The following is a 144,179-nucleotide window of genomic DNA, read 5'->3' on the forward strand; positions in this document are numbered from 1 at the left end:
GTTTTCCAACTGGACCATTAACTCTCCAGGTCCCATTCTGCACTACACATCCACAGGATGTGGTGTTGTTGCTCCTTAGGGAATGCCATCAGCACTCATGAACTTCACTCACTCTCTCTGTGGAGGAAACACTTTCTTACTTGTTTTTTAAGCTGTGGAGAGAAGCAGTCTTTTTAGCCTCCGGGTATTTACAGGGGATAACAGCAGCTTGATTACTGAAATATATGAACTGGGACCTTCTCAGGGACAAAAACAATCCCACAGATTGATGGAGACTGGTGCAGTCCTGGTCTGTTCAGCCCTTTTGCACTCTTTGCTGGCCAACACTTCTGCAAGTCTCGTGCCTGCCCACGACACAGGCACGAGAAGAGACAAACCATAAGGCCGGTGCTGTCGCAAAGCACACGAGTCTTGAACGTAACTGCCTGGTGCAGCACGAAAAGTCAGAGGCATTGTTTTTCTCCCACCTTATCCACTCTCTCTTTCATTAATCACCTCTTAAAGGAATTCTCCCTGCAGCCAGGATGAAGTAAACATTGCAGAGTAGCAGCTCTGCAATCCTTCCCCAGCCAATTACAATTAGAGCAGGTGATACCCAGAGCAATTAGGCAGAAATTTTCCATTGAATGTAAAAGCACTGCTTTTTAGTTAACATTTAATTAGCCAGTTTGAATTTATGTATATGATGGCAAAAGCGGTTCCTCAAACCTTCTGGTGTAAGGGTTGTCCACAGAGAGGACATAAAACATCTCAGAGTTGGAGGGAAATTCAAGGGAGGAAAAAAATTTAAAAAGCAGGAAAAACAAAATTCAGATTTCTTTCAATGAAAACTGAATGCAGCATGTTTGAAAGTGCACTTTTTCCCTATACATCCAGCAGCGAAGTTCACCTCCATCTTTCCCCTCAAAAGGCTTGGCATAGCAGACTCTTCCCAATAGTGAGTTGCCAGCATAGGCAGTGAATGAGGTCTGCCTCTCCTCCAGACCGTTGTGGCTTTTCACATTTTGCTCTGCTTCTCACATCTGGCAGTGCTGGCAGGCCCCTGGCTATTCTCAGCCCTACCAACAACAGTAGCTATGGACAGAAATTAATTTGGGTGCTGGGCTGGATGGTGTTGGACACACTGAGGATGCCCACAGTCACTGCATGCCCTCCCTAGGGAAGCTGCTCCATTGTCACCATTCATTCCTACTGCACAGGCAGCCACAGGCAGCTTGGAGAGCAAATGTAGAACAAAAGGCAAAAATAGATGTGGGATGAAGCAGCACTGGGCCACAGCAATGGCACCACTGGATTACTTACACCAACTTATGTCTAGCTTTGCCTTTGCCAATCCCAATTCAAATCCAATGACTCAGTGTGAAGTTTAATACTGACTGAAAAGGTACAAGGGGTCAAACACACTGAGACTGGGTTGTATGAGGTAGGGAAATGAAGGATTATATGCCTCAAGTAAATTACTGAGGGTCTTAAAAGGGGGACAGGGCAGAGAAAGATACTGAGAAATTAAGGAATAATAAAACATTGATTCCTTTTAAGGGACACAATCAGAAGCACCTGAAAGTGCCAGCATCCAATCTAAAAAATAGCCATTCCTCTTTTCAGTGGAGTAGATTTGGTAGGCCCTGTTCCTAGAGTTGCTTGCAGGGAGTACTGCATTTGTTCCACCAGCTCCTTTCCTTCCACATCACAGCAGCATTTTTGCAATTCTTTAACTGAGCACTAAAAGTAGAACATGACCCTTTGGTGATGAGCACGAGGATAGGGAAGAAGCACTGATCTGCACAAGTTAGCTGTAAAGCCAGCATTAGAGTTCTCAGGGAATAGGATTGCCTTTAATCAGCTGACTCATTGGAGAACCTCTTATTAGTCTATTACTTGCAGATAATCTGGATTCTGATGTACCAAAAGGAATGTGTGTTCTATATCTGTGCACGGCAGAGCTCCATTGACTATAACCAGTGTCCAAAGGTATTTCCCCATTAATGCATTAAGCCAGCACAGTGGAAGACTCAGCAGAAAATGAGAAATGAGAAGCCAGGGGAAGCAATGCAGCTCAGTTCATAATAAAATAAAAGTTACTTTTTAGTCTAGTTAACTGAAAAGAAATTAAAACAACTGTCAGCTTTGAGGGGACAAAAAAAGAACAATGATAAAGAGTAAATGCAAAACTGGATTATTTCAGTAAGAGTTACTTAGCAAAAGGACTGCCTATTTCCCACTCTTGCACTCAATGACATTAATGAATTCTGCCAATAATTGTCCAGGGAATGGGATTAAGTCATATATGACATAAATAAATGTGCTTTTCAATGCAAATTTTAAAAAATCTTAATATACTAATAATAGTAGGATGTGAGCTAGCCATAAGTGTTCTTCAAATACTGAGCTAAAAAAACCTTTAGATGAATGGCACCAGCACAGAAGATTTTTTATGTAGCTGGGATCCTGGTAGTATGCCACAGTCCTCAGTGCAATCAGGTTCAGGAGCTACTGTGTCCTTTGCAGCTACAGGATTCACAGAATTTTATACCTTGCTTTATACCACTAAGTGAAGATAATAATTTAACAATAGGCAACTGTTGCTTCAGCAAACCATAGGTTAGAATCTTCAGCAGAACAATGATCTTATTCTAATCTTCACACCTGCTGAAGGGAGATCCAGAAAAAGGTCTTCTGCTCCAAATGCAATTTCTTCTTCACTGTACTTTCCAAGACTCTTACAGTGAGTGCAGCCAACAATAATTATCAATACTCAGGCATACTCACACAGAAATACAAAGGAAGCCCTGCCAATAGAAGCAAATCTACTTTAAAAATATTCCACGTGGTCACCAGATCTTGACTTTCAGGTCCTGATTGCATTTATCTACACAACAAACCAGGCTGGGATTGCAAAACAGCACCACTGAGCTCTCTGACTCACCTTGGCTTGCAAAACACCTTCTGTTTTCCATAATCAAAAAATGTTTTGGACTCATTGTCTGAGTGGAGGAGTCCCACTTCTGGGTCAAGGCTGGCATGGACAGGGTGGAGGGGCCCTGGGAGGGTGGGCAGGGCTGTGGGTGTCTTCAGGACCCCAACCCCCACTTGGTGCACTCCTTGAGGAAAGGTGGTGGCACGTGGTTGAGGCAGAGCTGAGCTTGCTTCAGCAAACTGAGTTTGGTTCCGTCCAGGTCACACCAGGTCTTTTACTCCCATTTGCATCAGGAGAAAAGTGTCATGCTAAAACACACGTCACACAAAACACACGGCAGTGGCTAAACCAGCTCTTCCTCCAAAACACTGGGTCAGAGCTGGGGTGTGGGGTCTGGGTGTCATTTCCTTCCCCAGCTCTCTTTATTGTGCAGTCAACCAGCAGTAACAAAACCACAGCTAAATATGGTCTTCTTGGAGGGAGCTCTGATCTCTCTCCGTTTACAGAATCGTCCACCCAGTGTCCCTGGTTCAGCGTTCGGCTGCCTGCTTGCCACACTAGCACCTAGTAAAGTGATGCTTCATGTGATTGCTCAGTGATTCACTGACTTGTTTGGATTTTCTGGCTCCTGGGCTCATGTTTATCAGCAAAACACACACTCTCCAGTGTCAGGCTTTAAGCGGATTGGAGCCATACAAAATGCCTTTGAGCAAGATGCTCTACACAGTCAGGCATAAAGAATGTCTACTTAATTGAACAACAGCATCTCTTTTATTTACATGGCTTTACCCTTGTGTCATCCATCATGTACTTTCCACTTTCCAAAATGTAAAATGTGATAATGAACATATAACTGAAGATTTGTTGTTTATTTTCTTCTTGAAGATCTAATTCTTCACCTCTGTTGTGTTCTTCACCTCATGTACTGTGTTCATGGCAGGTCAACTGATCACTGTTGGCCCCTGCAGATAGGATTAATTTCACCTCATTTAAACTGCTTGCCTTGTTTCCAGAGCAAAGAAGACAGGGTTAACCAAGTAGCTCCAGGGTGATTCATCTAACACAGGTTGCATGAATCATGGAGATGCCTCTCTCCCCACTGACAACAGGGAGTTGGGGAAATGAGTCTCTCTGCACTAATGCTGATTTTATACTGCACTGTCTGAAAGCTGTGCTGGCAGTCAAGTGAAATGAAGAAATCCCTAATGGCCTAAAGGCTAATTTTGATGATGATTTTTACCGATGTTCCTTTCTGGTGGGCAATAAGTAAGACAAGGTTTAAGATTTAATCATTGCACAAGAATAGAACTTTCCTCCTCTCATACAGAAGGTGCATAAATACACAAAGCAACTTGGCTATAACACAGGAGAAGCCCGTACATGTGCCATGTTCACCATGGATGGCAACAGGGGTCTTTTCCCACTAGCTGCTGAGACACTTCTGGGGAGGAATTATTTCTGCTGCCATCCCCAGTGACCAAGTACCAGCTGCTGTTTCTTCACAGCCTCTCATATGGCAACATGGCTTGTGGAGTTTTCTGCCCTGCTTCCAGCCAGTGCCTGCTGTCAGTGCATCACTACAGACACGTCCTGCTCCATCCAGCAGGCCTCCTGAAAAAGGATCACAGCCACCGTGTTTTTCAGGGAACATACTCAGTAAAACAGCAGCAGTTACAATGCTGTCAGCTGCAATCTTATGCTGTGAAGCCAGTTCCTTGGCAATGAAGGTTCTTGGATTCTGTAGGAGCCAGAAAAGGGAGGCACAGCTGCAGCAGGATTTTCTTGAGCCCTCTAGCTAGGACACACACAAGCACATGTGTATGATGATGATGCTCAAGCATGTAGAGTGACCTCCTACAACAACTGCTAATTTGTCTTTTGCTTTCTCTCTATTGTTTTAATCAAATATATTAATTTTGAAAGCAGGCAGTAAACAGAGGAGCTGGGCATAGAGGAGAAGCCAACATTAATAACTCTAATCAACCATCTTGATGACTAGCAGAACTTCCAATTATTTCACTGCATTGTGCTCCAGTGCAAATCAAGTTTCTGCAAAATGTGCCTCTCTGTGATAACGTGTGGGACAACTCCATCCTTCTCAGCAGTGGACTCTGCAAGGTCTCAGTCATGTTTTCCTTCCTTCACAGCAATTAACACATCTTTTAATACTTTCTGAGCCTTTTCTACACTAACATTTCCTATGAATAAGGGAGGACTTTTTCTCATCATCTCACCGAGGCTGCTATGGATTAAAAGGTGTGACTAGAAAAGAAAATGTATGACTTTTGTGTCAAGCCCATTTCTCAGGTAAGCTGCTTTGAACTGGGTCCTTGACATGCATTGTTCCCATGAAGTACAAAATTTGGAAACTGGTAGGAAAAAGTTTTGATTTTTTGAGGCTGTTGAGCCCTGTTTTTCACAAATCCTCTGTGTTACTGGAAGTTTAATCAAAGGTCAGGCTGGCAGTTTGAGAAGCTAAAAGCAAAATAGCTACTTCAAAGTCACAAGCTCAAGGAATGTATTTCTAGCATGACTTGTAAACTGGATCTGATTGTTGATGCTCTACAAATCTCTGTTCTATGAGCTCCCATTTGGAGCAGAGCAGGCAGGGCAGCTGCACAGCCCCACTGTCCCTCCCACAACACTGTGCCCTCTCTGCAGCCCTGCTCTGACAGATTTTAAACAATTCTGTCATGCTGTCAAGAAAGCCGCACAAACATGAACTGAGATGATAAAACATATCAGAGTGAACAAAGGGAGAAGCATGGGGGAACAATACAGACACGTCCCTTTGCAAAAGGCAGAGAAAATATTTTGATCTCCTAGTTACGAGCCCACTCCTGGTTGACTTCTGACCCAAGACTCTGCTGCTAACAATTACATCACTACTGCTGGCCAGTATAACTCTGCCTCCAGTAGCTCTTTGCCTCGTTAGCAGGGTATGCAGAAGAGCAACTTCATCTCAGTGAGTCAGTGGAGGGAAATGGGCTCCTTCAGCAAGGAGAGGAGAGCAGCTAAGGCAGGATTTGGCACTGCATTGCCTCCCATGCTCTCCCTCACTCACAGCTTAAGGAAAAGATGAAGCTGAAATGAGAAGCACCCTTAGGGTACAAAATATTCTTTAATTAGACAATCATATAGAAAAACTCTGAAAAACCTGAACATCTTCAAATATCTGCTCCTATGAAATACCTCTTTCTTCTCTCACACTGGTATACATCAGAAGCTACCCTTAAATTTAGTCAGAGTCAAGCATAACTGAGATTTAAAAACATGTCCAAATTATAGAAAGGCAAAGCAGCAGTAAAAGTCCACATGTTCCAGGGCATGAAGTTTCTCTGCCCCATATGCTTGCACATTTCTGGTTCAATAATACTGCACAGCACCTATGCTGGATGCTCACACTTCTCACAGAGAACAGAACATTTCTACTGCCTTCACTACCCTGGATTGTCTGCTGACTTTGCCTGCCTCATTGGAGGCCTTCAACATCACCACGGATTATTTTCTGAATACGTTGCATGTAGCTTGTTAACTTTTATCCTGGGGTGGGTTTATGATGCTGAATTGTATCCCCATTCATCTGTTTAGCCCAGAAATAAATTCTGCACCTTTAAAACTAGACCTGAGAGCAAAGGGGGGGGAGAAGGAAAAGCAGTGGAATTTTTTTCACAGCTGTATTCAAAACACAGAGATAAGCAGTGCTCTCGGAGTTCTCCGCTCTGCAAACAGATGGGGAGTTTTCCCTTGCTTGTTCCCTTGCTTCCCACCTTGTTTTTGGAGGTTCTTGTCTCATTAGCTGAGGCCAGAAGGTTTTTTTGGAACTGTTCAGCCATTGTTTAGTCCAGGAACACCAGGACTGTCTTCCAGGGGCCCCCCAAGCTGTGGAGATGGAGAGGACACACCCACAGACACACCCACGGATGCACCCACAGACACACCCAGGGACACACCCATGGACACACCCACATAATACCCATGGACACACCCACAGACACACCCACGGACACACCCACGGACACACCCATGGACACACCCACAGACACACCCACAGACACACCCACGGACACTCCCACGGACACACCCACGGACACATCCACTGACACACCCACGGACACACCCATGAACACACTCATGGGCACACCCACCAAAAGGACTCTGACCTGCAGAAGGACTCTCTCTGAATTTGCCATCTCTTCAGAATAATGAAGTGTTCCATTGTTTAATATTATTAATTTTCTCGTGCTTGTGAATACTTTGCTTATTAAAGAAACTGGTTTTTCCACTTTTCTCAAAGGAGGTTTATCTCCCGAACAGGTGGGGCGGAAGAGCTGCTTCAATTTGCTTTTTAGAGGGACCTCTTCAGAGGTTTCCTCCCAAATTTGCCCTAAACCTCGACACTTGTTAACCCTCTATCTGAATAAAAAAAGAAAAACAGATGACAGAAAGAGGTCAAGAGACAGAGTGTCAGAAACACATGTCCTTCTCATAGAATAGACTTATTGAGACCATGTAGGTTCAAGAAGAGTTGAATTTGCAGATAGTATATCATTTGCAGAGTGTCATTCACACTTTTTACATTACCAGAATCCCAGGAAAGTGCTCTCTTTGGAGGCTCTTAGACTCCCAGTGCCTCAGTCTCTTATTGCTCCAGTCATGTGACTATACTAAAGAACGAAGCCTTCTGAGCCCAAAGGAACAAGGAAACACTTAAGTGCTGCACCACTTCAGCTTTCCAAAGTGTTCCTCAGCCATCACTAACAGAACAGTCCTTTTTCACCTAGCACACAGGCAGGGGAGGTAGATCTCCAGCTTCATGATAAACCACAAGTTTCCCCTTGGGTGCCCTTGCACTGGCTGACTCCAAAACCCTTACAGATCCACCTGAAGGGATCATCAGCTGCTCTGCCCACATCAGGGGCTCAGGAGCAAATGTACAAAGTCATGTATGGGCTTGTTCAAATTCAACAGAAAAGGGAACCTGCACATTCAACCAACTTGAGGCTTAAAGTCTCAAGTGAAACTGGGATAAAGTGGGGATAAGGATGTGGAGATGAGGACAGCCTTCATCAACAGCATTTTATCATTGATGAGAGCTGAGAGAAGATGAGGTTACTTCTCCCTCACTCAGGATGCAGTCAAGTTTTGGAGGTATCAAATGCATAGTGGAACTTTCTGTGAAGGACATGCCTGGCTTGCAGGCCACTAGTTTTTGGAATTTTTTTTCCCTTGTCTGAAGAACACTGGAAAACATTTTGCTCAGAGAGGACAAAAGTTTCTGAATTTTAGAAAAGTGCAATAAAAAGTCATGGAAGTGAAAGGTCAGATAGTCAACAGACAACATGTGAGAAGTGAGCTATTTAATGGGTTCTCCGTATTTTGAATGCACTCAGCAACACTCTGCTGTTGGCTTTACCACTCTAATTTCACCTCCAGACCATACCACTGTTTTCTCAGTGGCAGCTGCATGTATCATTGGTCCCTGCTGAAGATGCCTCTGCACTTTCACCAGTTCAGCACCCAATGCTAAGGGAGCTGCCTTATCCTGGTCCTGGCTTGGTCTAGAAGTAATGGAAGTAGCAATCATAAAATTTAAAAAAAAATTAAATCCAGTGACAGTGACAGTCATAGTCATGCATGAAGACTGACAGCCACACCAGCTCTGTGCATTTTGTAGCAATGCAGAAGACAGAATAAACCCAACCTCAGACACAAGAAAGTAGGATATAGTGCCTTGCAGAGTCAAATGCAATTCACTGTCTCTAAAATGAATTACTAATTATATTAGAGCTATACAAATCACCTGGTAGTGACCTTTTTATTTATTTAAAGTCTGCGTCACTACTTTAGTTATTGTCTTTCCATGATGCACTTGTGGAGTGTATACTTTCCTGCAAATGGAGCAGCAAGTTTCCAAAACCCACCTGTTTAAATACACCAACTCTCCTCTATGCATTTGAGGGAAAAGTGATTTATCAAACACCAGCATACATGGAGAAATTCCTGAGCAGGTTGAACAGACCCTCCTGCTTGCTGTCACCTCGCCAGCTGCAGTGGAGGGAAGGAGCTGCCAAATTCAAAGCTTCATGAAAACACTCACAGCTGCCACAGGAGCTGTGTCCTGTAGGGCTCAGGCAAGCCAGGTATTTCAGCTGCCACCCCAGCCAGGGAACATGCAGGAGGTCACAGCTGAGCCAGGCCAGCCCAGAAAATTTGGGGGTCATCATCACATTGTTACATATTCAAGCCAATGTGGCCGTAAGTGACAGCAAACATAAAAAAGCTCAGTATAAGCTTTTATTTAATGCAGAAGCCTAAAACATCTTAAGGATATAAATAACTACTGCTAATACTTGGTGTTACCCAACAGCTGAACTAGGTTATACTAATTTTTGGGTTTGATTGGGGATAGCCCAATATATAAATAGATTGTTGTTATGTTTAGCTGGGAACAAGGATTAGAGGCCGGCTTAGTACAGAAGTAGATCCTGATTTCCTCTTAGGAAATAGAAAGAGATTAACTTGACAATAACAGCAGAGCTCCCACACAGTGACGAACCAGAGCGTCGTGGATTTCCCTGCACAGGGATGTTTTCCAGTGACAGTGGTCTGACATCTGTGCTGTTTGTGTCATTTCCTGTGCTTAAAAAGGGCATCCCTTAAATACTACGAGACAGGTAAATGCTCCAAGGGAATAATGCTGAAGATTAATTACTGCTGACACTGAGTGCATCTGCCAGGTATTAGAAGGCACCTGCTGCACTCCTTGTGCTGCCTCTCACTAGCAAGGCACTCCCTTCGGAGCAGCAGCACTCGGTGTTCAGTGGTTGCACTCTGCAGTTTTATTCAGACATCTGGAGCAGATCTCTGTATCTTAGGTCTTTGGCTTTAAATCAGTAAAATGACACAGGCCTAACACAGTGCTTGTGAGGACCAGTGGAAAAAGCACTTAAATTATTTAAAGAAATCATAACTGATGTGGAAAATATTGTTTAAATAATAATTTGCTCCTAACTGTTTCAAAGAGGACTTCTGAAATAGTTACAAAGCTGAAGACTGAAACAATTGGAAACAACATCATTATTGGTTGTCATACACAGTCAGAGACCAAGGTGCATTGTGCCAAGCACTATACAAACATATATCAAAAACATAACCATTGTCCCAGGCAACTGTCAACCTTATTATTAAACTAGAGGCAGGGGAAACAGAAGGAAACAAAGAGAGAGCACTGGTCAACAGGAAAGGCAATGGCCAGAGCAAATCAACATCACAACAGGCATCAAATATGTGCAGAAAAGTCAATTACTTTTATGCAAACTAAGAGAGAATGAAATAGCTCCGTGATCTTGTAGGGATCTTTTAGGCACAAAGGACAGCAGACAAAAAGATATGGAAGAATGAAAACTGTAGATAAAGTCTCCTTCATTGCTACAGATAACAGATTTTTTGGTGGGGGAGCAGAGTTGAGTACATTTCCTAGCAGAATTCTAAATAGCTTTGGGGGTTTTAGGACACCTTTACACTACCTATAGAATTTATCATCCAGTTTCAGGCCATGTTTATAATAACACAGCATTTGGCCTCAGACAGTCTGTTTGTCTGAGTCATGCTTGGATTTCTCAGAAAACACAGAAAAGAACACCTTGCCACTATTTAGATTTTGTCCCTTTTTTTCATTTAAAAGAAATGTTTAGAACACCTTAATCTAAATTTCCAGAACTTAATAATTTATTAATACAATTGTACTTTAATACTTTCTTTAATTCCTTTCTTAAATCTTGTACCACAGAAAAAGGAGTGTCAAAAGTTCCTTACCAAGCCTATTGAGCTATTCACAAAAACCTGTGCCTGGAAACATAAAATCTTTTCTATTAAATGACCAAAGACTTTCCTATGTAAGAGCACAATGAAACATAAAAACAACCACAATGGAAAAAATGGAATAGATTTACAGTTTTAAAATAGCATGCATGATACAAAAGTTCATGGATCTATTTAAATTTCAACAAAAACGTTGGGTTTTTTTTTTTCATTACTGGAGAATGCATTCATTGTGGGTTTTAAGTGCCTCAATTTAGAAGTTGAAGGCAATTTTTATTAATAGCACATGTAATCCCAATACAAGAGATTCCTGTGGCAGAGTCATTGGCTCCTTAAAACAGACATCCTTGGCATCAGTAGAAAAAAAGGGCTGGAAAGAGCTGCTTGGCAAGGGGGGATCTCCATGGCAGTGGGGTCCCTGCTGTCAGTGCCACCTCCCTGCTCTCCCACAGGCAGCATGGGCTGGAAACTTCCTGAGGGCAAGGCATGGATGTGCATCCCCTCCCATCTGGAAGGAGATTCCACACTGAGATACTCAGAGATACTCCTGGGTCTAAAACACCTGGGGCATGCGGACCTCAGGATGCTGTGCTCCTCAGTAGGACAGACTGAGCCATCTGGAGGCACAGAGAGCACAACACTCCGTGGAATGTGAGAAAGGAAAGGCCTCCTTGTTGGCTATCACTGGCTGTAGCTGACAGCTTTAATCTCTTTTGAACAAACCCTGTTTATTCTAAGAACTCTGACACACAGCACATGCTGGCAGATAGGACTGACACCATCACTGCAGTCCCTCTGGTTACTGCGCATGAATTCAATTTGTGTCAGCCTTTTCATGGAAATAGTTCTTGTGAGCCAAGCAAGAAGAGAAAATATACTCTTCCCACCTTCTTGGGAAGGCAAATAGCCACGAGGACCTTCTGTCCAGTAGAGCTTGATATTATGGTAAAGGTGTAACCAAAAGAGATGTCCCACAATCCACCTTATCAGAAGCCCTGGGAGATGTTTCCTGAATTTACAGATCCCCAGACTCCCACTCTCAGAGAAAGCTACCTTCCACTTCTTGGCCACCAAAACAGGAAACCAGCTCAGGAACTGCAGTGGGCAGCTGAGGATAGTCACACTCCCAAAGCAGCTCACAGCTTCAAAAAAAAAAACACCAGGATTTTATTAGGGAGCCCTGAGGGGAAAAGGTAGCTATTGGTCCATGAGGCATCAGAAAACTCTTGTTTAAAATCTTTAGATGGCACAGAAGTATGAAAATAGCAAATGGAAGGTTTACAGAAGAGCATCATGCAGTTACAGAGCAGGGTGAAAGAGAGCCCAGAGCTGCAATGACACATCTGTCCCTCTGACTGTCCTGTGAAGGAATTTAAAGAATGCCAAAAATTGGCCTGATACTATACTAAACAGTTATTTTTCTTCTGGTTATAACTTGATGCTAGAGTCATTTCTGGCCCTAAGAGATGAATTCCAAGCTGTCCTGAAGGTAAAAGGGCAAGAGTTGTCATTACCTGTGGGCTCTCTAAAATGAGCTACATAAAGACTAAGACTAACAGATGATAAATTCCAGCTGCTGATGCTCCCAGTACACAGAACAGAGTTGTCATGAGCTACAGCAGCTCTCAGGAGAGGGGAGAGAGATGCCAGGATTGCAGAACCCCTTCACATCAATAATTTTATATAAAGTTTCCAGTGGAAACATTTTGGCACATCTACCTTTGGAAATGTCCATAAAAACCTTGCATGAAATATGTTTATACTTTTCAAACTTTCCTTTCTTTGTATATTCTCCTAATATCTTGATAATTGCCAGTGACCTAACTCCAAGGCCATTCCAGTGTTCCATAAACTCCAAGCAGTGGGAGTGAGGAAGGTTTTCTGTTGCTGTTATCACAAAGAGAATTCAAGGTAATTGCAACTCCCTGGTAGGGATCTGAATTAATGTGGAATTCTTATACTGATGCTCACTTCCCAGGCATCCTCTGCTCCTTAGCAGCACAGATACCTGCTCTGGTCATGGCATTTATTGGCTTATATATTGGTTCTTGCTTCTGAAAAGCCAGTTCTTATAACGTGCTTTGGAGGACCTGAAGGCACAGGATGCCCTTGTGACAGAGGGGGCTTGGGGAGAAGTCACCCTGCAGCCGGGTCTGCAGCAGTGTGACAGAGACTGGAAAGCAGTGACAGCATAGGCAGCCCCAGGGGCTTGCTTGGCAAACCAGAGATGGCAGAAGAAAAAAAGCAAACAGTTTTGGAAAAGGTGGAAAAGGCACCTGCTCCAAATTAACCATTGCTGGGCATGGAATAGTATGGAGGGCAGTCCCTCCTCACCCAGTGCAAGAACTGGGCAGGCTCAGGGAGGGCCCTGCAGCCAGAGCACACAGCAGGGATCTTTTACACATGCCAAAAGCTCAATACATGCCAGATAAGACCTGCAAGTAGAATAAAAGATCCATAGTGTCATGAGCATGACACTATACTAAATGTATGCATCATTCTCCAAAGCCTTTCCAAAAATGACAAATGATCTCAATGCAGATGTTTCTCTATGTATTATTCCCTTTTCATATGTCTACTTTTCCTCTTACAGGCATTTTCAGTCGCTTAGGTAAATGATTAAGTAGATTGCAGAACTGTCAAAGGCCCAGGCAGTTGTCATGATAATAGAGATTACAGATATTACATATTCTTTCATCACACAGATAGTCCTCATGGACCTCGCTGGCGAGATGAGTGTAACAAGAATTACTGCACAATAAAACTAACTGTAAAAGAAGAAAAAATGGAGGATGACAGAAGGTCAGAATAAATTTTGTGGAATATCAATAAAACGTCAAAACAGAAACACTTTTCTGTGTTTGTCTTTTTATCGACAAACATTTTACAGGCAGTGAAATATTGCATCCCCTGGCTGCTTCTGAACCAGTGCTTGAGCACATGGACTTTGCATGAATTTACACGTGTGGCAGTGAATGTGTAAAATGAGATTTACACACAGAGCTATACTACTGTACGTAGTTTTTTTCGGGTTTTGGGGGTTTTTTTTGGAAGGCATCTTTTTTCCATAGTGCTAAAAGATGAGCAGAAAAATCTGTTGGCCTTATAAAACAAAACATGTAAGCGAGCTCAAAGATCTAAAAGCTGCAACTGTGGGCCAGAGGCTGGAACATATGCAAAAAATATTTGTGTATTCATGTAGACACAGTCAAGTTTTCCAAAGTTAGAAGTTTCCATTCTAACTTTTCCTATGTCAGAAAATAAAGAATTTCAACCAATTATATAGGCATTTAAATAGCTGTGCACTTCATAGCTTTCCATCTTCTGCGGTCTTGCTTTATTTCATGTGTGCCATTTACCACCTCCTGTTGCCAATGGTTTGGAACCCAGTTCTAGGAGCTTTCTAGTAGTTGACTGCTGCAGCAGGCAGCAAGTAACAATGTTGGCTGTAACAGCACGTACGCTCTAGTCATGATTCATTATTTTTGGTTCCTAAGAGTATACATGATCCTAATCAAATTCATCTGTAAGTGAGTCAAGTGTACTTGATTAATGCTAACGAGGAAAATCTGAGGGCAGATAGGCATGTAATTTCTGCTTCATTTAAAAACATATTGGAAACTGAAAACCTATATTGGTGCAAAGCCTATTTCTAAAACATTAACTATATTTTGTCTTTCTGCATCTGTTGGCTGTAAGAACTGACAGGCTAGGAGCACAGTGTTTCTCCATTGCTGCTGCAATGTGATTTTTCTTGTGGAGATGTATGTGTGCCTAGTTTTGCAGCCACATTACAGTTTGTCCCTGAGGCCATGAAATATTTATAGAGATCCTTCCATGCATTTGGATTGCAGCAAGCAGAACAGTCCCACCTTCTGAAAAATTAAATTTAGACATTATGTCCCCACAGATTTCAGTATCAGGAACCTAAATAACTTGCAGAATTGGGGCTACCATCACTCACTGAAGAGGTACAAAGCAAAAAACAGTTTGCCACCTTCTGCATTGAAAGCCACCATTACCAGTGGCTAATAGACCTCAGCAGCAGCACTGAGCAGACTTCCACAAGCCCCAGCTTTGCCGTGACCCTGGCAGGCCAGCTGATGTCTGTTAACACAGATGGGCGTACAGAAACAAGCCCAGTAGGTGCAGGTAACCACAGATGTGAAGCAGAAGCTTGTACAGTAACAACTCTCTTATGCAAACCTTTGCTAGAAGCCACAGTGCCCAGGGAGAGGTGCCAGCTCCAGTGGGGAAATGTGTTACTCTGGCATCAGCATAACTTTTTTTTTCCTGGAAGTGCACACGTGACTCCACAGCCTAATTTACCGTAGCTCCAGTGTCTGCTCTGCAGGTCTGTGACTTGTCTCGAGGTATTCCAGTAACTATCGGTTATAAATAGCAGGAAGTGTCGCGGCAGGCTGAGAAGCAGCTGATCATGGAGCAACACTGCTACTCCAGTGCTGAGAGCAGTGAGAGCAGCAGCTGGGACATGATCCTGCAGTGCTTGGGCTCAAACCCCTTGAGGGAGCAAAACAAAACCTGCTCGGCCTTCCCCCTCTCAGCTTTAGGCACTGAGGCTGTTGGGGAAGCACGAAGCATGCAGGAAGGGAGGTTACGAGGGTCACATCCAACACTGTAACCTGTACGTGACTGTGAGTGCAGAAAAGGCAATGACTGTCCATCCCCATGTCTAGCAATTGTGCAAGGGAGAAAAATGTGTGCGTGAGTTCTTAAAGCAGTACAAGTGGGATTTTGGGTGACTAACACTAGCAAAACAAGCTACCAAACCACACCAGAATGACAGTACACCCGAGGGGTTGTAGGCATACAGGATTTTGCCTTAACAACGTTCTCAGGTGTCTAACATTCTGCACTATGTGTGCCCTCAGGTGCCGCTGCTATGGCCAAGATTATCATAACTCTCCTGCTGAGAACCACAGACTGGTCACTGTCTTGACAGCCTGATCCCTTAGGGACTTCTAGCACACTTCTAAAATACTCAGCAATATCTATTTAGCAAAAAAAAAAAAAAAAAAAAAAAAAAAAATCCCGCCCCAAACAGTAGTCATTTCTGTCCTGAAATGAATTCCAACAGGGTTTTCATGGCAGTCTCGTGGACACTGCACTCATGCAGGAAAGGAAAAGCAGTATATATTCCTCTCTTTCCCTGGAAGGGACTCAGAGCCGTGTACACACTGGGCTGCTGCACTGCACCGCCAAGGAAATGACACAGGCCCCAAAGAGGAAGCTCGTGTCCTCCCTTCCAAACCAAATCTTTTGACCATTACACTACATTCCTGCTTTTATCTATCAGATTGTTTCCATGAAGATTATCAGCCCGGTGCATGAGTTTTGGCATACAGCTGCTCTCAGTCACCTGCAATTCTTCTATGAACCAAGCGATCAGGCATACTCCTGAGGAGAGGAAGCTGCAGAGCTGAATACCTTCAGAATATGGAGCTCCCCTATGGAAGAATGGTGAAAGGAGCTGACTATTAACCAAAAGGTTGCCCTACCTTCCATGCAAGTCCCTCTTTTCATGGCTGAGAGAGAAATAAAGATATCAGAAAAGGGCGCACACAGGCATTAGATGGGATCTTGTGAATTGTTCTATTAAGGCTAGGCCTCTGTTCTTCCCCTGCAGTGCAGCAGAAAAGTTCACTTCATGTTCATTTTTGGATCCAGCCTCCTCCCTCTCTGACACCCCAACAAGTGCTGGACTTGCTGCTGTGATTGCACTGACTTAGCTCTTCAGTCACCAGACAATACTGGTGGGGGACTCTGAACCCCAGTCTCACACAGCACTTACCAGGCATCAGTTCTGAGAAGCATTAGGGAATTAGAGCACTCATCCCTGGTTAGGGGCATACTGAATACAGGACCCTTGAGGCCAGTTGTCTTGAAGTTCCTCATGCAGGGTCACCTGCAAAGGGCTTTTGGAATCTGAAAAAATCTGTTCCTGCCTTCCTTTTGCACTTTTCTCAAAGAGTCGAGCAAACACCTGGCTTCATCTCAGAGAAAACTAAATATTTTTGTTTGGCTAGTACCTTCCAGGGAATGGATGCTTGGAGACAACTAGCAGCTTGTCCAATGAATTTAGTGTCTTAAAATCATTTAAAAGCTGCGTGGATTCAGTCCTCTGTGTGCATGTGATCAAGACTGTCTTGTATCTACTTCAGTTTGGAGCTTTGGGCACTCATCGCTGTCCAGTTGAAGAGATTGCTCCAAGCTCCGTTACGTTTTATCACTCTCTTCATGGATTTTCTGTTTTGTCTGCTGATTTACTGTTATCCCAGCTCCTTCCCATCTGTTGCCTTAAACCATATGGGTGGAACTACATCAGAAAGTGACCATCTGGGCAGCTCAGCCGGCTACAGTAAAGGAGATGCAACATGAGGTAGCATCCCCTGCTCTTGCAAGGGACAAGCCAAATCTCTTATTTGTGCACTAAGAAAGTTTGGGATGTTGCTTCAAAACTGGACCAAAAATCTATGAGCTAAATATCAGCTTTTTTAACCCATTTAGTGCAACAGGAAAGTCTTTTGGTTTGGCAGTCTCAGCTGTTTCAGTGCTGCTGCTGCCCGTAACAGTGTGGACAGAGGAGCAGCCTAGAGCAGACAGAGCCTCTTGTGGGCCTCACAGTTCAGCTTTTTCCCTGTGCAGTATTTTACAATGACTAACTTTTGCCACAACTGCCTTAATGTGTGTTTCTATATGCAAATCTGTCAGCCTGACAAGAGTCCATCACAGCCTTAGGCTTTGAAAACATCTCTTCTGTATCAGCAATGATGGCAAACAGAAGGCACAACCATGCTGATTAATTAATCCCCACACAGCACCTCCTAGCAACCCAAGGCTGTTATGCTAACACTTCTAGCCAGAGCTTGTAAGTGTATAACTTAACCACATGGGAATGCACTATCTCACTCTCATGAGCTCAGAGGGCTTTAAAGGAAACCTTACCTACCTCAACACTTTCTCTGAGATGCCATCAGTGTCTGGGCACACAGCATGACCAACAGACAGTCACAGCAGGCAGGAAGAGGAGGTCTGATACTAACACATGTAGTTAATTATCAACTCTTCCATTCTCCTAAAAGGCTGATGAAACCCCACACTCAGGCTTTAGTTCTGTGTGTGCTACAGCAAATGACAAGGAATTCCAGAGATGATTGGCCTTTTTGGAAGGCACCTAAACCACTGAACTTGTGTCAGTGAGTTTGTATGGTGTTAAGTGCTGATAAACAACTGGTAAAATGCTTGTCCAGGATGCAGGGGATTCACAGCTTCCATGGATTTTTGTCACTCTGACATACACTATCTGTTGAGAGTAGTCCTCAAGCTCTATATTCCAACGCCACTGGAGCTTCCACCACTGAATCTTCTCAGATGCACTGGTAAGGGTAATGTCACATCCCACCACTTCCTGCAATATTACATTACATCCCTCTGCCTGAGTTGGCATCGACAGGTTTTTAAGGTGTTACTTCAGAATGTCTGTAACCTTGTGCTTTTAAAATATAACTTTTACTAGAAAATACTAGTTAAGCAAAGTTAGCAGAGAGAGGCATCTCAGCCATCCTGAAGTCTGAGGAGAAAAGTATCTGTCTCCAGCCTTTACTCTTGAGACAAACCAGGAGACTCTGCCACCAATGCTGTTGATTCACCTCCAGTAACTGCTTTACGTTGGCGTGCACATCCACCTGCAATGCTGCCCCAGTGCGGGGGGTCAGTTTACATCTTCTCTGCTGAAATTAATCAACATGAGGACCAGAAATTGAAATAGTAATTAGTTAAACTTCAATATGTTACATTACCAGAAAGCCCAATGAATGTTTATAACCAATGGATCTGCAGGAAATAAGAATATACACAGAGAATATTCAAGATTAAGGCTCCTGCCTGGCATCACATACTGGAGCATGAAATTGCATCTGGTAGACTGGGACAACTTTAACAGCTGCAGATTAATTCTGTGAGCCCAGAGTGCAAAAAAGGATGTATCAGGAGTCCTCACCCATGAAACCACTGGTTATAAATTGATGTTCCTGTTTTAACACTTGCAAATAATTTTTGAATTCTAGAAATCTGTTTTTTTAAGTTTTCCATTTAAACATAATAAAATGCATTTTATTGTCACTGAACTCTTCTCTGGTAATGAGAGGCTTGTCAAAGTGATCTGGGAAGTGCTGGCACTCCTCTCTCCAGGCTGCACTGCACTTAGGAGATCAGCATGGTTGCTCATCAGATTTGTCTTCTCTGAGCAGCGCATCACGTCAGTAGCTGTAATATCATCTTCTCTGCAGTCTCCTCTCTCACCAAATGTGTGTCTCCAGCACCACAATTATGTGTCACCCCTCCTAAAAAAGCCAGAGAGGCCCTTTATTGAGGATAGCCATCCAAAAGACTGAGGAAAGTTGTTCTTTCCCAAGTCCAACCACTCACAGCAGCATTAGGTGGAAAAACTCGAGGTGGGAGTGGGAAGATACTGGGGTGGGTTTTCACAGTGGGGTGTCAGAAAGCAGCAGCCACTGCACCTGGGCTGGGGTTGCACCAGCAGCATCCCCACACTGCCACAGCCACAGGTGCACGGGGACATCCTCAGGAGCTGGGCTGGGGGACAAGGGACTGCTGCCCTTTCTCCAAGGCAGTGCAAGATCAGAGCTCCTTATCAGCACTACTCACCAGCACGACTGTTGCTCATTGCAAATCACATTCTGAATTCCTTCCATCAGACTCCCTAAGGACAAAGGTCCATATATTTCCTGGACTGACAAATCATGTGGGAAGCTGGAGGAGGGGGGAGAAATTACTCTGAATATTGTCTGCCTGAAAGGAAGCCATTACCCTTCCTACCCTGCCTTACTGTGCCATGCCCAGGGCTGGCCTGGGTCTCCATACCTGACCTGGTGCAGCTCCTTGCTGGCCATGGCCACAAGCAGGAGGGGTGTTCCCACAGCCAGAGAGGGAACTGGGGAGTGTCAGAGGAGCTCAGCACTGAGAGTGCATAATTTCCAGTCTAAGAGGAACACTTTCTCACTGAAACTTCTCATCCTCCTTCCCAGCTCCTGATTTTTTCTTCCTGACCTATTTCCTTGTAAGAAAGGGCAAAGAGAGAAAGGGTTCCTATTGCAGATATTCTGCAGGGCTCAGCAGAAGCCTGTAGTGGGTCCAGACACAGCTCCTGCCTCTCTGCAGCACAAGCACCCCCAGCCACACCAAAACAGGACCTGCTGTTGACAGCTGCTGGTAGCAGCCAGGGGCTGGACATTGGGTAATTAATTTTTAACTTTTCATTAAACTAGTCTGTACATCAGCCCCATTGGCAGAGACTGTCTAAAAGCTGTACTCATTCAGAACAAGCTCTCATCAGTCCCAGCTCCAGGCAGCTCAGCAGGTTCTCAGGGCAAAGCAGAGCAGCACACAGCTTTGGCTAATAATGAACAACTTCTGCAAGGGATTTCTGGTCAGCAGAAGTTATCTGCCCAGCATACTGCCAAATGAAAAGGAAACAGCACCCACTTTGATGGGCAGTTATCAGTGAGGCAAGAGAATGTTTCCCCACATTTTACCAGACTTTTCCCCGTGACCTTTCTCAGGTGGTACTTCCTCAGTTCATACAAGTGCACTTCGGATGTCATCACATTGGAATCAACCCAGTCAGTTTAGGTCTGGAGCTGTAGATGTGTCTTAGTGGAACGTGTACTGACCACATGGTGAGCACCTGGAAGTGGAATTAAGTGGTCATATCTAAAGAGACTAAACAAGCAAGACAGTAGTTTCAGATACCTTCCACAGCAGATCAGCCACCTGCACCTTGAATTCTGTTCTATTTGCAGGTGAGCACTCCTAAGGTGCAGTAGCTCACAGGTAACAGGAAAAAACAGCTGGAGAATGCCAGGCTTGCTTGAACTGACTCTGGGCACACTCATGATTCAGCAAAAGAACAAAAGGCCAAACTTGAAGTGTTGATCCTCTTCAGCTCAGTTCTTACCCAAGGATTTCAGGAGAAGCGTGGCCTGAAAGAAATTTTGTGTGTGGTCTCAAGATTTTATTGCCTAGCTATAATGCAGTAAGAATTAATTATGTCCCAGGGGACTCTGACCCTCCCAAATGAAACTCCAAGATCCTGGATCCTGATAGAATGATGCAAAGTGGCCAAATTTGGTAATGGATAGAGTTGGGACCTTCCATGGTCTTAACCACCACTGAGAGAAAGTTTGAAGGTTATAATTTCATGATGGAATAACTTCTTCAAACTATTATGAGACATTGTCATTTATAGAAGTGCGCAGGCTTTAATCACTCACAAGATCCTACTGACTTCTGCTGGCCCTGGAAATGAAAGAAACAGAGCAGTTCTATGCAGTCATTTCTACTTTTTCTTCCTGGCTTGTAACCAAACCTTGGAGAGGGATGCCAGCATCAGCCAGATGTGCAGAGGCACAGATGCTCTGAAACTCAGTATTATGGCATCAAGCTTTTCAGTGCTCTCCCCCTGTTCAGAAACCACAGCCCAGGCCAAGTGCACAGGCACACTCTGCAATGCCTGGGGAGAGCTGAGTACCTCACCTGGGGTCCACAAATGCCTACAGCATAACGAGAAAGGAAAGACACAAGGACATTTTAATCATGGTGCCAAGTCTTTGACAACTAAACAGCAACCTGAGATTATCCTCAGGGAATTTATTGGTTGGGGTATGTGTTTAGTGCGTTCAGATGTCTCACAGCTGAGCCTGCAGCTGCAAAGTGATTTCAGGACAGAGCATTTCAGTGCCTACAGCAGGACTAGGGCAGGACTTAGGCACCCAAATTCCTTTGCTCCTGTAACCCACAGTGTCTTCACTTGTTTCCTGGAGCTGTCAGCTGGCCCCGGTCAGGTGTCGGCTGCAGCTTTGATTTACAGACTGATCACTCCCATGAGTTACCAGCCTGCATGGCCTGGAGGTACGATCCCATCACAACTCAGGAGAGAGCCGGTCACCAGACCCAGATACCGCTGATTTCAATGCAGAAACAGAGAGAACGTGCTTTATTGCTGCCCGGAAGGAGCGATCAGATCCACACAAGGTCACCTTCCCGGTAGCTCCCGATGCACGAGCGATCCTCGTCCCCCTGGCGAGTCCCCGGGCCGGTGTCTGCTCCGCTCCCGGGAGCGCCGGACCGCGAGCGGCTGCTGCCACCCTCAGGTCACCCTCTGCGGAAACCTCGCTTTCTGCCTCTGCGGAAGGCTCTCTACAAAGGAAGGAAAGGGAAAGCGAGCACAGCCGAGCTGCTGCTGGCAAAGGACTCACACCTTACTGGCACGCTGGCATTGCTTCCTGCGGGTGTGCCAACAGGTTTCATCATGTGCCAACGTGTTCCGTGCCAGAGCAGCGGCAGGGACATCTCTGACATAAAAGGGCAGAGCAGGAGGACCAACAGTCATAGAACCATGGAATAATGGAATTGTTTAGGTTGGAAAAACCTCCAAGATCATAAATTCCAACAATTAATCTGGCATTGCCAAGCACAGCAATAATCATGTCTCCAAGTGCCACTCCATCCCTTTCCCAGGCAGACTGTTCCAGTGCTTGAGTATCCTCACAACTGAGTTTCGGGTCCAGGAATGGGGCTGCAGTGCAGACCTGCATGCAGGGAGCAGCACACAGTCCCTCTCTGCTGCATGATGCCTCAGCTCTTCCAAAACCAGCCCAGCACTCCTGGGCAACCAGACAGGCAACTGCATCCAGCCTGCAGGAACACAGAGCTCAAAACAAGCTGTGCCTGCCCCAGGAGCGTGATATCTGCAAGGGCTGGAGCTACAGAGGGAAACTGGAAACCAGAGCTGAAGAAGGAGGTCCCAAGTCACCTTAATTCCCCATTAGCAATGCCCCAGATAAATCCCCAGCTGAAATTAGACACTCACATCCTTACACTTCTCTTCGCAGCTAGAACCGCTGCTGTGGCCAAAGCTGGACAAAAGCACAGCATCAAGCAATCCTAATTGCTTTTTAACAAGTCTTTTGCTTGCATTTGTGTCACCAGGCACCACCTACATCAGCTTGTACCAGCTGAGGGGCATAGGCCTTGACAAAGGTGAGATGAGAGAGCAACAGGGGAGAGAACTTCCAGTGCTGTGAGGCAGGGTATCACTCCAAAGGCAAGCAACGTGCCTTCTCTCTTCCAGAGCTGCTGCACTGCAGGAGGAGGGTTGAGCTTGGTGGAGAGAACTTGGCTTATGGCAGTCCTTTGCAAGCCAGGACTTTTATTGCTTAGGCAGTTAAACAAAAAACACCTTGAAGCCAAATCTTTGCTCCTATTGCTCTCCTGCTATACTTGTGGTCTTTTCAGCACTGTGATACCTCTGCAGTTCTCCCAGAAAGAGGAAAAGAAATTGTCTGAGGATAACTTTTACAGGCACATCTCAGTGCAGAACTAAATAAGCCATGTCCTGGGGGAAATTTCATGTCCTCTTGACAATGTATGCTCAAGGTGATTGCTGGTGAGTAATATTTTTCTTGGAAGCTTCTTTCCAGAAGTTGCTTGCATGCCAAAGTAGGGGGAAAGCAGAAATTATTTTCCAAACAAATTTTGTTCACAGGAGTGTCAAGTTCAGCAATATTTTCACCTTCATCATATTCTTCCCTTCTAGTACACTGTCTGTTGGTTTTTGAGACCATCAAGGTAATTTCTGGGTTGTGTTTAGCTTTCAAATCAAAGGTGAGATTTTTTTTGCAACACTTCAGCAGTTTATTCAACAGCTTCTCAGACCATTAAACCTTGCAACATCTTTGGGAGGAGATACACAGATTACTATTGCTTTTGAGTTAAGCTTTTCTTTATTGTACAACTATGCAAAACAACATAATTTGTCAATGGCTAGACAAAGAGTAGAGTCATTGCTAAAAGCATCTTGATGAAAGCTGGTGCTACAGTTTCAAGTGGCTTTCGGGTTCAGGCAATCTTCCACTGTTCGTCTGCATGCCGCAGGCTCCTTGGTTAACTCTGGCTTCTGGAAGCTGCCAACACACACTTTGTAAAAGACCTCACAACTCTTTTCACCCTGTTGATTTCATCCTGGTCATATCCTCCACAAAGCAGGATTTCTGAACTCTTTCATCATATCAGGTCTTAAAACCTCACTGCTCCTGAGCAGATTCTTTTGTTCTACATCTATCATGGGTTTTAGACCCCAAGGAACCCTTGACAATAGTTGGTGACCATTAGTCAGTCACATGCCTTACAGATCTGTACTTTCTCCATATTCCTAATACAGGCCAGGAGATCACTTACATTGGGAGGAGCCTTAGGACGTCCTCTAGTTTAACCTTCTACTGAGAAAAGCACCAACTTCAATGTTAGATCAGGTTACTTGGGATTTTGTTTCAGTTTGGTTTCAAAAATTGCTAAGCATAGAGCTTCCACAGACTTCTGGGAGGCCTCTTGCAATGTTAATCTCTTTTGCTGTGTGGGGTGGTTGTTGTGGTTGTTGTTGTTGTTATTATTATTTCCAGGCAGATTTCAGATTTTCTCATTCTACAGTCAATAACTGTCTCCCCTTACCCTTTTGTTGTGCACCTCTGATAAGAGTCCAGATCCCCCTTCTCTCTAAACCTAAGGTTGGATTACTGATTTCTCCCGTAGACAGACAAGTGTTGCACAGAATTTGACTAATTGGTCTTCACATCACTGCTATCTGATCAAGAGTTCCTAACTGCACTTATGAGGTGGAGCATAGATACTAGAGACAGCAATTGAAAGTCACAGAATCACAGAATAAACTGAGTTGGAAGTGAACATCAAGATCAGCGAGTCCAACTCCCGGCCCTGCGCTGGACCATCCCCAAGAGTCACACCTTGTGCCTGAGAGTGTTTTCACTTTTTGAACACTTTATGAACTCTGACAGGTTTGGTGCTGTGACCACTTCCCTGGGGAGCCTGTTCCAGTGCCCAAGCACACTTTGGGTAAAGAACCTCTTCCTGACACCCAACTAAACCTCCCCTGAACAACTTCAGGTCATTCTCTTAGGTCCTGTTACTGGTCACCAGAGAAAAGAGATCAGTATCTGCCCCTCCTCTTCCTCTCTTGAGGCAGTTGCAGACTGCAGTGAGGTCTCCCCTCAATCTCCTCTTCTCCAGGCTGAACAGACCAAGTGACCTCAGCTGCTCCTCATACAGCTTCCCCTCAAGGCCCTTCATCATCTTTGTAGCCCTCCTTTGGATGCTCTCCAATAATATATTGTTGTGACCAAGATATTGGCTAATTTGGAATGACTGCTATGAAATGATACCAGATTTCTGTATATGTAGAAAATGCCAATTCACATCAGCTATAACACAATTTATTCCCAGGTTGCTGTCCATCCTCTTAGCTGGATGAAGCAAAGAAATAGAATCTGTGTTCACACAAGACTTCACTGTGATGCATATGTACAAGGTCATTAAATGTCCACAAGGCAACACTAATCCTGAATGTCCACAGCTTGCAAAACAGTATCTGTGTCTTTTAAGAGGTCATGATGCAATGAAGACTGCAAACTTTTTCATCTGGATTATACTTTCAAATTTCCAGTGATTCACAAATCAATAGAAAGAAGAAGTCAACTCTAGAAGCTTACAGACATGAGCTGAGAGGAAATACTTGCTTGCCAGTGACTCCACGGGTGTATCGGGTTTGAGTAGGAAGATTCTGGCAGCAGGGGGCTCCAGGTGTGGATTCTGTGAGGAGCTGCTTAAAGCTTCCTCCACGTCTGATAGAGCCAGTGCCAGCCAGCTCCAAGACAGCCACAGCGGGCCAAGGCTGAGTCAATCAGGAATGGTGGTGACACCTCGGGGATAACATGTTTAAGGCGGGGGCAGAAAGGAAGGGTCTGGAAATGTGGAACAGCAGCTGGAGGAGAGGGATGAGAAAATGTGAGAGAAACACTGGCAGAGGGAATGAGAAGGTGCTCCAGGTGCTGAAGCTGAGGCTCCCCTGGAACCCATGGTGCAGAGCATGGGGGTCCAGAGTGGAGCAGAGATCCACCTGCAGCCTGTGGAGCACCCCACCAGAGCAGGTGGGTAGCTGAAGGAGACTGTGGCAGCATGGAAAGCTCACACTGGAGCAGGTCCCTGGCAGGACCTGTGGCCCCACGGTGAGAGCAGCCCATGAGGAGCAGGTTTGCTGGCAGGACTTGTGGCCCTGCAGGGGAGCAACACTGGCGCAGCCTGTTCCTGAAGGACTGTACCCCAGGGGAGTGACCCTCTCTGCAGCCTATGGGAAGGACTCACATTGGAGTCTGTGGAGGACTGCCTCCCATGGGACAGACCCCGTGCTGAAAAAGGAGTAGAGTGTGAGCAGTTCTGTCTCTGAAGAGGAAGGAGAGGCATAGACAACCTGTGATAAACTGACTGCAACCCCATTCCCTGTCCCCCTGCACTGCTGGGAGGAAGGAGGGAGAGAAAACTGGGCGTGAAGTTGAGCCCAGAAAAGTGAAGTTGAGGGCGTGGGAAGTTATTTTAAGATTTATTTCTCATTATCCTACTTAGAATTTGATTTGCAATAAGTTAAATTTATTTCCCCAAGTCAAGTCTGTTTTGCCCATGATGGCAATCAGCGAGTGATTTCTCCCTGTCCTCATCTCAACCTGTGAGCCTTTTGACATATTTTCACACCCCTGTACAGCCAAGGAGGAGAGTGATAGAGCAGCTTTGGTGGGCACCTGGTCTCCAACCAAGGTTAACCAACCACAATGAGCATTTACTGAAAGCAGAATGTGAGACCGGGAATCAAGGGGTCCATTACAGGACCTGGAGGAAAGCACTCTCAGTCCTTTCACCAAACTCAATCCCTCTTTCTGTTTAGTAGTGGTATCTGGTTCCAATCTTGATTTATTTTTTTTACCTTTTGTCCCCACACATCCTGCTCAGTCAGCAGGTCACCATTTAAGCCTTTGTTTGCCCAGTTTTCATCCTCTCTCCCATCATCTCCTTGATTTCCTAAGTCCCTATCACTTCCTTTTCTCTCTCCATGACAACCCTGATCTCTCCAGTTTCCTTATCCCAAACCACCTTGGCTGTAGTTTTACTGCAGAGAGTGACATTGTTCTTTTTTCCTCCTGGAGGTGGATGGGATGGCTGATTTAGGACATGGATGAGACAGCTCCTTGCTGTCAACTGTGGCACCGTGGCCTGCCCAGCAGAGAGCAACTGGAATCAAGAACTGCAGAAAGAATCTCTTGAAACAACTCTGGACAGACCACATTTAGTCACTCTGTGGGATGTAGGCCATTCAGGACCTGATCAATGGTCAAAGCTCTGAGGGAATGCAGCTTGCTCAACTGATAACACTTTGCAGCTCTGAGTCTCATAAAAGCCTAGTGTAGAAGAAATCAGGGGACATTTTAGCTGCTCAAAAGAAAGAATATTCCTACTGCCTGTTTTTTTGCAAATATTTATAAACTGGTGCAGAAACTAAGGGGAACAGTGAAAAACATGTTAGTGCAGAAGCCATGTCTTTTCCTCCTATTTTTTTCCCACCTCTATTTTAAGTCCTTATCCAAAATATGAAGGCAAGAAGGCATTTCAGCAGAAGGGTTTCCAGTTCTGGAATAAGGACAAAACAAAGTGTTTTCTCCTACCCTGTCTTAGGCAGATCAGATATTTTTGCTGAAGGTTTTGATGTGACACAAACATAAATCAGCCTGGCAGCAAAAAACTGATGGGGGAAAAAAGAGGAAAAGTTTCATTGTAGCAAAGGAAAGCGGAAAGTGGTGTATAGCAGGAAGTGCTGGACAGCTTTAGCATTAGGAAGTACTGTTAACCCCTTCTACATTTGAAGTACATACACCAAATGTGATATTACCATGAATAACATACATAGGTTCATCTACTTAACTCATTGCTTTGGGAATTGAATTGAGATCTTGGCTCTGCAAAGTTTTGGCTAAGCCTTGATTCCTGCACAGAACTCTGACTCAATGAGGCTGTGGAGACCTGTCTGCCCAAACCACCTACAGGATGAAAACCCCATCAAAGGCAACATGTTCCAGGTGGAAGGAGGAAATTTCAGACTGAACTTCTATTGTTGAGCAAATCTATCCCTCAAAAGGAACCTTGAAAAGTCAAGGGTCAAGAGGGAACTCACTATTACATGTCATAACTCACACTCTAGGAAACTAAAACCTGGGCCAAGGTAGGGATATGTGAACAGAGGGAAAAGATCTATGACTAACTGACAGAAAACACCCAAAAGCTAGCTCACAGGGGCCCAGGCTTTTGTCACAGTGACTGACATTTTGCCTACTTGGAAGGAAATTAATTAGAGGAGAATGAAGAGCATATGTTGTCAAGTGGGTGTAAATCAAACTAAGCAAACAAAGGAGTACAGGGAGAACTCAGGCTGACATCAAGCCTGAGAGAGAAGAAAAGGCTGGAAGCAGCAACAGCCACAGAGATGGGCATATTTCCTCCAAATCTGTTTATATTTCCACATGTTGATGAAAAGCCAGGAGAAAGGTAGTAGCAACCAGCGTACCCAAGAAGGGAAATTTCTAGCACAATACTCACAAGCTGGTTGCAGTGTTCAGGATTACTGACCTGGTCCTGACTGGTGCTGCTTGTGCAAACACGTAGCACCTCGTAGGAGTGGAACACTGCATCACACATTCTAAGTCCTGTGAGTACCTGTGCCTACAAAAGCAGTCTTGCTTTTGTACCAAGGAAAAGCACACAAGGCCGTGTTAAAAACTGTTCTGAATTCAGCTTATAATTCAGTTACTCCAGAAAGCCCAAAGTGGTTTTTCTCATTGTTCTTTATAGCCTTCCCAGATCTTCTGGCCACAAACACATAATTTATTTAAGCCACACATAAACAACCGTGATTTACGTCAGCTTTTCATTCAATGGAAAGCACATGAAAGAACTTTCCTTCTGTGTGTTACTTGCCTGCAAGGGCTGGAACGCATCTTTCCAAATTCCTGGTGGTAAACCCAAGCAGTTGTCAAAGCTTGTTCCATATTTGGCATTTTAAGAACTTCCCATGAGTTTTTCCATTACAGAATCATTCAGTCACCATTTGGCACCTCTCTGTACCAGATGACAAGTGAAATAACTTTATGACCTCCTTAACTGGACTTGCTGTCAGCCTCTTGTCAGAGTGCAAGACATATCTATGGCAGTTGCCATACAAACTTGTATGACACTGAAGTGAATGGAGTTATAATTCAGCTTGTTATTCTTTAAGAGAATAATGATTAAGGGTCACCATCTCAGTGACAAGGAAATGCGTGCCAAGATGGTTAAAAGCTGAATCAACAAAAACAGTCACATGAAACCCATTTTAAAAAACTTTGCTGCAGTATACAGAAATAAATAAAACACCACTCCTTCTGCTTTTTAAAATCAGGGTTGGTCTCAGGCAGGAACACGCAGTACACTTGTCTCTCTGGCAGCATGCCCTGTACCAGAAGTAATTGAAATTCTCCAAAATCCCCTCCTCCCATCTAAGACCTGGCAAGGAACAAACACAGTATCGATTGCTGTATCTGAGGGCTGGCTGACAGGCCTCCCTGCCCAGTGTGATTCAGAGTCCTGCAGCAGCTATTCTAAGATTAGTAGTCCATTCCCTAAAGAGTGTGTCTTCCTGATGTCTCTTCTGACAGGGTAAGCACTCCTCACTGGGCCACTGGTGAAAACCAGCTCAAATCAGTGTTATTCCAGGGAGTGCCCTAAAACAGCCTCAGCTCAGACGGAGCACACTCTGACCTGATAACCCTCAACATCTCACACCTATAAAGGCACTGGGATGTGTAGCTGGCACTGCACTCACCACCTGCTGCCCCAGGCATGCCTCTATACTGGTCCCATAGCACTAATAAATGTCAAATATTGACAATCTATGCTCAGCTGTTGTTGAAAGAATATGCTGCTTGCCACTTACACCTGTAGTATCTGCTGCTCTTCGTGCTGCAATGAAGAGGCAATTTGAGACCTGTTGTTAGGCAGATTTGCCTTGCTCCTTGGCATCTGTCCATAAGAACTACCATTAGGTGGCTTAATGCTTGCCTCCTTCAGAAACTGGAAAAGGCAACCAAGTACATTAATTAACACCTGGTATTTCAAGCATTGTACTAGAAAACAGCCATTGCTTCAACATCCCTTGCCTCCCCCTTTCTGCAGAGGAAATCTTTGATCTAAGACACTGATTTCTGAGACCATGCAACATAAATTACATAGGGTTCTAGAGCTGGCAGCACTGGCAAGGAAACCAGAAGCTGCACTTGAGACCATCTGCTAGACCAAGTATCAGATCCATCTGATATTTGTCTTTCAGCACACCAGCCACCTTCCCCATTCTCTAGGGTTTCAGACTTGTTAAGAGAAGGGACAGTGTGGCACAGCTGGAGACTTGAAATCCCCAACATACCTCATCAGTCAACAGCTAGATTAGGGTAAATGCACCACAGGGACTATTCCTAGGAGGCATTTCTCTCCTAAGGGTGAAGGAATTCACATGTCCACTTGCTGCAGTCTGTATAGGAATGCTGATTATTATACTATGATAAAACATGAGCAGAATGGGCTGGTCTCACTATGAAGGTTGTTGCAGACTACTGTGAGAGATTCACAGATGGCACAGTAAATTAGAGTCTGTGTTCATGCTTCCTATATTTTCTCCAATGTATTCTTTCAGTGTGAAACATAATTTTTCAGGATAAATAAAATTTCTGAATCAGATTTTCAGTCTGCATCACGTGTAATGCCATGTGCAACCTGTTACTTGGATAGTATTGTCTTACCCACACAACCAAGAAGCACATGCACACTTCCATCATGCCCTGAAGTCGTGGCAGGTGAACAGAGAGACACACTTGGCTGGCAGGGTGGATGCAGGAGGAGCTGTTCCCTTGCAGCTGCCAATGCCAGAGATCTGGGGCAGCTTGGATAGCTGGGCACAGACAGGGAATCGTACTGAAGTGTGACTGCCACTGAGAGTGTTTGTATGGGCTGCTTTGGCCTTCTTGACTTTGAAGCAGCATTACCTATTGTGACAGCATCTGCAGAGAAGGTCAGCATGTGCTCCTACAGGCAAGGACAGGAGAGAACTTACAGAGATTCATGGGCAGCACAGATTTAAGTATCACCAGACTCAGATAATTATTAATTACAATACCCATCATTATACAGAGTGCCTAGAATCTTCACCTTGAGATGCAGAGCTGCAAACCTTGTCCTTGCTAAGTGAAATAAGCTGTGTGAACTTTGTCTGACAGCAAGTGGGCACCACAGCAGCTGGATAAGCGTGGCCACCACACCACCACTCACAGGGTGAGGAATGAGCTCTTTAGCAGCCAGCCTAAAATGTTAAAGATTTAAACTCTACCTATTAGCATAATTCTAATTATTACCAAGAACACAACATGCATGCCAAAAAGAAGTTCAGAATTTATTACTTTCTCAGTCATTGTCTCACTTTGGTCTTCAATACTTCCTGGTGTCATCCCATATTAGAGTCACAGGAAACTCAAAAAACCCTCTGAAATAAATATGGATGGCAAATAGAGGTCAGTGCACATGGCTTTCAAGTTCCAGGACTGCATCAAAATGCAAGGAGAATGTCTGATGATGGGTTAGGATGGGCTGTGAATTCAATGCCAGTCTAGGGAAAGAGGCAGTACTAACAGTAACACAGGGAATAATTTTAAATGCTTCTGAAATGTGGCTGGGCAATTAGGCTCTGTTGCCACATATACCAAATACCATCATGTGACACAATGCAGAATTATGACAGTGGAGCCCACTTCTCGCTCAAAGTCTTTCAAATTCTGTAAGTTTGTGGTATTTCTGAAAATTATCCATTCTTCTGCTCTTGTGGGCATTTCAAAGTACTTCACTTAAAAACTACAAACTGATTTTGAATGTTTTGTCTTCAAAGAAGGGTAATACAGTCATTAAAAAATATACCATAAAAATGTTCAGTACTTCAGTCTGGCAAAACACATCCTTAAAATGAGTTAACAAAATGAAGATAATCCTGTATGATGTATGTCTGAGAAATAGTTTATTTTCCCAAGTAAAAGCAATAGGAGAATTTGAGAATATTTTTGACACAGCATCAAGCTGTGCCCTCTGAATTTTGGACATTAGTGACTATTGTCCTGAATTTCATGAAATTGAAAATTCAACAGAAAAAAAATCTACCTTGTTATAAAGCTGCATTTATACAGATATATAACATTGTTATAACAAAATCCAATCAGAGTCTTGTTATATACATGTATATAGCATTGCCTAATTTATAAAATTTGGCTGAAGAGTTGCCAGCTTTACAGGCAATAAATTATTATGATCAAATGAAAACTATAAACCGAAGTAGACTTACAGTAGTAATGTGCTTAAAAAAATATGTGCATATTAATTATGATAGCAAAGGAACAGAATACTGGAAAGCAAAGTTTGTTTTAAAAATATGTATTATAATTACAGCAGGTATTATTAACTTCGTAATAACTGTAACCTTGTATAAACACCAGGAATTGCATTTACCCAAAAACCTCACAAGAAACAGACTGGGCAAAAAGAGCAATAGGTAACTGCACATCAGTGGTTTACAAGGCCTATGACAAGGAGGATGCAGAAAAAGACACTCAAGATTTATCAGGTGGGGAAGTAGGATTGGTTACATTCTGGAAAATGAAAGAAACATTCTCTTTTATCCTTTCAAGGAAAGGATCGGCAAGAGTCTGATGTTGCCCAGAGAAATGCTTCCATTGCATCAGCTGTGACATGGAAAGTGGCTTCTTTGAATGAGGCTTCCCATGGTTTTGTTCAAGCTGGCAGCTTCTAGATAGGGGAGGCTTTTCTGAGGAAGTATCTGAAAAAAATGATGCAGTAAACTAATCAGAGAAAACTAAGAAAAGTTCAGTCTGAATCAATAAGACAGCTGGTGATAACAAGCTGTTTTTTAGAAAATAGAACAGCACATATAATCGCTGAAAAAAATGATGCAGTAAACTAATCAGAGAAAACTAAGAAAAGTTCAGTCTGAATCAGTAAGACAGCTGGTGCTAACAAACAAGAGAAAATAGAACAGCACATATAATCATTCTGTACCAACAAAATCCAAACATATATCCACAGTAAGAGAGGGAAGGCTGCTTCTTGCTCAGTGACTGAGGTTATCAAAATTACCACATGCTAGCATAAAGACAAATCCTTTTACACATGGATGGGAAAGGAAATATCTTATTTGCCAACTTCCTTTCCTCTGTCTTCCTAATTCTGTGACATTTGGCCTGCTCTCATTCTTTGAGTAAATCTGAATCTAGATGTATGTTGCAGCAAAATTCACGCTAGCTTCAATTTCTTCCCAGAGGAATCACTCCAGCCAGCTAAGAATAATTTGAGTAGCTGTTTCATTGACTCAGCACACTACATCTGTACAGTCTGTACATCCAGATTATGCCAAGTTGTTCAATATATACAATACTGTATATCACAGTAAGGGAAAGACTATTCCTGTGAGATTAATTCACTTTTAAGAGAGGATCCTAAAGCCCCAAATAGCATCAGGTCACTGCAGTGCACATCACACATTGGTGGCTTTATGATTCACCTGATGCATGGGATAAATGAAGAAATAATTTTGTATGGAAAAAAATTGCATCAGTACTGTTACTGGTTTAAAACTTGCCATCAAATATTTTCACAGCAGTATTATGTGCTCGTTAGGAAAGACCAGTGACATGAGCAGCATGACTCAGACTATTCTTGGTATTTTTAAGTCTCTGAGAGCCCATAAAGACTCATAAACACAAAACTTTCCTTTTGACTGACATATGATGTTTGAAGCAGATTCAAAATATATTTTTTTACTGGCCAGAAGAAAATTTAGAATAGATGCATTTACAGATCCTGCCTTCCTGACTCCTAAAATACACTATGTTCAGGTAAAACAACAAGCTTATAGCTTTGTAGCTGAAGTGAAGGGCAGCAGAATAGCAAGCAACCCATCTGCATGATCCATGCACTGGAAATATCCTCCTCTCAAGACCCCTGTAGTTTTCTAAAGATCACCCTAGTGTGCATGGACCACAGGAGATGATGGTTGTGAGACCTGTATTATATTGTTTGGCTCCTCTTTAGTTTATCTTTTGAATCATACTTGCTAGAAATGGAGGAGACGATTCATTGGAAGTTGTTGGCTTTTCTGTACAGCAGAATCTATTCCCAGTAACCTGGAATCTGGTTCCTTGAGGCAATAATTTGACAGTCTTCTGTTCTTAGGAAAGGCAAGAGACCAGCTACTGGGGTAGCATTCTGGGGTGATCAAACTGAAGCCCATGACTCAGAACAATTTGACTAGGGAGACAATGAGCCAGCTTGTCCTCTGCTCTTTAGGAAGTCAAACCTTCCCCTCACTCTATCATTACCACGATTTAAGGCTAATAATGGCCTTCAGGCTTTTCCATGATTTACTGCCAAAAGGTTTTGCTCACTGGGAACGGGAACTACCCTTGAAAAAGTCACAGAACCCAAGTCGCCAATGTGGTGATTGAATTGATGAAAGCAAAGTATGTTCAAAGCATAAAATAAGAATTCAAGATGTTAAGACAATTGCAAGCTGCTACATCCAATTGCAAGCACCAGTGTTCATCACAGCAGCAACACAAAATTTCTCTGGATTTCTGCAATCCAGGAGCCACACATGCCTCACTGTATACCACGAAAATGTGGCCAACATTTAACTCAGAAGGTGCCTTTCCCAGACAGATCCTGTAATAGTACCTAAATGGAGTATGGTAAATTTAGAAAATCACTTATGAAGAAACAGAAGGTCTAATTTTTTCAATCATTAAAGAAAGATACAAAGATGATTTAATCAGCATATGGAGCAAAAATAAAGGAGAAAATAAAATTCTTATGGCTACAGAAGCCCTGTGGTATCAGTAGCCAAGTCCTCCTCATTTTGGGTAGAATGAGATGAGATAGAAGTACAAGTCTAACTGATTACCTGGAAACATGTAAATCATCAAGCAAAAAAGTATTGGGTTTGCACGACTTCTTTTCTTGCCCCTGTCTATTGAGAACACACACTCTTGTACCCATTTTCTGAGCTCTTTTTATTGAGGTTTCTGTGTGCATTTAGAAGACATCAGGACTGGTACCACACTATCACTCCTGTAAATAGTGTACATGGATATTTCATGCCCCAGAAGAGAAACATACCAAAGCAATAGACATTCTTTCCTTTAAGAAACTAGATGAACTACAAAAACTAAAATGGATAAGATGCAAGCATAACTTATGATCATTTATTTTTTTTAATCCTGTTTCCAACTTAAACCTATATACCTGTACACAGCAAGGTGTGAAAACAACTTTGATATGCCAAAACAGGAGACAGGTCCCTACAGAAAGGATAGATGTGATGTTTGCTACTTGCATGATAAATGAACTGGTTGTTACTGCAAGGAATTAATCTTCTTCTCCTTTCATGAAGGACTCCTATGGATTCGATAAATCAGCCAGTGTGTGGAAGATTCCATAATGAACCTCATTATTTCAATCCTCTTTTACTGAGAATCAAAGTTTTCTCCAGAGACAGACTATATATAAAGAATGGGTTCCACAGCAGTGGCCAGAGATAATGAAAAACAAACTCACTTTGATGGTCAACCTTTCCCATGCAGTCGCACTCAAGCAAGTCATGAGTAACACAGCTGGAATCTTCATGTAGAGTAAAGAGATTTTTAAGCTCCTCAACAGAAAAATGTGTGTGCTCAGATGTCTTGGAAAGGTCTACAACTGCCCCAGAAAGGTCTTGTTTGCTGATCTGTCTTTGATAAATCTTTTCTTCTATTGAACCTGTATTGAAAAGAAAAACAGATAAATTGGGATAATTTTTGACCAGTATTTACAAAGAAGTCAAATCCATTTCTTGATAACAATATACATAGGAAATGCTAAATCACTATTTTCAGCTTTTTAAGAGAAAACAAAGGCAAGTTGTTACTGCAAGGAATTAATCTTCTTCTCCTTTCATGAAGGACTCCTATGGATTCGATAAATCAGCCAGTGTGTGGAAGATTCCATAATGAACCTCATTATTTCAATCCTCTTTTACTGAGAATCAAAGTTTTCTCCAGAGACAGACTATATATAAAGAATGGGTTCCACAGCAGTGGCCAGAGATAATGAAAAACAAACTCACTTTGATGGTCAACCTTTCCCATGCAGTCGCACTCAAGCAAGTCATGAGTAACACAGCTGGAATCTTCATGTAGAGTAAAGAGATTTTTAAGCTCCTCAACAGAAAAATGTGTGTGCTCAGATGTCTTGGAAAGGTCTACAACTGCCCCAGAAAGGTCTTGTTTGCTGATCTGTCTTTGATAAATCTTTTCTTCTATTGAACCTGTATTGAAAAGAAAAACAGATAAATTGGGATAATTTTTGACCAGTATTTACAAAGAAGTCAAATCCATTTCTTCATAACAATATACATAGGAAATGCTAAATCACTTTTTTCAGCTTTTTAAGAGAAAACAAAGCAAAGGCAAATGAATCAGTGTGATGTCTCCATCTCAACTGAACTCAGAACAAATATATATTTTTAAAGAACAAATAATATATATATTTAAAGAACAAATTATTTCCAAAACCATTCCCTCTCTTTCTTTTATGGACAAAATGTCAACATCTGTCTCACTCTGGGTAAGTTGAGCACCATCTCTGACCTGTGGTTAGCAGCCTGTAGATATGGACAGCATGTTTCTGACCATCTCTCCACACTCTAGCCATTGCCTGAGGAAAGCAAGAAGATGAAGAGCATGAACAGCCTGCTATACAAGGATACTTCACTAGAGCTTGTAGCCTTCACTGACCAATTACCAGTTCTGCCCACTTGTTCAAAGAGATGTTGTCTGGATAATGCATTCCCCAATGACCCTCTGTGATTGTTTCTATAAGTTTTCTGGTATTAATTGTAAACAGTTTTGAAAATATAATTTACTTTCTGCCATTTATGCTTCACTTCCTTTCTGTACACTTAAGTAGGAAAGTAGGTGTTTCAATTATTTCCTGAAAGAAATCCCCTCTTCATATTTGTTTTCCAAGCATTAACAACTATTTAATATTTCAGGAATACTGATCATTCTTCCCTATCTCCAAAATTGGTTTTTTTTTTTTTTCCACAATACATTTTTAAAAGTGACTTTTACATTTCTATTGAAATTCTAAAAATGATTATTTGCACCTCCTTTATTTCTTAAACAAACAAAATGTAAAACTGAGTACTGCTGTAAGATCTTTTTTTTTGAAAATGAATGGGTTACACCTACATCCTCAGTACAAACACACACAACAGGTTTGCAGTCTCTGGCAACCTCTACCAATTTTGTCTGATTTACCAGACTTTTTCAAGCAACAAGACAAGTGACCACATGAGGGTACTAATTCACCCTGGGAAGATGAGCAAGGGCTTATTTCAGGTATTAAGGACACAGCATTACTCTACAATAAAAAGTTTCTTACTGACTTCATAAAAAGATTTTTTTAATTGTTATTTTTAAGGACTATTTTAACTGAAGACTCTTAAGCCAACTAAATAATCCCTTGAGGCCAAGAGTGCCTTTACAAGAATAGCACAGCACTGGCTTTCTTTTCTTTCTTTTGGCATCACTGCCATGTGATTTTCTCATTCTTGCAATTCTGATCAGAGTCTCTCCCTTTTTCTCAGGGATTGCAAATCAACAGCAACGTTTGCTATGCAATCTAATCCCATTTTACTTTTCTTTTTAGAAACACAGCAACTCTCCAGATAAAAAGACATCAAGAGACAAAGAAGATACATGACTCACTCCTCCAAAGAAACTAGAATTTATTCTTTTTATTTTTTACTGCAAGAGGGCTTCTGCTGATCCCAATATATATAATATGACAGAGAAATATTTCTTCTTTTCTTCTCAGGAAGAGTTTTCCCTCATTGTTGTACTTGTCCAGACAAAATGTGATAATTGGTAGCAGTAAGACATGTAAAGTCAGGCAATTCAAAATCAGTCAAGAATTCATTTGATGCCCATCCCAACCCACATGTACAGAGTTGCTACCAGACCTGAATATCTGTAGCTGGATTCCAGTCAATATCATACAGGATCAAATGAGATGCTCCAACCAGGTTCAGTCCCACTCCACCAGCCTTTGAACTCAGCAAAAAGATGAAAGCTGGGCTGAATTTGCTATTGAAAGTATCCACAATATGTTGTCTCTGTGAGACAGGAGTATGGCCATCAAGTCTAGTATAGGAGTATCCATAATGTTTGCATATGTCTTGTAATATATTTAATGTCTGAGTGTAATTGGATACCAACACGACTCTGTCAAACAGCAAAACAAAGTCATCAACCTAGACCTTGGTAAAATTAGAGTCCAATAACAAATCACTGAACACATCTAAGAACATAAAATTAAGGTGAAAAATTACACATCAACTCAGGGGTACTTTTACTTTCTACAATATAAAGCATTTCCAATTAATTAGAAGCACATACCAGATCTGGATGCTTTATACTTACTGTCAAGCATTCAAATGTTAAATAATTAATGTCTCCTTTTGCAACAGAATTTGGCATAATGCAGACAGCAGGCATTCAGAACCAATCACAAAGATAGATTTTTTTTTTTAAATATGTTTATACAAAATAACTGTTGTTAAGACAGCATTTGCAGAGGATGTTGTAGGAGCTAATAAATAATATACATATAAAACTCTACTTACTGAAAAAGCTGCTATGAATTTCTACAGAGAACCTCAGAAAATTCTAACAAAAAATCATAATGAAAGTCAAGTAGGACAGCAGAAATACTTTCCAACATTTTATGGCTGAAAAGAACAGGGCTGAAGACTAGTGAAAGATAGACACTGAGTTCTTTTAGAAAGCAAAATCAGTCTGATCCTTTACAGTAATGGTCCAAGCTATGTTGGTCTATTTTCTTTGAAATTTTGTCTGATTAGGTTTCAAAGGTTTGAAAATATAGCATTCCTATCCTCCCAAATATTGAGGATGATTCTACTAAGTAGACAAATATCTTTTAAATTTAAGCCATAAGTGAAAGAACAGGGCATTTTCTGCCAGATCGCATTTGGAAGTCTTTAGTAATCTAAACTAAATGCAATATATTTGATTTTTTTTAAAGTAATGATACATTTCATTATTTTTTAAAAATAATTTTGATTAAAAACAAGTTCTGAAGAACGAGACAAATAATTTCAGCAGAGAATGAAAATATTAACATTTTAGAAGTGTTTTAGAATATTTTTATTATTACACTTTACAGTTGAACTACCATGACCTGTTTGTAAAGACTTTGCAAGATTTATTTTTTTGTCAATCAATATAACATTCACAGCTTTGTCTGCACTCAAAAATAGAATATGAACTTCAGATTATGACTGGAAATGAGTCTATTTGCAATTGTATATTGCAAAAACTATTCAGTACCAACGAAAGCAGAGAAACCAAAGAAAAAGAAACATGAGCTGCACTGAATTAATGCAACAAAACTTAAAGGCATAAAGTAATGCCTCAACTCAGCAGCCCCTAAAGTACTGCTACAGAGAGATGCACATTTTACTGACACTCCTGGTTTCACTGACCTACACAAACTAAGGTCAGTGCCTTTAGATATTCAGCTGTTGCTGGTTTCAATGGATGCTAAGTATATAAACTCCAGCAACAGGCTCAACTTTCTGATTTGTGAAAAGAAAGTATCTTCATATGCCATTACATCAGTATCAAGATATCTGCTGTCACTTCCCACTACTGAATTACAGTGTGGCCTATTCAAACATCACTTGAAATAAAAGTTAAAAACTTTTGGAACAGTTGGGCTTTAAGGCATTAGTCCATAAAAAATTATCCTGGGACACCAGGTCATGTGAGATTCCCACAAATCAGCAATTGCACAGAAATTAATCATGTGCATCTTATCACCCCGTGACAACCAGAAGTTTTCCTGCAAGTCATGGCATTTACCACAGGGGAAATAAGTGGTTGCTGGGCAAGTTCATCTGTTGAGAATGGTTGCCCTGAACTTCAAAAAGGCAGCAAGCAGCAAGCAGTTAAGCATGATTAAAGAGGAAATAACTTATAATGTAGTAATGAAAATATTTCAGTGCAATTTCATAGATTAATACATCTCATGAAGATATAAAGAACTGGAAAGCCTCTGCAAGTACAGGGTGCAGCACAAAGTTTGCTACAGCCTATCTTACTTGCTTTACAGTGTAAAAAATACAAGTATCATTACCTGGAAAAAATATGAAGAGCAACTTTAAAAATTATGTCAGCTGCAAATTCTAATTTCACAATTTAACAAGAAAGCCAAGGCTACAATGTTTAAATTAATTTGGCACCCCTGCAAACAGCTGCAATACCTTTATTTTGAATGTTATACTCCCATGCATTTGAAAAGAAAATCAATATCTAGAAGGTCACTCCCATTACCTCCCTTCTACCTTTCTTTCACACTTGCCTTTCAGAAGAGTTGAGCTCATGGATTGCTGCCAACAACTTCACCAGCACCTGCAATTTTCCTGAATCAGTTTCACAGAAAGTGTCTGAAGTATAATCTTGTGGGAAGACATCTATTACACCTTCATAGAGGCTGGACTCATCATATTCCTCAGACATAGGATCACAGCTTTTTTCCTGTTGAAAATAAAAGGATTAAAATTCCATATCCTCTCTAACATATATTTTTTAAGATTGCTATCTTTTTATCACAAAGACAAAAGGAGGCATAAAAAGGTGCCACAAAGCAATGTAGTATGTGAGCATGAGCATGACAGACTCCTAACACAGGATTGAAAGCAAAGTTTTAAAATACTTAGAGTGTTTAGTTTACATTCTCTAATCTAAGACATTGTTTGCAGCTAAGTAGAAAGTTGAAATACTTAAAACTGAAAAATGTGTACAACTTCTCCACTTAACCACACAAATGTATTTCCACAGTAAAAATATGTCTTAAATTTGGGAGTGAGGAGCAAATTAATACATTTGTTTGAGTTTTCTAAATCCCATAATATCTTATTATGAAACTTCCCAATCATTCACTCTGTTTATGAAAATACTGTCATTAAGATTCAGTTATACTACAAGAAATGAAGAAAAGCTGGTAAGCAAAACCAATAAAATAGAAGAAATAAATGTAATATTTTGCTGTACTTAGAAAACCAGTGTTTCACAGGGAGGAAAAGGCCAAACCACTCAAATGCCAAAACCACAATGGCAAGAAATGATTTGCACATACAGTCCTCTCCATCCCTGTATTTAATAAAGGCTTGTGTTTTTGCATATGGAAGGTTTCTAATGCTTATACTATAGATAATGTAAAGACAATGAACTTTACGTGGCAGCATTGAAAGCTACAGGGATACTGCACTGTGATATTCCACCAAAGTCATAAAGCATATCTTTTAAGAAAGATTTATATTTCCACCCCCCTTACTTGGACTTCAGCTAGTGTTAGAAGATAGAAGTTACTATTACCAAGTTACTATTACCAAGTTCCAAGTTATCATACTATTTGCCTATAGGAATAAGAACATTTCTTTATGTACAATCCCAGGAGAAGTAGTGATGGAGACATCTAGTACCAGTGACATGTTGAGCCTGCAGCTCCCAGTGTCATTAAGCTTGGAAAAGTGAAAATATCATGTGGACAGGGAGGTTTCAGAGAAACCAGCAGACATACTAGTAATGCTAGTACATACGAGTAATCTAGACTAGTGATCTCTTGTTAACAGTGCTCTTTGTAAAATTCACATTTATGTGTACTTTTACAAACATTCAGAGACAAGGTTCAGATAGAAAATACATTAAGAAAGAGAAAACAGCACAAGGCAATAGGAAACTGGTGAGATCCCTTTCCTCAGTGCATTCAGATTTCCTAACACTTGTGCCTTTGAAAGCAGACTTACTAGAGCAAGCTGTATGTGAGAGTATGGAAATTAGCTTAAGCATCATGCACATGGATAACACAGTTTTAGTCACCTGTGTCTGCTGAAATGACTAATTGCAAGCACACACCCCCATGCACATAGATACCTAAATAGATAAATAGATAAAACTATAACCTTTATAGCTTTAAACAGAAGACATGGATGATTGCAAAGTTTTTTCAGAGCTCCTATACATATCAGGTGGGGACTATTTTCCAGCCTGCCTTGCAGACACGATGTAATAACACGAGAACTAAGCAGTTTTCGATACAATTCAAGCTGCAGCGGTGTTGGTCGGCAGAAGATTATGCTCTCCTTTTTGGGGGGCAGAAATTTGTTTATAACCTCCTGTGTTCTTCTTAGAATAAAGAGTCCAGTGAGGCGTGTGAGTTCTGCTGCTCTTTTTTCTCCCAATTCCTTTTCCTCCTAAAATAATAAAGCACAAATAAATTATAATCTTGCATTTCATCAGAACAATGTTCTGTATGATTTTAATTAGGTATTTAAATAACCTTTTAAAAGTATGATACCACTTTCTGACATGGAACTGTAATGACCAATTCTTCTCCAATTAGTACCACTGCATTAGTTCTATATCTGGTTTCTAAAATCTTAAACAAAGGAAAATAATATCCCAGATGACATCCGAGGCCTGAATTATATCCTAGAATTTCTCGAGCCTTGCAGTGCTGTGGAGAAGCTAAGAATGAATAAAGTATCATCACGTGGCCATGCACATGGCCTTTTGGGGAATGCAGGTGTTGGAAGCACAGTTGTTGCCTGATAATTAATAGGCAGCTGAAATGAGGTGATTTTTACATGTGTGTTTTCCTTCTGCTCCCTTTGGAAAACAAGTGACTATATGTCAAAGAGGAAGGTGAAAAGCTTCAGCTACTATTAGTAGTCCCGAGTTTCACTTTGCTCCATAGAATGCAAATTTCACTTTACTATGAATTTTCTTCTATAACTGAATTTTTAAACCAAATACCTCTGTTGCTGAAGGTTCTCTAGATCTGACAATTGGTTCCTCATATATCTTTCTATACGTGGATAAAGAACCGAGTATTCCTGGATTCACAAACTCTATTAATGCATAAAATTCTTGCAAGTCATTTTGGATTGGAGTACCTTGAAAGAGAAAAAAAATAATTCTGCAATTGGTTATTTTTTCTTTAAACTGATGGAAGTACATTGAATGCAGGGGTTAATATTGACAATGTACCTTGAAAACAGATGTTTTATTTCAATGTGAATTACTCAGAGTCCTGAATTGCTCTAAAATTTTGCCATGAATAACAAGATATCATACTCCTAACTAAACAGACTGCAGATATAATTGTTCTGACAAAGGAATTTAAAAAGTTCCAAATCAATTTATTAAATAACTACAAAGGAAAACACTGAGTGTACGCAGAGTCCCAATTCTCTTACAGAAGATCTAAGTCTCCTTGCTTGCCCCTGAAGACTGACATATTTTGCCTTTATGTAAAAAAAAATTGGAAATAACCCGTTTTTACAACACCTGAGATTTCTTCATTTAATACTCATTGCCAAAATTCCAACTGATCTCATGCTTTCCTTTTACCCCAACCTAGCACTATCAACATAAAAATATACTAAAAGTACCTATAGATACTAACCAGTAAGGATAATTCTCCTCTCACAAGACAGACTACTAAGGGCTGTAGTTGTCTTAATAGTGCTATTTTTCAGACGATGTCCTTCATCACAGATTAGGAGGTTAAATTCCACAGCCTGAATTTGATCCAAAGATCGCAACAGCATCTCATAACTGATTATCATAACAGAATAAAGTGGAGAACCCATAAATTCTTCTACTTTGTGGTCCTGCAGGCATAAAGGAGAATGCATCATATAACTATTTCATTGAAGATCACATGCTTAAAAATCATCACATTCCTTAAAAATCCAGTAACTACACAAATTTCTTCTCACATGACACCAGATATTTACTATCCCCTTCATGACTTGGGATTATTGATTCTTTCCTAATTTGTGAAAGTGATCTGATACAGCAATTTAGAATTTTACCACCTCATTAAAAGAAAATTTATTATTCTTTTAAGCCTTTAAATCCTCTGAGACACATTACCATGAAGGTGAAAAGCACAGAGTTCCTGTAATAGCTTCCCACTGCTAGCATTTGGGTAAGCTTCAAATGAATAATTAAAGCCAAGATAATGAAGGGCCACAGGTAGCTCCTTGTACATTCACTTTGGATCTCAGCCTGGTAATGTCCAGTAGGAAGTTACCACAGTCTACCAGAATTCCCTTTGTAGATTATTATATTATATTATATTGGTATTATTTAACCTATTGAATTGGTTCTAGGCCTCAGGATATAGAAGAGTAAAGTTCAGCCTGCTTGGAGCTCAGGTGGGAGGGATTCTGCAGGGAGCTTTCATGGAGGCAAAAGCTACTCCCAAATGCTGGGAGTTTTTCATGGTTGCTCTTCTGGAAGCATGAAAATAGTTCCTCCCCTTTAAAAAAAGGGAAACAGGTGGAGCAAGAAACCCCTTGGCTTAACTGTAAGCTTCTGAGTCAAAATCAAAAGCAAAGTGCGCCAGCGATGAAATGTGGATAAATACCTGTTGAGATCTACAAGGGCAGTGCCAGAGCCTGCAGAGATGCAGACAGAAAAGCAAAAGCTCAGCTAGAAATTAATTTAGCCAGAGATGTTGAAAACTGCAAGCAACAGTTCTTTAGGTACGTACAAAAGAAGCAGAAAAGGAAAGGAAAATATTGGCTCACCAATAAACAGGTGAGGTGAATTAGTCACAGCACCTTTTTCACCTCTGTCTTCACCAGCACTGCTGGGTCCCCAGCCCTCAGGAACAAAGATCCAGGCTAATTACAGACCCACCAGGGTCAGTGAAGGAAGGGTGGGGATGAGCTCTTACAGGAGCTTGACCCCTATGGATTAATGGGCCCTGGCACTGCCCAGGAGTCTTAAGAGAGCTGACTGACATCATTGCAAGGACAATGCATAACTTTGGAGAAGTCAATGGAGAGCAGGGGATGTCCCAGAGGACTGGAAGGATATCCCCATCTACAAGTAGAGTTTAAAGGAAGAACTTTTAAGTTATGGAACAAATCTTCATGGGAGCTATCACACATCAGATGAAGCAAGGGATTGGGAAAAGCCAACACGAACTCACCAAGGACAAACTGAGGACAAACCTGGTCACCCTCTGTGACAAAAGTAAGCTGTTTGGTTGATGTGGGCTGGGTGGTGGACATTGCCTCCTGGATTTCCCCAAGGCTTTCAGTAAGGTTTCCCACAGCCTCCCTCTGGAGAAGCAGATGGGCTGTGGTGTGGATGAGTGCTCCATGTAGTGGTAGGAACTGGCTGAGAGGCAGTGCCCAGAGGGTGCTGGTGAATGGCTCCTCTTCAAATGGGCAGCGTGGCATGAGTAGGGTCATCCCTGGGATTGGTGTCAGGCCCAGCGCTGTTTAATATCCTCATAAAGTGATCAGGAAGATGGGATCAAGTGTACCACGATGAAGTTTCCCAATGATACCAAACTGAGTGGGAAAGTGGACACTTTGGAAGAGAGAGCCACCTTGCAGGAAGATTTGGATAGGCTGGAGAGTGGCTAACAAGAATGTGATGAAGTCCAGCAAGGGCAACCATCAGGGCAACCATCCCAGGTCTTGCACCTGGGAAAACATAACCCAGGTGTGCAGCATGGGCTGGCATCTACCCAGCTGGGGAACATCTCTGTGGAAAGGGATCTGGGGATCCAGGTGGACAATCAGATCAACAGTGCTGTGCTGGCACAGAAAACCAGCGGGGTGCCGGGCTGCATCCACAAGGGCATCACCAGCAGACACCCAGAAGTCATTGTCCCACTCTGCTCAGTGCTCATCAGGCCACACTGTCTGCAGTTTTGGTCCCTGCTGTGCAGAAAAGATGTGGACCGGCTGGAGAAAGTCCAGAGAAGAGCCACAGACTGGAAAGGCTATGACAGGGGAAAAGGCTGAGAGAACTGAGTTTGTTCAGCCTTGAGAAAAGAAGGTTTAGGGGAGACCTTACCACCATGTTCCACTATTTAAAGTGAAGACAGAGACTCCCTTTTTACAAGAAGTCACATGGAAAAGATAAGGGATAATGGGTACAAGGTTACTCCTGAGGAAGTTCCAATTGCGCATGAGGAAAATGTTTCACAATGGCAATCACCAGCCATTGGAATAATCTCCGCAGGGGAGTGGTGGAGATTTGTCCAGACAGGATGCTGGGCCATCTTGTCCAGACAGTGCTTTTGCCAAGAAAGGTTGGACTGCATGATCCTTGAGGTCCATTTCAATAGGATATTTCATGATTATTCTGTAATTAACCTTGTTACTAGCCCCTAACATTGATGGGTTCGCCAACAGGTAAGGTCACCCTGGGATTCAGAAAATAAAGAGTCTATAACCTGCCCCAGAAAACATGTCTGTCTACTGGTCAATTTCTAATCCCTGTATTACTGGTCAAAAAATGACTGCAACCATTTCCTCTCTTATATACCACTCAAGCCCTTTTCCTTCAAGAAACACCAAGAATTTTCCTGTCTGTTGAAGAAAATGCACACACTAAATAGTCACTGTAATGGGACAGAGAGCTTCCTTCAAAAAAGAAACAGTTATATTTTTGTGCAGACCTGTAAATATACTATGATTGTCTACTTGTCTTGCAATTATGCATAAAACTGGAAAAATCTACTGTGGACATGTCCCTTACCTTTCCACTTGGTTCCAGATGCTGATTTCCTGAATGCTTCTTCCTATGTCCTAACGGTGTTCACTAACTAAGCAGGCAATGGGTGCAGCTGACAAGCTGCAACCTCTTTAATTGTGAAAGCAAATCAGTCTAGAGCCTTAGAAGGTATTTTTATTTCCAAACAAGATCAGTTACCAAACACAGACAACTAAGTCTGAAGCCAGATGGCGTAATACATTGTAAAAGCAGCACAACTTAATTATCACAATCTTTAGAGCCTCCTAGCAGGTGATTCAGACGCATCCATGGGATGAATCCAGCACATTAATCTCACAAAGTATCATGCAGCAGCTCAGTCCCCCACATGCTGTTCACAATGGGGCCCAGCACATCAGAGGAAACAAGGAGTACTAAGGACCAGGTAACAAGGACATGCATATTTCTCCAGGTGTTTGGGACTGGACTTCAGTTTCCCTGTTGTTTCCAGGACTGTAGTTAATGGCCTGTTTTCTTGTTGTATTTTTACTGCCATTTTCAAAACAGGAGCAGAAAATTTCCCAACATAGGAACAGAGACACAGAGGAGCCCTGCAGGGAAGACCCAATGTTGTCCTACCCCAGTATACAGGCTCCACACTGCAGCCTTGAAGACAGAGGCAATGCCTCTCTGAACTTCTCCTGGCATGGTCAAGCATCAGAAGATGCCCAGGGTTCAGAAACCATTTTCTTTTTGTACGCTTTCAGGCTGTGAGCTGAGATGGGGAAAGTGCTGAGGCACTGGGGAACAGCCACCAACATCCCCCCCTGGAAAAATATCAAGTGCACAGGAGAGTTTGAACTCCTCTAAAAAAGGAGACCCCCCATTACAAGCTTCCTGAAGTAAAACATAATGTATTTCCTACTGTATGTAACAACAGCAGTGGTTGAAGGATGAAAGATTAAAATAAATTTACAAGCTAATTTCAAATAATTAATTCATATTCTTAACTGGCTCCAAGATATGTCTACATTATAGCCTCCATTTTAGCAATTATCCAAAGTGACTTGACAGATTTAAGTGAGTTGCCTGGAGCCACATATGGAGCAATTATCAATCAGTATTAGAGGTCCATAATGTCCCAGACTTCCTCTTTGAACAGACCTTTCTTTGCACTAGCTCAAATCCAATGTAGTTAGTAAAGTGTAAATTCAAAAATGCTGAATCATAAAGCAATGTAGACCTGTAATTAATTATTTTTCCAGATATTTTGACTTAAAAACCAAATCAAAACAACTCCAGTAGCAAGTTATACTCTGCAGACAGATAAAGGAATTATTCTCTCAAACAAATTGCAAATGCTTAAAATAGGAATTAACAAGACCTAATAGCAACCTTTGCAAGGATGCCTTCATTTTAAAAGCAATGTTCTCTACATGGCATTTGCATATTAACATAATTAAACTGTAATCACATTTCAAAAGCAGGTAATACCCTAGTGTTTTAAAAAGTCTATTACTGAAGGGTTAGGATCAGTTTGTGTCATTTCAGTGTGAAAGTGAGGAAAACATTTTAAAAAATCTACCAGTTCTTTGAATGCATTCCTTATAGGCAAGAACAGAAGAAAATGCTTGAGACAAGCTCTTTCTTTTAAGTTTTACTGGAGAAATAACAGTATGGTAATTGCTGTTTTTCCAGAGAAGATAGACAGTAAATTATTTTGAAATACCTTATTATACACCAGGCAAGTCATATTGTGTCTTCCTTTTGCATGACAGTGTATTCTGTGGTATTTGGGAACACATTTGTTAAAGCTGCTGAGTGTCCCCAGTCAAATAGGTCCAATGAGTAACATTTTTAAAGTTATTTAAATTTAAAGAAAATGAAAGCTACTGTCATTTTGGGGCACAGCAACTGTCATCAAATTCAGGCTTTCTCCTCCCAACATTATTTATAAAAACTGCAAGAAAACGTTAGCCTTTTAGGTTAAAATGTTGCCATATTATATTTTGCCTTGTATCCATTTCTTTTAGGAAATTTCATACCTCCCATCCCAGCCTATATTATATTACAGTTCCAGACAAGTCAGTTTGCTTCATTTCCACAACCTGAAACAAGTTACTAAGAAAAACAAATGATGCACAATGCACCTATTACACATGCATTGTCTTCAGTGGAAGATCAGCAATTTCAAGAGTTTGCCAATAATGAGTCAAATTTAAAGAAATAATTATTGTTACAAAATTGTGTCCAGTCTACCAAGAAGTAAACTTCCATTGAAAACTCCTGTTTCATCTGAAATATTCATTCTTCCATTAAGGATAATAGAAGAAACTAAAGACAAATCTGGCTGGTGTAAGAATTGGATAACCTTTAGAATGAAGTGCTATTTGCTTCATCAGTCTACCTGTATGAAATTATTAGCTTAAGAAATAATTTTGGAAGATAAGTATCTTCATCTTTCTTGCAAGCACCAGTGGAGGTACTACAAGCTCTCCACTTCCCTGGAACTTGTGAATGTTAATACCAGCAGGAACAGCTTCACTACAGGAGGGGACAGGGATCAGCATCATCCTGCTTCTTAATAAGATTTGTATTTGTCTGCATTCTTCTAGAGACGAGAGATAGTCTCATTACCTAACACTAAGACTCTAGGCTTGGTAAACTCTTGAGACTTTAAATCATCCCCACAGAGATCTAACTCTTGACTGTGACAGTAAATGCATTTTCAGTCTGAAGTACCCCAAAACAGGCAGCCAAAACAAATTAGAAGTTTTCAGTACAGAACAAAAGCAACTACCACAGAAACAGAGTGCAAGGCGATGCTTTGGTATGTAAGCAGGGAAGGTGTGCACTTTGATACATAACAGAAAACTCCTTAAACTGAAGAGGCACAGGGAGAAGCATGTCACCTTTTACAGCTTCAAAGGTGAAACCAGAAGAAAGGTGAGACAGACACATGCTACATGTGGGCTTGGGTTATGACGTAATGACCTGGTGACTGACAGCAAAATACCGATAGGGACAATTATCTGAAGAAGAAATAAAGTATTACAAATAAATATTAACAGAGAATTACTAGGCTTGGTCTCTAGTTAAAAAAAAAAAACCAAAAAAAAAAAAACCAAAAAAAAAAAAAAACCACAAAAGGAAGGGGAAAAAACCTCATAATTCCTATATTCTGAGCCAATAATGACCTAATCCCCTTTTGGAAATAAGTCTTACCTGATCAACTGTAAAGACTTTGATCCTTTCACTTCCCAGCCATTTCTGAAATTCTTTTTTCCAGTTTTTCACCAGACTCCCAGGGGTGACTACCAGTGCTCGCTTGAGTACAGGTTTGCATCCATAGGGCCCTTGACGCAGGAGAGTCCAGACAAGTGCAATGCACTGCAGGGTTTTTCCTAAGCCCATCTCATCTGCCAGAATAGCTCCAAATCTGCCACTAACTCTGTAAGAGGTAATGAGGTGCTGGTATCATTTTAAAAGACATATCTATAACTATCCGCAGCTGCTTTAGGGATTTGCTTCTGTGCTTGTTTTCTGAAGTATAAAGAACCTATGTATACTTATTATGTCTCCTGTAGGTTTTTATTCAGTTGTACTAGGAGATCTTAGAATGAAAATTCTTATTTTCTACAGTAACTCATTAGTCCTCTAAAACAAAAGTTTCAATCTGCCTTTAGAGCTAGAATTATCCAATAACTTAAGGAATCTATGACTTGGGAAAACACTTTTGAAAACAATGGAGTGTTTTTTTTAACAGGTTGAAATAACATCTTTTTTATTCTAAATGCCAGAATTACAAATTACATTAATAATTTTGAATTATATGAAGTATAAATCCCAGAAAGCAGTGTTTTTCAGCATGGCTTTAATGATATCTGTGTTTACAAAATTTGGTATGTAGAAATGACAGGCCTTTTGGTGCTCTAGCTTCTCATGACATCTAGCAAAATCATGGCAAGTGTGATGCTACATTTAGGTCAGGAAAAACTTGTGCAGCTGCTTTTGGGAGAAAATTACTAATATTAATTAACGGAATAATTGCTCAACACTTCCCAAGATGTCACATTTCAAACATGGGCAGGAAAATATTATAGGTATTAAAAGCCAAAAGGATAATTATTACCTTACCTCATTCCCATTACACATTCATACAGAAATAGAATTCCTTCTTTCTGATGTGGGCGGAGATTACTTGCAATGTAAGGATCTACAACTACATCCACCACAGGTAAACCAGCCTTATTGAACATCCACCGATGACTTGCATTTGGTCGTGGCATAACCAGAGAATCTTCAAGTTCAAAACATAATCAAGCATTACTTTCATTCTGTTAGCAAAACCTATTAAAGTCAATGATCTAATAACTATTAAAATACTGTATATTACATTGACCATTCTCAGACTGAAAATGCATTTATAAGTACCTAGATTGCCTTCTACATAAAAATATTCTTTTAAAGAGGTTTTCCAACTAGTTTGTGTTTTTCTCAAAGGTAAAGGTGATAAAGTGAGAAATATGATGGTTTTTTTCTGATGAGGTGAAACTGCCTACCTAGTAAAAGTTGTTTGATGACTTTGAATTAATAGAGTCAAATTAGAAGTTCCAAAATACTTCTGAATTGAAAATCTAAGAAAAACACCATAAACAATGACCTACATAAAATCTAAATACTCTAAATAGTTCATTTCAAGGGGACATTCTTGCAGTAGCCCAGAAAGACTTCTCTGCCCAAGAAACAGAGATAAAAGCCACTGATTTGCTAATAAGGGAGGATTGAGTGTGAGCTGACAAAGACTGCCACAGTGCACGAATAAAAGAAGTTGATGTGTTTGAAGACATACAGAGGCAAAGAGAGAATGAAGTATTGAGCAACATCTGAACAACAGTTTTGCTTGCCATAATCTGTTTACAAACATTATGATTTTGCTAGACAATGTCCATACTTGGGTTGCTTCTGCTGCTGCTACTCACCCTCACTGAAAAACTGAATTGTCAGAGGACAGAATGAGAAAGCAATTTATGGCTTCTGGTATTTTTATGTCACTAGAATAAATCTATACTGATAATTTATTCATGGGAATAGGTTGGTTGAAGGCTTATATCAGTCAGGGAGATTTTGTTTCCTAGTGACAAAAGGCTGAGTTCTGATGGATTAAAACAAATTGCCTGTGTATATATTTAAAAGCCAGTGGTGACAAAAAGATAACTTTTCTGACAAAAATGTGCATGAAAATGAGGAAGAAACAAGGCTTGGATAAACACTGGACTAAAAGCTTAGAAAATCTATATGGAAGTCATAGCTTTACAGCTTTGTCACCGCACTCTGCTCTGCTGGCTTTCCATCCTGTAGAAGCTACATTTTAATCAACTATAATCATAAGACTTCATGATGAAGTGAAAACCTCTGACTGTTCCAATATCAAGGTCTTGTAAAGTATCTCAGCAGCTTCTGAAAGGGGTTATGCAATCAGGCATTAAATAACGTGATTCTCCTAAGCAAACCTAAAGACTGAGAGAGTCCAACCTACTGATGTGTTAAGAGCTCACAAAATATGATACAAGGTATTCAAATTCACCAGAAGTCACAGAAGATAACTAGAATAAAAAGTAACTTTTTAACAAACAGTGCAGAAATAGCAAAGTTGTTAATTTATATGCTGAATATATTGGCCTTTTTTTGTCAGATTTTCAGTTAGAATGCTAATGCAGCAGCATCTTGCAATCTCAGGAAGGAACATCCTTAGATAAAATGTAATCAAGTTAAATTAAGACCAGAAGTTGGTATTAATAAGGAAGCTCTTTTATAATTACCACCTGACTAAGATTTCATTGTCTGTTTACACAGCAGCCAGGTAACAGCTTTGAAAAGTCCCATAGTATCAGGATATGATGTAAGAACTCGGATGGAGGTATTACAGTAAGAATGTAGAAAAAAGTTGCATTTTTTTAAATAAGCATTGCACGGCTTAGCAACATTTTTTTAATGCTCATTTTTATCTTCCATCTGAAAGATAGAGCTACCAGCAGAATATAGCTCCTATATGGTTTGTAGACAAAGGAATAGTTCTGCTAAGATAATCAACACCACTTACACAACTGCTCAACCAGCCTCTTCCTATACAATATGTGAACTCTCATGGCTCTTCAGCACATACTACTTCTAGCACTATAAAACTAAACATTTATTCCAAAACATATCTGGTTGAGTTTTAGTTACACTCACTGGCTGTGAAGGATCAGGCATTGACAGAAGCAATTCTCTCAAAGTGGCACAATTTTTCTGTTACTGATCCTCGACTGCAATTACTGTGCTGCCACATTATGGCTGTATTTCATTGACCCCAGTGCGAAGCTGGAACTCATCTAGAACTTCTAGTATGCGTCAGATTGTTTCAATGATCAGCAAACTCATTTTCCTTGGCAAAACTCTTAGAAACAACCCTAATGTGCTTCCACAGCCATCTGTAACAACTATGAAAAACTTTATTCAGTGCAGAGTATTTTACTTGTTAGAAACACACATGACAAAATCCTAGCATGGCTAGATACTAGTACTGTCTGTCAGAAATACTTCACTAATACATTGAGGAACACGAAAATTTTGGTTACACATTCAATATTTTTTGAGAGTCAAAGGATGTTTAAAAAAAAACTTTAAAATTTCAATCTTACTTGTAGCATTTGGATCATGGCGAGGTTTGCAGTTCTGAGATTCTCTGAGCATATTCTCTTTAGTACTGGGTTGACAGACATTTTTGAATGGTTTACAGAATGGTTTTGTATTAGTTTGAGATAATGCAGTTGCATCTGTGTCATGAGTCCCTATTCCAGCCTGAAAACACCTGCCACTGCTGAAATCATCTGCTGAAATTACACCCATCACTTCAATTTCTTTTCCGCCAACCATCAGTGTTTGACCTTCATCAAGGCTGTCTAGCTCTTTAGCTTTATATCCAGTACCTAAAAGAACATAAAAATGAAATAATTAGGATAACACAGCAAGTACTACTTCCTTAACACTAGTACTCATCTGCAGGAAGGAAAAACTGGGAAAAAGCAACTCATTCTGAAACATTTAATTGTTACACATAAAGCCTTTCCCTCCTTAACAGAGTGACATGTGAGTGCTAATAATCAGAATTAGATAGCAGAATATATGAGCAGAGACTCAGTCATCCCCATCACTAACCAAGTCTACTGAATATGAAACAACTGTTCAAGAGAGCTTTTAAAAATTAGCCCAATGTGGTAAAATCCAGAAGTTTGTCTTAATAACCATCCTAAGTCCTTTTCCCTTTCTTTCATGCCCCTTCTTGCTAATGATCTAAACAGTGTATTCTACTTTTAAAATAATTCTTAATTAGTTTTCTTAAACTTAATGATTCAGATGCCTCTGAAATCTTCATTTCTACATATGCTCTGGAACATGCTCTGATTATTGCCAAGATTCATAAGTTCAATAGTTGTTGGGCTTGGTCATGTGGGCATTCTCACTGCAGCTACAGCTGGTCTCATTACAAAACACAGCTACAGCTGCCTCTTCCTTTTAAGATAACAGTGTAGGAAAGAGTGGGGGTTCCATCTTTCAAATAGCATTCTACTGGTTGAAGCTCTCACATAAGAAACAGAGGACATATAATTTATTTTCTTAACTCAGACAGGTCAAAGCCACATCTCTGTTTCATAATTCTTTACCTCAATTGTTGAATTTGTGTAAATTTGGATAAACAGGCTTGGATGCTTAGCAAGGCCAACCCAAAAAAAAAAACAAACACCAAACACTCCCCCCCCAAAAAAAAACTAACAAACCCCACCAAAAAAACCACAAAACACCAACCCCTCCAAAAAAAAAATCAAAATAGACCCAAAAAAAGGCATGACTGTGTAGATCAGCAGTTAAATCACTCAGTTGTGAAGAAAGAAGCACAAAGAAGTTTGTTGGATAAAATGTCCCAAGGCACATTTTATCCAACAAACACCATATATAAAGTATAAAGACTCCTGGAAGCTGTTTGCAAAGCTTGGGTCTGTCCCTTCTAGGAATGTGAAAGATTGGAAGATGAAGCTCTGCATTTGAATTCCTTTAAGAGGAAAAAATTACCGAAGTGTTTCACAGTCCAAGAGTCTAAGCAAGCGCTGAAAAACAGTCGAGCCAAAAGGGAAAGGGAGATACTTTTCTTCCTCTCCTCTGGAAGTATTCAGAAAGCACACAGCGAACCTTTTTTGGCTCTTGAAGGAACACTTGCTTTCAGGAAAGAGCTGAAGATGCCTGAACACAAAAGAATATATGTGTCTTCCTAAATAGGATGCTTAGGGAGGGCATTTATGATCTCCTTTGCTCTGCATTTTTGTTTTCTGTTATTATCTCTACATAGCTTCAGGCTGAACATACTCAATACAGATGTATCCCTGTGCAGGTTGTGGTCAGAAGAGTCTAATTCTAAGACAGGATGGGTTTTAAGGGCAGGTGGAAACTGAGAGGGCAAAAAGCAAAACTGTTTATGCAGCTGCCAGAAATAACCATTTCTGTAACATACACCAATTTACAAGACAGCATGTCCTAAATTCTTTGCAATGCATTATTAAGGAATTAGGACATTGCGAGGAGAACAGTAAGATGTTCTGCTGCCTCAAAAATGAGCTATAAGCTGTGCTGATTTTAGGTTCCCTTGTGCCATCCTTGATCCTGCTCTGGTAAGCCTAAGGAAAAAAAGAAAAATTCTTCCTTTGCCTTTTTCTTCCATTTAAAAATAATAATCCCAAGGGCTCATACACATTCACTATAAACTTCCCAGTATTACATACAATTTTGGAGGCAAGCACCACTGCTGGACCTTTCCTTCTCACTCACTGAGTTAAATAATTGCAGAAATTTAAGACTCACACTGCTTAAATTGGCCAATTTATTATCTTCTTAGAATCAATATGAATTGAAAGCAACTCTGAATGGGCAAGTTAGCACTAATGACATTGGTATTGTGCTCTCTGACACCATCAAACACAGTAAAAAAGCTTTTAAGTTTTTTTTAAGTCAAGTTTTAAGAGAAAATCACAATGTTCATTTTTCTATTGTGTTTGCTGCTAATTCAAGAAGACAGGACTTGAAAAAACGCAGGAACAACAGGGTGGTGGCTGATGCATTCCAGGCATTACTCTCTTTCACTCTGCCTTTTTCAAAAACAAGCAAGTCTGTACATATATTGCTTTGCTATAAATAAATTCAAATTAACTTATAAGTCACAGACTGATTTGCAAATCAAAACTGCCTGGTCCTAACAAGGCTCACAATGTCATGAGATCACAATGTCATGATTGTAACAAAAGAGCAGAGAAGCCATCTCTGACCTAAAACAAATCAAATTATGCTTTGCAATAACATTGTCCAATCCTGCTCCCTTACAGAATATCTTTGGCTCCATTAGCAAAGTTAATTCTTGCTTTGCTTTCAGTAAAAAATTACTGCTTCAAGCTGATGGCAGCCTATGGTTTGCAAGTTTTATTTTTAACTCTGATATCAACCCAAACTATGTCTTACAGCAGCAGCTGCCGCTAAAACTACAAGACTAAAAATTGCTACACAGTTGACTTTGGCTGAGCTGGAAAATGTTGCTGTTTGCCTGTCTTTCCAACAAAGATAATATTTTTAGTTGTTTGACTGGCTTAAAAGCAAAGATCCAACCTCTGAAATTCCTGATTGCTCTAGTGCTGACTGGAATATCTACAAGAAACTTACCTGTATCTTTTCCCCAAATTTTAACTCCTTCACTTCTGCATTATGTGAGCAGACAAAGCTGTTACTTAGCATTTCTGCTGAATTAGTACAGCCGTTGATTTCCAGATTCTCTCTTTGGACTAGCATTTGGTGTTTCTGTGAATTATGTTATTCAGCCTTCTCCAGCCACCCCCATGCATCTGCCTTATATGTAATAAATATAAAGCTGTCTTGCAGTCTTCTCCCCACCCCGAGAAAAAAGACAAACCAAAAGCAAACCCAAAATCTCCACTGTATTTTCATCCTGTGGTCAACACTGGTGTGAAGAACTAAAATACCTAAATAGCTGGGTCTCTGTTAATTCAAAGCACAGTCATTTTCTGCCAGGTGTTCCTCTGAGCAAGTGTGCAATTCTACAGTACCTCTGCCAATGTCTTTGCCTTCCATATCTTTCAATATTACTGACTTTCCTTTTGTAATGAGAATAGCATCGCCTTCCCACTTCTTGTGCTTTTTCTTTGATGCCTTACACCACACGACACTGAAATATTTCACAAGACAGTCAGGCGCTTCCTGAGCTGCTTCTTCCTTTGCAGTCCCTGATGTTGGCAAATACAGTGCATCTAAAAGGGAAATAAAATAACAAAGAATATCTCAGGTTCTCCTGATATGGTGGACAGTCTTTTGCATTTCAAAAAAATCAAGACCAATCTATAAAATTCATCTTACATAAACAAAGTGGTACATTTCCTGTCCTTATGGTAAATTTGGATTGAGACAGAACACCACACAAGGACTAATCCTGAAAAAAACCAAAACCAAAACAATGTTACATTGTTTCAGAAAGTATGTACTTCCAAGGAAATCAGATCATTTGTTACATTAGTAAGTGACCTCCCAATTTGACATATATTCAAAACTATAAGAATGGAAAAAGAATAAAAGGAAAAGCTGAAAAAAAAAAAAGCAAAAGGGAAATGACCACAGGAGAAAATGAAAACAGGGTCCTCGTGAGATGGTGCTGGGCAATGTTCTGAAAGTAAGCACAGGAACACAGAACTCAGAAAAGAGAACAAAGGAGTCCAGGAATCAGATCTGGAGCTGAAGTCATCTGTACTAAGTAGCAGAATAACCATAACTATAATAACACAAAATATAATTTCAACTTCTTTCCTTGCACCCTTCAAAAATAACTAATTGTGCAAATCTTGAAGCAGACCATCTCTTGAGTATGCACCAACTCAAACACTGTTAGGCTTAGATTGATTTAGATTTGTCAGCAGTTCCCCAGTTATAAGTGTCATGGATGTAAATATTAATAGGCAATATTTAAGTTAATAAGGTTAAGAAATGACAACAGAACAGACAGCAATCTGAGACAAGCAATGGTAGAGAAGTCACCAGCATTACCTAAAGGAATATCTGTAGCATTCCTTTTCAGCACATGCTCAGCTTCAAAAGGAGAATCAGACTAATTTTCATTAAAATACCCTTGCATGCTGGTTAAAAGCTTAAATAGGTTTGCTCCTTTGATTCCATCTGGGATTCAACACTATACAAATCTGTTACAAAAAAGCACTTATGCCACAGACTAACTTTTCCAAAATTTGCAAGTGTGCTGGTATTTAAAGGAGAAGCAGCAAGAGGAAATTCTTGCTCACAGTAACAGCCCGACAAAGAAGCAGCTTTACCACTTCTACATCGTCTACATATTCCTAAAACTGCAAATTACTCCTAACTCACACACCTAAAATGAGTTCAATTTTTCAGACTAGTGTTTACTAAAAAGGTATTACCTAAATGAAAAATGCTGTTTTTATCTAGTTGAATTTTCTTTCCAAAACCCCCCCAAAAGTTGTATTGTCTGTACAGAACTCTATGCTGATGCCTAAAGCAGACAGGATTTTCCATACTTAGATGTTTCTTCAGTGTATTAGCCAACATCTGTAGTTTCGTGCAGCAGATGTGTTCCCATCCCCAAGGAATAACAGAGCAGCTACTGAACACTGGCATTTCACAGAAGGATAAGAATATGGAACTCAGTAACCCTTTTTGAAATGTAGGGAATTCTTTGTAGAATAATCTTGGTAAATGAACAAGACAGTAACAAAAAATCCTTGCAGCTCTGTAAGAGTTAAAAGGCTCTATTGGATCTTCAGTATTCACAACTGGTAAGATTTAGAGAAATAAAAGAGAGAGGGGGGAAGAGAGGAAACATGTACCTTGCAAAAGATTAATTTTATTTTATATTGAGCTTCTAATTGTAAATTGATTCAACAGGTAAATACAAGATGGTTTTCTTTTTGCTTTTCAAAGTGATTCTCTCAGTTCAATCAACAACTACCTTCCTTATATTAAGATTTTAAACTACTGCTGCAAGAACTGGAGATTTCACTGCAGGATTTTCTTCTTCCCTCTTGAAGGATGGCCATCCATAAACAAAAGACCACCTCTTTGTCTCGTTCACTGACCTCCCACATGAGTTTGGTGACCCCTGAGATCCGTGTTATGCTCATTGCTCTTTTACTCAGGGCATCCTGGACGGTATTATCTGAATCACCAGCAGCTTAACTTTCAAGTCAATAACAAGTGTTCAAACTTTTCTTATCCCTGCTTCATTCAAAATAATTAGAAAACAAATAATTTAGAAACAAACCTGGAAATTGACAGCCTTTTGTTATAGTGACTTTTGCTGAAAAAGATTTCCAAAGCATCCTTTCCCCAGTAAGAAGCAAACTGGGCACCAATATCCCATGCAATACTACCATGCTCCTATGGGGAAAATGAAAAATTATAGCCTCTGCAATGTTCAGATTTCTTCCCTCAATTTGTCTTTTGAATTACCGTAACTTCTGTTTACAGAAATATTCAATAACAATTTGTTTCTATGCCACATAAATTATCTTCCTTTTACCAATAACTACAGTACATTTTCAGATAAAAGTGTAAGGTTCTTCTTTTTTTATTAAACATTTTTATGTAAAAATAATTACATCCTCTCAAAATTATCTTTCACATAATTTCCTTGCATAGAAAACCTAAACCTGTTCACCAACAATGCTGATTGGGTACTTGCATTCAACCTTCTTTTTATCTTATCAGTTTTGTTTGTATTTAGTTTCACAACTATTTAACTTTAAAGATCATTCCAGTGCAATAGCAGAATATTCAAATTCAATAAATACAGTGTCAAGAGCTTTTCAGGAATTGAAATGAGAACGGTATGATATGCTCAGGAACTAAGTTCAGTGTTTGATGTAGGGGTACAGTGAGTCGTGGATTCAAGAGAATCCCCTTGCTGCTCAGAGACCATTGACAGTATCTGAAATAGAGCTGGATTTGCTGAGACCCTGGAAGACAAACTGCAATTGTACCTTCTGGGCTCTGCTGTTAATCAGTTCAGAGTGAAAATAATAAGTAACAGCAACCATGCATACCCTGTGGTATGAGAAACATCAGGAAATCATGGCCACTCATTTCTCTCCCAAGCAGCCAAAAGCCTGGCAGTGAGGTTTGCTTGACCATGAAGAAACAGTAGCAAGAGGCATGGCTTTCCTCCCAAAGGAAGGGCTTGGGAACTTTAAAGACATGGCTAACAAGGCTTTGAAAAGCTTCCACAATTAAAGCTTTCTCTCTGTGGTTGAGAAAACAAGGGCTTAGGTTTCAAGATATAAACCATAGCCTCGCTGATATGAGGAAAAGTTTCAGCAGCCTCAGGAAGGTGATGATTTACAGAAATCGGGACGGGATCCAGGAGAGGGGACGGGAGCATTCCAATGGCAAACCAGTTTAACCAGTTTCTGATGAGCGGGATTTAGAGAAAATGCATCGATTAAGTGCGTTAGGTTACTCCCAATGCAGTAAGAAAGCAGCTGCACTATGAAAGACTACCCAAGGTAACTCCAGCGCTCATCTCCAGGGCACTGTGGGCTGCAGCACCGTAAGCGCGCGCGTTGCCGAGCGGAGCGAGGGGCACGCTCCGGTGAGCCAGGCACTGGCACCTCGGCCTGGATGTGGTTTAATGGATGGCTTAACCCCATCCAACTGCAGGCTGCTGCCATAGCCCATGAGCTCACCTTTCCTTCCCTCTCCTGCTCTGCTTCTCATCCACCAGCTGCAGGAAAGCCAGCCCAATGAATCCCATCACCACCTCCAGCCAATATAGGGAAGGGATACGTGCAGCTTGGACCAAGGAGACTGGGAGGCTGCCCATCTTTTTGTAGCAGCTACTGTTAGGTTGGGGTGATTTTTAAACCAAGGGTCCTGTGTTACCCATCACCTTCACACCTCAACATCTATGACATAAGCATGTATGAAATGACAGGCAAGTTTTCCCTCAACTGCTCTGAATCTTGTCAATAAAAAATACTGTCACAATGCAAAAATTACAGCTTAGAGAGGACAACTTTGATTCAAGTTGCACTCTATAGCACTAAGGAATAATCAAGAAGTAGAGGAAGGCAAATAAAAAAATCTGAACTGCAGTAAAAGGAGACTGAGGCTTTGAATGAATCACAGCCCCAACTCAATGCCAGTGCTCTGCTGTAGCCTCTGCAGTGACTCTGCTCAGGTGCCATCAGTCTGCTCCATGCAGCCTGCACCAATTCCTTCTTCTGAGCAGAGGAAGTAATGGAAAAGTTCCTTAATTAATTTGTAACATTTTGAGAACAGACATTTACATAGCAGTTAAATGTCTAGTTGCCTATGGAAGAGCTACATGTCACACACTCCTAAGATATCCCAGGAATATTTAAAGAAATATGAGTCAGATAGCATTATCTTTCACTTGCAAAGCTATTTCAGTCTAATAATAAACTTAATACTATGCTAACATGTAAATGTATATCAGTGTGCTTCCAAGATGGAAAAAAAAAATGTAATAACTCTTCCCATGGCACTTCTGTGAGACCTCAGGAGGAGTGCAAACAGTAAGAGTCAAGTTGCCTTGCCCTAAACCTAGAGGAATCAATGACAGTTGGGATTACATTTCAGTGATTTGACTACAAACCCGTGCTTTGTACCTCTCTTTCCAAGACAAAATGTATTTGTAATTCATTTCTCATGTATGAGTATAGAAAACAAACTCACCTAAAGACTGATATTTCAAGCAGAATATTTTCTTTGGAAAACACATCATTGTTCTAAATGCAAAATTATTTTAAAATAAAAGTTAAAAAAATTTAGGATTTTTAAACTTCTGTTTCAAAGTCTCTTAATAATCTGAAATGCCAATCAAACTAGGGTCTAGATTCCTGACCATGCAATACCATGGGGATTTCCTTCAGTAGATTTGATTTTACAAAGCTAATAACTTTGCCAGGCCTCCAGGAGTCCACAGTGCATCTTCTATGCTAGCTGTCTCAGTTTAAGCACTCACATTCACACACATGCACAATATTCATAAAAACTGGCAGTGAAAGAAAAATCACTGTTTATAAGAAAAAAAATCACAGATTAATCCAGTCTTAGCCACAATGAACTCTTATTTCTTGTAGAAGCTCTACTAACTCAATACTCTGGCAAAGAATCTAAAAATCTGTGGATGAGATAACACCTTTTTTTTTTTTTTTTTTTTGCTAAGCTAAAACTTTTTCCATTCCTGAAAGCTAAAAGCTCTTAGAAAAAATGCAGTTCGTATAGTATCTACACCTTAATTTCTTGAGGATTACACACTGGACATGCTCTAACTGAGGCTGAGAACAGCTTTCACTGTTCAGATCAAAACTGAGTTTCTTCCACAATTCCAGCAGGGAATTTTTCCACAGCTCTCTCCTTCAGACCATGTTCCTCTCTCCTGGCACCAAACAGATAAGGATGGCAGAAGGGACACAGACCAGCTACAAGAAAAAGCAATTTTGGAGATGAAGCCTGAAAACAAGAAAGACTATTGCTGGAAAGGAAGGCTGAGGTTGAACCAGTGGAAAATTGGCAACTGGGTAAAAGACTGGAAGTCTGAGCGGGAAGCAGAGCATGCAGGGAAAGGCTAGAAACCAGACAGGGAGTAAAAGAGTAAGAAGACAAGAGGGTATGTTAGGGAGATGGTTAGGGAGAACCACTCAGGCAGACTGGGATTGGGGTCCAGTATAAGAGTCAAGGACCAGACAGAGAGTTGGAATTTTCCGAGTAGGAGGTGGTGCCAAAAAAAGACTTACTGCCTCTCATCTCTGACCCTCAAAATGTAAGATTCACTATGAAAATGTACAGCTGGAAAACACTGAGGGAAATCACAGCACAACTTGGGAAGAAAAAATGAGAAGAGGAGCTGATTAGGCAATGGGAATGACAGGGAAATGGCAACGACAGGAAAAATAGAAGTGGAAAATGACAACAGAAGAAACCAACTAAAGACAACATGGTATTGTCACATAAAAAATGGCAAGCAGTTGAGCACAGAAGGGCACTGACTGCACAAAGACATGAAGGGCACTCACACAAACACAACATCCTGGTATACAGGGCAGACTCGGGTTTGGTACATGCTCTACAGGTAAATAGGGCTGCAAAGGAAGGCTTAGGTGCAATGTAAGAGATGGAGGTAATTAAGCTCCTGAACTGGATCCATTTCACACATCATTCCCTACAAGACAAACCCAAATCAATTCTGAGTTTAGGACCAGCACAAGACCCAGAATCAGACACATATCTTCTAGCAGACAAGTCCACTTAGGCAAAGCAGGAGCTAGATCTTGAATCATAGCATCACTTTCCCTGAAGTCCCCTCAGTACCTTCTGCTCCTCAACATGAAAAATTTTTGGTCTTTCTATTGCTTTGCTGTCATCAAACTTGAGCAAAACTCACTGGGCAAACCACTGCATGCCTTGATATTAATGGTGTACACCTAATTCAGTGATGTCTTAATGCAGTAATTTTATTACTTCAAAGGGGAAAGATAAGGTTTTCAACCCTGTGTTACATAGATGAAAATACCAAACTATATGGAATAATCTGTTTAGAAATGTTAATTTGCTCCCAAAAGATTAACAACCTTGTGGTAAGAAACTATGCTACCTACCTGCCCACCAACCTTATGACCCATCTTCACTGAGTGAATAGGTCTAAGGTTGTGAAGTCAAGCAAAGTTTGAAGATGTTAAAAATAAGGTGTTCCAGTGACCTGATCTGCCCCACTGTGCACATACATCCATGATAAAGTCTTCAGAGAAAGCATGCTGCACTACACTGCCATGGGACCTCTTGTTCATTCAATGCAGAGAACTGAACTGCTGGAAAGGCAGGAACAGTGGTAGGAAAAAAAGCTGCTGTTGCCTCTGCCATCCCTGCACTGCTTTATTGCAAGTTGCAAAAGGTGTGGGATGGACAACGCTGCAAGGACAGATAGTCAAATCTTGTGGTTAGATAAGCTGAATAATGCCATAAAGAACTGGACTTCACTTGCATGTCTTCTGGAGTTTCTCTGTGACGTAAAGAAAGTCATTTAACCCCAACTTTGAGCAAGAAACATTTGTTTGAGCACCTGACTTGTGATTCAGTCTCATTTGTATTAATAGCGAACACTCATGGGTGTAACTGGAAGTTGTGGTTAGGAAAGATTAACTGTACAGTATCCTAAAGCACTGAGACAATGCAGTCCTCCATGATTCAGTCTGCAACATCCATAAAAGTAGGGCTTTTTGGTGTTATTCTCTCTGCCTCAACTCGCACTTTATCTCCTAGAAAGTGGAGGTTGCATCAAGTTTTTGTCTCACAAGGGTGTTGTGAAACGTAATTACACCTCATAGGCACTCAGATACCATCACAATGAGCACCTGAGTAAAAAAATTTAGCTAATTAATTCAAAATAGTTTGAAAAATGTGCTGAGAACAAGGCGTAGCTTTATAACTGAACAAAGAGGTGGAAAGAAAATACTGAATAGTGACTCACTGAGTTGACACAGTCCATTCTGTGACCTGGCAAGGAAGCCCACAGAAATACAATCCTTAATCATGTACCTAATGATGATACCCAACCGAATGTGAAAACTGGGTTCAGGTTATGCTATTTGAGAGTTTTTTGAACACTTGTGTAGTAACCTTTATTTTCAAATAGGAGCCTTCTATACAATAACAGAGCTGGTACATGTACTTAATTCAAACCTGTAGGAACAATCCTCTCATCACCATTTAATGAAACATTTACCTCTTAAGGGTATCATCCGTAGAAGAGGGAGGATGGAGAGCACATACTTTCAAAATTACAGCTCCATGGCAGAAAACTATTCTTCCTAAATCTCTCAGCTGCCTAAAAATCCAACCGACTCCAGCTCTCACTGTAAAAATTTAATGAACTCAGCTGAAAGCTTCTGTCAGGTCTACAGAAATAGACGTGCAAGTCCTATTATCAAAGGAAAAAGCAGCATCATTGAGAATTCTGAAAGGCTGCAGGCATCATTCGGTGCAGTGAGCCAGATCAGCTCGGTAAAACATTGGAACCAGTCAAATGCCATCCAAATCGACTGTTTACTATACTTCTTAATGCTGCCATCCACACTGAAAGTTGTTTTGATTAATTTGTCAAGTAAAGGGGTTTTTACTTCAAAAAATAAATGCAGAAGTGAGACCCAAAAGCAAAATTTATTCTTGGGTTCTGTAAATATTGAATGTTATTGCAATAAATTATAGTGTAAATGTGATATGAAAATATTCCAAATATTTAAATTACCAAAAAACCCACATTATTAAAAAATAGTTAATGGACTATTATATAATCACAGGCTAATTGTAGTCTTCTCAAAATGCAATCATTTTTGGAAGCAGTTTGCAGAGATATAAATGTTCATCCTTTTGTGTTTAAATGTAAATGGAAGGAACTCAGCTAAACCCATATGTGGTACTTTGAAAATATGTGGTTTGGCATTATCTTAAGCATTTCTTATTACTTCTGTCATTTTTTTTACAAAACTATTAGAGAACTATTTCTGTACTGTACAAAATCTTTGTTTCTGAAGTGCAAAGACTTAGATCTGTAACAAAAAGCAAGCAGGCAGAAAGGGATTTATTAAGATTACATATCCTTCATATTAACATCTGGTTTAGCACATATTGGAAGTAAAAACACTTTTAATGTCCTGTTTGTGTTTGTTAATGGCCATCTTTGATTTTCCTGGACTGTAGTAAAGAGCATTTAAAATACAAGTAATCAATAAAACTTATGCCCACTGTCACAAGCATGAAACACAACACATTCCTGTCCTAAATTATTTAAACGGGACTGTTTAAAATTTATGACATTACCCTGGGAAGAGGCACACAAAGGATGAGTCATATTTTTTAGAATTTTCATGTGTTATGCAGCAATGATTACTTGCAGAGTGGCTGACGAAATATTTGGAAAGGGGAAAAGTAATCTTTCCAAATCAAGTTACATAACTTTGATTTACATAAATGTAATCCATTCAGTAGTCCAAGCAGAAAAGTAATATTTATGGCCCAAACACAAAAACCTAGAGCTTTAGTTGTAATTCTTACTAGGAAAGCAAAATAGAACCAGGAAAATGAAAGAGGGAACAGAAGAAATTCATCACTGTGGAGATACGAGGTGTTTACTGTGCTGCCTTTGTTTGCTCTGGATGTAAGAAAACTGAATACAATTTAAATTGCATAGAAATTCCAATGCAAATTAATAAGATGACTCCATGCAGGAAGCCTAAAATTCATAATGCCTTTAACAGAGCCTACTTTATGTTAACCCTGCCTATTTTTGGTCCTGAGCTGACCACTTATATAAGGAAACGCTAGAAGACATGGAGATGTGGCAGCTTTCCATCAGCAGCCCAGCTCTACTTGCTATTTCCAAAGGACTGCTTTGACTCTTGGTGTCACTGGAAAGCCTCTGCAGCATGTGCAGCTCTTCTTGCCAACTGCCCCCATGTATCTCGTTGGGTATATGTGTGCCTACCAACGTAAGTGCCTGGGCGCACTCATGAGAAAAGGATGAGACTTAGAAAAAGATTAAATTTATCTCTATTTCCTTTGAAAACAAGTTTTAGAGATGCCCATTACATCTTCAGAGCTAAAGTGTTTTAAACTCTCCAAGTAGATTTAAGTCCTGCACTGCTGAAAAACATCTTTAGTGCCATCTCAGAAGTTCACTTATGAATTCTGTATTTTCAAAACTCAAGTACAGCAAACTAGCACATACAGTTACATAACAAAAACTATTCTGAAAGGAATAGATTTTATCTAGCAGAAATAATTATAACAAACAGCAAAGGCTAAATTCCCTAAATGAACTGAGTTCAGTCCTTTTCCGCGCACACACTGTGCAGCACTCTGAATCACAGAGCTACAACCCATATTTTCCAGGCTATTGCTGGTCTTTTTGGAAAAGAGCTGGGCCATTACCCATCCAGCTGGACAGTCCAACAGCTCTGAAATCCTTACTGCCCCAGAAGAAGGACACATGTGCTTGAGATCCTTGCTGCCATCTGCAACCCTCAGGATCTAAACAAAGTGGCTTCCTCACTGAGGGTGTCTGTCCCATTACTGGCAAAACTACAGACACATTTTCCTGCTTTCATTCAAGGTGTTTGCAGCTGAGAACTCCCTGATCCACCCTCAAGAGTGCAGCGTGCTTAGGCTGGAAAAGCTTTACTAAGAATCAGTTGTTAGGGACTACATCCAAAATGTAACAAACTTGTTGTGAAAATGATCACCTTCTGCATTCGTTAATGACCTACAAATTAAGACAAACTTGAATGAGGTTTTATAGGAATGGCCAAAGACCAGCTTGATGCCAAGTTTCAAGTACTTTTTCAAAAGCACAGGGAAACTGAAACACTACAAAGGAAAGATGATAAAAATTCAATATATGCTAAACAGAGTATTCTCCCTGCAATTTGTTTCACAGGAAAAAGATGAGTCATCAACACATATCTAGAACACACACACTCTAGCCGGAGAGGAGGTAACAGCATAAAGTAGTTTGGTCAAAGTGACAGTTAATGCTGCTAAGGTCATCTCGGCATGTACAACCTACTGCCAAAGCCTCCTCACAGTGCAAAGCAGTGCAGACATTACTTGGGTGAAACCTGCAGAGTTTACGAGTCAGTTTTGTCTGGGGGTGGCTTACAGTGCAGCCCGAAACAAATGCCATATGACAATGGAAAACACATCAATAGCAATACAACATACTGGATTTAATCCTGTATTTCTGTACCACGCGTAAAAGTTTTGACTTTACAAAATGGTATTCTTTATAGTATCAACAAGTGGCCTATGTAAAATGTATCTGCAAACAGCTGCTGAGTTATGATAAATTACTTCTTTCACATGACATATTCAGTGATTAACAACAAATACAACTCGACACTACTGCAAGTTGTTATGTGATGCAATGCAGGACAAACAATATTGTAGCAACTAACCACAGGCAGTCCAACATCCCTTCTCCCCATCCCCAAACTAGATAAACATTTCATCCAATTGCTTCTGCTAAATGAAAGCTAAGAATAAAAGTAAAAAAATCAGTAATTTATAAGCCCGTTTACTTATTTCAAGCATGTAGAAAGTTCCAAACTTTGAAAATGTACATATTTTGAGAAGTATTAGCACTACAGACAAGACTCTTTCAACAATATACAAAGCAAGCAAATGGTGACACAGAATACTGTAAACAAAATGACAGCCCCAACAAACTGGGCCCTCTAGTCAACCAAATCTGGAGGGACAATGTAAGCCAGTGGAATTGTTTTTTCATTATATTTATGTCAAATTATGCTAATTATTGTGCCTAACTATAAACGAAAATCAAGAGCCAAAAGGGAATGGCCAGGAAACAATGACTCCTTTTCAAAAAATATATAATTGCATGTGTAAAATACAAAAAAAAAATCAGTAGCATTTTCCAAGTCTGCAGTTTTGTTAAAGAGCAAATAGAAATCATAAATTATGTGGAGTAAGTGCTGATTAAGTATTGAATTACAATTGTATTATATTCTTCTTGTGTGAGTAATACAGAGTCAAACAAGGTGTTATACTGAAGAGATATTTGGATGCATCAACAAATCATTCTGTGTAATCACTAGGATAAAAGAGTGTGAAAATCCCATCGCATGGAAGAAAGGCAGGGGCAGTGAGGAATGCAAGTGCCTACAGATGGCTGAGCTCTCCTTGGGCTCTCTGACCCTCATCCACCGCCCCATACCCAAATCAAAAGCAAGGTTTTCAACTATTTTACCACTGGACAACTGTAAGTTTTACAAGGAAAATCCACATTTTGTTAGTTAGCATTCAAAAGAACTTCAGGAAACTTCATCTTTAGCTGGAGAAAAACTTTACCCAGACAAACTGGATGCCATTTAAGAGCAAGCATCACTACACACAGATTGACACCAAGGCGAACACTTTTGGTTTCAGCAGAGATAGAACACAGAAACAGAGGTCACAGAATGATTGAAGTTTAGTCCTGTATTACACAGACAGCTAACAGACATTATTTTAACTACTGTACACAGCACCTTTTCTTTTTTTTTTACTCTAAGACACAGGCAGTAAGATTTCTCAAATTATTTAAGACCTGGATATTGAAAACAGAATATTTGTTAGAAATACACACTGAGAAGCTATATTTAATGCATTCTAATGCTAAAATTGTTCTTTTTAGAGATTTCTTTTTATTTTAATAGGCAAAATGGAAAAGTAGTCAACATCTTAGGAAAACAACATTTTATCATCTTCTTGAGTAACCATTTTATTATTTTACTGAAGTTAAAATTTACATGGATGCATCCTAAAGCACTTCAAAAAAGACAGGAAATTTTAAAAGACAGCTTAGCCAGCCAGCCTGGGCAGCACAACTTCTTGTTTCTTCCTCCCACTCAGAAATAACTATCATTTAATTGTAAGGAACTTAATGGCTTTGACTACTGGAAATCCAGTGAGCACAAGTTTGCCAGAAGAAGATAGCATGCAAGCTCAAGTTTATGTATTTTAATTGAAGGGGGGGAAAATCCCAAGTCATAAAATGTGTATTAGTATAAATTAAATAAATAAATTTAAGCTAGTTAAGTGGAAAATATTAGAAAACAGGGCTATGACAAGTACAATTAGCTACAAGCAATTTCTCCTAGTCTTGGAGTGGTCTCCCTTACCATTTTTACCTGATAAAAATTCTTATCTAAGGCAAGCATTCCACAGGAATCAAAAGCTTACAAGGGGAAGCAGAAACAAAAAAAAGCATGATAAGTAGGTAGCAGCAATGAAATTATAGACTGATTGCTAACCAGTTACTTGCATAGATGAAATTACACAAGATGCTATCACAATTATCACAAGGTTATCATAGGTACAATTTTTTATTCTAATCCTAAACATAAATCCATTAGATGTTTGGAATTAAGCTACTCCTACAGCCTGTTTATTGCAGTTATCTTAGTAGAAGGACATGAACATATGGTAGAAATTTGTCCTTGCCTAAAATTACTCTGCCTGTACTCTGTACATTATAAACATGCAGACAGGGAATGGCACTGCCAGATGTAGCAAAGGGAGTAAGAGGATAAGAATGAGGGTGAAGGAGGGAAGGGCTTCCTACCATCCCTTTCACACATGCTAGCACAGTATCACTTGCTGGAACAGTAAAAATTCATAGCACTTCATGGTCCAGAAGGACCAGCCACAGCTGTGGTGCATGTACCTAACATTAGGAATACATGGAAAAAAACCAGGAACAGGCACAGAGAAGTGAGAAGTCTGACTCAGAAAGATAACCTGATACTGCAAAGCAGATGTGGAGTGGGAAAGAAATGCAAATCCACCAACATAGAGAGGTATAAGATATAGTCAGCATCACACTGAACTGAGAGAGCAATATAATGGCACTAAAGGAGGAAACACTTAGCTCTAAGTGTAAGGAAGGAAATAATCATCTCACTAGTAAAGAAAGGAGCAAGCTCCATGGGCACTCAAGAGATGTCTCCCCCTTTCCCAAGCTCCCCAAAAGTCACAAGAAACAAAACTCAGAACACAGCAAATGAGAAGCATGAGATCTCTGAACTAGAGGTGCTGTTTGCAAATACGAATAAAAGTCCTCCACCAACAGTGACACAAAGTCCGAACAATGAAACATGGAAGAACACCAACTGTAAGGGGACAATGCATTTTATTTCTTCACTCATTTGCATCCTTCCCCTTCCAACATCAACACAAGGGAGACTTTGCTCTATGCAGAGTCCTATTTTTGCAACTACTTTGCCTGCCAGTTCAGAAAAGACTATAAGCTTTCCAAGACTGAAAACTCCTCTAGTTCTAGTCTTCAAAATAAAAATACCATGCTAGTAGCAACCCTGCAAGTCACCTCTTCATATATCATCAAAAGACAACATCCTGAAGTCTCCAGAGCATTTTGGTGGCCAGTGTTAAGAGTACCTAAAATTCAAAACCACTGCAAGACACCGAGCCGTATGGGAATGATTTTATGAACTGTTAAAAACTTGCTCATTTGCATAACATATAAACACAGAAACTAGAAATTTATTCCTTACCACTAGAAACCAGAATTCTGATTTTCAACTGAAAGGTTAAGATCCTGCATATCCAAACTACAAGACATGGGGAGATAATTTAGTGCTGTTTCCCATTTCTGAGAAGCAGAACAAATAAAATCTATATTTATTTATTAAAGCCAGCATTTTGATTCTTGTAAACTCAGAGAAGTGAGTATCTCCTTGAAGCGTTTCCAGCTACACAAAAACAGATCAATGTCCTTGAACTAAGAAACACAGCAGAAAGCCAAGGACTGTACTGGAACAAAGGCCACTTATCCAGGCATCATCACTTTCAGTACACACAAAAATTCCCAGAACACTTACAGTACTCTCTTCTCAAGAAAACAAAGTATTGAGGAACTCCAGATTGTCAACACCTGTTTTCACTGTTCTTTAGTTTTCCTCAGTTTGTAAATAAAAGAATTGCTTCCCTTTACTTTTCCTACCTGAAACTTGTTAAAATTATCCTGGGCAGTGACAGTCAAGATTATTATATCACAAAATTTAACTACAATTCTTTAAGCTCCATTAGCTCCTCAACTACACTTACATGCTTCCAGTCTCCAGCTTTCATTAAGTACCCACCCCTGTGGTATTTGATTTACTCAGAAGACCAACAAGGAGGTGTGAGGCTTACCTCACTGAGAGTCTGCTGAGGCAGACCACTGCCCCATGCTTGCATGCAGAGGTTTGTGGGAGTGGAGAAAGAAACAAATTTGGGAAAACAGTGATGACAGGAGTGAGGAAGAAATAGTCTCCTTCCTATTGCTTTTGTTCATTCTGTTGTTGGGACCCTCTGAGATGGGGAGGCACCAGAGGAATTACATTCCCTTTGTTGTTTTTCCTTGATGCTGTCCTTCATTTCCTTTTCTTGCTGTAAAGCTTAGAGGAAGGGGAAAGCATTGTTACAGGGAAAAAGGAGCCAGAGGTCTAAGGCAGCTGTGGATCCATTCTAATAGGCAGGAGACTAAAAATTATGAAGAAATTAATCAGCTGAGACTGATATTTTTCACATATTTTTCTTCCAGTTATGAAAGCTGATCATAACTACAGAGGAAACAGCTGCTACCAGGACAGAGAGAATAATCAATTTTGTTTTCATTTGGGGCTTTTTATTTGAAACTAATCGAAAGATCGGAACAACAGGATCTATAAAAGGGACCCAGAATAACACAATCTCTGTTGATTTCAAGTCACATGTTACTTACATACAGAAACTATTTTATTTCAGTAGCTTATAGTCATAGTGATATTGATCAAAGGCACCTGCAACTGTCTTGGTTGCATATGCACTGCAGTAATTATGCATGCAAATGAGCAAAGTAGATATTTATGTGGTCGATCACCAGTATAATTACTATAACTGAATACACAATCATGGTAACTGTACACACAAATTACACATGCATGCAGTCTTAAAAACCAAGTGTTGCATTCATTGTCTCTATTTTGATAACATCCTATGGAAACACTTCTCCACTGGAAACAATTAAAAAGTATTAGCTTTTAAAAAGATGTACATTTATTCAACTGTCTACTGAACATTAAAAAAATATAACAATCCAGTAATTTTGTTTTCCAAGCTGATACATCAGCAAAATGTCACTACTGTCATAAGATTTACCAACTTGAAAAGAATAAAACATTTAAACATGGCCTCTTATTTCTCATTCTTATATGCATTTATTTATCTGCGACTTCATTAAGATATTAAAGGTGATTATTTGAAAAAATAATGCATATGACCAAAATTTTTAACAAGAACAGAATTAAATTTCCATTAGCTCATCACAACTCTAGAGATAAGTGGAAATATTTTTAAAGTTTGGATTTTTATCAATCTAAACACTTAAACATGGATTTGATTATACTTTAGACCAGAAGAGTTGCATTCAAACCCATACAAGGTATTCTTCTAAGGTACTTAAACAACATATGCTTTCATGTCTCAAGCCCAGATTTTGATCCATCCATATTAACATAAGAAACACTTTTGCATTTATTATTAAGTATTTCAAAGAATATGACACAAGTAATAAAATATTTAGATATTGCTGTATTCTGGCAGATCACGGCGTAGTCGTATTGCCTTCAGCTTCTCTACTTTGATTTTTGTTCGCAACAGTTCTTCTTCCAGTTGCTGCTTTCTTTTCAAACCATCCCTTTTTTCTTGGACATAAAGACCAATTTTTCTTTGGTTTTCTAATATTATTTGATGCTCCTCCTTCAGCATTTGTAACATCTGTGGGTCATAGCCACACATTGGTCTAAAGCGTTCTCCAACCTCAAGCCTAAAAAACTCATCTCTTCTTGGTACAGGGGAAGGAGACATCATCACTCTCATATCAACTGAAGACACTGATGTTGAAGGAGACCTTTCCATAATATGCACCAGCTGGTGTTCTTCCTCTTGTTCTAAGTTCTCATTTTGCTGTGAGTCTATAATCAGAGAAGGAGGAGGTTTGACATCCTCTTCCGACTGCAAGTCCATCATGACTGTCGCAGGATGGTGATCCAACATTGCCTGTGGTGAACTGGTACCAGCAATTGTTTCTTTATCGATACTAGCACTAGAACACACAAAATCATATTTAAATAATCCATTAAAAACTATTTTAAAAGGCATAGCTGTAAGTAACCAAAGCTTCATTTGAATACTGCTCTGCTATCTATGTCCAGGAGTCTATTTCATTACCTGAACACCACTTGTGCCCCTCTTCCTACCACACAGACACAGCCCTCTCTTACTCAGAGTTTATTGCTCTAAAGGCAGTATAGAAAATAGAGAACTCATCTGGTAGACCCCTCTGACAGTGGAAAAAGCAAGAAGGGCTATTAATGACAAATGAAAATATTAAAAAAAAAAAAAGCAGCACCAAGTCATGCAAGTAACAGAGGAAAAAATTTATATAATATAAAAGATCATTTTAAAGCACATTAATTTAGATGGAGTGGACTATGGCAGAAACATTTCCATCTCCCAAACTTATTTGTCTCCCCCTGTTTTAATGTGCTCCTTGTTTCTGATTCATGCACCCAAGTATTTAGGGGGTTTTTTTTAACATAAAATATCACTAAATAAAAGTACAGAAAGAGCCTTGGGAAAAGAAACCGGAGGCTAAAAGACAACCCTTGCCAGTAGATTTGGGAACCAAGCTAATCCTTGCTGCTTCTCTTTGAATCGTCCATCTTAATATTTCTTCTGAAGCTTCAAGACACAGAAATGCTTCCATTAAGAGCAGCCTATAGTTCTGTGCATTTCTTTTTTAAAGAACAACACCCACTTGACTCATCTGTCTTTGTGTAAATCCCTGAGTCAGCAGCATCTCAAATCATGATTTGGCATTGCACTGGCTTTGATGATAATAATGGCTCAAGCTGTTCCTGACACTTGCCTACCATCAGTTGTGTTTGAAACCCTACACTTCTGCACATCACTCCTTTATTCAGGTAATGCTTTTTAAAGCCAGATCAGCTTCTTGATCTATTACTGTACAGATCTACAAAGAATACTTGCAGCATGACTGGGATGGCAGTATAGAGTTACATGGGAACACGAATATATTAACTTGGGATTGACAGCCAAATCAGTGCACTCTCATGGCCAGGACTCTCTAAAACAGAGGCTATAACTGGTGGTTGCAGACTCAAAACATTTCGGAACCCTTCAAAAACTGCTGCTAGCAGTCAAAGGCAGCAAGTGGATCTGTGATTAAAGTAATGTTCACAGATCCTCCCCAATCCTGGAGGACTTGAGTCACCATCTTAAATCTAGGGGTGAGCAATGGAGTTTTTCTACACCTTAAAATGCCTTCAGAGCCCTACAAGCCACACACTGAGAAACTATCTGATTATTAAAACACCATCCTAGTTAGTAAGAGATGTGGGTTCAAATTCCCACAAGCAAAGAAGAAATGTAATTTATACATCCTGTCTCACATAAATGCACTACCTCCTTAATAACTTCTGGTTCTCCCATGGTCTTCAAAACTCTGGGTTTAAAAGAAATAAGCAATCATAGCTGCAGTTTCTGAAGGACCCTGACCTAGCCTGCCATCCATTAACATGAAAATGCATTTTCTATAATAAAAGCATGAAAGTTTCCCAATACTCAGTTGCAAAAAGGCCCATGAGTATGTTTTCCAAAAATAAAGCCTGTCAACCACACAAACTATTTAAACTTAAGATTCTTTAAAAACTACTGTCCATCTGAAGCACGTATTGAAAACTGACCTTTCATTAATCCCCTGAAGAAAAAACCAAGATAATCTTAATTCTATTGACTGTTACCTGAGCTGCCTATAGAGTATCAATTATATCACCTTACTCTCTTCTACCTCAAGCCACAAAGCTTCACTTTTTCCTACATGCTTCTTTCTCACATTGTTTTAGTCCTCTCAGCATCGGAAGCATTATCCTGCACACAAATTTTCACCTGTTTTCCCCTGTGCTGAGTGTAATTCTGAGTTTTCCCCCTCTTCACAACCACAGCTTCTAATAAAGCTTCTCTCCTTCTTATTTGCTGGCTCCTGGCCAGCTTCTAGCCTGAGAAAAGTGGAAACAACCAGCAGGAGAAGCAGGTCATTCTGACAAAAGGAAATGGAGAGAGAGCAGAAAGAGAAAGTAAGAGAGGTTAAATAGGAGAAAGAAAAGTGAGATTTTGTGCAGCATAGACTAAAGCCTCTAAAGAGTGGAAAAAAATACAGCTCTTAATAGTGTAATCCACACAAAACTAAAAAAATTACCAGATCTTCAGGTAACTCTGATGAGGCTTTTTTTTTTTTCCCTTAGTCAGCCTCTTAAGTGGAAAACAATTAGACAGCAAAGAGAGAAAGAAGGAATTGAGAAACAAAAGAGCTGCCTGTATGGTGGTTACTAATGTTGTTTCTGACAACTTGACTGAAAGAAAGACAAACAACAGTTACCACAATTGGGGCATGGTGTTTATAACCCTGCAGGCACCCATGATTCACCAAGTTTCATTTAATCACAGCGAACTAGAAATTCCTTAAAGGTGCGATTAAGAATTCGGGCTCGTTATAAGTCATATTTCCCTCCTCCAAACCCTAAGTCATATCCTGGTGAGTTAAAACCCAACACTGGGTTTATAAAATTAGAATAAAATGCAACTCAGAGAACTATAAAATAATTATGTATTTGGGCAGGGAAAAAAAAAAATCTTGTAAATTATGTTCTTTTCCTTCAGCCCACAGTGTAGTGGCTGTTCCTAGGAACAACCATTTTGGGTAAGAAGTAATCAAGTCAGTGTTCCCAGTCCCATAAAAAAACTGCAAAAATTGTTTAAATTACAGGAGACAAACTATAGAGATCATTAGCTCTTAATCATTCACTAAAAGCGTCAGTGCTTTCTATAAGCCGATCTGCAAACTAAAGTTCTCACACTATGGTTTTTTCCCCCTCCTTACAAAAGTTGGTAGTCAAGACACTGCAACCTTTATTAGTGCAATTAAAAGCCTCATTTTGCTCCGGAGAATTCTTTGGAATGGTTCCTCCAGGGGCATTCATCAGGAGCAGCAGCACAGTCCAGTTGCTTTAGACTTCTTTACGCAAAGGACCCACAACAGAATATTTTTAGAGCATCTGGCATGTTGGGATTTAGACAATTGTTACCATTCAGTTCAACCAGTGGCACCATGAATCCAATTCAGCAAGTGTGCGCATGCCAGCTTTTCTTAGAGTGTTACGCTGCTGCACTCACTATCAGTCTATCTGATTAAAATACGGAAAGTTCGCTTCCCATTAATCTGCTTGGGAAAATAAGAAAAATCAGAGCTTTCTCAAGGTTGCTGGGGAGTTATTTGACTTCCCTCCCCCACTCCCTAGCTTAGTTTTTGTATCTGGAGGAACCAAAATCCGACCCAGGCATTTTTTGATCCCTCAAGGACCAATACAGAACCAGCAGAGTGTTGCAAGTCAGATATGAGGGGCATTAGCCAGCTGTGGGAGAAAGCCTGCACAGTGCCTGCCTGTATTATGTCTGGCTCAAATCTAGACAGTGTGTCTCACTTTACTGAGCAGTAAAAAAAAGAAACCTTGCAAAAAAAAAGAAAACTTCTAGGGCTGTACCTCTCAGTTTCTCTCTGTATTTAAACTACCTCACATACGACACAGAACTGCTTGGAGTTTAGACTGCAATTAGCTTTGCTCCAGCTTCAGGGAACTATCGTCAGTACAAGAAAAGTATAATTTAAAAAAACATTTGCACTCACAAAGGCACTGCAGTGTAGAGAATCAATTTTTTTTTTCTTTAAAGGGTTGGGATTAGCTAAAATGTAACATGCAAACACCAAAGTAAATGAGAGAAAAAAGGTGAATAAGGTTTCTTAGCTCTGTGAACTAACTTTATTAAAAATCCTATATAAACTGGTAACAGTTCCATATGTTGCAAAATGACTGCAGTATTACCTTAAATGGAGGAGAATAGCCATCACTTTGCCAGTGTTTGAATAATCTGCCTATTAAAAGGTAGGGGAGGGGTAGAGGTTGGAGCTACTATTTCTCTTTGATTCTCTCTTAACCCTCACTTTCCAGAGTATGACAAAGACTCTGAAACAAGCTTTGAAACAGCTGAAAAAAATTAATGCAATGCTAAGTCAACATAAAGCTTCTCATAAAACAACAGCAGTATTATTTTTGTCATTGTTTCCCATTTGGGAATTTTCTCTGATAAACACTTCCTTTAGGTGCCTGAGCACAAGCAAAAGCATTACAAAGTAGATAGGAGGCGCCATAATTTTCATTCAGTAACAAAATAAAAAGAATTGTCTCACCTTTGAACACCGCTCCTGTCTCTTAAACACACATTGGAAATCTGTGGAATCATTTCCACAACTTTCTTGGTTGGCTCGGAAATGCTGCTTTTACAATCTGAGTGAGTCTCCTTTTGCTGCAATAGCTCCTGTTTGGCATATTCTTTGAGCCTCTTGTACAGCGTGCGCAGGCCCTGTGCAGTACGAGGAGGGCGATCTACTCCGATGGCATTGTAGTTATCAGCTATAATATCCCAGCATTTGTTTTTTTCCACTATTACAGAATGCTTATTGGTATGTTCCTCGAGAATTTTAACATACGGCTTCACGAGTTTTAGCAAATCGAGCTTTTCAGATAAGGTAAAATTAGAAGATCTGGCCTTCCCAACCATTGTTATCTTTGAATTAAGGAAGCCGTTCCTGGAGCCACCATGCAGTCCCTAGCTCTGCTCAGCTCTTTTTCACAAACAGAAAAAGATCAGGCTTAACTAGGCTAGTCTCATTTAGGCCCACGCCTACAAGGGAGGGTTTATTAAAATTCCTTCAGCTTAAGCTGACGCAGGTTCAGGAAATCTGCTTAAGCCAAGCCTGACCTACATAAGGCTTCAGACTGAAGAAGGCGAGAAGAAACAAGCAAAATACACTTTTGTATGAAGAGACCAGACATATGCAGGATTTAAAAACATAAAGGTTTAAAGATTAGCACGTTACCCAGCTAAAAATTACCTAATTTAGCTGGAGTAACAAGCTCTGACACATCTCCCAGCTCCCTCACACAATCTCAAACTGAAACCGTGCTGGAGATGATTTTACATGTAACGACGTCCCCCCCAAAAAAGCAACAATTGCTTTGTGCGAGGCAGGGCGCGTTACGGGGAGCGGGAGGCGAGAGGCGGCGGCGCGTGTGGAGAGAGCCCCGGCAGAGCCCCCGGCGCCATTTGCATAGAGCTGGTCCTGCTGTCAGTCACTGCGGGGCGGCATCTCCCCCAGCCGGCTGGTTACGCTCGGGCTTCGCCGTAAAGCTCGGCTTCTCCGCACTTGGCAGCCGGCGACAGCCACCGGCACGGGGGCTTCTTAAAGAGCCCGCAGCGCTCCCGGGCCGAGCTGCGGCGCCGGAGGAGCGGCACGAACGCCTCGGTGCGAGCGGGCCCCGAGCGCCGCCGCGCCGGCCCTCAGGCGGCTCCCGGGCCAACCCCGGCATCGCCCCTCGGCCGGGGCTGCGAGCCGGCACCGCAAGGGCTGGGGCTGCCCGCGGTCGTGACAGATTACCGAGTGCGTTACAGCGTGTGCATACCGGGCTTTTCATAATATCCACCAGCAAACAGCTGACTTTTATTATATTTATTCAGGCGTTTTTTCAGGATAAAAAAAAAAAATCTGATTTTTATTAACAAGATGTGCCTCCATTTCTAATGTTTGCTCAACAACGTATCACCTTAAAGCAAGCCTTCACATAAAAACGCATGCAAGGCTTTAAATTTCTGTGGTCTAAACTAAAGCAACAAATTGGAGAAAGAGAAAACCCAGGAGATAGAAGGAAAGGTGTTCTCAAGTACAAAAAGCAAAAACTAAGTTGGAAAAATGACGTACTCCACTGAAAGCGTCCGGAGGGTGGAAACAAACACCACTTGAGATAGTGGCAACAGCTTCCTAAGCTTAACATGTCCAGCCTTGAAAACAAGGGAGCCTAGAAGCAGGGGGAAGGAAAGAGAAATAATTATAGCTTGAAATATCCTAAGGCTATAAAGATCTAGGTATAAACTTGTTTGCTCTAAGGGGAAAAATCCCAAAGCAGACACAAGCCGCATTCAAAACAAGAAATTCACACTAAACAAAGGGAGACTTTTAACTGCTAAAAATCAATTAGCATTTAGAATAACAAGCACTTTTGGAACGATTTCTAAGACTTGGCTTGTCAGTACTACCTAACAAAATTGTGACCAGTCCACTTCGCTGGCATTGCTTTCAAGCCAAGATTAAATAAAGCATTTTATAGTCTGAAGCCTATTACACTTAAATTTGAGAAACAAAATACTCTTGTGGTTAGAAGCACTGTATGAAAACCATTACTTATAAGCACCTAATCCTCTCCTATTTCCCCTCCCTTTGCACTTTACTAATATTAAGAATGTAAAGCTGGTGGTTAGAGTTTTGGGTTTTTTTTTAATTTATGTTTAGTTGTTCTTCAGTAACTGAACAAAAATTGGATGTGCTTCTCGTAGTTTAGACTCGGGCAGTATCAGCATTGAGGAGTCACAGGGGAGCCTACGCGCACCCTCCACTGCTGGAGCAGTTGTGCAGTGCCCACCCAGACTCTTGACTTTTTAGAGACAAAAATAAGTCAGTGATTAAAGGCTCCTCCCCACAGACACAAAGATCACAAATGAGCGACGTGGGCAGAGGAACCCCAACAGCCCAAATGAAAGAAACCAAGGCCCCAGGGGCAAGAGAGACCCAGAGTCCACAGGAGAGGCGCTCTCTAGACCACCTCAGACCCCTCACAAGGAGGGGGTTACTGCCCACTGGGTATGGGACTCATTGTGAGATGCCAGAAAGAGTATTTTGGGATTGCAGAAAGCAGTACAGGATATTTAGAAGAACTGAAGGCAACACAAGGGATAGTGAACCATGAAAGTGGTTTGGGAAAGAACAAGCATAAGAGGATACTGGGAGGGGGGGAAAGGGCTAACAGGGGCCAGGTGTATGTAAGCAGGTGGCTGGCTGCCCAGTATGGTTATTCAGCCATGCCCTGGGCCTGAGCACTGCAGATTGTCAGATCTGCTTGTTAAACTACATTTGTAACTGTTTTCCTGGGTGAGAGAAAATCTCCATTGGGTGTGACCATGTACAGAAACAAAGATGCCAGCTGCTGGAGTTGTACTACCACGGGCTGCAAGGCCCAGGGTGCTTGAGGCACCACAAGGCAGAGGCCCGAGCCCAGGCACACGGCCTGGATACCTGTGCCAGGGTGTGACCTCGGGCAAACTCCAAGCCACACTAGCCATGCAGAAGGCTTGGGAGCAGAGCAGCCATGAGTCTGGGCCAGACTGAAGAGACCAGAAGGTCTGAGATTTGGCTACTGGAGGGACACCAGGACACCTGGGGCCAGGTCAGACCAGCTACCAGAGAGACCCAATGCATGTTTGTGCATCAGCTGGGAGACCAGGGGATCCAGGGACCAGTAACTGAGCAGAGTAAGAATTTAAGGCCACTTGCTGGAGGATCCAAGTTGTGTACATAAGCATTTGCCACAAACAAGCTTTCTTCACAATCAGCCAGTGAATGGAAAGGACGAGGCCATTGAAGCTGCTTGTATTTGCATGAGTGCTGAACTTTTTGATTCTGTCCCTATACACACATACAGTGTGCACATGTGCCTCTTAAAGACACATCCTTGTGGTCCTGGCCACGAGGAGCTGCAGCAGTCTCCTCTATAATGGGCTACCAGATGCAGCAAATCCCAATATTAAACTTACCTAAACTTTATTACTTTATTACCTTAGTGCTTAATGTTGCTAGAGAGACTAATGTAATTATAGCAAAATACTTCTATAAAGTTTTCTTTTCAGCAAAAGCCTGATGAAATGCCTGAATTGCATATTGTTCTGCATGAGTGTAAAATAACCATTGTAAAAAATGAAGCTGGCTGCCAACCAAGATTTTTTTCCTTCATTTTTTTCCCCCTTTTTAAAATAGTTCTGCTCATCAGCCTAAGGTTATATCAGTGCTTGGATGAGAAATCACAGAATGTGAAAAGCCTGGATATTAATGATACATATAGACATCTTCGAGCTAAAACAGTAGGTGTAGCTCCAAGACAATTACAAAAACCTTGCCACAATCCACCCTTCATCCTACACCTTCCACCAACACTTGCACTTATGCAACACAGTGCACAGCCAGTTCAGCAAGATGATCTAGCTACAGAATAATCTATTTATTTTGCAAGCATAAGAATTTAATATGAATTTAATAATTGGTTTAAGTCAACATAGATGTGGTACATTGTCAAAACAGTCATTTCTGCCTCCCCCCAATCGTGTCATGGTCCTGCCCCAGCACTCACAAACCTGGACAACTCATATTACTTTTTTTCTGAGCTGGGTTAGTTTTAATCACCAGCAGTTCCCTAATGCCACAGAAACCCACAGAAAGAAATACATTGAAAAAGCTTCCTCAGACTCTATTTGAATCATTGTAGGGTGAATTGCAAACCATATTCCTAAAGACTTCTATTACCACAACTGACAGCAAACCACAGGTAGCAGGAGAGAAATTCTGCTCACCACTGAAGGAAATAAACATACATGCGCCCCTTCCATCACTTCACTGCCTTCTATACCTCCTGGTGAAAAAGTCTAGAATTAAAACCAGAAAATGACACAAACAGTGCATCCTGGAGATCTATTGAGAGGAATGAATCACAGCTATAATACAGTCAGGAATTAAAGTAGCCAAATCACTATGGATTGCTGAAAAAGCTTAATGGCCACAAATTTTACAAGTGATAGGTTTGTATCACAGCCACTAACTGCATCAAGTGGCCCATGTAAATTTAGACACTTTATAAGGCAGAACATCCTGAAAAGGAGAATGTCTTAAATGAGGGGAGAATTTTGGAGGGAGAGGGAGGATCTTTTGTCACACAGAAGTGAGGAAAAATCCTTCCATGATAGACTTTAAAAAAGAATCACTCTAAGGTACATGAGACAAAGGGAAAAAGACATTTGAGAAAACTGAGGATGCCCTAAGAAAGAATGTCTCTCGAAAGATGCTATTTGGAACAGAGAACAAACATGAATGTTGAAAGGAATGACACCAGTTTAAGTGATTCAGGCTGGGACCTTCTAGTGGAAAAAATTCCAAATCACCAGATTGCTAAGCCCTGTAAAGGTGCTCTACTCACAAAGTGGTAGCCCCAGGATAAGTCTGAAGGACTTCTGTTCCTATTTAGTAATATGCAAGCAAACCAGCTCTACAGAGACCTGGAGTTAGCATTTGCAATCACCTAGGAGCCTGAAAATCCTTGAGAAGAAGAGGATGATTGCAAGATTTGAATCAAAGCCAAAATGGAATCCTGGCACCCCTGTGCTTACAAAAAAATGTAGAAAGATTCAGCAGCTAGGATGGGGTATGATACACATCACTGAATATACTGGGCTATTATGGCAGTGGAAACATTTGGCAAGTATCAAGGCAGTTGCTTACCCTTGCAAATGAATTTGGCAGCTGCATAAGATGAGAGTGTCTATAGGTAGTAAGGGCTGCAAAACTTCCATTAGGTCATCATATAGTCCTCTCTACTGACACGACAGCCAGACAGTGCCAAGTCATTCGATCTGCCTGTCTTTAAGAGCCTGCTGAGCAAAGGGTGTGTAAGAAAACTTTCAATTCAGAAGGTTTCTCACAGGGACAGTTGTTTCATGAGCAGTGTCTAAAGGTAGGAGTTGCAGGCATTAATCACTAAGGAGAGGGCTGAAGATGACAAAGTTTTGTGAACCAAAAGTTGTAATATAACTTTACCTGGAAGTTACAGTGCTTAAATAAATTTGCACCAGACCCTTTAGAAATAATACTTTTAGGTTCTTTGTGTTTAAAATGGCTTTCTCATGTCACTTGTATTTTTTTTCTTGTCTTCATCAGCACTTTGACCATCAGTTTTATATTTTATTGTTCTTATCTTTGATGCACCTGGACCTCTCAGACCACTCCTTTCCTTTCTCCTGCACAATTATTTCTAAACCTTTGTCCTGCATGGGATGTGATATAAGTAAGGCAAAGCTTTACTTCTTTTCTTTGTCCTGCATCTATTTTTGTGATCAGCATCTAGCATGTATTAACTTCCAACCTCTAACAGTTCTTGAAATTGCTGCAAGAACAAGGGTTCCAGCCTTCTTCAAAGCTCTTACCAGCTAAAATTCCAAGCATAAAAGATAAATACAATTCTGTCCCCTCTGCTGAGATAAGGCATTCTCTCAACATTTAGTCCACTGAAATGGGTAATACATGAATTAGCCAATTAAAATGCCCTCCATGCCAAATTTTAAAGAATTTATCTTCATCTCAGTGTGACATTCCAAGACCCACGCATTCAGATCAGTAACCATCCTTCAAACTCTTTGGCTTAAAGCTACAGGACTCTATAATACTATGTGACTGTACAGCTCCATGAATTAGCTCTTCCCTTCATAAGTTGTGTCCTTAAAAATAGAAAAGCTAAGAGCCCCATTACTTACAAATTAAGAAATGCATCCATTCCTAAACATGCTTATATCTTCTCTGAGCCTCTCTTCCACCAAGCTTTTTGATGACTAATCAGAAGCAGCTGAGAAATATAGAAAGGTTTGAAAGTATGATTTTCCCATGATATTTTCCCTAAATTCTCACTTCTTCACTAGCAAGATAGCCCCTAGGAAAAGAAATAGTGTTAGAGGAGCCAAGTTTCTGCAAGTTTCCTGTTTTGTTCATGGAGAGATTAAAATTTTGGAGATTATGCTTTTACATACTATCCTGAAAATACTACCCTGGGCACTATTCCCTGCATTTGACAGAGAAACAGCTTTCTCCATTCTTCTAATCTTGCTTAGTTGATGTTTTGAAGACAGTGAGATAACCATCTTATCATTATCTTGTTGGCTCAAGGAAAGTCATATTGTGACAAAGCTTCTGTTTGAAGGAAAACTTAAGGCCCAAAAGCTGGGACTGAACTCAAGTTAGACTGACATGGCAACAAAGGGGATCTAAACAATGAGCACAGCCACAGAAAGATTTGACAACTAGCTTTGAAGGCATTCAGGCCTGGTCTGTCATAATACTCATGGATAGCCCAAAAAAACCCTCCCAGTTCCCTTCAGAAAGGCATTTCTTGTCCCTCCACCTGATACTGCATTCCCTCATCTTAAGTCCACCTTCGTATCTACTAGAGACAGGAGAGCTGGGAATATACACACTCACCAACTCCCCACATTCCAAACTAGAACTTTACAAAGGGTGAGAGAAAGGAAAATACAGACATGTGAGAAAGTGTGAATAGCCATGCATTTCTCTTTTGCCCATCTTACATTGGTATAGCCTGGTAACAGATTTTGAAAATCAAAAAAGAAGTAAGAAGAAAGAAACTATGTGTACAGCTTCCCTCAGAATGGATGAGGGAATAGAAAGAATTATTACTGATAAACCTGAATAATCTCTATGCAGAGTATTTTCCAAGTGCCTCATTTTTAAAGTTAGGATATTAGATAATTTCCTTTTCTGTATATTGCAGACTATATGCTGTGTGCTTGCATGCAACTCTAGGGAGCTAAATTGTAATAAATATATTGGGATAGTAAGTTCATTTCCCAACATATCCCTAGCCAGCCTTTGGAAAGGGGTGTTTGCTTTATATCTGCAGTTTCCAAGTAGACCTCTCTTTCTGCATGACTATTTAAGTCCTTCTGCTTGTTTGTTTACACATTTTTACTTTCAATAACTTACTGCCTTTTTTTAAAAAATGCATGAAAGACTATCATCTTTACATGGAGCACAGCTTTCTTCAATAATGCTCAAAAGTAAAAATAAGCATTGCTCAAAAGTAAAGAACCTGAAAATTTATATTTTTCATTGTAAAGAAGGAGTCACAATTCCATTTAAGAGACAAGTTACTACTGTGAACCTTTCATTTTAATCCCTCCAATTTCCTTGGAAAATGTTGAATATCCTACATCTAATATAATTCTTCTTCTTTATTCTCTGATCATGTAATACCTTTCTGATTTCTGGTTTCCTTCCCCTCTCCTTCATTATCTTCATTAGCTCAAATGCAAAGCACATTTAACTGGGGCAAATGAAAAGCACATTTCTCTGCCAATTCACTGCTCTTTTCTCCAGTGTGTGAATATCCTGGTTATATCATCTATAATTGCATAAAACCTAGTTATTCATATGACAGCAAGATAGGATCATACCAAATTATAAATTAACTGTGGAAATATCCCACTAGAATTATGCAAGTCTGGATTTGTTTTACAGCAGCATTGCAGATGAATACCCCATCCAGGAAAGCAGTTTTGCAGTTGCTGAACATTTTATGAGATGTTGCCTTTGGTGGTGAAGCGGCTGTAAAGTTCCTTCTTTCCATCTCACCCTTGGCTGCTAATTCTACTAGCACTGTGTAGCTCAGCACTCAGCTGGTGGCCATCCCAAATTCAAGATGAATAAACACAGTTAGGAATGTGACAACAGCCCAGTGGACCACTGAGTGTGCACAATCAGCTGGGGAAACACTAGGGAAGGCCTTAAGACAGCCACGGAGTAGAAGACATCATTTGACACCCCAAGGAAGAGCACCAAGTAAAAGGTGTTGTCTTGAGGAGATGTCAAAGAATCCCAAAGCTCCAGAGCAGAAAACACAAGACCCACTGTGACTGATGTACAAGTGAACACTTCTGGAACCAGCATCCAATCAGATATGGACAATTTATCTCACAGTGAATTTACATGAGTCCAGTTTTATTAACCAGTCCCCATCTCTTGAGATGGACTGATCAAACAGGCACAGATGACACCTAAACAGCAAGGAAACTATCCTGAATTGAGAATAAACTTGTCTATAAATTTGTCTGTTCGCTATTATAAACTATTCTTCTAGAACATTGCAGGAAGAAGGAGAACATTTTAAATCATAAAGTATATCAAAGTAATTTGATACCATTTTGAATAAGAAATTACAACAAAATTTAGAGACTTGTAAAATATTACTCACAAACAATGCAGTAACAAATTACTTACACTCAGACATCCAGTCACATCTTAGCTGTTCTAAGATGTGCTTAGAAATTATTAAGAGCTACAGATGATTATGGAGTATCTTTTACTCAAAGATTTAACTGCTTTACCAGCTGTTTATAAAACATTTAAAGGACAGACAGAGCTGCAGCTACACATGCAGCTCCACCACTAAAACAGACTGACTGAAATATCTTTTCTAGTTCATCTGTGAAGTACAACAACAGAAATTAAATTAATACTTGTACTTTTGCAGATATCAAAGTAGGCATGAATGTTTTTAGTTCTGTTACTAGAAACAGTAAGTAGGCAGTTAGACTGAAACTGGACAATATGAAAGTCCTGAAAATAATTTTTTTTAATCCACTGATAAAAAGTGACAGGTAATTGATTTCTACTGTCATAAATTAACAGTGGATTTTCTCTAAATATTCACATTAATTGTTAAAAGGACTTCATTCATATCAAGTGATAAGAGGTATCAGACAGATCTGTAATAATGTTCTAGAAAGCTGAAGGGACTACATTATGAAAAATGAAGCTTAAGTATGCAAAGCATCCAAACCTTACAGACAAATGTAGTCAGTAAACATTAACATTCCAGAGAGGACAGAGAAAATACATTCAAAACTGTATGCAAATAATAAGCACAGTTGATATTATCATGAAAGACATTCAGAAACATCTATTTAGAGATATGAGGTGAGCACATTAACCCCATTAAGAAATACAGTTACAATTTGTCCTCACTGTTAGCTCAAAGATAGTATCTGACCATGACTTCTGGCAACATTCCTCTTGGAAGATGCATTAGCAGATGTTAGTGATAGATGAAAAACAAGGTACTCTTGAACCAAAAACCAACCAAACAGGTGGTGAGCTGTAACAGAATGAAACTCCTTATCCATTCTTTCTGTTCACCTAGATCCGGTTCAAACAATGAAATCTCAGTCCGACCGGAATGCTGCGTCTAAGCAGCGTCCAGGTGAAAGAGCTGTTCATTTCCACACACAGAACAGTAAGCCCAAAGGGCACAACACAGCAACATTCTTCTAGATTAAATGTACCAACAGAAAGTAAGCTTTAAACTCAGATAATAAACATTAATTAAATTGTTTGCTTTATACAAATAAAATAAATATACGTTAAATCCTTAAATTGAAGGCAATGTGGGTAAAAACCTCAATTCTTGCCAATCCCACTCGCTAGCAACACGGAGGAGATAATAATTATAGTTTAGGGATCTGCCTATCCGTTGTTTCTTCAAACACAAATTGTTTGTGTTTTCTTGTTATTGCTAATAGAAACTCAGAACGTCATGAGGACAAGCAGAAACCGAGCACTTGAGAAGTACAATAATATCCTTCCAAACACATCAATGGTTTTGTTTTCAGTTACTGGTAAATAGTTTAGGAATGTTTAAGTATTTTTCATTTTTAAAGAGCGTGCACACTTAGCTGAATTCTTTGAAGGCATGTGAGAAAAAGTATTAATGTCAATGTCAAATAAATCTCCTCCCTCCCAAAGATCCATTGTGTGAACGAGTATTATATTCTGAATACAAAACAAAGGTACCAAAGAGATTGCCATGTTCATTCCTCTTTAAAAAGAAGCAAATATCAATTCTCAAAGGAGTAGTAAAGTTCATTTTCCTACAAAGAAACATGTAACATTATTTTCCAGTATTCAGAACTTAGAATCACAAGTTGTAAACTGCCCAAGGAACATGTTCAAAATCTTACAGTTCAAACACTCCTAAAATTACAACACATATGTAGGTTTCATTCAACTGTTACTACAATCTTATTAAATGTCTCCGGAAATAGCTCATCTCACAGAATTTCAGAGTCCCTTGCACTTCACTTTCATTAATGGCATTTTAATGCAAAGGGTTTTTTTAAAAGATGCTTAGAAAAACAAATATTTTTTAAGCCAGATATGCTATAATTTTAAGATTGATTCCATCTAATAACATCCTTACTTGTCTGCTCCAAGAAACGGACACCATGTGTCAGATAACTGAGTTTTGTTGGGGTTTTTTTGGTGGTTTGTGTTTTGGGTTTTTTTTTTTTTTGAAAGAATGCACAGCATTTTTAGGGCTGCGTTTCAGAAAGATTAGGTCTATGAACAGTGCAGTTGTCCAATGGTTCACAGGTGTTTCAAAAGAATTTCCATGGAACCTAGGGTATTTATTTACACATTCCTCTGCTGCACTGGAAACCCAAACACAGCAGCTTTGAGTGTGATATGTGACTATCAAACTGTTTATCATCTGCACTAAATGATATGGAGACCAAAATAATGCATACACACAGACTTTTTCAATCTTTAAATTATTTTAATGCCCCTTTAACAGAGAAGTATGAGGCTCCAGAGACTGACAGTCAAACATAATTCCATTACAATATTAATAATAATAAAAACCCCCAACTGACTCTGGCTTTTACAACTGGTTTCCATTACTTCTGAATTTCATACCAAAGCCAGCTTTGACAAAACAATTTAACTTCACACTACAAAGAAGGTTATGATTTACATAATCAATGTAATTGCTACATTAGCTGTAATGAATAGCAGACAAAAGTGATGTAAAGGGCAGAAACTGTCTTGGAAAATCTAAGTTATTAAAAAATTACTTAAAATTTAAGGAAGACTCAATACAGGTTTGTTTTCTCACTACAGTGCTCTCATCGCTAGTGAACCTGAAGACAATAACTAACATTGACATTAGACTTCCTTCTTTTACACCACATTTCATGACAGCTTTTCAAAGGCTTGCAGGGTTAGCCTCATTCTGCATGCACAGAAAGGGCTTTGGCACAAAATGCCTTGTCAGAAAGGTAACAGCACATCAACAGAAGCAGCTCACGCAGTTTCACTCCACAACTTTTTGGTTACTTTTCTAAAGTCATCACAGAGGACCCATACCAGCTGCACCCAGAACTCATGATATGTAAAAGACATTTAGTATCTTTTCCACTTCATACCATTTTTTGCTGGAACGACTGCTGATTTCCCAGATTATTTTGGAATTAAATCCACTATTTATCTTTTAAGTGCACTGCTAAGCAGAATTAGCAGATAGAAATTTTTGCAGATGTACCTATAGGGAAGTATGACCCCTCAACATGTCCCATAGACACTGAAAATTTTCTTGAAGTCTAGGCATCAACTGTAAGTTTCAGCATGCAGCAGATAAACAAGAAAGCCATAAGACAAAGACATACAAGGAAGCTGAATTTCCCCACATCAGCTCTGCCAAACAGAATGCATACAGCCTGGGTCACAAACCATGCCAGTGGCAGCATCCTATCAGAGTAACACATTCCCATTTTGGGGACTGAAATCCAGAAAGAAGAGTCAATGGGAAAGGCTCTCCAAAGCACCTTACAGAATGGAGGGAATTGCTGTCTACCAGGGCCTGGAATTTGTGCAATCTCCAGATGCTAGAAAGAGCTTTGATGGAGAAAAAAAGAATCAAAAACTACAAAGATATGCAAAAGGGACAGACAAAGATGGTTCAGGCAGGAACAAGCATGTAACAATAAAAGGAAAAAGGGAGCCACTTTTAAACAGCTGAAGATCAGTAAGCTTCCTCAGCAATGCACTACATCCTATTGCCAGACCAAGTCCCATCTTCCTACTAAACTACGTTTCTAAATATTTTCCCAGGTGAAAGCTGGAGTTGGACAGGTTACAGAGCTCAGGTACCTGATATGTCAGCAAGCAGAGAGGCCAGAGACCAAGAACACTGCCTGGATATACTGTGCGAGATTGCTAACAAACACCAACGTGGACTAGCTGCCAAATAGAGTAAGAGGCTTGGAAGCCAAATGCTGGAGCAGCCATGAGTCTGGGCCAGATATTGGAGAGACCAGAGGGTCTGAGACTTGACCCTGAAGGGTCAAGGGACCAAAAGGTCCATGCAAGTTACTCAAGAGACCAGGATATCCTGGGGGTTGGCTCCTGGTAAGTTCAGCCAGAAACGTTTGTACGTGTGCACCTCTTGGGCACAAGGCAACTGGGAGATCACTGAATCCAGGAGCCCACCACTAAGTAGACCAAGTGGCTAAGACAAGTTCTGGCAGGACCCAGTGTTCTTGTACCTCTGGGAGTGCAGGTCTGCGTACCAGGAGCTGGACTGGGAGCTGTGGGCCTCTGTGGCTCATGCCCACAGCTGGGGCGTCCGACAAATCAAGGAGCCAGCTACTGAACGGACCGAGTGCATAAGGAGGGATCTAAATTCTCTGTGTGCATGTGTATTTACATATAAATACATGGGTGTTCATTTGTTTTTCCATAAACAGGCTTTCACCCCAAGCAGTCAGAGAAGGGAAGGGATATGTCCATGGGCACTGCTTGTGCGTGCCTAAGTGCTGTGTTCCACATCCGTGTTGGCCTACGTGACCAGTCGTGTGTATGTGTATATAGGACATATGTGTGCATTATTGGGAATAATTCCTTTCTGGGAATTAGCCTCACTATTGGCTGGACCTTGGGACATAGAGCTATGTCAGTTTTGCTTCAATGAGGCTTCAAGATTTAAGAGGTCTTATAACAAACAAAATTAAATGCAACTGTTAAAGCCTTCCAATAATTCAAGGTGATAAGAGGCCCTGAAATGCTCTTTTAAAACTGCACTCACTACACCAAGTATTATTAATTAAATGACCTTTAAACCATCATTATCAGTGTAATTAATTACAAAGAAACAAGAGTGAAATAACTGTAAGACAGGTGTTTAAAATGCCTGAGATGGCTCCAAAAGGAGCGATTTTCATCCATCAAGTGCCAGACTTTCAAGATGTACTTGGCTCTTGAGGTCATAGACTTGCATTCACACAACATAGAACTGTGCTGCATCTGTGGTCAGGGCACACCAATACTGGGAAATGAAGACATTCAACCCCACAATGTTATTCAAGTCCATCCAAGTGCACTTGCTATAGTTCAGGCACTTCAACGTCTCTGCAGTGCTTACCCTGGTTTTTTGGAGGCATTCATTACCAGGGCACAGCTGATGAAGTGCACACCCACAAATGAGCAAAGCCAGTTCTGCTCTGTGGCTAAAGTTGGCTTAAACCTTAAGTGCCCACTGGAGACACTGAAGAAAAGAAAACTTAATTAATTCTGAAAAAAACCTGAATCCATTCAGAATGGTTAGCTTTCTCTGCATGAGGTCAGCAAGGTCTCCAAATTACAACACTTCCCCACTATTTAAGGTATTACAATTCTTGTATTGCACCAACTGTAGATTAGAGTGAGTTGACTATAAGGCTCTCTCTTCTGGAAGACACAAACCTGAACAGCAACACTACCAATTGGCTTCCAAAACACCTTGGTTCTTTCCTTTTTTATTAAAAAAATTGTTTAACACTTGTTTCCTTCACTCTATCCAGTATAACACCAAACAACGCCACCACTGCACAATGCTTATAATACTACTTCACAAAAGTTTAGTATATGCAGTCTATCATTCATAAGCTTTAAAATTCTGTTATGATACATGGTAGTAAAAAAGAAAGAGCATCTTACCAGTTTTGGGCACATTTAGCGTTTTCTTTTCTGCCTTGCTACACTTGTCAATGCTGAAACATGCTTTTGTCTTTACTTTTCCAGTTGACTCCACAGACTGTGTACAATTTTCATTTTGATTCTGGATATTTATTTTAGATAGCAATGAAGCACCTCCCTCTTTCTCAACTATCTGCAAAAGAGAAATAAGTTCACAATAGCATTTCCTGCATGGAGGTGAAAAGAAATAGAGAAAAGAGCAACAAGAAGGGTTTTCAAGACATATTAATTGTCATTATCAAGTTGTTATATAAATATGCACATCTCTGCACAACTATATGCATCACAACAACACATGTGTGCACACAGTACCAAACACTTGTGTAAATAGTTTATTAATTTAGTTTAATATGTCTTCTGTAGATAAATAAATAAAAATTGTGCTGCTTTTCTGTGTCAGTATTAAAAGTTTTAGAGAAAGTCCCTTTGCAGCAGAACTGCAACTCAGCATACTGAGACTTTACAACAAGTATCCTAGCTCTTTAACTGCTTTTACAATAAAGCCCATGCCAAGATGCAATCCCCACCTCATTTATACTTGAGAATTGCATTTGGTCTCAATACTGATTAATTTTATTCATTTGAAAAACATTTTTCTGCAACCACTCCACAGTGAGAGAAGCCTAACCTGAGAAGCAAGGTACTGACAAAGGTACTGACAGCAAAGCTGTCAAAATTTGTTCTGAATAGATTTTCTAAGCAGAGATTGTTTGTGTTGAGCTCAGATGTTATCTTTTAATCACAATATTGTACAAATACTTGTTAGTGCACTGTTCAGTTTACCTCCTTTAACTTAATTTCTTGGTCCATCTCCTTAGTTTCATTCTTGAGACAAACAGCAGTACATTTTCCTGGTGGTATAAACCTTGGCTTTTTGCCAGCATTTCCTAGGACTTGACTTGGAGCTGCAGATCGCCTCATATTCAGCTGTACTGCTCTGCAGGCTGGACGGGAAGGAAGGAAGCAGATAAAGACAACTGTACCCAAGATAGGCTTTAAATATAAAAATATATCCATAGATCACAACAAAAGCACTATTTCAAAATATAAAAGAGCATACAAGCTCTTCAAACAATATTCACAAGCATAATAACATTTAATAAAAAGTAGTATCATTGCAATGCTTTAAGTACTAAGAAGGATTGACTGCAGCAAATTCTGCAGCTGAACACCTTGATGTTCATTTCAAAAGCCACTAATGCAGTTCCCAAGAGCAGTAAATGCTCTGGAGATGCACACTGTAGGGCTATTTAGCAAACTTAGACCAGTTTATAAAAAGAACAACAATTTTAAGCAAAACTTACTATTCTGTACACTGGAAACATAATTTTGAAAAGCCCATTATTAGTGCACAATGAACAGTGAATTAGTGCACAATGAACAATGAATCTTGAAGGTGTGTCTCATACCTGGGATGAGTGTTCTGCATTAAACAGCCAATTACATTGGTCATTCAGGTTCATCATAATAAGATTAACATTCAGCAGAAAATTATCACTGAATTACAGTGGATATTATTGCTCCATGTTATGTCCACTTGAACAGTGGAAGGAATGTATTACAGATTTTCCCTCAAAATATAAAACCATTATTCCCTTAAGCAGCCTTAAGGCAAAACCAAACATAAGCCAATGTTAATATAACAAAGTTTACTTTGCAACCAGTAGAAAAACTAGTTATAATCTTAATGCTTCAAAGCAGTAGACAGAAATCAAAGAAAAGAAGAAAACTCCAACAGAATGAGACAGCAGCCAAAATAAAGAAGGCAAGCACAACTTACACTACAGTTACAGGTTTAATTCTCCATTTACACACATTATTTTAAATGATTCCCCCCAGCTACTGGATTAAAAACAAACCGTAATACAGATTGCAGAATCAAACTTCTGTACCATCTCAAAAGCATGCTTGCATTGCTGCAACAGACTGTGTGTTTCTGCACCTTTTTTGGTGCTACTCTGCACTCCAGTGGCTTCCTGGGGCACAACCACGGTCCTTTCCAAGGTTTGCACTGAAGCAGTGACAGAGCACTGCCAAAACACTTTGCAAACATGCAGAGACTGGCAGCAGGAGTACTGCTCTCTCCCCATATCTGCACAATTAGCAAATATATGATGCTGTCACTAGACATAAATCTCAGGGGCAAAATGGCCTCAACTGTTGTCACTTCCACTGTGGATGTCATTAAAAATACAAGGAAAGAAGCCTGTGTCTACAGCAGTTCACTTAAGTTAGGCTAACCTGACAACAGTGATAGCAAATGGAACCCTGTGCAATCAGGGAGTAGCTTGGTTATAATAACAGGAGTATTTGTAGTGTGAAAAGCCACTGTGAACACTGCAAAGGTGTCAAGAACCTTCAGGGAGAGCAGACTGCAAGTGCTAGTGCTCAGCAGAGCCAGCTTCAGGTGCCATGGGAATCTGAACAAGCTCTCTACCCAACCCTACACTGCACAGTGACACTTGGGAAGACAGCACAGGACACCCCAGGGCTCTGCATGAGGACTGTGCATAGCACGGCTGCAGGGCTACACTAACCCTGTCCACTGCACTTGAGGTTCTGTGGGCAGAGAAGCTGCACAATTCATAAATTGCACATATCCATGATTAAAGCCCTCTAATTCCTAAAATCATTTGGCCATTGCACTGTCATTTGGTCTAAAACCACAAAAACAAACTCATTAGAAGACCTGAAAATTATTAAGCATTTGAAGACACTATTCTTGCTAACTCAATAACTTCACTGTTACCAGTATTACCTGCTTGCAATTACAAAGTCCTTTATGGGTTTGTGGGTTTTGAAATTAAACACTGCATCCAGAAATACATATTTGTCTTTTAAAATGCAAGCTTTCATAAAATATAATAAAAACATGTTAAAAATATAATAACCAAAATGTTTACATTTTATCCCTTTACACTACTACCCAATAGGAATAGAACATCAAGAAACCACAGAGCCAGGTCTTTCGGATAAGATCAGAGTGAGAGTAGCAAGGCAAGGAACACCTCCAGACTACAACTAAATGAAAGAATATGCAAATATGCCCTTTCCTCAGAGACAGGCCGATACACCAGGGCACCTTGCACCTGCCTCACTGTTAGGTCTGGCTGCAGGGAAGCAGCTGCAAGCAATGCAAAAAGCACTGCTCCTAGCTGCTATTAGCAACCGTGCCTGACCAAACCCAGCGCACCACGAAACCACAGCCCAAATCGTCTCATGGGCGCCTCTGCTTGGTCACGCATTGAATTCGGTTCAGTACTTTGGTCCTTAAGGGTGCATTGGTAGCTGCACTGAAAATTAAATACACGTACAAAGAACTTTCAAGATTTTACACATGCAGAGCTCCGTGCACACGCAGAGGCAGAACAGCGGCTGTGGGCAGCTGCAGAGACCAGCATCAGCTTTTACTCACTTAAACTGCAGGCAGCGAGTGCATCGCCTTGAACATCAACATTACTGAAAAATCCCTTCAGATCACAAGTAGTGTAATGAATTTTTACAAGAGCATGTAGCGGTAGGACAAGGGGGGGATGGCTTCAAACTGAGGGAGCGGGTCTAGATTAGATGTAAGGCAGAAATTCTTCACTCTGAGGATGGTGAGGCGCTGGAACAGGTTGCCCAGAGAAGTTGTGGATGCCCCATGGCTGAAGGCCAGGCAGAATGAAGCTCTGAGCAACCTGACCTAGTGAAAGCTGCCCTTGCCCACGGCAGGGGAGCTGGAGCTGGATTATTTGTAGGCTCTTTCCCAGGGTCGCTTCCGCCAGGCCCCCGCCCGTGGCTCCCGTACCTGCGCTCCCGCCGCCGGTCCCGCCTCTGCGCTCAATTGTCCCGCCGCGCGCTCCCGGCAGCCCCACCGGCCGCACCGCGCGTGCGCCCTGCGCAGCCTTCCCTTGCCGCCGGGCGCGCGTGCGCGCAGGCCGCTCCGCGGGACGGGGCCCTGGAAAGGCGTTTCGCGCCCCGGGAGGCGCTGTCCTGCGCATGCGCAGTGCCGGCCTGCGGCATCTGTGCCACACGCAGCATGGCGGAGCGGCTGTCCGCCGCGCCGCCGTCGAGCGAGGGCGGCCGTAAAGGGAATCTCGGTTGCGCGACAGCGAGCGGCGGCGGGCGGGGTGAGTGAGCGGGGCCGAGCGGGTCGGGGCGAGGGTCGAGGGCCGGGCCGGGCCGGGCAGCGGAGCCCGGGCAGGGAGGTGCTGCGCGGGGTTTGTGCTCAGCGTTTGTCAGGGCCCTGCGCCGGGCCGGCGGCAGCATCGCTGGCGTGTGGGGAAGGGAGCGGGCAGGGTGTGTGCAGCTGTAAGGGTGTTTGTCGCTGCCTGAGGCAGCGCAGCTGCTGTTTCTTGGTGTCGGGTCCCTTCTCCAGATGTGTCCAGGCCAGCTCTGTGCCCTGTGACCAGGATCGTTGTCCGTCCCCGAAGCGCCTTCCCAGGCCGAATCCGGAGGCCTTTCCCCCGTTGCTGTACAGAATTCCCCTGGCACAGCTCCGAGGGGAGCGGGCTCCGCTGACCCTGGGCTTGGCTGGGATGGCAGAGCCCGGCCCTGCACCGCCTCGAAGGTGGCCACAGAATTAATTAGATTGGAAAAGATTTCTAGATCATCAAGCCCATTCCAGTGGCTGACCCACCCTTTCTGTAAAGAAATTCTTTCTGCTGTCCGGCCTGAAACCCAGCCCCCGGCACAGCCTGAGCCGGTGGCCTCTCATCCTGTCGCTGGTCGCCTGGGAGAAGAGACCGGCCCTCACCTGGCTGCAGTCTCCTCTCAGGTGACCGATGAGGTCTCCTCTGAGCCTCTTTTTCTCCAGGCTAAACAACTCCAACTCCCTCTGCCGCTCCTCATGGGACTCGTGCTCCAGATCCTTCACCAACTCCATTGCCCTTCTCTGGACTCTGGTCTGTGCAAGGCAGGTCATGGGTGGCACAGTTCTGAGTAGGCTTAGCAGGACAGCAAGTGTTATACAAAAATGTTCTTTGTCAGAATAGCTACAGTCGTTATGTAGTTCCTGGAAGAGGCCTTAAGTTGCCACGTATTTTTTATATAAGCTTTTTTTAAAAAAAAAATCAGTTGTTTGCATCAGTGTAAGGTGGTGTTGCTGATCATTTATTTCTCTGTCCCTTTTCTCTTACACAAATGTTCATCCAACTCTCCAGTGTACCAGTCTGGGGAGCTGAGCTGAGGGAGTGGAGTAGCACCCCTCAGCATCCTTGACCACTGCTGCTGTCTGTCTTTCTTCCCTTTCTGCCCTGGCTGCAGTTTCTTATCCCTGGTCATGCCCTGCTTACACAGTCCCTCGAGCTTTTGCTGAGCCATCTACTAGGAATTCTAGCTTAACAAATCAAATCAGGGTATAGTTGTCTGGTGAGTTGCATGAGCCAGTTCAGGAAAGGGGCAAATTAAATGTTCTAACTGATTCAAAGGAGGAGGTGGAGGGAGGTGGGAGCACATTAATTTGTGGATAGATAGGCTTGGGCTGCCGTAAGAAAACTGCCAAAGTTAATTTATTTCCCCAATTCAGTCTTAAAACAGGTCAGTTACTGAGAGTGATGCATCAAGTGCCTGAGAAACCACTTGTACAGTCACATGTGAAGGGGTGAGTCTGCCCCTTTGGGCACTGACGCTGCCTTGGAGTGGCTTACAGTGTCAGAGTGGCAAAAAACACACTAAAATACTGCTTCTGTATAGCAGGATTTGTGAACATAAAGGCTGAAGAAATGTCATGTCTCAGTGTCACCTCATCTCTGGGCCCTGCATAGACTGTGTTCCTCCAGCATTTCTGAAAATGCTGTCCTAGCCATGCACATCTGTAGTTCTGTGTGGTTCACTCCAGACTTTCAAACAGTTATGCTTTGTTTTGTCACATGAAAAAGAAGCATTTTTTAAAAATCAGAAGCTACTGCAGATCCAAAAATGAAGATCACTAATTTTATTTCAGTGTCCTGACTTTCACAGTGGAATATCTTTAATTAGTACCAGGCATTTAGCACGTTATGTGATGATGTTGGGAACTACATCCCACCTGTATTCTCCCTGTTACCATATCCACACCAAATCTCTATTTGAGGGCAGTGAAGTCCACAACTCAAGGCAGCTTTTGGATGTGCATCTGCCTGGCAAACAGCGTGGGATGACAACTGTTGAAAAATCACTTGATACCTCTGAAGCCTGGAGAAGACAAAACACCGTTTTGTCTGCAGGGAAAAATAAAACATGCAACAATAAGAAGCAAATAGCATGTCATAGTTTGTGTGCTCTCTCTCCCAAACAAAGAAATCTGTGCACAATGATACCCTTACAATTTATGCATCCTCCCTACATGTTCTTCACACGGCCCTTTTAGTCCAGTGGTGATTTTTGGTCTGGGGTCTTCTAACAGTTTATTGGATTCTCTCTCAGGCAAGCTATTAACTGTTCTTATCTTGAGTTGCAGCTTCTGCTGATGACCATGAGCTCCTTATCTTCTGGTTTGTGCTACTTGTGCACCTGCTCCCTGGTAGAGCATGGGAAACTAAAAGTCCTAGACTTAGGATAAACATTACTTAGCAACAACTAAAACATTGGTGTGTTGGCAACATTCTCATTCTAAAAGCAAAGCACAGCTCTGTAGCAGCTAAGGAAATTAACTCAAAGGAAATTAACTCAGTTCCAGCCAAAAGCATGTCTAGGACAAAGTCCATAGCTTTCAGCCTTAGGCTTCCAGCAACCTAAGCTACCTACAGCATTCTAAATCACAGAGTATTGTAATTCTATGTGACTTATTCTATTTAGATGTTATTTGCTTAAGCTAAGCAACTGACATCTCTCAACAAAATAATTTCTAGGTGCAATCAAAAAAGGAGTGTGACAATTGGTGAATTGTAGTAGAATTGGGAAAATAAGTTTTGAGGTCAAATGGAGAAGAGAGAAGTTTCTGGGGATAAGCAGAAGCTGAAAATTATCTCATTTTGTGGTAAAGTGAGCTGTACTGCTAAAGTGCATGACATTCATCAGATACTCTCCCTCTGCTTATCTCTTGACTAAGGTGCATCTCTTGAAGTTGATAAGAAAATAAAACATCTCTGGTTCTTCAGGTCAGGAAACTTCTACTGGGAGAAGGCTGGAACTTCAGTAGCAGCTGTTGTCATAGGTCCCAGATCCATGGCCACAAGGGTTCCAGTGCTGTGTTTTGCTGCTCCAACATGAGTCTTGAAAATGTCCTGAAGAATCCCCCTTGGTTGTATTTTTTGCCTCAAAGTTCCCATCCGCCCTGCATTTGAACTTCAGTTTGGCTGGGGCTTTATACATCCATATATATTTATATACAGAGGCACTTGTATATAATATATATATTTTGTTGTTGCTGTTGCACTTCACTTCCCTGTTAAGCACAAACAAAGTATTTTGTTCCCCATTTGATAAAAATGCTCTTTCTTGCATTCTGTTAGTCTTCAAACTCGCTAAAATATGCTGAAGAGTGACTTGGAAGACTTGATCCTCAGGGACTAGCAGTATTTGTGCAAAATCTAGCTCACAGCATCCACAATTCCAGTAGAACAGTAGAGTAGGACAGTAGAAGTACTTCGTTTTTCTCTCTTACCTGTACTTGAAAGTTTTCTAAAAGCAGAATCCTCTTGGATCCACCAAACCAAATCAAGGTGCTAGGCTTACAGTTCATATTATCTAATCTATATGTGCTGTTTAAGTTCTCTAGCATAACTTAAGGGGTTTAATAATCACATATTTTATGATGTTTTAAGTGAGCAACCTTAGTTATGCTACACAGCAATAATATTTGCCAATACAACAAACTTGACTGTAATAGGTTTGTTTCAAAAATGAACTGCCTGTCCTGACTGGATTAGAACAGGTCGATAAGGAACTTCTATCTTTTTGAGGAATATAATTTTACCAGATTTCAGTTGCTGCTTTTCAATAATACTAATTCTGTTGTCTTCAGTCTTACAAACAAAACTGGATTCAAAATTGATCATTAGTAGGGTGTTCAGTTTTGTGATAAATATCTGCATTAGTAGGAATTGAAACAGAGACTGAAGATTATTTTCACCCTAATCTAGTCAATTTTTTTGTGTTGAATTGTAGGTTTTCAGTGGCTTGCTTTGGAAAACTTGGTTTTAATGGGCTGTTAGACAGTAGCTGGCTTGTTAGACATAGGATTCAGTAACTTAGGAAACACTACTGAGCCTTACTCTTTCTAATTTTTCTCACAGGCATACTAAAGCAGTGAAGAGAAACTGAAGGAAGCATTACATGCCTTACTGATCATAAAACTGTTTCTGAAGTATTTGGGCAAACTACATGTATATGTAGTGAAATCTACAAAGGTAAGATATCTTCCTTTTCTATTTTATTCAGAAAACCTCATGACTGATGAAAACCTCTTTCATGAGTCTCAGTGGGTTTACAAAAGTAACTTTATATGTCAAGGAGCAATGTGAAGCCTAAAACTTACTCTTTTAAGCAAGTTCTGTGGAGTCTTGCCAAATTCCACAAGGTTTTTCATTATAGAATTTAGATGAAGGCAGATTGCCCATTAGTTCTTCTTCACAAAGCTTTGAAATCCATTGAAAAGCTTCTCAGTTTTATAAAATAGATCATGTAGGAAAAGACAGTATCTCTTCATGATTTCAGGGTTAGCTGCAGTTTTGGCTTCTTTTACTTCCTGAATATTAAGTATGTCTCTAAGCATGTGGAGATCTCATGCTGTTTCCTCTGAAATGGAGGTCTACAGTGACTAGAGAATCTTTTTTTCAGCATGAAAGCAACATCTTAAGTGATGTGCAGTTCATCAATCCAGGATTTGCTAGCTGAAAGTACCGCAGCTGTTGTTGGTAAGAGCACAGTTTTGTAAGTTTGTTAGGCATTATATGAAAGGTACTAAAATGGAAAGCAAACATTTGCATTTGAACTTCTTTGATGTTTCTGCTTCAGGTGGGATTGGTGTAAATAGAAACTGTATGTTTCACAGTGGCTGCTACCATTATGCTCAATAACAGCATTCAGAAGAAGCGCAGCTCCACTGTGCCCAAGTCTTTGCTTTCAGAGTTCAGAATTTCTTGATAGAAAATTGTGATTCTGACATCCAGCAGTACAATTCTCAAATTCCCACTTAAATCTGAAAGTCTCTGAAGTGTGTAAATGTTTGTTTGCATTCACACATTCACTTCTTTATTCATTTTATGGCCTCCATGCTTTTAGAATTGCTGTCAGGCCTCTTTGTGGACCTACCCATACAGATTCAGCACAAATATTGCTTTCTTTCTGTGTGTTTGGTGTTTTTGAGCAGGTTGAAGGTGTGGAGAGCATGGGTTACGATATTGAGCGCTTCGTGGGCTATGTTAACGAGGGGCTCTTGTGCTCCATCTGCCGAGACGTGTTGGAAGATCCGCTGCAGGCTCCTTGCGAGCACGCTTTCTGCACCGCCTGTATCCATGGGTGGCTTGTTCACCACAGCAACTGCCCTGAAGACAGACAAGTGATTGATGTGGCTTTGCTGCGACCTCTCTACAGGTATCCAATAATCTTGCTGTGTGCTGAGATTACATTAATTTAGGATTTCTGTTTCGCTTGCACAGCTTCATCTCCTGTGGATACTGTTGCTCAGGCTGTCTTTATCCGGTATGCCTGCGGCAGACACCAACTACTTACATGAAAGCATTGGCATTTTCTGTTTATTATAACTGTTAGGGTGTTCGGATTTCAAAACTGAAGGGACACTTAGTTTGTTCTCCACCTTTTTATATCCTGAATGTTGATTCTAGATGCCTGTCTGGATATTATTCTGAATGTCCTTTACAGCATCAAAACTTTTCCATGCTTGATTTTAGAGAAAGCAAGCGAAGTGACTCTGGATGACAGTCACTGCACACTCTGTATCTCTTTTCAGTCTTAGTTAGATGCTGTAGTGGGGTTTGTAATTAACAGTTTCTGGAGATATTAACCAAATTTCTGACCTTCAAATCCTATTTAAAAAAGATCTTTAGACATAGGAATGTCTGTTGTGAACCACCTTGTCGTGTAAATCAGGCTGTTCTCACTAGTGCCTTCTATAACTGGTCAGGCACTTGGACCATGATTGTTGTTGGTCTTTCCCAAACAAACTGTTCTGTTTTAAACTGTTAATTCTTACTAGTGTCAGAACAAAACAGTTTAACAATAGATGCTGCTTGCTGTTTAACATCTGCATTATCTAATCTTGCTCAGAGTAACAGTTATGTATTTAAAGTCTCCAGATACAGTAAATTTAACTTTGTTAGTACTCATAATGTAATTTCATTCATGAGATTTTATATGTGGAAGTTAGCTACAGTGTAGACAGAGCACTAGAGTTTAATTTTTAAATTGTTTTATCTGTACTTACTGTAGTCCTTTAGTCTGGCATGTTTAGAACCACAGAACTTAAATAGCAATTGAGTAGCCCTGGTGTTTGTAATTGATAATATCTGCTGAGCCAGTGAACAGTCACAATTAAAAATTGTTCCAAAATAAAGATTTTATTTGCTCATTTAAATTTGGAGACTGAATGTTCCATTAACATTCTTTCACTCTTTCTTTTTTGTTTTTTCCTGATATGGTCACTTGAATTCTTAAAAAAAAGAAATAAATTCGGCTAGTTACTCACAATTTTTCCTAATGGAGATTAGAATCTTGCTTTCTTTTCCCAAAAGTTGAAAATACAAATGTTTCAATAATGTTCCCAGATTTAAGAACAAATTATTTTCTTTGCATGCAGATATATGAAAAATGATTTAAACCGTCTTCAGCTACATTGCAGAAACAGAGAGTATGGCTGTGAAATGGTTTGTTCTCTGGAGTCTATAGACAGGCATGAAAGGGAGTGTGAGTACAGTCAGATACCTTGCTCCAATGCTGGTGAGTAACAAAGAAGTTGAATCCTTTATATTAAACAAACATGTTTGTCATCTTCCCATTAATAGAACTGCAATAATGGCCATTATTTCTTAACAGAAATGCAAAGCTTTGGCATGATTTGCTCTTTACAGCAGTGTTTTTGAACAAACTGTAACACCAGTTTATGGCAGTCATGATGGTTAGCAACTGTTTCTTATCCAAAAACTAACCAAAATTAATATGGAAAACTTTGAATGTATGAAAATGTAGTAGTTCATTAGTTTTGCTTTCTGTGAAGTTATGAGTTTGTTTTCCAGTTCTGACTGCATGTTTGGATTTTGGAATGAATGCAGTAGCCCCTGCAGAAGACTTGGGGATCATAATTTATTTGTAAAACACCTGGTTGCCTGGTGCATGTGCAGGTATCAACTCTGTGACATAGCTTTAACAAGAATATACCTTGGAAAAAAAGAATTATTCTAAGCTAAATTCTAGGTAGAATTGAGGTTTTTATTTAAAGCAAGGCTACACCTCCTGAGAAAGAAACATATCTCTAAAAAGGAACATACTGTTGAAAGTTGAATTAATTTGAAATGTTGTCTGGTCCTAGGTAAAGGTAAAATCTAATTAATGATGCTAAAGGCATAGTTGAATCTGCCATTGTAATTAATTATGAGATGGTTAAGGTACTAGACCTGCTCTGCTAGAAGTTATAATTTTTCTCAGAAGTGACTTCTGCAGATGATTGATTCACCTGTTCTACTTCCTACAGAAACAGTAGTTTTTTACAGATTTCTGTTTTTACACCGCACTGGGTGTCTGGTGTTTGTCATGTGAAGGCTCTTACATCTCTTCAACTCTTTCCCAAAAATACATGGAGTGTGTTTTGAGTACCTCAATTACCAATCATTATATTTATTAGTAAAGCTCTTCTAGTACTCATTTGTCATTTTCTGGTATGGTTTGTTGGGAAGTTTCAATACTCCATTGTTTCAGTTTCCTTAAGTTGATATTCTCTTCAAATTAAATGCAAGTGTGTATTTCAACAAAGTGAGCCTCAACAATTAAACTACAACTTCCTGAGTCTGACTTCATAAGTTGAGACTACAAACTTCAAGTTTAGAGTGTTAAATATAGCAATAATTTACATAGTGCTTATTTTTGATTCTTTACATTTTACTTTCAATTACTACAGAACAGCAAAGTTTGTATCCTAGAATTTCTGTGGAAATATTTCTATCTTTGTACGAGTTATTAAATGTTCATAAATAAATGTTCTAACTTATTATTATGGTCCAGTACATTATGGATAAGACCAACAAATTGTCTGGAAAACAAGTTTACATTCCATCTCACCCACATCTCTCTTTACTATACCTTTGGACTTTTCTTTAAGTTTAATAGTATAATATTTTTTACACATGTGTATTCTTTATAAATTCCAGTCATTGAAATCTATGATGGTAGCTAGTGTCTTAGTTTTGCATCAGGATTGTCATTACTGAAGTTGATGTAATTGCAGACCAGCAGTAGTAAACTTTATAGAAAATACCTCCTTCCAACCCTTCAGTATTTTCAGTTAACGTGTGTCTTAATAAGACTTCTTAACAGCGTTGTACGAGTAGCTACATATGTGTAACTGTCATATTTCATATCCTAAAGAAATCACTTCCCTCACCTTCCTTTCTTGAGTGTTTTTGTTTGGAAAGACTCAAATGCTTTTGTTGTAGCCGGCTGTGTTGCCTCGCTCCCCCTTGCTCAGGCTGCAGCGTGCAGATCGAGCGGCGTAACCTGGACGGGCACCTGGCGGTGTGCGAGTACCGGAGCCGGGAGTGCCCCAACGGCTGCGGCTACACCCTGCTCAGCGCGGAGGACTCGCAGCACAACTGCGTGGCCGAGCTGAGGACCGAGCTGGAGCTGCTTCGGTACAAAGCTTCCCTTCCTCTCGGGTCTCTCTTGGGCTGGGCTTAAAGGCATTGCGTCAAGCACTTTGAAATACTAGCGCTGCATTCTGGTATGTGTTAAATGGTCCGTTAATTACTTGATGCTAACGGGCCAGAATTTTATTATGTGTCAGCATAGATTTTAAATTCTTGCTGTTTTGATTCTTTTTTGTTGGGTGTTGTTGCAGTTCGTTTGAGGGGGCTCCCTGGGGAGTCCCCGGAGGGCCCCCTAAGCTGTGTGTTCCCTGGTAACAGCCAGCAGGCAAGGAGACTCCACACGCCTTCTGAGGGTGCTAATTAGCTGAGGGTTTATTGGGGGTCCCACCCCCGGGAGCAGCATGGCTTCTGAGGGAGAAGGGGGGAAGGGGGAGAGAGGGAGAGCCCAGGGAGAGGAGGGCCAAGAGAGAATCTCATCTCCCTCTCACAGCTTTAGAGGGAGATTCAAAGTGGGCGATGAATAAGACTTGTGCCAATGGGATTGCAGATACCTGAGACTTCAGGGGAGGATCACAGGCTTGCAATAAACCATACATCTTCGAGGGGTGAGACAGAGCATGCCATTTAGCTGAAATGTAACACCACAGGGCGTTTTTTTCTAAGTTACCATAAATCTTAAAATACCTCGCAGTTGAACTTGCTTAAAATTGCTTGCAGTTGAACAGAATTGCTATTTAAAATTACAAAAAACCTAAGAAAATGGAAGCTGGCAATTTAATTTTTCCACTGGCCTGTTTTACAGACGAAGCCACATTATTTAATAATTGTATTTAGTTTATGTTTTTATAGATTGAGAAGATAAAAATCTAATTATTTTGGCAGGTACCGGTAGATTCAACCACTGAAGGTCTAATTTTGATTTTTTTTTTTAAGTTCTGGTAGATAAACAATCAGTGAATATGGCTCTTCTTACCAGCATCATTGTTTTCCTCTTACGTAGGTTTCCCTTTTCATTATATTCCAGTTGTACTGTTTTTTCCCCGCTCACACTCCTTCCCATTTGTATCTTTCAGCTCCTAAGTGTTGTGCTTTTGAACACTGCTGTGAAGTCAGGCTCAAATAGGGTTTAAATGCATTGGGACACAAGTGATTCTGCTACCTGGTTTCTGAACTCAGAAGGTTAATGTAGTGCCATCTGGTTTTGGCTGTGGAGCTGTGTGAGTGACTAGGCTGTAACAGTTTACTGCATACTATCATTTAGTATCCACCATAAAAGTGAACAAGATTACACAGAGCCATGGAATCATTTAGATTGAAAAAGAGCTTTAAGATCATTGAGTCCAGCAGTTAATCCAGCACTGCCAGGCCCACCACTGAACTGTGCCTGCCATGTCCACACACTCAGGCTATCTCACTTCGTTACATGTTTAGCAGTACTATAGGATTCAGACTTTTTGTCTTGGCTGCCTCTATTTCATAACACTCAGGAAGAACATACTGTAGGCAAACAGCAGAAAATCACTTAAAGTCATAAATACACCTGCTTGAGCTCTTGGAATATTTTATTTGAGGAATATGATATGATTGTCCCTCTATAGGCCCTCATAGGCACTTTAATGCCCCTGGGCACAATGCACTTCTTTATACTGTTTTTCTTTTTAAATTAATAAATCATGCCTCTACAGAGGCATCCTGTAGAGCTTGATGGGAATCAGTTCAGTCTGCTTGGCTGCCGGAAGGCTTTCTGGATTTTGAAGATCATTCTTTTCTCTGCTTACAAGACTTAACAAGGAGAAATAAACTTTTTAGGTCAGAAATGATCTGCAGAGTGGAAGAGGCAAAACATGAGATGGAGTCAAGGTTAGATTCACAGAGAAGGCATATGGTCCAAAAAGAGAGTATTCTGCAAAATGAAATTGAAGAACTAAAGGTAAATACAATGCTTGTTTTTTTCCTCTCTTAACAAGTCTAGGTTTTTGCTTTTCCCAGTAGCAGTTTCTTATTTTGTAAATAAAGTCTCATATAGAGGAAAATGGCATTAAGTATGGAAAGCAAAACCATCTAAGCTTTTCCAGGTTAGCTCTGTGGAGGAGCAGGCTGGATGCTGTATTCCTGTGGTTTGTCTGCTTCAGGTTCAGTGGAGCTCACCTGGGTACTCCACCCGTGTTCTGTGCGTGCGTAACATTGTCAGCAGATCAATCTGAAACTGATTTCAGTGTCTAAATGTAGAGTATGCATCACAAACTGGATGTAATTTAAACATCCAGCTCCATTTTTAATTGCTGTGCAGAGTGGCTTAGTCCAGAGCTGACACAGAGCCCTACTGCCAAGAGTGGTATTTGCACTGTGACCAGAAGGTTGGAAAGGTTCACAGTAAACTTCATCAAGTAACAAGCAAGACTGTCTTATCCTTTTATTCATCCTCTTTTTAGTATATCACAGAAAAAATATTTTTAAAGAAATCATTTTTAAAAGCTTTATAAAGATTTTAAAAACTTATAGTTTACATTTTTATTTTTACTGAATTTGATGTTAAATCCTTGAAGAATGTATCTGAACATAACCACAATCATATTTTATTTGGATTCTTGAAATAGAAAATAAAAGTGGCATGTGGGTAAGTTGGCTGTTTCTATCATACTTCGTAAGAAAAAAAAATAAAAAAACTAAATATTTTTGAAAAACATGGGAATCTTTAGACCAAAACTATCCCACAATATGAATGCTGGATTGTGTCTCAAATTGTTTACATTTGTTGCACTATCAAAAAATTATTTTGGTGGTTTTTATTCCGAAGACTCCACCACCCTACGTGTGTGGCCAGTTTGACTTCATTGCACCATCATTAGGAGAGGGTTTGTTTCTTGCAGTAAATTTCTATTTGCATTTCAGAGCCAGATGTCACGAATGATGTCAGATGTACGGTCTCTGATGGCTGCGGAGAGGCAGCACCGTCAAGAGCTGGAGCAGGCAGAGCTGGAAAAACGGGAGTTAATGGAGCTGCTGAAGGGGCTGCAGAAGGACTGTAGATTGACCACTACAGAGGGAAGCAGGAAGTCAAATTTCCGTCCTTTGACACGACTAGAGAGTGTAAAAAGAAAACCTAGGGAAGTTACAGTTATCTAAATAGTACTAAGCTCAAAAAGCATTTTCTTCAAATACTGGCTTCTGGCAAACTACTATCTTTGAATGATTGGTAAACTTTATATAATTTATTATTTACTTGGGGTTTTTTGAAGTCTAAATTACAACTGAATTTCCTTTGGGGCCATAAAAACAAAGAGAAGATTTTTTCCTAGGGGAATACTGGTCATTAAAACCAGTAATTGGAAGACATATTTTTAGTTAATGTTTTTATAAAAAGGGAAAGGATATTTGATTTGTTCTCTCTTTACTGCATCACTTACAGGAATCTTTCAACACTGAGAGCTACAGCATTTTAAAGTCAAAGATGCGGACTATTATGGACCAGGAAGAAAAAAACATTTCAGTATCACTGTTTGAAACAAGAAAGCAAATGTGATCATTTGGGATGTACTTAATTTGGGGAAAAGAGAATAGTAGAATTAGTAAGTCAGTAACAGAAATTAATAAGATTTTGTTTGTTTGTAGTCAGTAGAAGGTCTTATTTCAAAGGTGGAAAGTAAGCACTTTAAATTGTAATTCTTCTGCTATCTAAGAGCTTTGGGTGAGTTTGACTGTAGCTTTAGAGCTTCCTCTCATTTCTGAGGCTGATAACACACTGAAGAGACTAATACTAAAGCCTGAGGTAGTAGAATAACCTAAAACCCTTTAAACAGATGTGTGAATAACTTTGAGTTTGTGGGAATGGATCTGCTTCTTACTTTAGAATTTGAAGCTTTTATATGTGAAAACTATCAGGTATTTCTACAGGATCTTTTAAGCATAAGACCAGTAATTTGGTACTCAATGTCTTTATATATAAATACCTAGAGTAACCTTAATTTTCTTGTGGCAGGTTTAAGGCTACTTGATATGCACAAGAGATGAATATTTGCACAGTCACTTGGGCTTCAGACAGCTGTGTTAGTGCTCAGGCAGACTTCAGGGAGTGCCAGAGCCTGGCACTGGCATCAGAGGGTAACAGAACACCTGTGTGAGTGCAAGTAGGTCAGTGATCTGCTCTGCTTAGCAGTGCTACTCAAAGCAGGGGTGCAAGGGTTAAGTGACATTAGAGCATCTAAGGAAGAGAGGGGCTGATAGAGCCATTCTCTGCCTCCCCTGAGGCAAATGTACCAGTCAAATGCACCTCAGAAAGTGGAGGATCACTAGAGATGAACCTAGAGTGGCAGGTCTGTGATGCAGGCAAAACCATTGACCCAGCTAAAGTGCATCTACACCAACACACAGTGTGGGCAGCAAGCAGGAGGAGCTGGAAGCCATTGTTCAGCAGGAAGGTTTTGATGTTGTCACCATCACAGAAACATGGTGGGATGACTGTCATCATGGGAGTGCTGCAGTGGCTGCATATGAGCTCTTTAGAAGAGACAGGCAAAGCAGGAGAGGTAGTGGGGTGGCACTGTACAATAGGGAGTGTTTTGATAGTATTGAAATTGATGATGAAGATGACAAGGTTGAATGCCTCTGGGTAAGGATCACAGGGAAGGTCAGCAGGGCAGATGTCATGGTGGGAGTCCCTTGGAGACCACCAAGCCAGGAACAGGCTGATGAGGCATTCTACAAGCAGTGGCAGAGGCATCACAGTCACCAGCCTTTGTGCTCATGGATGACTTCAACTTGTCAGATGTCAGCTGGAAGTACAGCAGAGAGGAAGCAGCCTCGGGGGTTCCTAGAGTGTGTGGAAGACAGTTTTCTTAGACTTTCTAGCTAACACAACTGGTAAATGAGCCTAACAGAGAAGGGACCCTGTTGCTTGTGGGCAAAGAAAGGCTGGTGGGTGATATGATGGTCAGTGGCCATCTTGGGCAGAGTGACCACAAACTGTTAGGGTTTTCTGTACTGGGTGAAGTAAGGAGGGGAACCAGCAAAACTTCTGCCTTGGACTTTGGTGAGCAGATCTTGGCCTGTTTAGGACATTGATTGACCAAGTCCCTTGGAAGTCAGTTCTGAAGGGCAAAGGAGTCCAGGAAGGCTGGATAGGCTTTAAAAAGGAATTGTTAAATATTGAGGAACAGACTGTCCCCATTTGTGGAAAGACAAGTTATATGGGAAAAAGACCAGTGTGGTTAAACAGAGAACTTAAGCTGGAACTTAGGGGGGAAAAAGAGAAGATATAATCTCTGGAAGGAGGGTCAGGTAACTTGGGAGAACTATAAGGATGTCACAAGGTCATGTAGGAAGAAGATTAAAAGGGATAAAGGCCAGCTAGAACTTGATTTGGCCACTACAGTTAAAGACAACAAAAAAAGTTTGTGTAAGTTCATTGGCACCAAAAGGAGGGTCAAGGAGTGTCTTCACCATTAGTTGAATCCAGAGGGTGGTGTAGTAACAGGAAAAGGCAGAGGTACTTAATGCCTTCTTTGCCTCGGTCTTCAATATCGAGATCAGTTGTCCTCAGGATACGCAGCTCCCTGAGATGGAAGTTGTTGATGTGCAAATGAGTGAAGCTCCTGTAGTCCAGGACAAGATGGTTAATGACCTGCTGTGCCAGTTAGACACTCCCAGGGCTATGGGCCCTGATGGGATCCACCCCAGAGTAATGAGGGAGCTGGCAGAAGTACTCACTGGCACTACTGAGTACTGTGTCCAGTTCTGGGCCTCTCAGTTTGGGAACAACGTTGAGATGTTTGAGCATGTCCAGAGGAGGTAATGAGGCTGGTGAGGGGCTTGGAACACAAGCCCTGTGAGGAACGACTGAGGGAGCTGGGGGTGTTTAGCCTGGAGAAAAGGAGACTCAGGGGTGACCTTATCACTCTCTACAGCTTCCTGAAAGGTGGCTGTGGTCAGGTGGGGTTGGTCTCTTTCACCAGGCAGCAACTCGCAGAACCAGAGGACACAGTCTCAAGCTGTGTCAAGGGAAATATAGGTTGGTTATTAGGAAGAAGATTTTAATAGAAAGAGCAATAAGGTACTGGAATGGCCAGCCCGACGAGGTGGCGGAGTCACCATCCCTGGATGTGTTTAAAAAAAGACTGGATGTGGCACTCAGTGCCATGGTGTAGTCGAGGTATTAGGGCATGGGTTGGACTCAATGATCTTGAAGGTCTCTTCCAGCTTAGTGATTCTGTGAATTTGCCAAAACACTTTCAATCATCTATCAGCAGTTCTGCTTAACTGGAGAAATTCCAGGTGACTGGAGATTAGCAGATGTAACACCCATCTATAAGAATGGTTGGAGGGATGATCTGGGGAACTACAGGCCTGTCAGCCTGACCTCAGCTCTGGGCAAGGTTCTGCAAGAGATCATCCTGAGTGCCATTACATGGCACAGGCAGGACAACCAAGGGATCAAGCCCAGAAAACATAGATTGAAGAAAGGCAGGTCCTGCTTGATCTGATCTCATATGACTAAATGGCCTGGTGAGAAGGCTGTGGATGATATTTATCTAGACTTCAGTAAAGCATTTCACACCATCTTCCACAGCATCCTCCTAGAAAAACTGGCTGCTTGGGACTTGGATGGGTGGACTCTCCAATGGTTGTCAGTCTCAGAGTGTGGTGGGGAATGGAGCTAAGTCTAGTTGGCAGCTGGTCACTAGTGGTGTTCCCTAGGGCTCAGTATTTGGGCCAGTCCTATTTTAACACTATTATTAATGATCTGGACGTGGGGATTCAGTGCATCCTGAGTAAATTTGCAGACACCACCAGGTCAGATGGGAGTGTTGATCTCCTTAAGAGTAGGAAGGCTCTGCAGACAGACCTGGACAAACAATGTGCCAAGGACAAGTGCACGAGGTTGGGTAAGGCAAAGTGCTGGGTCCTGCACTTGGCTTGCAGCAACCCCATGCAGTGCTACAGGCTGAGGGCAGAGTGGCTCAAGAGCTGCTCAGCAGAAAGGGACTTGGGTGTGCTGGTTGACAGCCAGCTTAATATGAGCCAGCGTGTGCCCAAGTGGCTAAGAAGGCCAGTGGCATCCTGGCCTGTGTCAGAAATAGTGTGGTAGTGATTGTCCCTCTGCATTTGGCACTGGTGAGGCCACACCTCGAGTGCTGTGTCCAGTTTTGACCTTTCACTTTAAAAAGGAAATTGAAATGCTGAAGCGTGTCCAGCAAAGGACAACAAAGCTCATGTAAGGTCTAGAAAGCTTGTCTTGTGAGGAGCAGCTGAAAGAGCTGGGTTTGTGAGTCTAGAGAAGAGGAGGCTCAGGGGGGACCTCTTCACTCTCTACAACTCCCTGAAAGGAGGGTGTAGCCAGGTGGGGACTGGTCTCTACTACTGTGTCTACTGTGAGAGAGTAAGAGGAAATGGCCTTAAGGTCAGACAGGGGAGATTCAGATTAGATGTTAGGAAAAAAAAATTCACTGGTAGGGTGGTCAAGCGTTGGAATAGGGTGCCCAGGGAGCTGGTGCAGTCACCATCCCTGGAGGTGTTGAAGAGTTGTCAGGATCTGGGCCTGACCAGTGGTTTAGTGGTGATGGGGTTGCAGGGCTAGTTCTGGGTTGGCAGTAGAACTTGTTCTCTTCCACCCTTTATGATTCTATGATTCAGAGTTTGCAGTAGGATTTTTTAACAGACCCACAAATCAAGGAGGCATTTATCTTTAAGCACTGCATGAGAAATCTGTTCAAAGACTTTCTCCAAACTTTTTACACAGCCTGTTCATGTTGCTTTCAGTGGTGTAACTAAGCCATATTCTCAGCTCACCAGTGGACTAACTATAGAGATAGCTGGCCTTCTGTTTACTGAATGTATTAAATCAGTTTTGGAGGCTCAGGAAGATGTGTGCAGGTTCAACAACCCGAATATGTTAATTTTATAGTTTAGAAAGCAACTGCATTACTGTGCATGCCTTGCTGTCGCTCAGAGCAATGCTTTTATAGCTAATAGCATAACCAAAGAGAGAGGCAGCAATCTGCTTTAGCACATAGTCTACATTATGAAGATTTGTGGTCAGAGCTGTCTGAATTTTAGACATTAATAAATCCTTCTATCTTGCTGTTTCTTTAGTACCACTGAGGCAGATGTGCACATATTCAGGTCTTACGTATTTAAAAACTGGTCTTGTGTATTTAAAAACTGACATAAATAGCTCTTCTGTAAAGTAATTGAGAGTATTTGGGGCACTAGCAATCTCACCAATTCGTGCCATAGCACATCTCTTAAGCAGCCATATTTAATAATCTAAAACAGTAAACCAGTAGCTATAATTTGGGAAGACCTTCATTCACACTAAATGTTCAGTGGTCAGTTCACTTACATCAGTGTGTGTATCAAAGCAATAGGTAGAAAGTAAGAATGCTGTTACTCTGTTCTGGACTAGCAAGCTGTGCGTGTCTGTGCTCTGCGTGACATTATTGCAGCATTCACGCTAATTTTCAAGCTTCTTCACAACACCAATTTCATGCTGTTAGGTTCAGTTAGTGCTTTTCTGTGTACTGTAACTGTGTGGTTGTGATGTGACTTTGCCTAATGTAAAGAAGAAAATTCCTTCAAAATCCATTAGAACTTGATGAGCTGGATCATCTTTCCTGAGTCAGAGAGCAGTAACCCAATCTCTTCTGTTCTGACCACAGAAGAAAGCAAGCTATTTGCTCTGTGTGTTCCCCATAATGGGATCTCTGCATTTGTTTGCTTTAGGAACTTCACCCACACGTTTCTGACTAAATTCCTCCTAGTATGGGAAATAGGGTTTATTTAATGTTTACCTAGCACTTGGGCTGCTGTCTTTTTCCTAAATGATGGACATCAAAGTGTGAGAAAACATGTCCTAGGTGGCAAGAAACGACTTTCTGCTGCGCTATCAAGCTCTGACAGTCTGAACTTCCAGTGTGGAAATGTGCCAATGCTTTGGGTCCACCAGCTGCTGGCATGGGCTGTCAGTTTGGGTTTCCTTTAGCAGCAAAGAAGCACTTTCAGAGATGTTTTAAATAGGCACACGGTAGCTAATGGCATCAGGTCCCGCTGGTGACTTTAAGCTTTATGCCATTCCTCTGGGTTGGTAATAGTTCTGCATTTCAGATTTTCCTCTGCTAATGAACCCTTCACAGGGTGGCATTGCTGAAGTATCATCATCATTTGACCTGTCTTACAATTGACTAGACTGATATTAAATAGCCCATTATGTTAATATTTCATCTACTTCTTTCTTCTCCAGTCTCATGTATTATGCAGACCTTAATGGCAGTTGGCAGCAGCAAGGGATTTTTTTTTCTGTCTTTCAAATAGTCTGTTCATCCTGTTCACAAAAACTAAGACTCCAAATATTGTACTAGATTTGATGTAAGTTAAAGGCATTCACTTGAAAATGACACTTCCCTAGTCGTCATCATACTTTAGCATTATATGAAACACTGATGAAAGTGCATTACAGGATTCCAGTACGGTATTACTATTCTCATACTAAATCACACTTTAATCAGTTCCATTTCCTCACAAGTGGAACTCCTGCTCCAAGTGTACCAGTAACTGTGCAAATTGTTGTATTTTGAATTGCTGCTTCTGTCTTTGCAGCTGGAAGAGGGAGAGCAAAGAGAGAGAAAAGTGTGGTGTGTCTGTTCCTTCAGCCCAAAAGCAGAGATGTGGCTTCACCCGTTTGTGCCACCAGCCAGCTTACCAGTGTGAGCTGCCAGCGTGTGGCAGGGAGTTAGAATTAAATGGAGATTAAATCTTTTATCCAGTTAGGTGGATACACAATGTCACAGTACCAAGCCTGGGAGATTCAGAAACAAAACTCAGAGCAAGTGGTTAAGTAAGGTAGGTGGAACTTGCATATACCAGAGTTTCTTGGCAGCATAGAAGGGAAGGGAATTGCACAGTCAAGCAAAATACCTGCTATGGTGATGTATTTTGACTGGCCAAAAGTGGTTTTATCTGAACTGTTCTTAGGTGTTTGTATGAAGTAGCATTTCAATACTCCCTGGTTGCAAACAGTTCCTACAATTTATAGAAATTGGTAGCCTTGCAAATGAACTTTTCCATGTGCTGTCCTCTTGGATGTTTCTGGCATGGTGCTTCTCTACAGCTGCTTTCCTTAGGAGTGCTGGGTAGCATTGACAAGAGCAGTACTAGCCTTGCCTTTCTCCCGTACTGTTGTCAGGTGGAGTACGGTAGGTCAGGGAGATTTTACCACGCAGAAGATGCCTTTATAAAGACCTACAATTCTATGCAACTTTCTATTAACTGGGTAAACATTGAACTGTCTTCCAGCATTATGGGTCGCTGCCAGTCTATTTACATTTTCTACCTTTATATGCACAAGGATTAAACCAGCGCTTAACAGATCTTAATCTCTAGTGTGTATAAGAAACGGTAACACTTTGTATCACTTTGAAGTACACTTTGTATAAAAGTTGAAGTAATAAAGGGTCTACACCATAATTACAGCACTCTGGTTCACTTCATTCTGTACTGAAGTTTGAGTACCCTCTTCATCAGATGGAATAGCAACATTTAGGTACACCGGCCTGCAGAGCACAGGAGTCACAAATGCACTGCAATCACAGGCTTGGTGCCCTGAGTAGGCAAGGCTGCATTTTCCCTCCTAGAGGAAGCAATAAACAAAGCAGGGGTGCAGTCAAACTATCCCTTCTCCGGATTTCCCTCCCACCTCACAGATGGGAGTTTCTGAATGGGATGAGTTTGGAAGGCAAAGCACTGGCAAAAATTTGAGAAATCCTGGAGTACGACACTCCAGTCCTGCACAGGCAATAGGACAATGAAGGGGCAAGAGGGAAAAACTCATTCTCTGTCCATCAACTGCAGGAATCTTACCCCTAATGCAATTTTTTTTATGGCCACTGGTGGGAACATGTAACAAGAGCAAAACAACAGAGCTGTTGTACTTGCTTAAACATGAGCAATCTGGGCTTGGGGCACTCAAGCAGGAATTTGCTGCATGCAGTCCTCTGCCTTCACTGGCTAGACACATTCTCTTACCTGATGGAGGAGTTACTCAGCAGAAGAAAAAAGGCTGAAAGCCAACACGGCACAACCAGAGACCAGCCCAGGATCGGGGCTGATAACCTGTTTATCTCCTACACCTCTCCACGTGCACCTGGCCCTCAGCCACCTTACAGAGTGCACAGCAGCTCAAGACAATGGAGACAAAAACAAATGTACACAACGTGTCTCGCCCTTATGCCACACACAAACTGTGCCTTTGTCTGTCCGTGCTGCATTGGAGATCCCTTCTGCCTCACTCACCCTCCTCCCACTGTTCTGCTCATCAAGTCAGCACAGCAGTCTCTGAAGTTAGCCACTTAGCTGTTCCAGTCAGGAAACAAAACCTGAAAATGTCTTTTTTTAGCCAGAGGATAAAAAGCAAAATTGAACACTTTGAAGTGTTATTTACTCATGGTAGCAATCCCATTTTAAAAAGCAAACCAAGTAACACCTGAGTTTTAAACAGCATTATTTCATGCTGAATTTATCCATGAAAGGAACCACTTTGTATTGAAGGGTCACAGACCTAAATTCATTAGTAAAAAAACAAAACAAAAAACATTATATACACACACTTCTTTTTTCAAGTTTAAATTTACACAGTTTTCATACACCAATGTAACCAACCCTTTATTTCCTCCTAGTTTGAAAATTACTAATGTGACATGCTGTATATTTTAAACTCTGAAGAACCAGTACTGAATATTTACATATTTATTCCATGCTTGACACTTTACTTTTCATTTCAAATTCCCTGACAGAAACCAAATGATTTATATCCCTGCTAGTTTCAAAAACAGTAAAATTTCTAAAAAAATAAAACCACCTTAAACACATGGTATAAAGGAGTGAGTCAGCTTTAAAAATATTTATGCAGTGCTCCTTAAAAAAATAGTATTAATAACAGTAATGCCTGTGAAAGCTCCACCCATTTTAGTCATAATTAGTAAAATTACATCTCCCTCTTATTTTACCATTCAGAAAATTGTTTGGCTTCCAATCCAAATCTGTCCATGTTATTTTAAATAAGGTTAAACCCTTTAAGAACCGATATTGTTCCCCGTAGGTGCACCCAGTCAATTCATGGATGTTTCCCACTTTCATAGGTTATGCGATCACCTCCCAAGCAGTGGGACAGTCTCAGTCTCCACATAGGAAAAATATGGCAGGGGCCTTCTGTGTATCAAATGAAAAACCTACTTAATTTAGTCAGGCAGTATAAAGGTAAAATAATTTCAATTTAAATATTACTGTACTTTTGAAACACTTGAAATAGGATATGGGGAGTATTTAAGTAGAGTAAGACCCCTCCCTCTATAGCACTTCTGTAATGTCAACAGACCAAGCATAAGTGAAAATCAAACTAAGTCTTACAGTGGAACTCATTTGCGAATATTGCATGTGGCTTTTAGAGTACCACACTCCACCCTGTCCAAAAATGCAATGGCTATTGAAAATCTGTTAATTCTGTGAAACCCATGGAGCCCAAAGGAATGCAAACACATAAAACCTTACTTCACTGAATGCAATATGAAAGTAAATTCAGAATTTAATCAAGTAGTGATATTTCTTTATGAATTCCTACTCCTCCTTTTTCTCTTTGCACTGTATCTCAGTCTAATCACAGGAACAAAACTCCAGATCTTTATAGACCAGGTTTAACATCACTACCTGACTACATGCTGGCTCAGGTTATACACCTGTGTCTCTGCCCTCTCCTCAACTATGTCAGGCAGAGGAGAGGCAGGGAACAAATTAACTCCAGGTACTCTAAGGGTATGAGTATTTGCTTTTCAGCTGAAAGTATATGTGGCTTTCCAGTGAAATAACTCCTGTGCTCCTAATGCATGAGCTGGAGTTGCAAAGTAAGTGATGGAATGTTGACTTATTCTCCCTGAACTTAGTGACAGATTTTATTTAAATTTTACCTGGTATGGAACTTAGCAGTTTCTAATCTCATTTCCCAAGATGTCCAACAAAACCTACATAAATTACATTTACATTTATATACTTTAACAGTTTCATTATTTTCAGTTATCCTTCTATCATCGGCTACTGCACCTGCTGGCAGACACACCTCATTCATTAATAACCCAGACTGGCTAACAAAATAACAAAGGAAAAAAGGGCTAATGGCTCTAAACCTGAGAAAAAAAAAAAAAAAAACAGAATTGCCTTACATACATATTTTAATTTTCTTGCAGTAATAAGTCACACACAAAACACTTGCACCTTTCTTTTGGCACAATGAATATTTAAGAAGTCCTTCAAGTCTTAACTCAAAGAGGTGCTTTACTGAGTATTGTCTATTGAAATCCACAAAAAAATTGAAACATTCTTTCAAAAGGAACAAAAAATTTACAATTGTACACAAAAGTCTTGAATTTTATTGAAATTTCAATTCTTGTATCAAACAAAAGCTTTTTCTTCAGACAAAAATATTCTCTTGGTGTCCTCCAGATACAAGAAACTCTGAATTGGTCCATTAGTGATGCTGCTTTCTTTGTCATCTTCACAGAAGTCCACAAGGTTGAGCTGTTCCACCACTGGGTCTTATTTTATCGTGTGAAGGAACGCACATGACGACCTCTTCCACTGCCTCCACTAACAAATTTCCCTCTTGAGCCACCACTGCTACTACTATTAGCACTTGTCCAAGACGGTCCAATTCCTCCGCGGCCTCTGGAAGCACGATCGCGAGGACTCGGTCGGTAGCCTTAAAGCAAAGAAAAGTATACTCAGTTGGAAAAAAAAAAAAAAAAGCCCTAGGCGGAGTAGCTGCTGAGAAAGCGTAAGAAACAAAACCAGGATGAGATACAAACAGCGTCTGTTTCCTCCTTTTAATTTTCACTTTTCTTTTAGGCAAGCATTGCTGCTTTAATTGCGCTATGATTACCATGGAGGTACGAAGACAATCGAATGACAAAGTCTGGGTGCAAAATTAAGATTCTGCGATCGAGCGTTCAATTCAGCAAGTTTTATGGGTTACAGGGCAGCTCGTACGAAAGCACGTATTTGACACAGTCTCACTGACAACTGTTCATATATGCTTAAAACATTTGCTGAATTTCAAGGTGTCTGCAGCATCCTTGCATGGTTTCATTTGTAAAGCAAAAATGAAATTCAAGGATTTCTCTATAGTTCGATGCCCATATGAATACCATGTACCTGCTGAACTTAATGGTCTCAGTGGTGGCAGTGGACCCCTGTTAAAATTGCTTTGACCACCTCTACTGTCATTGTAGGTTCCCCTGGGCGTACTCTGTGCACTCCAACTTGAGCCTCGAGCACCTTCACGACGACTGTAATTTCCTAGATAGGGAGAGAAAAACCAACACACTGTTGAGCAAACATCACCGGGTTTGGGTTGTTTTCCATTTCAATCTTCACAACACTCAGGGTGGTAACATATTTACACAATTCAAATAGATAAGTATACTCTGTATCAACATACCTGCAGTATTCCAACTTGAAGTCTACAAGTTACTCTATTCTGCACAGAATCAGGGAACAGATCTTTTTATCAGGCAAGGACTCAAGCTGAAAAGAGTTCACATTATCTAGCCTATTAAGACAGACTCTTATACTTTCAGATTTTGTGGTGAAATAAATCCTAGTATTTATAACTTTATGAATAGAAGTACTTTCTGTTTTTACTTTGCAAGGACTTGCCCTAATTATGGGATGGAAGGAAAAGGAATGCAATCTTGACTATGTATGAAAGAAATTTAACACTCTGTAGGTTACAATCTCCAGGTTCACTGAAAATTGCATCTTATTCTTGTTAGGATCTTCCATCCTTTTATTCCAAAGCCCCATTTAAACCCAGATATGTACTGTGGTGCTTGATTTCAGGAACTACCATGTTACAAAAACCAGGGAAGCGCTCCAAGAGTTGCTGAAACAGCTGACTCCTTTTGTAAAAGAGAGGCAGAAAGGCAGCATGGGAATTCACAGCCTTGTTTCAATTGTACAGCTTTGGAGGTTCTCACCTTCAAGACAATCTTTCCTGGTGCTAAACAACTCATTGCAACAAAACTGTTTCAGGAAGATCTCACACCGGGGATGATGAACTGCTAGGAAATTGGGTTAGTATTACTGAAGCAATTTTAGCATGCATTTACTCCAGTTCTAATACAGGAACCAACATACCTTTTGAAGCAGGTGGTGTAAAGAACCTGTTCTGACTGTGAAATGCTCCTCGTCCTCCACGATTCCCTGAGAACCCACCACGCGAAGAAATCTTCTGTGACACTTTTGGTGGCCTTTTGGCTGGTGGTATCCCATCTGGAGCAACCACTTCTTTGCTCTCTGCAGCAACAAAATCATCCACGTGCATGGAGGGTGGCCTGCTTGTGTTCTGTTTCCTCTGACGGAAGATATCGTGCGGTCGAATTCCTTGTCCAAATCCTCCCCTTCCTCTTCCTCTGGGTGGTGGCACAACATGAGCTCTCTTTGCAGGCTCTATGTACTCAGATTTCCCACTGTCATGACAAACCATGATTTAGTTAGCTAATGTAACACTGCACTACTGATGGTCAGGCATTCTCCATACTGGAGATGCAATCTGAAAGGTATCTGACATTTTGACAATATACAAATCAATGCTGAAGACTCTGCTAACTCATTAAACTCAATTTACCTTGAAGTTATGAAGGTCTCATGCTTGTGCTTGCCAAGCTTGAACCCTTTTGTGGTTTTTGTGCGTCCAGGAGATGATGGTTCTGACAAAAATGACCGCTCCAATTCAGCTTGCAAGTCAAAGTCACTGCAGCCCTTCTCTGACAGTTCAATTAAGTCAACTTTTACCTTCAAAGAGAGAGTTTAATCAAAACAGTCATTACTGGCACCTCCAAAAAAGAAAAAAAGAGCAGCAGTAACAAAACAAAAAATGCAGCAGAGCTGCAGCAAAATTATCTTAACAGATCTGAACACAAAAGGAGTGAAGGGCATAGCTCTCAAATATGAAGATCTGTCTTGTCACTTAATGACCCACAGTGGGACAATTCTTTTGCTTAAGGTACAGCTCTAGAAATTTACTAATGTCACTTTTATACAGTTTTGGTTTTGCCTATGAAATTAAAACATAACTATCTCTGCATGCAAATTAAAAGAGTAAAACTAAAAAAGAATTAAAGCAATGAAGTCAACAGAAACTGATTATTTCTCACACAAGAAATTAAGACACTGCCAATTCCTTAGTTCTAAAAAACCAAGAATGCTACTGTATTTTTCACTATTAGCTTTAAAGTTTAGATTATAAAAGTTTCAAAAACTGTGAAAAGCTTTTGTGCAGATAGTTTCATTTACTACTGCCATGTTTCTCACTTTTGTCACATCAGAGCAAATATTTAAATAAAAACAAGTGAAGCTATCAGGCTCTTGTGGATATAAATGCAATGACAGAAGACAAGCAAGGAGAAGAAACTAAATCACATTCTTTTCTACATTTAATACAAACTGATGAAAAGCCTCAACAGCAGTGCAAAAGCAATTTGGGACTGACACAGCAACTGTTCCCCTAGGGTATTGCAAAAGATCCCAATTTTGTAGCAGCTTCCAAGTCAATCTGAAGACATTTGATAACCCCTTTAACAAATGCCAACCTTTCTATCTAGGTCAAGTTAGAAAGGTGAGCTCAGGAAAACAAACCATTTGACCATATGAACTTCTGATGCTACTATTGCATTGTAACTATTGTTAATGTGAGGGTTCACATTAACCCTCATTTTAAAATCCACTTCAGATACATCAATGAAGCCTTTTACCATATCCAGGTCAGTGTCTATTTCTTCAGCCTGAAAGGGTGAGAACCACATGGACTTCAGCTGGTCATCCATCACATCTGCCAACACGTACGTAGTCCTACAACAAAACAAGGCCAAAGGCCTGTTTGGTTATGAACCACAAGCAACAGCACCACAGTTGCTGCCCTACCCTTGATACTTACGTGACAGCAAATACATTGGGACTCATGGATAGTAGTGACAACAGTGCTAGATCCTGTTTTTAATATACTTAAAACATATGTATGAATTACTCCATTTTCTTATAAATCACAGGTATACTGCTGACACACTCAACCATTTTACCTGTTGTTAAACAAGTTCTGAAGAGAGTCTGGTGCAGAAAGAGTAGGCTCAACGTCTTGGTCACTCAGTGGACAAGAATCACCCGCTGATTCCAACATCTGCCTTACTCCAACAATGTTGTCCAGTAAGGATTCAAGGCCATCGTCTTCCTTAGAACGATCCTATGTCAACACAGAACAAGTCAGAATTGTTTCCCCCCTGTAAAGAAGGAATAATGTTTTGCTGATTTATTAAAAAAGGGGGAGGTCCTATGCAACAGTCCACCCAGCCACAAATAGTGAAACTAAGACACCTGAGTACACAACCAACAGCAGAAAGCTCCTAGGTGTGGTGTTAAACATACCATGTCACCACATGCACATTCTAGGTTCCATTCCCAATTGATTCAATATCCTTTATAACAGTCCCAAGAAAGACACTGCCCCAGGTTTTATTTAAGAAACTCTCCGCTAAAGCATTCCAATGTCCTGTGTCTGCTGCTCCTCATACAGAACAATTGTGGCTTTTAATCTCTTAGCTAAAAGATGTAGGCAGCCAGGGAAGGGACAAGAGGGAATATAGCACTTGAAAGGCAATTGTGATCAACAGGCTGTGGAGCAGCTGTTTCATGGACTCTTAAATTAGCCTACTGCATGGCCATCAGTTACACAGAATCAGATTTGAATATCAGAGTTAAGTTTGCAATTATAATCACAGAAAAGTTGGACGCATTGAATTCTGCATGTCCTCTAGTCCATTCTCCACCATCAGTGCTGGAAGCAGGACTATCATCAAAGCCAGGTCACATCAGCCATAACTTTATCCAGTCATGTCTAAAAATAGCTCCAGTGGCACAGAGCCCACAGCCCCACTGACCTGTTCAGTGCTTCACTTCTCTCTCAGCAATTTTTTTTTTTCCTAATGTCAACCTGAACCTCTGAAGCCACAATCGGGGGGGGGGGGGCCTTGATTTATCATCTGGAATTACCAAAAGAAGTTTGATTCCACCATCTTGGTTATTATCTTCCCAAACAGCTGCGGCAAACTCTGAAATAGTTCCTGAGCCCTCTTCACCAGGCTAAACAAGCCCAGCTTCTTCCTCCTCTCTCTAGCACATGTGCTGTAGGTGCCCCTGACCACCCTGGCAGAATCCTCTCCAGTTTCCCCAGGTCTGTCTAGACCTGGTGAGAGGGCAAAGCTGGTCACAGTGAACACAACACTCACTCAGCTCAGCAGCCTCCCATGGTGGGAGACAACAAGGCTCCTGGATGTGCTGACCACACTCCTTTCAGGATGGCTGAGAACACACACACTCACCTGCTTCCAGCGACCCTTCACTGTTGGCCCACATTTAACCCATCAACCAACACAACCACCTGGCCCTTGTCAGCCCAGTCTGCAACAAGGCATGGGATTATCCTGCTTTCACTGCAGACCTTTGCATTTTTCCTCATGAACCACACAAACTTTCTGCTAAATCAATCCTAAAGCATTTATTGAGGTCTCTCTGGATTAAGGCTTTGCTGTATGTTAGATTAGTCACACCCCCCCATCCTACTGGCATCCACAAATTCACTGAAAAGGTATCCATTGTTCAGGCCTCTGATGAAAACATCCAACAATATCCAGCTCCCAGTATTAATTCCACTTACCAGCAACATCAAGCCACCACTAAGCTGAGGCTCCTGCTGTTTATTATATTAACAATCTGCTTCACCACTACCCTGCACCCTTTGCTTCTAGGCATGTGCTGCCTTCCGTGGCACTGTTAACTGCCTGGGCTAACAGAAAACCACAACATCAATTTGATTATTTGAATTCTTTTACCATAACATGTTTCTCCAGATCAAGAAGCAGGCTTTCTGGGGTGTCGTCTTTGTTCTGCAGTAGATGTTTTAACTCTGCAGTGGTAAGACCCAGCGTTCTGCCTGAATGGGATCCATCTGTTTCCATAAGGCTTCCATCATCTCCACAACACCCCTGAAAGATGTGACAGTTGGAGAGTAAGTTCTCATAAATGTTCAGTACTTCTGGATTGCAAACCCCTTTGAATTCAAACACACGTTAGAGCAAACATAGCAAAATGAGTTCTCTTGATTTAAAAATATAAGACATAAGATGTATAAGATGTAAATTATTTTAACAAAGTACACTTCAACAAGCAAGTTTATATACTGCATCAAGATGAATGCAACCCTTTCCTGTACTAGATGAGGTCTGTATCACAGATTTTATAGTTCTTTCTATACTACACATCTATACTACAACAGGATGCTGTGAATCTAAAACTGGGACACCACAGCATACTATTCACTTAGGAAATCAGTATGAACCAATATGCCTTTCTTCCTACTAAAAACCCCTCTTACTTACTAAACATACATCCTTGCCCAGCTTTCACGGATTTATTAAAAATGAAAGATGGCACTAACATTACTGATGGAAAAGCCTCACCCAGCAATCTGCAGAATCAACTGCTTTCTGAAATAATTGTTCCTGAGCATTAGGAACACTGCAGATTTCTGCAAAATGCAGCTGAGTTTAAGCATTCAGTACATATTCACTTACCAGCGTATCAGAGTTTAGAATCTGTCGCATAAAATCCAAAAATGAAGAGGCCAGTTCACCTGTGTCTTTGCTGAAACTAGTTATTACTCGCTTTAATACAGTGTACAGAGCATTGCTGTGTTTTCTTAGAGAGCTGTTTTCAAAACAAAAAGATAGAAAATACTTTATTAGCACATACATTGTGACCATTCCACCATAACTGGGTAGAAGAAAATGGCATATATGCAAAATAAACCTGGCAAATTTCACAATTATCAAGTTCAGCCTTGATTACAAAGCTGGAGCTTCATTATTTTCTCGGTACTAGACCCTGTTTTCACCAGTACTGTCTGCTGATATTTCAGAGTACACATACACAGCTACATATATACCATTTCCAAAACATTCAAGAAATTACAATTTAATCTTTGGCAGAAAAGGGACTGAAGTACAGAAATATGTGCTTGCACAAGGACCTTATGTACGAATCAGGATCATGCTTGCAGCTACAATTTCACACCATCCTCTGATGCCTAACTGCAGAAAACAAATTGTAAAGGGAACACCAAGAGAAACAGCAAGGCTGTGCACTGAAGCTGACAGCTGGACACATGGGACCCAGCATCTCTAAGGCGCAAAAGCAGCATCTGTAACATGCTAATTTTTTATTGGTGGCTATATGGCTTCTTGCATCCATGACTTACAAAGTGTTTTGAACAACCTTATATTGACAAGGCTCTTTTTTCTCTCTGCAAACCTCACCTTTTTGCCTCTGCACTTCAACTTGAGCAAACAGAAACAGGTCCAAATATAGGACAAAGAATTGAGTGTCAAAACAACATGTTGTCCAATAAGTGTATATATTCTGTTCAAAGTGAGCGAACAAAAATAGCTTGGAAAAAAACAACTCATTTCTAAAGCCTTAATTGTCTGGAGGTCAGAACACTCGGGGAAGTGCAAACTGAATCCCCTAAAAATAGAGGAATTACAGACAGTTCTCCAGTGTTCCATATGAGAGCACTTTGAGTGTCTCAAAAGGGAAAGAACAAGAGCACTACATCTCATTCTAATCCTCCAGCCTTGGAGTGGGGAAACAGAGTGTACAAACATGTTTCCAGTGCTTTGTCTCCTTCTTGAAACTAAGTGCTTCTGTATGCATACTGCAGAAATTATTCAGAGTATGAAGGAACACCAAAATACTGAGTAAAACACTGAAGCCACAAAGAGAAACAAAAGCTTAGATGCCTTAGCCTCAACATTTTCTACTAAATGTGTAAAAAATTATTTCGCACCACAGTTTTTAAACAATTTTAAGCTGTTAGTGATATCATAAAATACCATACCTCTTCAAATGGTAGAAGCCATAGTCATGCTCTGTAAGGAACATCATTGTTCGGATGCATGTCAGCAGACAACTGTAACTGCTCTCAGAATTTGTTAATGTTTCCATCAGACAGTCACAAATTAAGGGCATCAGCTCTTTGCTTGGTAAGGAGTTGGAAAGCTGCTCTAATTCAGACACAGAGCCTTCTGATGAACTTGGTAAAATAAGTGCAATATCCTAAAAGAATTATTATACATATAGTAAAAATGCATTCTGTATGCCTGCAGTAAATATAAACCATACATGAAGTCAGAAGCACTGGGTTCTTTCACTATCCCTTTATCATCTTATTCCAATATTTCAGTTATTATTGACCAGTAAAATACTAATCTAGAGTACCCTTTTTGTTCAGTTCTGTTAAGGGTTACAAACCATTATTTATTTCTAAAACATAAAAGCATCAAATTCTGAAATATCATCGCAGAGCTAAAATTAAAGCCAAATAGTCATTGGATAACATACACAGGCTCGTGCCTAGGTAGTCAATGTGTCCCTCAATCTCAAAACACTGGTCAAAGAGGCTGAAGTTCCTTGGCTGGTTCAGCCTGGAGAAGAGAAGCCTGACCTTCTCAGCAATCTATGAGAGCCTTAAGGGGAGCAGCAGAGCGGCAGGTGCTCCCATCCCGCTGGTGACCAGCAACAGGACACGGAAATGGAATGAAGCTGCACCCAAGGGACATTCAGGTTGGACATCAGGAAAAGGTTCTTCACTGAGAGGCTGGTCAGTCACTAGGAAAGGCTCCTCAGGGAAGTGATTAAAAATGAAGCTGCACCCAAGGGACATTCAGGTTGGACATCAGGAAAAGGTTATTCACTAGGAAAGGCTCCTCGGGGAAGTGATTAGGCACCAAGCCTGTCAGAGTTCAGAGAGCATCTGGATGACACTCTTAGTCATGGTTTAGTTTTAGATACTCCTGTGAAGGGCAAGGAATTAGACTTGATGATCCTTATGGATCCCCTTCAATTTGAGATATGCTTTGAGTCTAAGGTTCTGTGAAAACTAAGAGGCTGCAGACACCACCTATGAAGTTTAGGACCTTCTGTCACTTCCATATTTTACATAAAATAAAACAAGATTGATTTTCCCATTGAGTTTGTATGGACAGAGAAATCTTGTTAATATGCAAATGGCTGATTATCTCTACTGACCAACAACATCCAAATGTCTTTTCTGTAACTGAGTAAGCACTAGATCAAATAAATATATGCTCTAGTGAGATAAATAATGGCATGCAAATCTGTGCACACATTAATGAGAAACTACAGGGCCAGTCTACAAATCAACGTTCAGCTAGCATTTCTTACCTTGCTCTAGTAACTTCTGCTTTTCTTTTTAATGAAGGAGTTTTACAGTACCAGCATATCCTACATATCTTTATATTTGGAATACATTTTCAAGAGGTTTCAGTTAGCTCACTAAGAGATACACATTTATTTAACTAGGTAAGAAGTGAACACTGACAACTCAAGTTTTGTCAGTGGCCCACATGGAGAAATGGTATCCCTCTCTCAGCTGATGGGACAGGAAATCTTCGTGCTACTCAGTTTCTGGTCTCCAATGAGCTACCAGAAGAGAGCACATAATGCAGAAGACATGTCATAAAACGGAAAGTATTTACATTCAATAACAAGAAAGCAGCACATTGCCAAAGTAGCCAACCATGCACACTTTTTTGTGTTTTAACAGTGCTATTTTTTTTTTTTTAAATTTTGGAAAAAGAGGGGTACTTAAAAAATAACCTCATTTAATTTGTCTCCTACAACAATCAACACACATTATGCATTAAATATAGCAAATACCTGATCACAGAGGGACTGCAAAAGGGAAGTTACATATTCGGAGCACTGTTGATGAGTGACATTGTCCCCAGCTGATCGCATCAAAGCCAAGAGCTCCTGGAAAATCTCTCCATACTTTTCATCTCCTTTAGCAGTTCCATTGATAAGATGCAAAATAGCCAATTTACAAGCTTTATGTGAAGCCAGGGCATCCAATAAAGCAAGCAGTCGAGTGGTCTGTCCAGTGTACTGTTTCTCTTTGTCTTCTGTGTTGCTGAAAGGGTATCAGTGCACTGTGAAAAAGCTGGTTTAAAGTGATCTATGAAACTATAAAAAAATCATCACAGGAATCATATAATTCTGCATTTTAGAAAAAAATCCACCTAGTTTGCATACTTAAACTTACAGTTCCATTTACTATTTGAAAACTGCTCAATTTTCGCTAAAGGACTTCTGGTCACATCATTAATTAATCTACTGTGCATTTAATATACTGTAGGTCATCTAATTGTATAAGATATATATGCTGTTATGTAAACAGCATCTTAGTGGATAATTATGTTTTCAAGAAAGAGCACTCAGTTTCAAAACCCTCTGAACCTGTATCATTCAACTTCTACTAGTTTACAAACATCTATACACATACATAATCCCAGTACAGCAAACTTTACTGGCCCACTCTTCTTATTTGTGTCACACAGGTCCTTAAAAGCACTTTATAGGCGAGATGAGGCTTTGCAAAGCCAGTCTGAAGAAAATCTTCCTAAAATACTTACCCATAAACATGCAACATGAAATGTCTACATCAAAACCTAGAGGTATGAGCTGGTTCTCTGGCAACCTTAAGCGTTATCAGAACACAGCACATAGCACTGGAATGAGAATTTGTTCAGCCCATAATGAATAACATTTCTAAAAGTATTTTCCTCCTGCTAAATCTACTGTGCAAAAGCAAGGTGAATTTAACAGTTCATCAACAAAATCTTTGCAAGAGAAAACAAAAATACCTTTGCAGGTCTTCTACAATTAGATCCAGTACTGTCCTCATGATGAGAAGAGCAGTAGGTGAAGCCAAGTCACACAGCTGAACACAAATCCGCCTCAACATGTGCTGAATGGGCTGGCAGGACGAGCCGGAGAAAGATCGAACGATCTCCTGGATCAGCTTGGCCTGCACGTGGAGGTGCATGCTCCACAGCTTCCTGGTGTTGAGTGCCACTGCAATATCATGGGCTTCAATTACCTGCAGGAACAGAAGGACAAAAGGGTTCTTCCTGTCAATTTTTATGATAAAAACCTGAATTCTATCACAATGTATAAACAAAGTACGACTACTGTCCCCATTAAAAATACGGAATGCCATTTTCATTGTCAACAAATGACAGGGCATGAGCCAGCAAATTAGGTACTCCTTCTGGAGCATGGATTGTCACACATCTTTTATGCTTACTTATTAAAGATCACAAATTCAAGATCCATGACAAAAGAAAGAAAAGCCTTAATATACCAAGTTCAGCATTCAGAGTTAAATTTAAAGCTTCAGAGACAGTCAAGTAACAGAACAGGAGTCTAGATAATCTCACAAGGGACAAAAGAACAACATATGACTGGTAGCTTAAGATAAATGCTCCAAATAATACCAATTTTGTTTCTGTTGAAAAAGACTTATCTACAAAGAATCTGCATGAGCCCAAATGCTTTACTACAACTTTAATTCATCCTTTCATGTATCTGTTTTTTCCACCACTACGAAAATGGCCACAGCATTATACATAAATAATAAAAATTCTTTAAAAACTAAATACATCTAAGTTATACCTGAGTAGTCTGCATGGGCAGTGGAAGAGGCAACAACTCTGAAAGCAGTATAAGTCCAGAGAAAAAGCCTTCAGGAATTCTCAAAATTGATGAGAGAACTTCCTTTAGCATTAAAGACCAAGTATTGTTCGCTAAAGTCTCCTCAGAAATGGTAAGTTTTTCATTAACACCTTGTGTAAAAGTCAGTAAGACATCAACAATGTCATTCTGGATTTTTTGTTCATCACTATCTAAGCGGCCTGAGAGCGGAATAGAGCAGAGGAGCATGTGTAAAGAAACAAGTGCTGCAGGAACACGCATGTCCTTGAATTCAAAGGATCCACCCCTCAGGAGTTCTGTCAGCATCGTTTTAAGGAGAGTCAGTGTGCAGCGGGCCATAGAAATAGTGGTGACTCTGTGCAGCGTGGTGCCCATGTTGACGTGGAGTCGCCAAGGCTGAATAAGGATGCTGTTCAGCTTCTGCAACACCCGGATGAAGGTGTCCATTCCCTCGGAAGAGAAGAGCTGAATAACTGCAAGATTCCATTTAAGGTCTTTCTGTTGACCTGTACAGAAAAGAAATAACATTTCTGTATTTCTAATTTCTCCTGGACAATCACAGTTACACTTTAGCCAGGTTTAAGTAGAAGACTCAGAAAATTAAGATTTGTACTTTAGCCTATACAAGTACATCAGCCATACCTTCTACCATAGGCGGTGGACATGCAATATGACAGAGAACACGAAGTGCAGTGGGAAGACCAACTCCATCTGGAGTCATCAAACTGTCAATATTCTTTTAGGGGAAAAGAAAAAGAAAAAAGGAATGAGCCTGTATTACAAGAACGGACTTTATGAGTATACTGCTTGCTTACTATTCAAATTCTGCATTCAGTTACTAGGTCACAAAATTTAAGTTTAATTATTTCACTTTTTGGTTAGCAGTCATAAGTAAGGAAGAAACAAAAAAAAAAGCATCAACATTTGCATTGTGATTTACAGGAAGGTAAAAGATGTAAACAATTAGATCTTTGCATCATATATTTACCTTAGATTTTGTTTCAATAAATATAACAATGCAAGACCCAGCCTAGATCATAAGTTTTAACACAAACATCTCTTTTGGATAACAGTATGTATTTTTAAATATGTTAGTACATATCTAAGACAAAATATCAGACTACAAAAGGTCTAAGCTTATAGAACATAAACAAAAGCATCTACCTATATTTTACTGACCTGTTTGATATATTCAATAAGATTTGGAATACAATTTATTTCAAATCTAAGATTTTTCAAGGGTTCAAGCCACTTGCTGAGCTCTGGGGAGAAAAAAAGACTTAAGTCAGTGAATTTATGATCATAAAACCTTTTTCAATAAAATATACTTAATTTACACAATAGGCACTAAAGCCAAGTGCAAAATTTATGAGGCACATAGCGCAGCTGTAGCCAGGTGAAAAGCATCAACAAAAACAGAACTTCAGGACAGGCAATATATACTATGCACAGTGACAAAATTTGGCTCAAGTCAACCTGAAGGCAATTTTCATCTCATTAGCTGCATTACCTGTAATTAAATAATTTTTTACAAAAGACACTAAGGGGCACTGTCAGTTAAAGAAAAGAACCAAATCACATTCCCCTTAATGTACAGAATAGGTTATTACGAACTAAGTACAAAACTTCTATTAAGTGCCCAAACAGAGCCAATCTCTGCCCTGCACTCACTCATGTTAGAAGTCCTTACAGATTATCAGTCTCTCTCTTAGTCTAGAATAACCTGAACGTCCCAGGTTCCTGGGATAAGAGATTTAAAGATTTAAAAACCATTGCTCCTGAAAATATGTATAGAAACATGAAGATCAAGTGTATTTGAACTGATGACTCAGATTGATTTCATGATTTGGTTTAATAAACTAGCCCTGCTTCTCATAAAGCAGTCTGATGATCAGGTGAGGAACAAAAATAAGAGCATGACAGAGGAGAGATTTAAAGTAAAACTTTGAAGAATTCCGATTTCTTCCATGTATTTAAGTTTTGGAATAAATTATTGGTATGTCTACATGAGCCGGTTAACCAGTGCAGAGCACAACTTTGGGCATCAGAGTCTCAATGTTCAGGTGTCAGAATAGTCTCCAGCAGGATTCTTTTGCATTTCCCAGGCCTGATCTGTAAATCAACACAAGCTGGGAAGACACCAAGACACATCTTGGACATCAAAAAATGTCACAACAGGGTAACATGGACTATTCCATGTCAGCTGGCCTAGGTGCCCTAGAACAGTCCCAGGGTTATTTAGCAGTAAAGATTCTGTCAGACTACACCACTATCCTGGCTCCAGATGGGATAGAGCTTGTTTTCCTCCTAGTTGCTGTTCAGTGCTGTGTTTTGGATTCAGCATGAGAACAACATTGATAACACACTGATGTTTTGGTTGTTGCTTACCCTAAGTCAAGGACTTTCCAGTGTCTCATGCTCTGTGAATGAGGAGCTGCACAAGAAGCTGGGAGGGAGCACAGCCAGGAGAACAGACTCAAACTGTCCAAAGGGATATTCCACACCATAGGATGTCATGTTCAGTATGAAAACTGGGAGAGTTGCCTGGAAGGGGATGATCACTGCTTGGGGAGGGGCTGGGCATTGATCACCAGGTGGGCAATTGCACTGTGCATCACTTGTTTACTTGGGTTTTGTCTCTTCTCTCCTTTTTATTATAATTATTACTGTTATCATTAGTACTATTAGTATTATTACATGTTACTTTTTTTCAAATATTTAACTTCTTATCTCAATCCAGAAGTTTTACTTGTTTTCCCCTGATTCTCCTCCTCATCCCACTGAGGGTGGGTGGTAGGGTGAGCAACAGTGGTGTGGTACTCAGTGTCCAGTGGGGGTTAAACCACAGCAATAGCAAGAGTAAACAAAAATAAGACTCAGCTCACTGACTAGTTAGTCCACTTCTACTGAAATTTGCTCTCCTATTATCAACACAGTTTGAATAACTTCAAACTTCCTGTAATTATCCAAAATTCATGGTAGCTATTTTACTTGAAAAAAAATTAACTATAAATATTTCCTATTTAACTCTCATTAACAGGAAAAAAAATTGTGCATTATCTCAGTGACTCAACTAATCAGATGCAACTGTAAAAGTAATTTCATTATCTAAGCCAGACAACTGTGAAGCACCAATTATTCACATATAAAAGATTTCTTCTATACATTCAAACAATTCAGCTGATAATTACACATAGTGTACCTTGCAACTTGGTGTTATTTTCATCTGCTTTACAAAGCTTCAGCAGAGGTGCTGAGTGCTGTTCCAGCATTTGAACATCACTGGAAGATTGTACCACCAGCAAAACAAGGATGCAGGCATAATTATAAGCAACTGACTTCTTAGACTTTGAGTCTCTGAAACAACAACAAGGCTTTTCTTTAGATCTCAGCTAACACAATTGGATATCTGTTAGATTTTAATTATTTGACCCCTAAAAATATACCTACAGAACTTATACCTTCAACAAGGATTGCCTCACATAATTACCAATGAAAGAAATCCAAACAATTTCCTCCTATGTTTTCTGGCAAGTGAACATTTTTTGCTGCATTATACGTCTTCATTTCAGCATCAACAAACCATGAGATCCAGTCAAGTGGCATGAAAATATTTTTATGTAACTTTATCTGTTTCACAAATAATTTAAAATCACTGTTATCTATAGTACAACTGCCTGTCCACAGAAAACAATGACTGTATTTAACATCTCCAAGAACTTGAAGAATTGACAGATTCCCATCCCAGAGTAGTGTGCAGTACTCTCCATACCCAGTCAAACTTTTTGCTTGTTTCACAGGCAACATTTTATGCTTGAATAAAAACTGCCTACTTACTAATTTTTTCACATAATCAAAAGTTTGCCCTACATATATTACAAGACCTTTGTTGATGACCTACACAGATTTGGGTTAAGTACTTGATTACAAATAACAGGCCTGATTTTGCATTATATGCTTCTACTTAAAAAATGTTTTGGCTTTAAATAAAAACATCAGGATCTAAAAGAAAATAATTTTAGATTTACTGAATTATTTATAAGATAAAGATACTTTTAAAATTAAAAAACTAAAGGAAATAAATAAATGCATACATTACCCTAAAGCTTCTTTGGAATAGTATTCCATTAAAGTAATAAGACTTTGGAGATTTTTTTCCAGACTGAATACATGAGCCACAGCAGATCTTCCTACAGGGTTAAAAGTGATCAAGTAAAGGTTGTGAAGTGTTCCCAGCAGGTCTGAGTGGTCAGTCTCCTCGCTGGCTGTGCACCGCTGGAAGTGGCAGAACAATTCCGAAATGCACTGTAATGTCTGTGTTGAATGCAGGAGCCACAGGGCAAAAGTATCCTCGTTGGCACCATCTGACTGCAGACCTTCCTCTTGCTCTGGATCAGAAAACTGACAAAGTGCTCTAACCAACAAGTTTGTTGCTTCGTGCTCAGAAATAAAGAAAAGAAGACCCTTCTGTGACTGTGCCAGGAAACGCAATATATCTCGGATAGCCTGAAGCACACCTGGATGTGCACCTGTCACTGGAAGAGACAGCAGCAAAGTAATGCATTCCAAGAAATGGTGACTATGAAGATATCTGAAAAAAAAAACCAAACCAAAATCAGGAAAATAATCAGCAATGCTACAAATATTTGTCAGCACATAAAACTATGTACCTCCTAGCTTCAGTACTTATTGCTCTGTGGACTATAAGAAATAATAACTAATTATGAAGTAGTACAAAATTGAAACCTTACAAAATGTAATTGCTATAATATTTACAAGAAATAAGTACTAAAATTCTGATCTCCATTAAAAAACCCAAACAATAAAAAAACCTCAACCATACTGACACACAAAACAGGACACTCTATTTTATTAAACTTGCTGTATCTGAAACCTCATCAGTGCAGATCCAATGTTTCAAATGTGCTACTGCATATTTAGCAGGTAATTTTTCAATTCTTTGCACATAGATGCTTATATTCAGCCATGACCTACACCACTGCTACCAAAGAAATCTCTCAGTATTTAGAGAAGTACCTTCTAGACAGAAACCTGCTAACAGAGTAAGAACCCATGAGATGTTTTAACTGGCGGAAGGCAGGCAGGCCTCAGCGCCTCTGCCTGTGCTGTGAAAGTGAGCAGTGACACAACTGCATGACCTTTTCATGAATCTGAGGCCAGTTTGCATCGTGCCACCTTGACATCCACACTGAGGAATTACAGACCTATTTTATCCATGCACATAGTTGTGTTCCAAGATGACAAATTAAACACTGTAGATTTACAACCATTTTCAAACTGGACAGCACTTAGCATAACTGGTCAGCATCTATGAATGCAACTGAAGGGCAAGTACATTACCAGTAATAAGGAGATGTTAACTTCTGGCTAGGTGCATTCTAGGCTGATTGAAAGCCAACAAAATAACAGGCACGTTAACTTATCAAACTCTCTCAGACTTTATATCCACAATCTAGAATCTTCCAAAAAAGAATTAAGTGAAATATCTACCAAAGTGTTATTCAACAAAGTCATTCCTGAAATATATTTCTATCAAGCTGGAGGAAACACACTCTAGAAATTGAATTTGCAACTGCTGTACCTAAACAGGACAGGGTAAGGATCATCCCTTTCTGGAGGGCCCGTAATGCGTGCCATGGTTGGGAAGGATTTCACAGGGGGCTGAATCATTGTATGAGGAGCAGTTTCCATCAAATGGAAGATTTCTTCAAGAAGACTAACAAGTTTTTCCATCTCTCCTTCGCTTATATTAGAAGATTCCAAAAGATGATCCATATCCATAGGAGCTTCCACATCATTTTCATATTCTTGGTTGGTTCTTTCAAGTCCTGCCAAGTCCTGGTCCTGTTCTGGCTCTGTGTGATTAGGAAGAGGAGGAGTGTTCTCTGCTAATTGATCCACCACCTTTTTAATGTCTGACAGAATCTCGTAGAAGTGACATTTCTGGAGGATTGCAGAACCAGCTGTAACAACTCGCACAGTCTGATCCAACAGTATGAGTTCCAGGAGTTTCTGATAACCACTTTTTTCATGTACATCTGTGCCACCTCTTAGAAACATTTCCATTCCCTCGGTCATACTAATGACACTATCCAAAGCTTTAAAAGCATTAAGTTTAAGGGATGATGATACATGATCTGCAAACAACAGTTCAAACAACACATTAATAACTCCTGCCTGCAAGAGTGCCATTATTCCTTGAGTCCCACATTCTGCTAACGAAGACACCAATTTTGTCCCAGCTTTGAGCTGTCGAACATTCAAAGCAATGGGCTGTTTGAGAGCCACCTGAAGGTTTAAAGCTTGCAGGGTCCAGTCTACTAGCTGGGTAATATAGTCTTGCTTTGTGTCTCTCACCAGCAGGTAGCTCAATTCTTTAACTATTAAACTTGGAATTTCTTCTAGTGCCGTGACCCACTTTGCACCCCTTTCCTCTTGATATAATTCCAACAGTTCAGTTAATTTAACTGAGCCTTCCACTGCCCCTGAATTTTCCTTTTCTGGGTCTTGGTCCTTTATTTTAGCAACTTCATTTTCAAATACAGTCTTGTAAGGGCAGCTGAAGTATAAAAGCGGTCCAAGCTCCTTTTCAAAAGGTTCATATGTCACAGGAGGCACGGATGCCAGATCCTCAGGAGTATATTCAATATCAAAGCTTGGATACTTAAATGTTTCACGTTCTAGATCAGCAATTACATCTTCATCACTTGAAATCTGCTCATAGCCATCATCTCCTACAATGAGAAAGATTAAGTTACCAAATCAGTTATGAAAAAACTAGTTCATAACTGCAGAGAATATCTTCCAAATACAAAGTAGTGATTCATTGACACAAATATTACTGGCTAGAGAACAACCACACACTAAACATACAAAAAGCCTTCTCTGTCAAGATACGAGTTGATAGCGTTTTTTTATGTAATAATGGAGTCATTTAAAAGAAGTTTAACTACAATACACATTAGTACAACTATATTGTCCAATTTTCTTCCTGTGATTGCACCTATAAAAAAACTTCTAGCCTGCAATTTTTGCATAGATATGGGTGGGATCTTTAAATAATACAAGAAGATGACAACAAAATATATTATATAAACAACTTTACTTGGTTTTTACTTAAGAAATAATCTTTCACCACTTTCCTACATTTTTAAACAAAACTTAACAAGACTGAATGTTCATTCCCACCTATACAACTGTATCTATTTTCCTCCATTTACAGGAAGTTTTACTATAAAGGAATAAATATTCCACAGCAAGATACTGCTCTTGAGAGATGTCAGGACCACAAATAAGGCAATAACCGAGGGGAAAATATTCAGTTCCCTTGCACATACTCATCATGAAGGTACTGCCATCAAAATTTCATAAACCTGATTTTTTTCTGAACTCTACAACTTACCATCACCTTCTTCCTCCTCTTCACCCTCTTCTTCATCTTCATCATCTTCCTCCTCCTCCTCTTCTTCCTCATCAGCAATACTCTCTACTGTATGACCATCATCATCATCATCGTCGTCGTCGTCCTCATCCTCCTCCTCCTCCACATCCACATCATCATCATCTTCCCCTTCTTCTGGTTGATCTTCCTCTACCTCTCCATCATCCGAATACTGGCTTTCTTGATGAATGGACGTTCGGTCAGGAGAAATTGGCTCAAAGTAATCCTCCCTATGGTCCACATCATCTTCTTTTTCCCCAACCACTAAAAACAGATATGAAGTTTCAGAAATAAGTGCACTTTTCCGAAATCCAAAGCTATTAAACAGGACTGGCCCTATGAATAGATCCCATACGGCCCCATTGACTTGCCCTGACCATTCCCTCCTTGATTACTCAGAGTTCATTCAGCTCCCTGTATCTGCCCTCCAGCCCAGGATACCTGCAGAGTAACTGCTTTTTATACTCTCTACTGTATGACCATCATCATCATCATCGTCGTCGTCGTCCTCATCCTCCTCCTCCTCCACATCCACATCATCATCATCTTCCCCTTCTTCTGGTTGATCTTCCTCTACCTCTCCATCATCCGAATACTGGCTTTCTTGATGAATGGACGTTCGGTCAGGAGAAATTGGCTCAAAGTAATCCTCCCTATGGTCCACATCATCTTCTTTTTCCCCAACCACTAAAAACAGATATGAAGTTTCAGAAATAAGTGCACTTTTCCGAAATCCAAAGCTATTAAACAGGACTGGCCCTATGAATAGATCCCATATGGCCCCATAGACTTGGCCTGACCATTCCCTCCTTGATTACTGAGGGTTCATTCCCTCAGTAATCCTGTATCTGTCCTCCAGCCCAGGATACCTGGAGAGTAACTGCTTTTCCTGCTAAAGACTGAGGCAAAGAAGTCACTAACTACCTCAGCCTTTTACACATCCTTTGTCACCATGTATCTCCCTGCATCCAATAAAAGAGATTCTCCTCAGCCCTTTTTTTTTTTTTTTTGCTAATGTATTTATAGAAATATTTTATTGTCTTCAATGGCAGTAGATACGTTTTAGGTTTCTGCATCACATACACCAGAGATGCAAAAAAAGCATCTTTAAAATCTTGTAGTGATTTGACTAAACACAATCACTTAGTTCAGCAAGACTATGAATATGGAGAGTTCTTGGCACTTCTAACCAATACAAAGACGGGTAACTTGGCAGATGCTGCAGAATAATGCAGAAGGACAATGGATACCAGAGTCAACAGAACACTTATATAAAACATGAGCAGCATGCTCAACAGTGTATTGGTTAACAGCCAACATTCTCAATCTACTATCTTTAAAAATGATGCAAATGAACAAACCCAAAGCCTATTTTTCTTCAAATCGTTTTCCTGAAACTGAATCTGTCCAGCAGAAGCAACAGCATATAAGAAACTTCACACTAGGCAGGAACACAGAATTCTGCCTCCTTAAGCAGTGATGTGCAGCAAATAAAACACAGTCTCTTCTCATTCTACCTGACACTGGCATAGGTTCATCCTCATCATCATCAGGAGGAGGAGGGCCTGGAGGTGTCCTTGGTCCCCGGGGCTGTGGTCTTGGAGGACTGCCATTGAATTGGTCTTCTTTCTCTCCATCAGCTATATTTATTGGGAAAACAAAAACTTGCATTTAATGAAACCACAGGAATAAAAGCAGAATTTTTTTGGGTTTCAGGGCTGCTTTTGACAGGGGAACACCAGTGCCCAGCCTTTATTTTATCCATACTCTGCGTTACATGAGGCAACTTTCTAAAGTCACTTTTGATGAAGTAATTTTTGATGTAAACAAGAACTACATCAATAAACAAGCTTATTAACACTATTGATTTTTTATGTAATACTTGTTTAAAACTTACATGAGTAATTGCCAATTTTGGTTTTGACACTACTCATACTCTATCAATAATATCTGAATTGCTTTAAAAAAAAGTTCACATTTTACTCTATTGATTTTTACAGTTTACAACTCTGTTTTACTGTGCATAGTATTCAAATTTTGCAGTCTTCCAGCCATACTGAACAACAGTTCTAATTTTAAATCTAAAATCAAAATTGAAGCAGAAACGTGACCATGGATTCTATTCATGGCTGTTCTAAAAGCAGTGCAGAACACTCTTCTGTAACGTATTTTACACAAGTCAGATAAGCAAAGCTAACTATGACTGTGGAATTTTCTTATGATTTCAATACTATTCTAATCACTTTTTTTATATTCCAATCATATACATTGTAATGACTTCACACAAGTTAAACTGCACTGTTACCATCCAAAATAACTCGCAACACATCAAATAAACCACTCTCATAAAAGCACGGGATGAGACCCTACTTAAAATCATTCAATATAAATCTAGAAGAAAATAAGAAACTAAAGACCCAGTAAAGAAAAATTAAAGCCACTGTAATCTAAAATGTGGAAGAATTGGGGATTTGGTTTTCAGATGGGATACTGTAACACTGATTTGTAAAAGAAAAAAATCTGTCTTCTCCCAAGACTCACCATGTTTTGGATTCCTTTTCAGTCCAGGCTGTTGCTGGGGAGGTGGAGGTGGCGGGGGTGGTGGAGGAGGTGACTCTCTCTCATGAGTTATTACCCTGTCAACTGAGCCATATATTGCCAAGGTCAGACAGTTGTACCACCCTCTAAGAACCAATCCATCCGTGTTGACCTGTTGGTTTTTCAGAAAAAAAAAAGTAAAAGCACTTAAAGACAACTCCAAAACAGTTACTCTAGCATCACTGTATCAGGATCTGCATAAAAGCCAAAAGAAAAATCCAACATTTTGAAAACTGAGAACACATTAAACACATCAATCATTGCAACACATGATCTTTCTCTAAAAGCATTAAATTCCTTGCAGTATATACACTGACTAGATAGATCCCTAATCTACTACAGCCTATTAACAAAAAAAAAAAGACAATACGAAAACCACAAGAAAACTCTAAAGAGTATCTAAACTACAAGCAGGTTTTAGGATAAGGTTTGAAACAAAGAACACTTTACACACCACATGAAACCATATTTACAGTGCTAACACACCACATTAAACCATATTTACACCTAAATGACAGATAGGCAGGGAAAGAAGAGGTTTCAATCTCACTGCATTACCTTTGCATTGGGCCTGAAAATAATTGAAGTGTTTTCATCATATTCAAGGCTGTTAAATGAAAGACACATATTAATTTCTCATTAATATAAAGCAGAAGTAAACACAGCAATACTAATCACACAAGCCAACAATAAAATACTGAACAAATAGATACAAGAAAGAAAAATCACTTCTTTCTACAGAATTCTTTGCATTAATATATATGGGCTCTGTAAATCTAAAAATAACAGAAATTTTTCTTACTTTAAGAAAAGTAAGCATAAACCTCTGTCCTTCCACACAGATCAAAGGAAAAGGATAAGAACACTAACTAGCAAAATCCAAACCAAATATGAAAGTCATGGGAGATACAGGATTTTCTATTGCACATTCTCTGCACTATAAAAATTTTCAGGAAGAAAAGGTAGATAATGAAGTCACACACTAATCTTGAAGGAACTTACCTTCCCAGCCGATCAAAAACAGGGGCACTTGGTTTGCTGACGTTGTTGAAAAACAAGTCCAGTTGAAATGAATGGGGGGAAGTCTCTCTAGGGACAGAATGAAAGTAAAATCAAATTAGATGAGTTCTTTATCAGAGTAAGCAGGACTGCCAAGGAGAAAAAACCCATAAAATTATACTGTTTAAGGAACACCCCAAAATAATTACAAGTCAAGCAAACACATAAATACATTTTACATTTGTATGTAGGAAGGTCTATTGAGAGACAAAAGTTCAACAAAAAGATAAGAGGAAGCTTTTCCTGAATCTGAGACCTGGTATCTGTCACTTACCCATAAGCCCTGTTGTCAGGCAAACTTGTGTGAGCTCTCACTCCTGGAGGAATGACTCGGACTTCATTTATGTAAACCACGCATGGAAAACGAACCACATCAATGTTGGTACTTTGCTACAAAACAAAGAAGAAGCAAGGTCTAGGAAACGTAAAACACAAACAACATAATGTACTTGTATTCTCTACTAACAGAACATGTTGCAATCTTAATAATAAAATTCAATTCTGTAAAATGCTAAACACTGATAAATACTGTTACACAGAAAAATAGAGTTTCTAATATAATCTCAGCACTTTTGATATATTTGACACTATTTTTTCATAGAAAGTGTTTCTAGTTTATTTACTTAATTTATTACCTTTATCTGCAAGGATTTTAAATAGTAACATGTTGTTTTTTCCAGACATAAAGCATGCGTGATGTAATTGTAAACATTAGCAAATTTCATATTTCAATATAATATTAAAAATTATAATGATACTGCAATTCAGTACATCTGACTTACAAAACTAAGTACAAAAATCTGTACAAAATTTCCATATGATCTTTATTTTTCCTATTTTGTAACACCTGAAAACCTTTAGCAAATATCATTTCTGTTTACCACACAGAAACAGCAAGTATAAAGAATTCTTCCACTCTCCAAAAAGATATTTGAGAAAACTAGGAAGTTATCAAACTCAGTGACTTTCCATGTAGCAGCTACTAAATAATTAATGGTGGATATCTTCTCTCACTAAATTAACTGCATTAGCTCTAATTACATTTATCTATCATTTTTATCATATATATGCTCATAAAACATATGAGCAGTACACATACATAACTTCATGTTCAACTGCAAACATATAAAGACTTTCCTAAAAGGAGATCAGAATCACATTTCCAATTAGCAAGCTGAATTAGCAGACTGATAGGAAAAAAAAAAAACCAAGCCACTGATCTGTCTATTAACACAACTAAAAAAATGAAAATTAAAAAACAAGTTGATCTGCAGTCAAAATTTGTCTCCTTCACTACAATCAGAAAGCAAATGAAACCAGCAGAAAGCAAGTACTAAAATTTTTAGGAAGTTAGTAAGCAATGAAACAGAACAAGTGGAGTTTTGAAAACAGCTTTTAAGAGATGCTTTTAGGCATGTGTTACTGTCTTCTAAAAAATCGATGCAGCCATTTTTTAGCACACAATACAACAGCCTGGCCTGTGGGCTGATGTGTTAGAAGCTGGATTGTGGAACCAAAGGAATCCTGCTAGGACAGGGAGTGCAGACACAGGAAAAGGAACAGGGTGAGTGCAGCCTGCATGGAGTGAGGGCTGTGGGAGCTCATCTGTGCCTCTAAGAAACATCTGAGTCATGCAGGAGACAGATTTCTGGAGGAAGGGCTGCTCTGGGGAGCTTCACCGCCAGGAGCACCACCCAAATAAAGACAAATTCCTCTTTAAACAATACTGGATTATGCCCTGACAGCCATGCATCAACATCACCAAAACAGCAAGTGAATTCAACCCACTTCTACAAAACATTTAAAAAGACCCTAGATCAGAAGTACTCAACAGCAGTCAAACTGCATAGCTAAGCCAAATAAATAATTTTATTCAAAAACACAGCAGTACTTTTCAAGAACTGTAAGTTCCAGTGCAACACTCACAATCCACGAAGTGGAAGAATTAGCTTTGTTCTAAGGCTTTCAAGAAACACATAAAATACCTAAGCTTCAGGTTTGGACAATGCCACCGGAATGGCAGTGACAGTAAATGAAAGTGACAGTAAACGATTTTAAAAGATTAAAAATGTTCAACAAGAGAACATAGGGTCCTGGAGAGGAATAAGAATGCCTACTGTTTCTACCCAGGGGAACAGTGCTGGGTAGCACTCCCACCTAACATTGTTTTAAATAGTGAAATTAAAACCATGTTTGGGCCTAGCTGCTCCAGACAGCTAGAAGACTCCTGAATAACGTTTCAATTGCATTTCATTGCAGCACGAGCTCAAAATACTCCATTTTCTTTCCCTAATGCCTATCTATGAACACAGTCCCGTTATTCTATGAATTTGAAATGTCTTTGTCATGTTACAGTACACAAGCACTTTTCCCCGAACAGCCCCATTGCTCCTCCCTGAACAGCACATCGAGCTCAGCCCCAGACAAATCTGCTGCAAGACCAGCAGTTCCAAAGATGCTCAGGATCCCAACATCCTCAAAGTGCAGTATCTGCACGATCTACCACTGCCAAAAAAGCCTGACATACGCATTTTGTGTAAAGCGAATAAATCTAAGGGAACACCTCACAAACACACAAATATCCCTCCACATCATCATCAGCTACACAAGAGCATCAGGAATCTCACAAGCGGCAGGGCATGGCACTCTTCTCGACTTCTTCCATTACATCGCCTTCTCGAATCACGCTTATCTTCTTTGTTCTCCGCTCGCCTCTACTCCCGGCCACCTCTAAATCCCCGCTGCTTTCCCACCACCCTCCGCCCCCTGCCAGCAGCACCTCGGGCTGCCAGGACAGCGGCTGGAGCAAGGCTTCGCGTCAGGCGAGGCGGGAAGGAGGCGGCAGCCCCCTTTGAAGGCACCGGCCCCGGGGCTGCTCCTGCCCGACCGCCGCCGGGGCCCGCCCCAGCGGGGGTTCCGCACTCCCGGGAGGCCCCGGCGCGAGCAAAGGGGCGCCAGCAGCAGCCCAGGAGAAGGGAGAGGAGGTGAGAGGAGAGGCGGACCCGAACCCCGTTTTACCTCCGCGCTCTGGTGCTTGAACGTGTCCAGGAACAGCAGCTCGGTGGCGGCATCCGCCGCCATCTTGGCCGGGCCGCGGGGGACGCGCTTCCGGCGCGCGCGCGAGCGCTTCCGGGCCGCGCGGGGCGGGAACGGCGGCGGGAGGGGCTGAGGGCGGGGCTGGGGCAGGGCGGGTCTGCCGCCCTCAGCCCCGGCAGGGGAGACACGGCCCGGGTTGCTTCAGCACTCACGGAGTCACAGAATGAATTAGGTCGGAAAAAAATTCTGAGATCGTCGAGTCCAACCTTTCACGTGCTAAAAGTCGGGGTTGTGAGCAGCGGGGCGGTGCCCCCGCTCTCCACAGACCCCAGTCCCCGCTGGGCGTCACCGCAGCCGCGCCGAGCCTTTGCCTCCGCTCGGTTTCACAAGCTCGGTGCTGGTTTATTTCAGCCCCGCCTGAGAAAACCTTTGCAGCTTTTCCCGTGCTTAAAGTAAGCTCTTTTCAGGTGAAGAACTTGTCGCTTCTCTCAAGTTCGCGAGGCACAATTCCTTTCAAACTTTCCGCAGCGCCAGATGTACCTGTTTAGCATCCATTGCCATTCTGCAACAGCAATCAAGTTGGACAAGCCCTGGGAACACCACGAAGCCAAAGCCAGCCCGTGGCCAGGAGAATGATGTGGAATTCATCTTACGCAAGCGGTGCTGGTTACACAAGTTTCCTGTACGAGCTCTATGCCTGACAGCAAAGCTGCACCGTGTGCCTTTGGAGAAAGCTGTAAAAAGATGGGTTACATCTCTACATGGAAATACCTCAGCTAAATACCTGCACTTTCCTTAACGGTGATAATTAATTATCCCTTGCTATCTGCCTCTTGTGTCTGAAACAGCTGCTTATGAAATACACTGGTTTGTGTGTGTACCAGGACTTCACAAGCCCCTTTTTTGTTCCAGTAGCTGAGCTTGC

General features: G+C 40.5%; 4 protein-coding genes across 5 annotated transcripts; 1 reads left to right on the forward strand and 3 right to left on the reverse strand.

Moving 5' to 3' along the window:
• Nucleotides 1-31,923: 31,923 nt before the first annotated feature.
• RAD54B (RAD54 homolog B) lies at nucleotides 31,924-95,598 on the reverse strand. Its single transcript, XM_041412987.1, has 15 exons — nucleotides 95,511-95,598; nucleotides 92,504-92,664; nucleotides 91,682-91,853; nucleotides 56,550-56,750; nucleotides 53,088-53,375; nucleotides 50,542-50,704; nucleotides 49,630-49,855; nucleotides 43,346-43,553; nucleotides 42,694-42,833; nucleotides 41,841-42,131; nucleotides 40,238-40,413; nucleotides 37,818-38,079; nucleotides 36,442-36,508; nucleotides 35,919-36,119; nucleotides 31,924-32,579 (listed from the first exon to the last, which is right to left on the reverse strand). Exons 2-15 carry the CDS (start codon nucleotides 92,639-92,641, stop codon nucleotides 32,353-32,355), a joined length of 2,760 nt encoding a protein of 919 aa, XP_041268921.1. The 5' UTR covers nucleotides 92,642-92,664; nucleotides 95,511-95,598; the 3' UTR covers nucleotides 31,924-32,352.
• On the reverse strand, nucleotides 71,445-77,842 carry LOC121340307 (fibrinogen silencer binding protein). Its single transcript, XM_041412988.1, has 2 exons — nucleotides 77,402-77,842; nucleotides 71,445-73,180 (listed from the first exon to the last, which is right to left on the reverse strand). Exons 1-2 carry the CDS (start codon nucleotides 77,770-77,772, stop codon nucleotides 72,655-72,657), a joined length of 897 nt encoding a protein of 298 aa, XP_041268922.1. The 5' UTR covers nucleotides 77,773-77,842; the 3' UTR covers nucleotides 71,445-72,654.
• A 121-nt stretch (nucleotides 95,599-95,719) lies between the features above and the next one.
• On the forward strand, nucleotides 95,720-109,269 carry LOC121340100 (E3 ubiquitin-protein ligase NRDP1-like). 2 transcript variants are annotated; one of them, XM_041412531.1, is made up of 8 exons: nucleotides 95,749-95,832; nucleotides 97,230-97,304; nucleotides 99,919-100,032; nucleotides 100,995-101,218; nucleotides 102,441-102,580; nucleotides 104,322-104,484; nucleotides 106,249-106,369; nucleotides 107,332-109,269. In XM_041412531.1, the coding sequence occupies exons 4-8, from the start codon at nucleotides 101,013-101,015 to the stop codon at nucleotides 107,563-107,565; spliced, it is 864 nt and encodes a 287-aa protein (XP_041268465.1). In that variant the 5' UTR covers nucleotides 95,749-95,832; nucleotides 97,230-97,304; nucleotides 99,919-100,032; nucleotides 100,995-101,012; the 3' UTR covers nucleotides 107,566-109,269. The 2 variants fall into 2 exon arrangements, with proteins under 2 accessions (XP_041268467.1, XP_041268465.1); XM_041412533.1 differs by lacking the exon at nucleotides 97,230-97,304 and having other exon boundaries at nucleotides 95,720-95,832.
• A 6,753-nt stretch (nucleotides 109,270-116,022) lies between these two features.
• Nucleotides 116,023-143,313, reverse strand: VIRMA (vir like m6A methyltransferase associated). The gene is made up of 24 exons (XM_041412751.1): nucleotides 143,237-143,313; nucleotides 140,493-140,608; nucleotides 140,162-140,248; nucleotides 139,718-139,766; nucleotides 139,103-139,271; nucleotides 138,079-138,201; nucleotides 136,523-136,825; nucleotides 134,702-135,854; nucleotides 133,199-133,690; nucleotides 132,302-132,456; nucleotides 130,279-130,361; nucleotides 129,742-129,835; nucleotides 129,061-129,605; nucleotides 128,250-128,485; nucleotides 127,264-127,516; nucleotides 125,423-125,640; nucleotides 124,101-124,233; nucleotides 123,360-123,512; nucleotides 121,554-121,714; nucleotides 121,230-121,326; nucleotides 120,104-120,270; nucleotides 119,614-119,945; nucleotides 118,630-118,773; nucleotides 116,023-118,177 (listed from the first exon to the last, which is right to left on the reverse strand). Exons 1-24 carry the CDS (start codon nucleotides 143,297-143,299, stop codon nucleotides 118,020-118,022), a joined length of 5,484 nt encoding a protein of 1,827 aa, XP_041268685.1. The 5' UTR covers nucleotides 143,300-143,313; the 3' UTR covers nucleotides 116,023-118,019.
• Between the last annotated feature and the right edge of the window lie 866 nt (nucleotides 143,314-144,179).

The sequence above is a fragment of the Onychostruthus taczanowskii genome, unplaced genomic scaffold (genome assembly GCF_017590055.1).
Source record: "Onychostruthus taczanowskii isolate IOZ18803 unplaced genomic scaffold, ASM1759005v1 scaffold4, whole genome shotgun sequence".
In the NCBI taxonomy this organism is placed as follows: domain Eukaryota; kingdom Metazoa; phylum Chordata; class Aves; order Passeriformes; family Passeridae; genus Onychostruthus; species Onychostruthus taczanowskii.

What these genes read in the sequence shown, in the direction of transcription:
- RAD54B (XM_041412987.1), bottom strand. Translation starts at nt 92,641, where the DNA reads ATGAGGCGATCTGCAGCTCCAAGTCAAGTCCTAGGAAATGCTGGCAAA. An exon ending in GAATGTGTAATGGGAATGAG is followed by an intron (nt 49,856 to 50,541) that starts GTAAGGTAATAA and finishes TACCTCTTACAG; the next exon opens with AGTTAGTGGCAGATTTGGAG. An exon ending in GAGAACCTTCAGCAACAGAG is followed by an intron (nt 42,132 to 42,693) that starts GTATTTGGTTTA and finishes TTATTATTTTAG; the next exon opens with GAGGAAAAGGAATTGGGAGA.
- VIRMA (XM_041412751.1), bottom strand. Translation starts at nt 143,299, where the DNA reads ATGGCGGCGGATGCCGCCACCGAGCTGCTGTTCCTGGACACGTTCAAG. An exon ending in GGCTTCTACCATTTGAAGAG is followed by an intron (nt 124,234 to 125,422) that starts GTATGGTATTTT and finishes TTTTGAAAACAG; the next exon opens with CTCTCTAAGAAAACACAGCA. An exon ending in GAGACCTTCATAACTTCAAG is followed by an intron (nt 119,946 to 120,103) that starts GTAAATTGAGTT and finishes TTGTCATGACAG; the next exon opens with TGGGAAATCTGAGTACATAG.
- LOC121340100 (XM_041412533.1), top strand. Translation starts at nt 101,013, where the DNA reads ATGGGTTACGATATTGAGCGCTTCGTGGGCTATGTTAACGAGGGGCTC. An exon ending in ACCGAGCTGGAGCTGCTTCG is followed by an intron (nt 104,485 to 106,248) that starts GTACAAAGCTTC and finishes TAAACTTTTTAG; the next exon opens with GTCAGAAATGATCTGCAGAG. An exon ending in ATGAAATTGAAGAACTAAAG is followed by an intron (nt 106,370 to 107,331) that starts GTAAATACAATG and finishes TTTGCATTTCAG; the next exon opens with AGCCAGATGTCACGAATGAT.
- LOC121340307 (XM_041412988.1), bottom strand. Translation starts at nt 77,772, where the DNA reads ATGGTTGGGAAGGCCAGATCTTCTAATTTTACCTTATCTGAAAAGCTC. An exon ending in GACAGGAGCGGTGTTCAAAG is followed by an intron (nt 73,181 to 77,401) that starts GTGAGACAATTC and finishes TGTGTGTTCTAG; the next exon opens with TGCTAGTATCGATAAAGAAA.